The sequence below is a fragment of the Struthio camelus genome, chromosome 3 (assembly GCF_040807025.1).
Source record: "Struthio camelus isolate bStrCam1 chromosome 3, bStrCam1.hap1, whole genome shotgun sequence".
NCBI classification, from domain to species: domain Eukaryota; kingdom Metazoa; phylum Chordata; class Aves; order Struthioniformes; family Struthionidae; genus Struthio; species Struthio camelus.
This window is the reverse complement of record NC_090944.1, coordinates 47615301-47759479: the sequence shown is the minus strand read 5'-3', so window position 1 is coordinate 47759479 and position 144179 is coordinate 47615301. Positions and strand designations below refer to the sequence as shown.

At 40.1% G+C, this 144179-nt stretch overlaps 2 protein-coding genes and 1 long non-coding RNA gene across 26 annotated transcripts in view; 1 reads left to right on the top strand and 2 right to left on the bottom strand.

The window, feature by feature from the left end:
- Nucleotides 1-38862: 38862 nt before the first annotated feature.
- LOC104139905 (uncharacterized) lies at nucleotides 38863-61864 on the bottom strand. The gene is made up of 4 exons (XR_693176.2): nucleotides 61634-61864; nucleotides 49854-50060; nucleotides 47645-47752; nucleotides 38863-40301 (listed from the first exon to the last, which is right to left on the bottom strand). It is a non-coding gene; the product is annotated as an uncharacterized lncRNA (long non-coding RNA).
- Nucleotides 61865-81487: 19623 nt separating this feature from the next.
- CEP162 (centrosomal protein 162) lies at nucleotides 81488-132856 on the top strand. Of its 11 annotated transcripts, XR_011140128.1 has the most exons (30): nucleotides 81534-81663; nucleotides 82649-82728; nucleotides 83533-83636; nucleotides 88813-88951; nucleotides 96964-97116; nucleotides 97380-97566; nucleotides 98497-98549; nucleotides 100731-100798; nucleotides 101403-101430; nucleotides 101812-101934; nucleotides 102635-102826; nucleotides 103340-103421; nucleotides 104341-104608; nucleotides 105801-106065; nucleotides 107636-107778; nucleotides 108647-108874; nucleotides 109685-109822; nucleotides 110818-110930; nucleotides 111767-111872; nucleotides 114525-114651; nucleotides 115557-115720; nucleotides 117281-117385; nucleotides 118737-118961; nucleotides 120164-120834; nucleotides 121619-121760; nucleotides 122220-122318; nucleotides 124912-125046; nucleotides 127023-127247; nucleotides 130219-130519; nucleotides 132616-132856. XR_011140128.1 is itself a non-coding variant. In XM_068937676.1 (29 exons), the coding sequence occupies exons 3-28, from the start codon at nucleotides 83577-83579 to the stop codon at nucleotides 127239-127241; spliced, it is 4218 nt and encodes a 1405-aa protein (XP_068793777.1). In that variant the 5' UTR covers nucleotides 81488-81663; nucleotides 82649-82728; nucleotides 83533-83576; the 3' UTR covers nucleotides 127242-127247; nucleotides 130219-131650. The 11 variants fall into 11 exon arrangements, 10 of the variants coding, with proteins under 10 accessions (XP_068793777.1, XP_068793779.1, XP_068793780.1 ...); XM_068937676.1 differs by lacking the exon at nucleotides 132616-132856 and having other exon boundaries at nucleotides 81488-81663; nucleotides 105816-106065; nucleotides 130219-131650; XM_068937679.1 differs by lacking the exon at nucleotides 132616-132856 and having other exon boundaries at nucleotides 105816-106065; nucleotides 107639-107778; nucleotides 130219-131650.
- A 1407-nt stretch (nucleotides 132857-134263) lies between these two features.
- Nucleotides 134264-144179, bottom strand: part of MRAP2 (melanocortin 2 receptor accessory protein 2) — a 25138-nt gene continuing 15222 nt past the window's right edge. For 13 of the 14 annotated variants that reach the window (XM_068937686.1, XM_068937692.1, XM_068937685.1 and 10 more), the window contains 2 exons: nucleotides 140756-140855; nucleotides 134264-135313 (listed from right to left, as the gene is read on the bottom strand). In XM_068937686.1, coding sequence (XP_068793787.1) covers nucleotides 134920-135313; nucleotides 140756-140855 — 494 coding nt within the window. In that variant the 3' untranslated portion in view covers nucleotides 134264-134919. Of the gene's footprint in view, nucleotides 135314-140755; nucleotides 140856-142412; nucleotides 142486-144179 lie in introns of those variants that run through there. The other variant, XM_068937696.1, reaches the window with a different exon arrangement.

Below are 144179 nucleotides of genomic sequence, written 5' to 3'. Positions count from 1 at the left end.
TCAAAATAATAATCCCTTTGTTGAGGTTTATGAACTTTCAACTCGTATTTTTTCAAACTGATTTGTGGCAAGAACACTTTAAAAAATTCCTCTTGCTTCACAGAACGGTGCCCACGTTATTGCCCACTGCTCACGTGGCAGCTGCCACGGGCACCGGAGCTGCAAGCACAGCTTGAGCCTACGGCTTCAAGAGAGGTTACTGGCTAATGCAGCTGAGGTCCTCCTCTACTCCTCCACATCTTTTAAATACTTTACAATTAATCCTAAATTTGCACATGAGAAAATAAAGCAGCTAATATGTAATCAATACGCCTGCAGCTACCAGCGCACAAGGAAACGTGCAAATATATTTTAAAGGAACCTCTGCTTTTGTGTCGTTCAAGATTGTTCTAATTTGTCATGAAAACATAAATCCAGGAATTTATTTTATATATTAAGAACGCACAAGCAATGTGTAATAATCCATATTTATAAAGCAATATATGTAACATTAATAGAATAAAACAACGTGCAATGTTAACTGAAGTCACTGCACAAAGGGGTTCTGAATGTAAAAATACCATCTTTTTTAAACGCTTTGTAGGTCACTGCTGCTCCAGTCATCGTATCTTTCAAGTTTTTCGTTTTTCTTAGACATTTCATTTTTCTTATATAGCATCTCCCACACCAATAATTACTGAGGGCACTGGCCAGTTTGGGCGGCAACACATGGTATATGAGATGACTTGAAAAAAAATCTGACTACATTTATACAATAAGAGGCACAAAGTATTGGGGAATAGTGAATTTTTAGGAGATACTGCTCACAAAAAAAGCAGAATTTAATAAAACAGAAAGAAGCTGCTAGAAGCATGGTGAAATTGCATACCGCGGAGAGGTTACTAGGCTCTCTTGACATCCTTAACATTTGTTCCCACAAGTGGATGGTACAAATGTTTCCAGAGTCTGACTACTGACCAAGGGCTGCACAGCTGTAATACACAGACATTTTTCCTGAAGGCCTCCTGCCCCTACAGATTCCTTCCCTTCTTTGCTATTTCTTCGCATGCCCTTTCAAATCACCCTCTCCCAGGGAAAGCAGATAGCATTCATGCCAAGTGCAGCAGCACAACTGTGCCTGGCCATTTTCTGCTCAGTTTCCCCTCCCTGCCCCCCCCCCCCCCCCACAGGCTCACCTTATTACTGCCCCCCCCCCCACTCCTGTCCCTTACATATATGCATCAGTCACGTTGTCCCTGGGTGTCTCTGGAGAGCCTTCCTCCCCACACTCACCTGTTTTCCTCTACTGACATCCCTCTCCACCAGGAGCCCAGGTTCACTGAGCATTTCAACCCTTTCGCTGTCTCAGAAATAGCCCGTGTCTTCCCCCAGCTGACCTTAGACCTGACAGAGGCAGGTGAGCTTGTTCTCCTGGTTCTTCAATACAGCCCTATTCATTTTATAATGTGTTTTTTAAACCTTTTGTTTGTTAGAACTCGGGGTGCGTGAGGCCCTAGCCATTTGAACAATAAAATTTGACCTTTACTGCAGAGGTCAAAACCGGCATAGCTAATTACTAAAGGTAATTGCAAGACTTATTGAACAGCTATATTAGTTGGAGAAACCTTAATGATTAATTTAAAGTGTTGTAATTTAGTTGCTGAATGATTCAATTCTGCATTCAATTCCTGTGTGGTCGTCTTCATCTCAGGGAGAGACTATGTCCACCAGCGTTATCACCATCATTTTGCACACGGGGGACCTGAGGCCACAGCATCAGATCCAACAAGTGACAGTAGAGTCCAGCTCTGGGAGAAAATTTCTCAAAGCAAAGACAGAGAGAAGAGCTACATAAATGAGAAGAGCTGGAGACACTCACAGCACACTGTGGGCCGCAAAAGAAACGCTATGTCTGAAATCTTCTCTCTATCCTAGATGAAGATGCTGGAGACTTAAAGTCTGGAGCTGTTGACTGGATTTAAGAAGGTAGGTCCGTCCTGCAGTGATCTTTCAGATTCACCCCTCAAAAAGCACTGACGATGCTTTGCATGACACCTTAGCGGTCAGAGCACCCTCGCAGGAAAGGGAAGACAGGCTCAAGTCCTTCCTCTGCCAGAGAGGGCTCAAACTCAGCTCTCTTGCTTTCCAGGAATTACATAAAAGGTGAGTCACCATGCCTTAAGAGGAGCTCATTAGACCACAGCCCTCAGCACAGGGCTCACTGGTTGGGGCCCTGATAGACCCAAACTCCAAAGTCCTGTGTATTGTATGTTCCTGTCCAGTATATTTTACTGAAGAGGGAGGAGTTTTAGCACTTGTTTAAATGCTCTGCTAGATTGGATTCATAAAGAAAAGAGCCCAAAGGCCGCCTCATGACTCTGTGAGAACCATCATATCTGAGGTGTCAGAACTATGTGACTGTAGAGCCAAAACACATTTTTACTGCAAGGAAAAGGAAGGTCCAAAATAATTATGAAACATAATAAACCCATAATATTTGGATAAGTTCTGTCTAAAATACTGCCCTGTCCTCCCTGTCAGGCTGACCGGAGTCTATGATCCCAGCCCTGAATAAAGGACACATTTCAGCAAACATTTGGCCCAGATCAGAAACCTCCCTGAGAAAAAGGGTACAGGCCAAGAGTCAGGAGGAAGGTGTGGGCTGACTAAAGCCCTATCATACTAGTAATGTAAAGTGTGTTTTTCTTTAGCTTGAGTTTAACTTCAGAGTTACAGCAGTTTACTGTTCTGTGGTACAATATTTTTTCCCTTAGTCTTACAGTCAGATTAATTCCTGAGCTGCAATGCAATGAAACTTTTGATTTAAGAGATTTGCTGAGGAAATCTAGATTGAAACTCAAGGTTTAGCCAGTACATAAATCAAAGGTGGGATCACTTCAAAGATTCCTTCATCCATTTGGCACAGACGTGGTTCATTTAAAACCTCCTTTCTCATAATCGTACCCTTATTAAGATTTGAACATTTATAAAATGAGGAATGAGGTCTTATAGAATATGCTATAATCACTTCTCCTGAAAATAAAACTGTACTGACAAACAGTAAACACAGGAGAGGACAGGTCATCTCCTGGCTATGGATGGCTACTGATTTTATGGGCTCCTGTCTTGGAACTAAGGCTCTGCAGTAAATTTGCTTCCTGGCTCTGCCACAGATTTCCTGTGTAAGACCAATTCAGTTAATCTCTTAGGGCAAAAGTCACCCGATTACACTTTAGGAACTTAGCTGAAGTGCCTAGATTAGAAGTCCACTTACCCTACATTGTCTTTCTCACTTAAGATCTGAATGTGACAAACCCTTTTCTTCCATTGTCTATAGAGGGATCTCTTAGCAGACTAACCTTAAATAATTAGCTTTTATTTTTAAGAGTTATAATTATGGGGTTTAAGTGTTTGCCTTTTCCATTCCAAAAATGGGAATGGTCTTGTTTCTTTCTTCCCACCCTCTGCCTATCTTTTCAATTTAGGCTTTAACCCTTTCAGAAAACCTGTCAGTACTGTATTTCATGAACTATCAGTATCCCCCTCACATCATATCTACCCATATTACATTGCGGGGTCCTTGGAGTAGAACTTTCCAACTGGCAAAATGAAGAGAAATGTAAAAGACGACAAGCAGACATGATAAGTATCTTGTGATCATGCCTGAAGCCTTGCATATACTTAATCAGAGAGACTACAGGGTGTCAATGGCCAAAGACCTTAAACAACATTCATGTGTTTCCTCAGCCCAGCAGGAGCCTTCCACATCCATGTAGGCAGTAGCTAGAGTTTCTGTGGCCAGCAGCAGGGGCTGTGCTGGCGCTCGGCTGCACATGGGTTTGCCAACATGGCTTAGCATCCTCAGCAAGCCCGTCCTGGCAGTTACAGCATCTGGACAAGGGGAAAGAAAGAAGCGAGGACAGAAAACAGTAAAGGAAGGGGCTGAAGAGGGAAGGGGAAAAGGAATGGAAAAAGTAAAACCAGGGAGAAGTCATTATTTGACAATTAACTGAAGTAAATTTTTGCAATGGATTTCACATGAAGATCTAAGCTATGCAATAGTCCTGTGTGAAGCGTTGGAGTTAAAGTTCAGATAGATTGATATAACCTAGGGCACATTTTAAAAGGCTAAACACAATGACACTAACTTACGTTTGCACAAATAACTTCATGTTGTTGGACAGAACTTCACCTTTTGTCACTACTAGTAGAATAGTGTAGGGGCAGCAGCTAGCACCTTGCAGCCAGGAACAGAAACAACCTGGGATTTGCTAACTAGTCCTAGCAAATCTAGGCTGGTCCTAGTTTCAGCAGGCATTCTGCTTGCAGAATCTTGATAATTTCAATTTATTGTTTATTACGACAAATATTTGGCAAACTCATGGGGCATTTAAACAGAACCACAAGAAAACCCTAAAGAATCTTAAGCCTTGCTTCTAAGGATATTTAAAAAAAAAAAAAAGAAAATGATGACATTCCACATGTACACAAAATGATCTTTAAATAAATGGGTTTTAATGAAATTTGATCAAATGAAGGAGCATATAAACTGAGACTAAAATTCTTTGAAATGGAAGAATCATTTTTAGCAAGGATTTGACATATAGAAGCAATACATGCACCACTGATTTTTCATACCTTGCTTTAAAAACAACATACATGCTGCAAATACAGTGAGGTCTACTTAAGACCTTGACTACATACAGTTCTCATGCAGCCCCTCTATTCCTTCTTAGCTAGGTTCAATATTACAGAGCTGTAGCTGCTTCCGTCCTATTATTCCTTGTGAAGTCACTGCCTGAGTGACTGCTGTGATGTGCTATCTCCTAAAGATCTTGTCCTCATCCTCACCAGCTCAGGAGACAGTATCACCCACCAGTTGCAAGCCACCTTCTCATCACAGAGTAGTGGGCAAAGCCTGTAGATCCTGTTACAGACTCCCTAGAGCAGATTCCTATAAACTGGAAGATGAGAACAGTCTTAGCCCCTTCACAGATGACGGGTGCAGATTAGCAGATCTAAACAATTAGTTAGGGTGAGGGAACGAGTCCTTAGACAATTAGAGCAGTTAAGCATCCTGCTGACAGCTGTGGTGACAGCAGACAGTAAAACTGCACTTGATGAAATGAGAAAACTCTCTGCTTTTTTGATTTACAGGCGAGTTTACTTACAGGCTTTAAGGTGTTTAACTCCAGTGATCACAAAACAGGCAGTAATATCCTTCTATCTGCAGTGAACAATGGAGGAACGGCAGACAGAGCTGACATAATTCAGCTCTGGTTTTGTCAACTGCAGTGATTTGAAGGAATGATGCAAACTTGTCGGGCAAAAAGAGGCAAACTGAATTCTTAAGCTGTTACTGGTGCTGGAAAAAGACAGATTTAATGCTGAAAGGTATGTGAGGATCAGAGATGTTTTGTGTTCCCTCCCCCCTCCCATATTTTTGCATTAAAACCTGCCACTTAGAAGCTTTTGTTTCAAATCCCGAAGCAGCTGTTTGATGAATGTGTTTTTTGTATCCCTTAAGAACAAATGATCCCTTGTTTTTAACCCTTTGATTTGGGGAGTTTGTGTATCCAGGTGTGCACTATTCCCTTTCCAGTTCCATTGTGCTACTATTACCCAAGAGGGAGATTTCAAATATTTGTGGCCAGTTGAATAGAATTTGCTTTAAATGTAAACAAAAATTAATTTTTACAAATTCTAGTGGGTTTTGTGTATGAGTTTTGTGTAAAAGTTGTTTTCTGGAGTCAGGGGACGGACAGGATGTTTTAAATGACCATACCAAGCTGAGAGGCAGATGTGAGTTTTCTTTGATCCAGGGGAGGATGCATTGTCAAAAGTTTCAGAGTCTTCAGACAATGCTTGTCCGTGAGATCAAGGAGAAAAATGCACGTTGCTATACACTTTTTCTCACTTAGATGTTAGGATTACCGGATATTAAAAGCTAAGTTTAAAGGTACTGCCTTCTTTCACAGTGCATCTGGAAAAGGAACTATAAAACAAGTAATTACTATCAAGCACTAAGGTGTGATATCAGCTCAAAGCACAAGAATCAACCTGAATGCTTGTGTCAGGTGTGCAGGGAAATGGATGTCATACCTCCTAGTACAATTAAACCCCTAAATATTGTCCTCATGGGTTAGGCATCATTCGTTTCACCAAAGCGACAGACGTCCACAGGTGGATAACCAGCCACAATAGGACTTCTCATTACAGCTATGCAATACTCCCCTGCTTTCATGTTTTATTGTAAACGTGAAACTCAGCTGCTGCTTGAAAAGGTTCACTAAGATGCCCGAAGCCGGGCTCTTTTATGCATGCCAGGCCTGATTGATGGTTTCAAAGTGAAACTTGGTTCAGACTCAAGGTTTTCATTGCATTTCACTTTGGCTTCATTTACTTGTAACACTACAAAAGAAAGTGCAGTGGGTGCAGCTCTGTGCTAGATGCAAAACAGAGCTTCATCTGAATCAGCTCTCACTTCTGCGCAATTTCTGTATCTTGCCTTATCTTTATATGTCTAACGCGTTTCTTGTGCGTGGATGAAAGCCCATTTCCACTAATATCAATAGGAAGCACTAGGAAGTTCTACTGGAGAAGGTCTTGCTCTATTTGATTAATTGTTAGTAAAGCAAAATTTTTGGAAGCTATGATTTCATCAGAACTTTGTCCACCAGCACAGGCAGCAATAACCATCATCAAGTTCAAGTCTGAATTTAAGATTCTTAGCATTCAGTTCAGAAATCTAACCTTAATTCATCTTTTTATTTTTAATGTTTTTGTCTTAGGCAAGCCTCCTTGACAATATATTGATATGTTTACACATGCAAAAGCATGTCTACACAATGCAGGCATGTTTCAGTTGTTGCTTGAAAGACTTAAATAATTTTAGTTACATAGTTCTGTACCAAACAACTGTCGGCATAGGAAAAAATTGTTTTCACTTTTACATGCCTAAGTGAAGTGAGATATAGTCAACAAAGCAATATTGTTGTGAAATGAAGAAGACGACAAGTATTTGGATTACCTATTCCCTCACAAGGTGTTAGTGATACTTTACTAAGGAGCAAAAGCTGAAGCAGCTGAATACGTCTGAATGCATTAGGTCTGAAGATGCTGCAGTTTAAAGTCTCCGATGTGACATACCAACTTTTGAAACGTGTAATCTTGTTCTAGCTAGAATAATGGAGTCCTGAGCTCTTTCTTCCTGCTATCTCAGAGGCTGATGTGTGTAAAGTTAGCACTTTAACGCTTTTTAGTAGCACTTTACAAAGGTCACCTCTTTCTGGTATGTTCTGGTTGACATGTAAGCTCTTCCACTTGATGGGACAGTCTCTCACCATATATATAAAACAGCTACTGCCTATAAGAAATTCCTAAGTATGTAAATCAAGAATTGAGCGAAATCACCTGTTTTGCACAGTCACTAATAGTCATACAGGGAGGGAGCTCACCTCTTTTTTATCTCAAAAGTGAGGATCACTTCCAGATTTGGATTTCAGATGAGGACTTTCATTTAGCCTAGGAAACAAGTGTACAACAGATGTATCCAGGTCAAATTAGTACTCTTACTACAGTATAAAGTGTTAAGTATGTGGACCTAGGTGCATCTCAGTAATAACTATTCATTAATGTTTTTTGTTTGTAGAAGTTCAGAATACTTTACAAAAATATCTTTATTGCAATTTCAGAGGACAGAACAGAGGGGCTTTGACTTCTTCATCACTAGGAAAGATAAGGATAACATTTCTGATCTTAGTCAGGCATGTAACACCCTGTTCTCTACTGCATATGGAAGCTCTGATAGTTTTCGAAGGTGAATAATGATAAATTCTGTCCCAGACAGCAGATTACTACACGCGTGACACATAGGGATTTTAAAATATCCAAGACTTTGCATTTCAAGTGCGAACTCTTCTAATGTACTGGCAATTGGCTGGGCATATCACATACAGAGAAACCAGCTAGTATCATCTCATCTACTTTTCAGTTGTTTTTTTTTTTTAAATGATATGCCCTTGAACTATCGGGTTTCAGGTAGTCCGGTAACCAGGTGTGCCCAAATCTAACAGATGAACAAGGAATTCGTGAGGAACTGGCACGGACCCTCAGGAAAATGTAGATCATGTGGCAATTTGGAGAGCGAGGCAGAAAGCAAATCACTGCAGGACAGTTTGAGTTTGAGCCCACACATTTGTGACATTTTTTTTCCTGTTGTTCACCCTGCCAGGAAAGTCATTTGGTTCAGCATCTTGACGCCAGCTGGCACAAAGGCTTTCATACAGCAAGCGACAGATACGGTGTGAGAAGCTGGGCTCCACCTGAAATACAGTTCCTCAGTAAAGTGCCATGGGCACTTGGGCCAGTAGAAGACGCAATGTTAATGTTCACTGCTAACATTTCTTTTCCTCATGTCTCCTCACAGATGTCTTTTCCCCTGAACATGCCTCTCCTCCTCTCTGAATTCCTCAGCTGACACTGAGTCTTGGTCTCTACTTTGGCTCTAAAGTGCCATCCGTCTCTGTTGAGTCACTGAGGGAGAGAGGATGTCCTTGTTCTGCCAGCCCTGGTTCAGCTCTTCCCCCTTGGAGCCGTTCGTCCTGACCTGCTGGGGGCGAACATGCCCAGGCCCTCTTCCAGAGAGGTGATCCACTGCCTTAAACCAAGCCCAAATTCAATCATTTTCTTGTTTCTTGTATGTCATCGTCATAATTCTGGACTCCGCTGATGTGGAAAGCTCTTCGTTTTATTGTCCTTTATAATTATGAAATCCTTTCCTCAGTAATTCACTGTGACTCGGTAACTGACTCCACATGGCTGCGACGTGACTGTCCTGATTGAATTACTGCAAGTACAGAGCAAGCTGAGCTGCACGCATGCGAGGCAGAGCGGGGCGCAGAGCTCCTTTTGGCTGGGGCGGCTGAGGTGGGACCGCGGCTCCTTGCTCTCCAAGAACCCTCCGGGCTCCCGGAGGAGGTCGTCCCCTGCTTCGGCCACCCAGCAGCACCCCATCTGTGGCCCTTCCTGACACGAAGGCTAATGAACGTACGCCAGTGTGGGTCACATTAGCTGCCCACAACACGAAGGTGCAGGATAACACCAGAAATGCCCACCCTGGAATCAAGGATGGGTTGAAAGTCATGGTATTTCCGCTAAGAAGCCGAGTCCTCCTTTCTGGCTTCAAAGAAAAAAGGGGGTGATGTGCCTAGCAGGGGTTCCCGAGCTGTGGGTGGTTTCCTTTAATTTAGGAAAGCATCTGATACAGTGTGTCACGAAACGTCACGTTTATTTAATTCTTTTTTTGTTTGGATATTATTACTGTCACGTGGAATGGAAACTGACTGATGCACCATAAGCAAAAAATCAGAGGATGGTTTAAATCAGCTTGTACTGAATTAAAGTAGGGAGAAGAAGTGTTCGGCGTAGTCTGAGTAAATTCGGGTTGTTTAACCTTTTCGTTAACGAGTAGAAAGGAGAGGTGAAGTTAAGCAAAGCATTAAGTGATAGTACATTTGTAATGGCAATTGCATTCATTTCTTTCTTTGTCCCCCAACGAACTGATGAGAATTCAAAGAATTACAATAGAGTTTATTAGAAGAATATAGAAATGCAATTCAAAGAATTAAATGTGTGTCTAAATTTGTTAAGAAATGCTTAACATAGGTCCTGACACTAACCTAATGCTAGATGAAGGGAAAATTTACCTCAGAGAAGAACACAATGAGAAGACCAGGACCACTATAGAAAAGCCGCATCCACAGATGGAAGGATGAATGGAGGAGTTAGGTCATGAAGGCTGAAAAATGGAAGAGGGTTAACTGAATATCAGGAGCGAAAGATGCGGGAGTGACACGCACTAAAGCTCTAAAATGAATATACCACGAGTAGATTCTGTTAACAATAGTTACTCTTTCTCTACATGTTTGAGGTCTAAAGCAATATGGTACGCATATTTCTTATGATGTTAAAAAACTAAAGGGAGATTCTCATTTTTGTTTTCGTTAAATCCCATGAAATGTTTTCTTAGGGAATAAAACACTAAAATAAACAGAGCAGTAATAAATTTGTCATAGAGAATGCTTTGCAACAGCACAGGAATAGAACCCAGTGCACAAAACAGGTCCTTTCCATTCGAAAGGCTATGAGCTTGTTTGTCACTTGGGACTGAACTAGAATATTTTGAAAAAAAGAAAAGTATACATGCAAATAGGAAAAGGAAAAAAGGCATCTTGTCGGGGGGAGGAAGACAGGGAACTGCTCATGCAATTTTTACAAAGGTTTCAGTTAACATTCAACCAAACCCCAGCAGAAAATGAAGGCACTATATCAATGATATTTCAAAATGACTAAAGTAGATTCTCTTTGGCTTTTTGACACTGTGAATACGTTGAAATTGCCTCTCAGTTTCTGTCTCACCTTTCTTTAAAGGAGAATTGATTGTCAGCATCTCCGAAGATAAGGCATAGCGCTCATTATTTTTACGACTAAGTTCCTTACTGTCTGCAAAGGGAAAGCACCAGCACAGCGACATTTGGGGAAGCAGGATATTTATTTCTGGCCGCAGTTACAAAGATGAAAATGCCTGGTGAACATATGCCTTAGGCTGCCACCCCATGGTGAGACCGGTGAATGAATGTGAATATTTGGTTTATCTGCAATCTCTCTGGTGTGATCTTCCCGTATAGCTTTCTGAAAGTAACTTCTCTTCAAATCTAGCTTGAGAAGAAAAACATAAGCCGCTGTATTGGTTTTGTTAGCTATAAACTCACCTCTCACAAAACTTCATGTTTTATTTTTGTTTAACTCTTTGCACGGTAAGATTTTGTTATGTCAAGCTAGTGAAAAGAGCCAGGGTAGAAACAACTTTTAATATAACGATTTTACAGATTCATTTGGCTTCCCTACCCCAGTGTTATGATTATCATCTGCAGGTCTAAGTCCCAGCTGGTATTTCTTAGTCTGCCTGACCACACTAGAAAATAAAGAGGAATCTTCAATACTAACATGATTTTTCCTTTGTAAATGTTAATACGGTGCAAACAAAAAGGAGACAGTCTCCAGAAGAACATTTTCAAGATGCTGACATTTCAACCTTTCATGTAGATTTTCTATAGAAATATTTGTATGCTATAAAGGCTATTAGTGCTTCTCTAGAAATGCTATAATGCTAAACCTATTTAGATAAGAAGAATTCTTCCCCTCGGTTGAAAGTGTAGAGATGATAATTTTTAGGGACGTAGGGCAGCTAAATTCCAATCTGTAAACAGTAGCCTAGTGCCCGGACTAAAACATGTGAGACGTTTGAAAAGTTGCATGAATTTCACTGGCCTTTTGGTACTCAGTAACGCTTGGTTCGGAATCAAGAATGAGTTCTACATGTAAGCTTAAAGCAAGTTCGGGCCACAGTTCAGCTTTCCACAGCTCCCTGCATTTCTTAGCGGTGCTCCCTCCTCCCAGCGGCGTCCGTCCCGGCTCTGTGGGGAGAGGTGCAGTAAAATCTCCCTCTGGCTCCAAGGGAGACATGGACCAACCCCAACAGGGGATCGTATTTTTTTGAAATATCATTGCGTGAAGAACTTCGTTTAAGGCTGAACTCTGCTTTTTGCGGCAGTATAAATGCAAGTAACTGCACTAACTGGAAATTAACTCAAATAACTGGAAATCAGTACTTTACTCAAAGTTAAACCTGACCTCTGTTATTCCAAAAAACTGATCCTCAACTCATTTATGCCAGTGTAACTGTAGAGTAAATCCACTTTATGTGCTTTCTATAAAAAAACATATCACATGAGCAAGATGAAAATCATGTCCTACACTCCTTTCTATTTTGTATTTTAAAGACATACAACATCGTACGTTTTTGAGGGGAAGAGAGAAAATGATTCATTATATCCACCATTTAAAGTACTTTACGTTAGACCTAGACTGTTCACTACTGCAACATAATTGTTTAAGAGCAACACTTTTATTGGTAATGCTAGCTTTAGAAACAATAAAATATTTGATAGAAATGTCCTAACTTGAAAGAATATTTCCTTTCCCTTTTGTCCCTTTCTTTTACACAATTGTATTGCAAAATAATGTCAGACATAATGACAGAGATAGGGACTTTTCTAAACCCATGTGCCCATACCTATAAACAGGCATTTAAATAGGTTGCACAACACACATTTTTCCGATATATCATGAAGTCACATTCTGAATTTCAAAGCTTTGTATTATAAATATGTATTTGGGGAGTTTTTAAAAGCTGAGTTCTGACCTGATGCTCAAGGAACTGTTACAACCTGTAAGGCTAGTGAGTACATTGAGACACTTAAATTTCAACGTTTTTCAGCTGTTCCTGAGCACTGAGCTTGTCACATGTGAAAATCCACAGGCAACTCTGATTGAAAAAATCCTGGAAAGCGCATGTTTGACTCAAGGTGTTTCTAAACATTAAAAAGCTGCGATTTTTATTTTATTCTTTTCCCCTAATATGCGCTAGGCACTGATCTGAACTGTTTGCCATTAAGCATCACAGCGTTGCAAAGGAACTAAATGAAAGTTAAAAATAAATAAATAAATAGATAGACAGTAACCCTGCCATGCCTCAGCTTCAATATTATATTTTCAAAGCCAAGCAAAATAACAAACAAGGAAACGAAGGTATAAAATAGGTCTAGGAACCTTTTTGTCTCATTTCAATCCCGAGTAAAATTTTAATAAGGAACTAAAATAACGAAAATCCCAATGGCCCCTTGCCCCCAAATCTCATAGCGTTCAGGTCAAGGTGCAACTCTTTGCCTTATGATTCCACAAAGAAACGGAAAGGAAAAATAAAATGCCTCTTCCTAGATGTAAGTGAAGAGGCATGGCTGCTCAAACGCTTGAACTTGTTTTCCTTCATATAAAAACGTAACATTTCTTTTCATCTTCTCGTTTGTAGAATATTGAGCGAGAGTAGAAGTAACTGGAGCTCTAAGGGTAAAAAGAGCCACATCCACTTCTAACACACAGTGTTTGAGCAGAACATTTGAATGATGTTTTAAATTAAATCCACAGCAGAGAAGCTGTATCATCGTAGCTATACTGTGCTTCCTGTTTCGGAAGTGGGAGAAGTGACAGCTAAGCATATCCATAACACATACCAGGGAGAGATGGTTTTAGGTAACTGCTTCACCCGTCTCCAGCACTGTCTTGAAATACCAGACTCCCCAAAATCTCTGAGCACCAGCCCCAGTACATGGCACAGGAGCACCTACGGCTTAGCTGTGATAAGTGTTTGGCATGCTTTAGGCAGCAGGAAATATGGCTTAACCCCTTCCACATCTGTAATTTCACAGCAACAGCAGGAAAACCTAGTGGCAAAGTAGCCTGTGCTATGGCCAGGCTCTTCAGGGAGGTGGAAGCAGGGGAGGTAGGTGGTCTTGGACGGTCGGACAGTGCCTGAAATGCTGGATGGGGCAGTCCGCTTCCTTCTGCCTTGCGACGCCGGACCCTCTGTGAGCCTGAGGTGGTTTTATGCAAAAAAGATGATCCAGGGTTATTCTAACCAAAACTGAAAGATGATTGGATATCGTCGCAGTTCCTTACCACAGCACAACTATCCCTGCATAAATTCATTATTCTGTTTTCGGTTCTCAAAGCGTAAAAAGTGGAATACCAGAAACTGGAAATAAATGGGTAATATTGACAGGCCACATGATTCAGGCAGGAATTTGTTTCTCCGCTCCTAATTTTTCATCTTGCATATAATTTCTCTCAGAATTGGGAAGCATATCTACTACAATTTACCTTCCGTCTGGGACATGTTATCTCTGCGCAGAGGAGCAGCCTAAGATTTAAGCAATTCTTAAAACTTCCCAAAAAACTGATTAAGAGGGAGTTAAGTAATTTATAGGTCTTGCGGGACCTTGCTACACATGGCTGAATTTTAAGCTCATAGTTGCCTCAAGACAGAAAGCTCAACCCTCTTTTAGATCTTTTAGAATAATTCTGTTCTCCACCGCATCTTTAATAACAAGTCTCGGGATACTGATGTGAAAAAGGCCATTCTGCTCCAGTATTTTTCATACCCTTTTCTGCATAGTGCATGTTACATATCTAGCATTTGGCACAGGAGAGTACTATTTATTTTGCTCTCTCTTTTTTTTTAAGCATTATGTGGTTTTTTAATTGTTTGTCTCACTGGAAAAGAAAGCATACAAGGTTGGTTTGATTAAGCAAAATTACAATTCAAGTCCACGTTCTAGCAGTCCACCATCCTCCTTTCCCTCGCTCCCATATTGTCCCCTTGAGGCTTTCTTTTAAATACGTACTTTGTGAGTATCAGTCTTCTGCAAGTATCCAGGGGGAGAGCTAGTGAAACTGTGTCCAGCTCGTATTGGCAAATCAATGTAAGTTTGACTGGTAATTTGCTTAAGAGTGAAACAGACTTTAGAAGGATTTTTTAAATGTGCTTCAAAAGCTTCAATGTACCTTTTGCCCCATCGGTCACTAGTACATAATATGGCTCTAGCTGCGACATTTTCTGATGGCAGTCAGGCATTGAAATGACAAAAAAAAAGAAATTAATTGAGGAAAGAGCTTTCTGAAAACTGCTGCTAAAATTATATAAAATATCTGAAGTTGGCTGTGCAGTTAAAAAAGAAAGGAGAAAAAATAGAGAAGCTGTTTAAAGTAAATCTGACCTATATTTTCACATAGAAAAATGAAGGCTTAACTAAACAGAACTCTGCTATACCAAAAAAACTCTGAACTCAATTTACGGTTTATGATTGCTTGTTTCCTGTCCAGGGCTTTACAAAACTAGCTCGCGTCGTTGATATGGTAAACAGCATTTGAAAGTAACAAAAGTGAGCTGTAGTTAGTCGCCTTTTTTTTTTTTCCACTTCCATGTGAAGTTGTGTATCTTACACTTTCAGTGCCAGGTTTGATGAAGTGTGAGTTGCAAACTGCTGTGTGAAATAATTTCATGCTTGTTTCTTAGACTCCTTCATGTTCTACCAGTGTTAATTTATGAAACCACATCTCTCACGTGATCGAGCATTAAAAACACTCTGATTTTAATGGGAAAATAAATTTTGTCCTAAAATGACAATTTCTGCCACATGATCTTTGTATAGGATTGGAGCTCAGCTCTTTGTGTTTCTAGCCAGTCTAAAATATCAAAGTTAGCACCATTTGTCCGTAAGGAGCCCTGGCTTCACTGATCTGAAGCCCCCCCACACACTCGCACCGCCGCCACGTCTCTTGAAGACTTGTACAGATGCCTTGAGGCATCTTTCAGCAACAGTATCAGATTTGCTTATAGTGCTGAAGTAAATGTTTTCATGGTCTGTCACCTTGATTTTATTAAAGGTGTTGGGCTAGGCTATTATCCAGCATTGGAAAAGTCCCCTATAGAGGCTTTATATTAGGTTTGGAATTTAGAACGGCCGAGCATTTTCAGCCCATAATAAACTTTCTTTGCATGGTACATGGTGGAGCACTTTTACAATTAGTCTCAAACAGAATGATGCTCTGCAGGTACTTCTGGCTCTAGACTTTTACAGTTTGTGCCTGCGCGACTTAGATTTCATCACCCCTTCTTACAAAGATTTGACTTTGCTTTCCCAGGATTTTTGTTTCTCCTGCTGAAGAAAGCACTCAGAGTTGGAAAATCCTCCTTCCAAATAGCTCTATGGCTGGCTTTAATGCGTGGTATCTTCAAAGCCATATTTCCATAAACAGCCTGATTAATCATTGCTTTAAAGAGAACAACTTAGACTTATTGTATAGCTTCAGTACGAAGTTAGTTTTTGTTTGTGCTTTGTTACAGCCATAGTACTATAAATAAGAGCATCTTGAGATCAAAGATTTCCTTAGCGCTGTAGGAAGTGTAATGTGTGTGCAGGTGCCTTGCTCTGCTCTGGAATTTGGGGACTTTGTTGAAAGAAGGCTGGAGTGGTATTTCGAAAACGGCACAGGACATCTTCACGAGAAACATCGATTTTTACCAGCGTGAGTTCTGAGGTGCTGAGTTAAGCACCACATTTCACTAAAACTGAGAAGTTCTTGTGTACCAACGTGAAGAGTTCAGTTGTGCGCTGTTTATACAGCAAAGGCAAGGCAAGCGTGTGCAACAGGACCCACATGCAAAGCAGAGGAGTTGTGTGTGGTCCGAGTGGACGTTTTTTGTCATCCTGTTTGGGAACCAGTTCAGGATCTGTTTCTGTTGGCAGTTTCCTCCTGTTGTGAATATATTAGTGCATTTCTCAAGGCCTTCGTACAGCTGAAAGGCTAGTAACTTAAGCCTGGAGTATGACAGACAGTCATCTTCCATCAGTTCAGACATGGGTGATGGGATGAAAAAGAAAAGATTACATCTCTGAAAACAAAGGAACTAATGCAGGCCAAGACCAGCCAGTGGGCTGTAATCTCTGTTTTACCATAAATGTACAAAAATGTCTTATCTCTGGTTTTACAAAGTTCTGTGAGAGCAGTCACAGCTCTTGGGTGCACCAGCCAGTTCTAAGTGGTGGTTCAGAAAAATGACAAGATTAAAAGAAGCAGTTTGGAGAATGAAAAAATGCACCTCATAAAATTCTGTATAGGAAAAATAATGGACCATCACTGCCTAACAAGTTATTTTAAAAGTTTCATTTCATATTAAAAAGAGATTTATGCAGCATGTGAGACTTTAAAACACCATGCCAGTAGAAACATGCAGCATCGCATTCGAATACCCTGTTTGACGCCAGTGCCAGTGGATTATGAAAGTTTAAGATTTATGTTAATTCTTCAGTGAGCAAAAGTCAAGTGCCAGTTCCTTAATGCAAACCGCATTGCGATGTAAATGTGCCACAAATCTCTCCCCCAGTTCACATCTGCAAATATTATTTCATACTGAGAGGGGAAGAAAGCAACTCTCATTGAACTTCCACTGATGAGGAGGGTGCTGTATGTGTCTCTCCTATTATCAATTTGTTTAGCATCCCCTGGTTTGCGGAAATCATTTCCTGGCAAACATGGGACCAACGTCTCAGAGGTGCCTCAAGCAACGCCTTCTGTGTCTCTTGGTAGATGTCATCCCTGCACTCCTCCTCCTCCCCAGCTTCTTTTTTTTTTTCTTCTTCTCCAGATTTCCAGATTCAGGACTGAAAATGAAGCGTAAATCTTACTGCCTAATAACCACGGCAGTTACTTCAATAAAACGTTACTTAAAAGTCAATGGACTGCACATGTTAAAGACATTAGAGCTGTTAACAGACCGTTGTAAAGTAAGCAGAATCTTTAATAACCTGCACGTCACGCGCAGCCCTGCAATTTTCAGCGTGGGGCAGACTGCGAGCCCCAGCTCGCTGTGCCCAGGCGAGGGGCTGAAACCAGCCCTGCACTCCTCACCCGAACGGTGGAAGGGGCAGGAGGCAGCGCTCAGCCCGCAGCCCCTTGGCTGTCTCCGAGCGCACCGTTTCCCCGTGCACACGGGGAAGAGCAACAAGGGCCAGCGTGGCGGGGGGCAACGGGGAGCACCTGCACTTGCAAGGTGGTGCGGGCTCCCTGTTCCTTTGTCTTCACACACACCCACACACACACCCGTCAAAGAAAAGGCTGAAGTTGGAAAAGATAGAAACTGACTGTAATTTCAATTTTTTTTTAATTTGCTTAAGTGGAAACATTTGCAAATAAGCCAGAGGAGGACTTAATGCAGCAGTATGCGATGATCTGCATGTGTGAGCATGAGGCATGCAGCCAAATTTACACAAGCCAGAACATCCGCCACCCCCCATCTCCACGCACACACACACGCATGCCCTTACCAGCATAAAATGAATGCACCGGCCTCAAAATTTACTCCAGTGCCTACTCTGGCCCTTTGCAGAGGCACACCAGCATTATCAAAATGTAGGAACTGACTATGCCTAAGCCGTCATCTCCAGTAGCGTTTGAAGAAAGAGACAAATATTTTCCTCTTCCTTTCAAATGAGCAGCCTAATTACCACAGTTGCTGTTCTTAGCAGATGGAAATAAGAGATGCATATAAGAAAGGTCTATTGGGACACTCGACCACTTCCCCAGCAGTACAGAGTGTTTCCAGTAATTTATTTTGCCCCTTGTCCTCTCCAGTTCACGTACTCTCAAGCAGAACTTCCACCATTTTTTTCTCACGCTACTTCATACATTCTTAGACTTCGTAGCTGGGAAATTGCCCCTATTTTCCACCTCAAGTTCTCCCTGTCAAGTTTTGGCGCCTTGTCTTAGCTGCAACCTTGCAGTGTAGCCCTAATTACTTCATGATATTTTTGTGTCTTCCAAATCACCTTGTCTGGTCCCATCGCTCAGGTGCAAATACTGGTGTGTTACTGGCATATCTCTATCTTAGCTCAATCACTTTTATCGCTCTTCTCCGATGTACTGCAACATGCAGTACATTGGTTCAACAAGAGACCTAGAAATGTGCATAACACATCAGGGTGCAACTCTAAGCAGAGTACAAGATCCCTCCATACAGAAAATAAGATGTCAGCTTTCTCATGCGCTGAGTTTGCTGCCTTACTACACTGGAAGTGCTGTTTTGATTAGCTCATTCTCAAGGTTCTTCGGCTGAAGTAGATCTATCGTAGGAGCTAAGGTAAGCTGTAGCCCTCCCCACCTCCTTTTGGGCTTATTCAGCACTCCCTAGCTGGAATGCCATGGGTCTCCGGATCAGCCATGTTCCCATGCAACCCCCTTACCCACATCATGGCCGCGTCCAGCCCTGTGCAGTATTAACACTTTCCAGGTTTCTCCCTCTCCAGATGATGTTGTTTTAAGGCAAAGAACTGTAAATATTTTTGAATTCTTTCATGAATATTTTGAAAGCTGTCTTTCCTATCCCAGGCAATTCTGAACTAATTTTGAAGTAAGGTTTTATAAAACCCTACATCAAATGCTTGAGTATTTATTATTTGTTATTTATTTTTCCAAATGTCTCAAATGCATCTATAGGCGACAGGCCAGTGCTCAGATGTATATGCCAAATACCATAAAGCTGTCTCCATGCAATTTAGGGAACTCTTTGATTACGCACGCATTGGCTATATTTTTTACTAAATAATGATCTGGGTAGTTAAATTGCTCTAAAAGGTTCAGTATTTGTTGGTTTTAAGTACCTCAAGAGTCGATCCGGTGATTTTTCATGCTTACTTTGCCAGACTTTGTGATCTGTAAGTGACGGCTCCTGATTTCTTTCTCTTTCTCCTCTCCCCTGTCTCCCTTAGAGACTCATCTTTGCTGTGATTTTAATTTAAAAAAACTTCTGTAAAGCTCGTCTGAACATGGAATAATTGGGAGCTTCAACCATTTGATCTTCAAGGAAGAACAGACTTTCTGCGTATCGATATTTGCATTTGCACGTATGATGTATGTATTCTCTAGTTCTCACTGAGGCCTCTGGATCTTATCACAAAACCAGTAAAAATAATATTTTATAATAATTCATCAATGATATGCCATGTATACCATCAGTAATTCTGACATATAATGCCCCCACTTCTGTTTCTTCCACATTCTGACTGTCATTTGTTGAACTTTCTGTAGCCTTGTTTGTGAGCTTAGAGCTTATAAGAGAATATGGGAGCAAGTTATTTTGAATTAACTAAAAGTCTAAGCTTCCTGTAGATTAATTAAAGTGCAGTAATCGTTGCATGGAAAACATTTAGAATTAAAATTGCCTTAATTTGTTTAGTTGAATTCGCCTATGATGTGTAAGGACACCTTATTTTCCAAAAAGCTCAAACGTTCCTATCAGCGTAGTATATGCTTTTACATCACAGGAAGGGTAAGCAGCAGCAGGACTGTGTCCACCTCAACAGTATCTTTTCCATCAGCAGCAACAGCAATGGGAGAAAGAGGTCACCACTGACCAGCAGCTTGTGAGCCCCTTGTCTCTTTGTCTCTCTCTGTTCAGCCCAGGGCTGTTTTGGGGCTGATGAAATAAAATTTGAGAGAGGATTACAGTAAAGCAGTCCCGCTGGGAATGCCGGCATGTCACACACACAGTCAGGTTGGGCCAGGTGTAGCATGCAGCCGGTGAATGGTCACTGCAGCAGGAACGCTGGGGCCTGCGGTGGGCAGACACCTGAGACACCCTGCAGAAAACATCTTCTGTCCAGGCAATGTCATTGGCTCAAGCTCAAACTGGCACCACATGGGTATCTCTAAACCAATCCTTCTAGTATTATCTTAGTTTAATGTGCTATGCCAGCTCTCCACCACTCCTGGTAGTGGAGAGTTAACGGAATTGGTTTACATGTGTTGTTGTGCGTAACTTAAACAGAGGTGTTGTTAAAATTGTGGTTGTAATATTTTCTTATCAGCATATGCAATATTCCATGCAAACGTCAAAAATATTACATGCGGATTTCCTGGAATATATTATGAAACTTATCTCACATGTGTAAAGCTTACTGTATCCTGCAAATATTTTTAAGAATTGTATCTGCACTCTCCTGTTCAGATTTTTATGTTGCAGTACTTCTATTTCTCAGATTTTGTTAAACAAATAGTAATCATCTTGCAGCAAAACCAGAATTTCTAGTTAAAAATATATAAATACCTCCCTCCAAAAGCTATTCACTGCACGTAAATGTGAAAAAATACAAATATTTGACCCAATAGCAGTGAATGGTTGGGAGTCTGAAACAAATACTTCAGTAATATCAGCATGTCAGGCAACTTCAAGAGCACGTGTTCTCTCAAAAGTGCAAATACACAAACACTTGCAAGAAGAACAGATAGCTGCAGGCAGTAAAATATCCCTAACTCTGCTACTAATCCACCTGTGTCAGACCCCTGATGAGCCGAGCTTAAGAGGAGGATGGACTGCACAATTTGACTGCTGCTGCTGGAGAGGGGCAGTTCCTCTTGGAAGCTACCACCTCTACTGCCACCCTACTCTCTACTTTCAAGAGAGATGAGTCTTTCCCAGGATCTTCTCTCCCAGTCCCCCTATCCCTAGTTCATTCTTCCATCTTCACTTCTACTCCTACGTCCTGCTGCAAGAGTAGGGGACAAAGCTCCACCAGGCCCATACTGCCTTGCGTTGACTCTGCATACTTGGGCTGGCTTTTTCTAAATGAATGACTGCCCTGTCAGAGTAGATAGTACAATGTGGCAGGTATCCCCCAATGCAGGTCTCAGAGTGAGAAATGGGTCCTTGGACAGCGCTGTGGCTGGGAAGGGTGAGGAAAGACACAACAAGTACATAGGGAATAGATTGCTGTTCCCAGTACGCAGGGCTTTCCCAGCAGCTAGAGGAACTTTCTGTGTTTTAAAGGTGTCCACAGGGCACCGGTGATTTTATCTCGTTCTTCCTTTCAGTAATTTTCTAAGTCAAGGCAGCTCAAGGCCATCTCAGACCAGCTGCAACAGTAATGTTATTTACCACTATTGTTGACCATAAAGGGTCAACATCTGGAAGGGCATAAGCCTCTATTTTGAGGAAAGCCGTAAGTTGCTTCCATCATCATGTTAGAACAGTCATCAAGTATTTTCTGTAACTTGAGATTCGTTTTAACACTCAGGCAGACAGGCATAGCCTGCTGTAAAACAGAGTTTTGCAGCAAGTGTTGTTTCATAAGGTCACAAGCAAAATGTTCTTCTGATTGTTGCTCCACTGGTGCCTTACTTATTGTCTTGATGTACTTTCGTGATTATATAAGCTTTTATGTGAAACTCCCTACAAAAGAGCTTGCTTATTCATAAAGTGTTGTACTAGGTACTAGGTGAGACACTGAATTCTAACTCTTGAAACATTGTCATAGACTAGTACACCACCACATTTCATTTTCTGGCACAGCGCCTGTATGCTGGATGCTGGATAATACACCTGTAGCATATTAGGAAATCCTATAATTTCAGCCAGAGCATTGATCTAGCTATGAGGTAGACACAAGTGGATGGTGCTCACTTTTCCAAACAGTCTATTAAATATACTCCCAAGCTTACTACTAGATTCTACCATGAGGGCAGGTGGTATAAAAAACAGCTACCATTTTGAGTGCACAAAAGGAGAAGAAGGAGAAGGTGGGAAGCAGACATAGGACAGTCAAATAGGAAGAAGTCCTACCTGGAACAAGAGAAAATGGGGAGGGATGAGTTTCAGAACTGGTTTCAGCCGTGCTGAGGTAAGAGTGTCTGTTCATTGTCAGCATAATGTAGAATCTCTCCCAAACCAACAAAGTCTCTCTTTTGAGCTTCTTTCTCCTTAGGAAGCATTCAGAAATAGTGGTAGAGCAGAACTCAGAAAACGTCCTTGTTTACACACTTACAAAATGGCTACAAGCCACAGAACAGACTGAATACCAGCTGCTTCCTTGGGTATTCAACAGTACTTACTAATAAAAGGATTAACTTTAATAGATTACAAGAGGGATAATTACTGACTGAGGGCTTCTCCTAAGAATTGCCGGTTTGGCAGCCTCGTAGGGCGTGCTCCTGCAGTGGGAGTACATCCTGGCTAACAAGAGAGAGCTTTGACATCCGTGTCCACAGTGACTTCCTACAGGACCTATGGCCACGGTTGAGGCCAGCTCGAGACCATTCAGACTACCTCAGCTCTTGTGCTCATTTGGAGTGATATTTGGGCATCCTACTGAGAGTGCTGTGAGGAAGTTGCACCCTCTCCTAAGGCAGCACCATGGCATTTGGATGACACTCCCTCCCCACCTCAGGAGCATGCATCCAGCATTGCCCCGGTATGGCAGCACATATCCCACAGGATGGCACTATCCATCTTGATCCCTGAAACCTTGTTATGCCAGTGCTTGTGTGCCCAGAGCTGCCCCGTCATCTCACCCTGCAGTTTCCTGCGTTGTAACCAAATACCACAGCAGCCTCTCACTGAAGACATAATACATATGCAGCCACAGCCAGGAAACATTTGAATACAAGAATGCTATTATTTGCAAGACATCTTCTGTGTGTCTGATGCCATGTTATTTCATTTAAAATATTCCTTCTTTCTTCTGATGACTTATGTAGGCAAATGAGATTGCTTTTCTTTCCTATATTGCTTTATCTCTCTATTTGCTTATGCCCCATCCCCCTTGTTTCTGAGTCTCCTGCCATTTGCATCCTATGGCTTTCCTGGTGGTTTTGGTGGCCTTTCAAACCCTCCTGCTGTTTCTTCAAAATGGAAAGCAGCTTTCATTTCTTGTGCATACGCAGCCCATGTAAGGTTTTAGGTGGGGGCAGGAGAGTCACACAGGCTTTGTATCACATTGATTTTAGAAGTCTCTTTTAAGTTTAGGATAAGGTCCTCATTGACTGGAACTGTTAGGCCAGGCCACTGTGGACCTTAACAAGATCCAGCCTATCATCTCCAATTCAAATGCTCTTTTTCATATAACTGCTGTTTAGAAACTACCATTAAATCAAGTGGTGAGGTTTATCTCACCTTTAACTGCGAAGAATTTTGGCATCTTCTAGCCTCCTTCTGTAGTCAATGGAAAGAAAGAAGCAGCCCAAAGGCTTCCTACAAGTCCCTAAAATAATTGAGAAGACTCGCCCCCGAGGTATCTGTCACTGATAGAGGAGGAGATTAGGCGGCTAGTTCTAACTAGATACCTCCGTTTTAGGCAAGAATAGGAAAAGCAGCTATTTATCACACAGGGGCTGATGGACACTCAGGGCAGGCTGTCTGTTTCCAGTGGTCAGCTTTCACCTGGGCTCCTTGCTGGAGGATCTCTGGTGACTTTGGCGTGCTCCAGCCTCTCATAAATCAATGTGCCTGGTGTCAGCCATCTGAATAGCTTTCTCCCCACACCTGAGGATCCGATTGTTCCTCCTGGCTGAAATCACCACAGCCCTAACAGATAGGGATGGATGGGAAGAGGATTTCTATAAAGCACTCATTTATGAGCTTATTACTGCCATTCTGAGAAGTCCCATAACTTTCCCAAAATAATCTTTGATTGTCTGAGAACTGACTGATTAGTGCCATGCAATTTCTGCAGCCTGCTGGTTCTCTTGAGTCCTCAAGAGAAATCAGCCTCTGATTTGGTCTATAATTTTTAAATTTCTCTGTTGCATGGAGTAAAGTTAAAAGACTTAATAAATCTTCTGACAGCTCCTAAAAACACCAACTTAGGCTCTGAACATTGAGGTATTTCGTTTACTCATAAGTTTTCTGGCTCCTTTTCCATGTTTTCTTCTACACCCTTGTTAAACTAAGTTCTTTTAAAATGGCTCAGCTAGAGAAATTCTTGCCTCTCCAGGCTCATACACAGTTTCACATTGGTTGGGCTAATTGGCCAGAGTTTTAACACATTCCTTATTTATAAGTGCTAACAGTTTGTTAGGACAAATACCTAAAGCCTTTTTAAAAAACATTGATCTTTTAAATTTTTTTTATAACAACTAACATCCTGTGAACAGGAGAGCATATTTTATGCCTACGAGATGCTGCCCCCCATTATCTTCTCTCAGTGAGTTTTTGCCATGCCTTGGTGTTGTTTCAAAGAGCGATATTTATCACAACCAATGCAGGACATCAAATACATCTGATGATGAGTCCTGCCCATCTCCCTGTTCATCAGTATCCCAGTAACTTTTGAATACTTAGGCCAGTTTACTTTGGCAGTGGGTAAAAGAAAAGACTTGACTGCTCAGCTCCTCTCACAACTTAGTGGCCAGGCAAGAGACATGCTGCCCCATTCCCTAACGCTTGGGAAAGGGCTGGGGGTGACCCAGAGACTTTGTTCTATAGGCACTGGGTCACCAAAAGGAGCTGAGGATGTGCGAGCTGATCAGGGATTGGGGAAGAACAGGAAGCATCACCAGGAGAAGGGACACAGACATACAGGAAAGACTTAACAGTGCAACAGGGGAGGCCTTTAGGTTATGGAGTGGCCACCAGAGAGAGAAAGAGGAACATAAGGGTAGCTGTTCTTACTGCAGAAAGAGCATGCGAGCATGGTAGCCACAAACACACAGAAAACTAGGGTTCGATATTTCTGCTCTTGCCAAACAACTTTTTAATCTAAACCAGAAATGAACAAAATAATGGGATTAGCAAAAGCAAAATCAATAAAAACATGGGTGACTATGCTCTTAGAATTACCAGCTACATCAGAGCATCATGACTTTCTCTAGTTTTTCCTTTTTTTTTAAAGCTTTCCAAATCAAAGTCATGTCTTTTGAAAGTCTAATCAGTTCAATCTTGGAGCTGCCTGGGGGGCAAAGCTCACATCTGAATACAAGGCTCATACTTTTCTCAAATTTGTGAGTATAGCCTGAGATTGAGCTCATCTCTAGGAAATACATCAAACAGCTTGTAGAAAACACAGCTCAAACACCTCATACTTTTAAATACTCTGTCATCTGAGACTATTAGTTTTTTTTCTTATTACACTCTTACACCATATCACTGAGTAGCGCGTGGGCTGAGATTACCCAGCTATTAATGCTAACTAAAGCATGGTCATAGTATTTCAGTTATCTTTCCCATATTTGTGTGAGTTTGAAACTCTTACTTATTTCGATTATGTGGGAACAGGAGGCCATTTAAACTCAGTGGGTGAGAATATTCCTATCTAATATTAAAGAAGAGTAATAATTGATTAATCAAAGACTCCTTCTGTAATCTATTTGGAAGGAAACAGGCATATCTAGGACAAAACAGTCATAGACACTTGAAATGAAACAGGCTTTGGCGCTACCTCTTCTCTCAGTAGACAACAAAGGGAGTCCTAGTGAATACATTAGACCTAAACAAAAGACCTTTAGGCGTCTGAAGTCTGAAAAGATGAAGAACACTTTTTTTTTTTCTAATAAGTTTTTGGAAAATAATGAAAAAGGTTCATAGCTCACAATATAGGAGCAGGTGAAGGAAAAGATCAGGAGAGTTCAAACATATTTTAAATCTAGCACAACAGTTCATGGACCTCTGGATAGTACATGCAGCCATTTTGCAGTCACAGTTATATAAAGAAGCACACCATCTAGATGAGTTGAAAGGCAAATGCAGTAAAGCCATGTGCATTCTCTGGGAATTATTGTTTTTCTCTTTCCCTTTCCTTTTTCCTTTCCTTTCCTTTCCTTTTTCCTTTCCTTTCCTTTCCTTTCCTTTCCTTTCCTTTCCTTTCCTTTCCTTTCCTTTCCTTTCCTTTCCTTTCCTTTCCTTTCCTTTCCTTTCCTTTCCTTTCCTTTCCTTTCCTTTCCTTTCCTTTCCTTTCCTTTTTTCCTTTCCTTTTTTTTTTTTTTCAAACCAGAACTGAAAAGAGCACCAAATGCACATTCCTCTTAGCATTTCAATGAATTTTGTGGGGGATGAATAGCAAGCGTGGACATAACCACACACATATGTATGTATAAATTTACAAGCTACAATATCCAGACATCGTGAAGCTCTGCTAATAATTTTCTCAACCTTGCCCAGACTGTAGCAACATTTATGATCTGGAGATTTATTGATTTTAGTTATTTTATCCTTCCCATAATAGGAAACTACCCTCTGGACCATTGACCTGTTCTTGTTATAAATATACTTTAGTTTGCTCTCATCATAACACTATCCCAGGCATCTAAGGTGTTGTTATGAGGTGGTAGTGTTACAAGGAAGGCAACCAAAACAGAGTTTTAAAGTAAACCATTTAACTCTTCAAAATGATTTTTATTCTGTTCCTATTAGCTGCTGGCACAATTTTTGTTCTGCCAAGTGTATTAGGGCCCTGATCCATCACTACAGCTCCAAAGTGTTGTGGTGGCACAGTAATACATTATAATAAAGGAAGTTGCAATTTATAACAACAACAAAAACAGCACTAGACTGAACTGTGTGCAAATGTGTGGTGCCACTCAGTGGCTCATGTTTGAGGGGCTTTGCTAAGGCTGTGTACCTCGAGGACCTACAGTTTCTCATGACTTCCTTAAACAAGGAATTTGGGGCTCACTCTTCTCCGTGGACAACAAACTCCTGGATCTGAGTCCCCTGGAGGTGGCCAGTGCCCATATTGCTTGTGACTGATAACCGTTTCAAGTCTCCTTTCAGGATATGATAGCCCAGAAGGCACACCCAAGCACGGCTCAAGCCAGCTGAGCAGATATGGTTAATAGTATGCTTAATAGTATAGCCATGGAGGTCGTATATCTGTTCTTTCCATCTCTGAGTGATATTACCAAAAATAATTGTGTTTTTTAGGTACAGATGGCATAATATGACCATAGCTTATTCTGTATCCTGTACATCGCTGAGTCAAATGATGAAGCTTAAATGCTTTCCTGCTCTTGGCCACATTGATGGCAGTGAGGAATATGGTGACTGTAGGTAGTCACATGTGTTGAAAGTCCAGCAGTCATGTAGGCAGCTTCAGCCAAGTCCATGTAAAAAGCTGAAGTTCAGTTTTGCCACATACACCTGAATAATTATATATATCTAGTAATTTTCTGACTAACCTATACAAGGAGTGTTACTTGGGAATTCTCTTATTTGATGCATGGGCTAGTGAGGTGAATGAAGTCCCGTTTGTTTAAAGCAGGAAATTTAACCTTTCAGTCAATTGCATTTTAGTGAAGCTAGAGAATGTGAACAAGAGCATCAGTGTGACCAAGTAAAGGCCAGACATGCTATCTTGGAGTCCAGCGCGGAGCATCTGGTACAGCTGTAGCTACTTGGGTGTCAAGGCTTGTGAGTTACTGGCTACCCAAGACAGAGTACTGAGCTAGGCACTGATATTCTCACTCTATGCTTATGTTACCGTGGTCACTATTTAAGTATTTCCCTCTTCTCATTACTCACATCTCAGTTTTACCCAAGAAGTTCTTAGCAACAGTTTCTCAGCCAGGTTATGATAGCACTCACTCTTGCTACATAACTTAGCTGTGAATATACATTTATTGTGCAAATGTCTTGTTGTTTCATCTTTCTACATCTGTTTTTATTGCCCATCATGTTAGGGTTTTTTCCTGCATTATCTACTTTAAAAAGAATTCCCCCAAAGGCAGAGTGAGGGATCCAGCTTTAATTTGTATTTGTGGTCACATTGTAGCGCAGCTATTTCTTCAGTGCAACAGCGCTGCAGGTCGGAAATGCATTGTGACAATAAACAACTAACCCAACAATTTGTACCAAATAAGAACTTTAATTAAATTAACAAATTTCTTTTCTTGAGTGAATGACAGAGATGTTCCATTTCCCTCCAAAATTGTCTCATCCGAAGATGCCCAGCCCACTGACATAAAGATCTTTGTATTCTTCATTCTTCCTCCCTCCCAGTATTTAGTCTGTGAAAATAGAGATGTGATCAGGCTTGATCAGGTTGCGTCACTGTAATGGATTACCACTTGTTGGCTGTGTCTGAGCAGTAATTTGTCACGCATCACAAATTCATCACGGTCAAGCCTGTGCCCCTGTCTTGTGGGTCTGTGAAGTCAAATCTATCAGTTAAACTTCTATACCTTTAGATTCCAGACTAGCACTGCATCCAGAAGAAAGACAAATTAGCACTGGGAAATGCCAGGTTGGGGCATTCCCAATTTTTCTTCTTTTTTTTTTTCTCCACATTCAGTGAAATAAGAAAGAAGGTGCTCTCATCAGTCACAGTTTGAACTTCTGTCTAGAGATGAGTATAAGGACTAGAAAGAAAATACCTGGATGAGCTGCGATAGTGTTTTAGAATTGCACTAACTCAGACTCCAATCTTGGCTCTGATTGCAAAAGTGCAGGTGAGAGGTGAATTTGATTTCTGCTATCTGTGGCTGCGTGACAGAGTTTGAAAGTATAAAGAATCAAATCCTTTGTATTTTCCTGGATTTCTGCTATCTCTTGGCTCTGTTCAGTGGTATTCATGTATTTTCATAAGTAAATTTAAATCTGCCCTGCGTCATGCTAAACACAAAGCATGAAAACTGCACTCATCCACCACCTACCAGACTCAAGCCCTGCCAAGGCACTGGGCTGCTGCTTCCAAAATGCTTATGAAAAAGCTGTGCAATCGTTTAATTTATTTTAGGAGGTGTTAGAATAGCAAAGGTAAAACAAATATTATCATTGGCAGCTACAGAGAATAGGGCGTTATCATCACCCATGGATGGTAATAGTCTGTATTGACTCAATATATTTGTGGTTTAAAAATCTAATGAACAGGACTAGGTTGAATTACCTAGTGTAACAATATTTTTAGGAACGGAAAAAAAGTTTCGTTTCAACAGAAGTGACCATCAAACAATTCGATGGAACATTAGAGCAGACTCTGTCATACTCTTAAGTGTGAAAAGTCAGAGTATAAATACAATTATGTATATGTGGAACTAGTGACCATGCTTCCTCCTTATGAGGTTAGATATAACAATATTTTGGAATTATTTTAGCCTGAAAATAGGAAGATTTAGTCCAAAATGAGATTTAAGAGAACTAATCACTTCATTAGTTTCTGCCTTAAAAACTTGTCTATACTTGGTGCTATTATTGTTACTTCCAAATTGAGACCTTTGGAATTTCTGTAATGTTATTAGAACATATCTGAATCTTGAAAGACTGACATTTCAGAATTATTTCATCATCCTTTGGGTCTTGTTTGTATTACTTAGGGAAATAACTTTTGATTGAACCAATTACAGTAGGCTGAACGGTTAAATATATTAAGAGCAGTAACTGAAATCCGACATTCCATTGTTTGCAATCTTCCAAAAATACACGAACCCTTTTTACTTGAAAAGTGCAAAGAGGGTTTGAGAACACACTTTAAAGAAATATCATCAGTTTACATTTGGCCTAAAATAAGTTTATACCAAACATTATCTGAAAATAAGTTTTTCTGTAGGGCTTAAAGGGCTTTCCCCCCCCCCCACCTTCTTTCTAAGATGTGTAGGAAAGGGAAAAAAAGTAACTGAAAAGAGTTTAAAATAACACATGGGTCCCTTGAATAACACTTACCACTGAATACATGAAAAAATCTCTGGAATATGTTAAGCAGGAGAGCAAAAGTATCCACTGGTGATTTAAACACTAACAGGAAATGGCTAGTGTCCTCTGATGGGTACACTGAGGGATGAAGATGCTGAGCTGTACCCGTTAAGGCTACATTAAGCGCAATGCAAAAGCAGTTAGAGTGGTGTCCTGGTACACTGGCAACGGGTAGGAGGGAGCAAGTTGTGGGTGGTCTCAGCTGGGGGCTGCGTTGTGCTCCTCTGTGTCACCTGAGCACTGCCCACTCTGCTCCTCTGACTGCACTTCCCCTGCTTGTGCAGGTCCATACTGAACAGAGGAACAGCCTTCCCACCCATTATTTTAACAGTCTCTTGCAAATCCTCTCCTAATTTAATCTTCTGGATGCACCACTGAAGTACTTCACTGCCCTAACAAAGGTAGAGCCAATAGCTACCCATGTTCCTCAAGGTCCTCCTTGACCAAGCAGAAGCATTGGAGAAAAAAATAATACAGCTTTTTTTTCTCTCTCTTATTTACTCTTCCCTCATCAAATATTCTGGACGCAACAGAGTTGTACTTATGGGTACAGAAATGCCAGCATTCACCATGCTGTTGTAAGCCTCCTAGGGGCTTCCTTGGAGCTCTTAAGCATTCAGATCTCAGCTTGCTTTCTAAAAAAGAAAAGCTTAGCTCTTATAGCTGCAGGAAAAACCCTGAAAACAAGAATCCCGCTTTTGGAAGCCTATACAAGAGCTGCATAGTTATTACTCCTTTCCAGTCCCATGATTTTCTTAAGTTAATGATGTAGAGTATTTGATTTGAGGGTTATTTTTAAAAAACAGTAGCGTCAGTAAGATTATTTTATATTTAAGCACATATTTACAGTTTGAGCATAGATGAGACAAAGCATATTGTTCATCCTAGAATCTCCTGGATTTAGCAATTAATTTGGGGTTCAATGCTGAAAGCACTGAAAGATTACGCATTTTCCTCAGAGATGGGAGAGGTACCGAGTTACTGGCTTTTCTTGCAATATTTCTGCCATCCTGGGCCCATCTGATTGCATCTGAAAACAGTTACCATTTAGCTAAAGAGCACCAGGAAAACTAAGGGAAGCTGTACCACTAGGATTCAGTTGGCACACATCTCTGCTATCACAGGGCATCTATTAAAGTCTGACACTCACTGTAGTAATGGACCACAAGTGGCTTTAGATTCATGTTTGAACTATAACTCTAAGATGCATAGCCCCTAAGTTATTTCATGAAAAGCACTGAAAGGTAAAAAACAGAACATAAATCATTAGCATATTTCTACTCCATTTTGTGTGCTTCTCAAGCCACGCTGCTGTTTCCACATGTGCTTTTGTTAAACCAGCAGTTTTCATGCTGTTTTCCCTCCACTGGACCATGTTTTGCCACGGTCCAATGCAGCTGAATCTAAAATAGATGAATAAACAAGTTGTAATTCAAAGCTAGGTCACTAGGTGGTATAAAACTGGAGAGGCAGGAACCTTAAGACAGGCAAATGGCGATTAGTGCAATGCACTAATCTATGCAAGGGCTCCATTTCATTAAAGATGTGTTAGGGAACACATACATAGCCATCTGTTTCCATTTTGCCAGCCCACTTGATTGGACATCACAAACATTCCCATGTGTTCTTAAGCATTGTTGAACAGCACATCTGGCAACAACGAACACCGCTGTTAAAAAAACATGATAACAACAGAGGCATTACAGCAAATATGTGTACAATAATTTCATTGTTGAAACCTCTACCAAGACAGGCAAGTTGCCCAACAAAGTGTGCATTGAGAACGCTCCTTTCCTAAATTTTTGCTTTACTGGGCATGCCAAAACTTTGGTAGGAAGACACTTCAGTGGAATGGCAATTTTTTTTTTTTTTGTCCTGGCTTTTGATATGGTTCAGAAGGCAATCAAAAAAAAAAAAAAAGCATTTACAAGGGAATGAAAAGTATTAAAGCAAGACTGAACTTTTGGCTAATTTTCCTGTATGAAATAAAAAAAAGAACATATTCATGCCATATGTTGTCAGAACACAGAACAACTACAGCCTAGAAATGAAACTGGAAAGTCAAAACATCTGAAGCTTTATCTTGGTAAAATAAAGAATAAGCATTGAAGGAACCTAAATATCTTTTGGAAGCGAGAAATGCTGCTGTCACTGAAAACGGATGGAACTGCTCCAAATTTACACTGATGTAATTCCAAGCAGAATTTGACCAAAGTTTTAGTCAGCAAGTAAATAAGTGAGTCTATTTACAGCTGCTATTTACTATAGACTTAAACTTTCTTGAATAGGCTACCGTTTTTCCCATTTACATTTCTGAGGTTAACTTTTAAAGAGTCATGAGGCACCTCGTGCTGAAAAAAAACACACAGCTTAGAAAAAGCAGTATCTCCTCAGATCTCCTCTCTTTCTTGATTTTGTCCCCTATTTTCTTTTTCTTCACATAGTCTATACTCTACCAGATTTGCCAAGCATCTATAAGAAGACAGGAGACGGACAAGAGATATGTCTGTCCTTAGAAAGTGAACTGCATTTAACATCGTTAAGCAGACACAGCTGACGCTCTCGCAGCTTGTCTGTTTATGCATTTCAGCAGTCAGTGCAGATACCAAGCTAAATGTTGACTGATCTCACTTCCTACATCATAGTGTATAACAAAAAGCTTAAAAGCAAGATATGCATGTGCAGGCCTGATGTCTCCAAGCCGAGGCACAGAAACAAAACATAATGCCAAAAAAGTCCATTTTCCATGAAACTGCCATAGTATCTTTCTAATGATTATTTAGACGTGTAAATCCTGAGGCTGCAGTGGTAAGGAGATCTCTGCCTCTATATGCTGATGAGTGGTAGGAAGTGGGACAGTGCTCAGCTTTATTGCAATATGATAATTTATCTGGAATTCTTCTTACACGGAACTCAAGGAAGGAAGAAAATTTCTGCTTATACACACTGATAAAAAGGAAATACAAGATTTCTGCCCAAATTCCTTCAGTGATTCGCTATAGTGATTAGACAACGTAGACATCACAACTGTATGCCAGCTCAGAATAGGATGCAGAGAAGAGCAGAGTTTCTTTCTTGCACTGCTGATGACTCGCCCAAGGAGCTTTAGACTATTGGCTCCCTTGCAACACAGGCCTTGCATTCCTGGCAGGGCTCTGCAGGGCATGGGGGATGCAATCCTGTCAGAGATCCTTTCTGATGTTGCAGAGGGCAGCGGCAGCCTGACTGTGCTCCATGAAGGCCTTCCCACAAAATACTACTGGGACTGGAAGTAGATTAAAACCTTGGGACTAGGCAGCCCTTTCTGAAGTCCTGGAGATGGGCCTGCCAAGGTGTAGGTCCTGGCCTGGACCAACTGACACGCTCCCAAGAAACTCACAGGCACAGTGCAGAAGTTACTGTTTCCCCGAAACAACAGGCAGTTTGCGTGTGGCCGCTTTCTTCTGGAGACTGCAAGAACAGCAGGAACATGGTCTTCTCTGTGCCAGTTTCTTCAGCACCAGAGAACGGTCCATTTAACTTGTTAATATCAATGTAGTCTGGGGCTACGCTACTTGCTGGTAACCAGCTGTGAGTAGGGCTTAGGGGGCCAAGAAGGGACAAGTACCAAGATGTTTTTGTCTTTTAACTCAGTGCTGCAAGATGGGGAACAAAGTTCGCTCTTGCTCACTGCGGGTGACTGTTACATTAATCATATGCCTACATTGTTGCTGGGTTCTCTCCTTCCCCAGTAAAATCTTTTCATTTCATCCTACAATCAGTGAATATAGAGAAGTAACACTTTGCATGGGTGCCAATGAAAGTCACTCCATGTTCACAGCTATTCTAGTTGACATGGTTGGCTGGTCTTTAGAGGGCACATCAAAACTCTTTTGGGGATCCCTGCCAGATCTGCAGGCAAACTGGCTCACATCCATAGTGCCAGTCCAAAGGGAGAGACCTTGGAACAAACTATCCTCCCCTCTGTATTTTGATTGCTTCTTGGAGGAAATGATTTGGTTTGTCCCAGAATTGAACCCCAGAACAAACTACCAGGTAAGCAGTGGCACTGGAGTTAAAACAGAGTGGGAGTAAAACTGATGTAGCCATCACACCCTCTCTGAACTACCCCAGCAGTATGAACCTGGCCCTTGCTGCTAATTTACAAGCCTGGCAGAAGGATTAGGCAGAGCTGTTTTTACTGGCAAACATGAGATGCGGTTGTAATGGAACGCTACTGACACATAAAGAAGAATAAGGATGGACAGTCACGCTAAAAATACAGTGGTCACAACACAACTGCTAATAACCTCTGTGAACGTGTTCACCTTTCCACCTAGATGCCTGGCCCTGTAACTACAACTGCTTCAGCTGCTCTACCAGCCGCAGCAGCCCGCTCTTGCCCCTGGTGCTAGAGGCACACATCCTTGGGATCAACACCCCTTGTTTGCTGAGAACCATGGTGCACATGTGTGTCCAGCTGATTACAGGTTGGATTCATTGCTTGAGCACTCAGGGGTGCTTTTTTCAAAAACATAAATTTGCTACTGGAATAAATGGTTTGATAGTATATTTATTCCAAGATAAAACTCACATCAGCTTAAAGCATTGGGCTCCTTTGACCCGTGGCTTTGACTATGGTGTCCCTTCAGCTCCTCAGGAAAGGAATAAACAGAGGTACACCCATGCCCTTCTTTTCCACCTTTGGCTTTGCTACGTAGCTGATGTTCCCACATCATTTCTAGCATTGAGTTCCCACATCTTTTTTAGTGCTGAGTTTTGGATCAAGGCCCCTAGTCTCCCTGCAGCTGTAACAACAGCAGCAATTTAGTGGTAAATTCTGTCAGAAGGATTATGAAATTCATTGATAAATGTTCCTGTATAGTGTGTTAGTTTTGAAGCACAACTGAATGGGAAAATAGTCTTATTCCAAAAAGAGTTTAAAGAAAATGTTCAGTATGTGGCAAAACTATTTGCTCTCTTTTGTTGCTCATGGAATCAGCTTCAGTTATATCCATATTTCTTTTGTCACTGGTTTGTTGGACCGGGTTTGGTGATGGCTGATGGATCTATTTTTATGACATTGCCAAGGGAGTCCATAGGTGTGAGGTAGGAGTTCTGGCACTGCGGTCAAATAAAAAGGGAAATAAGTGCATTCAATAACTGAATACAGAAGGCCTAACAAGAGTTAGAGAGATGCAATGGGGGTGCTTTCTTTTTTTCCCCTCCTAAATAACTCTCACTTATCATGGCCGATGAGATGGCAAACAGCCCCGGCCATGTGATTGCATCCTTTCTCCTCCATTTTGTGATTAAGACTGTGGTGTTTTGCTGTATTTGTGGCCAGGGATAGCTTGTTTAAAAGAAAAAAAAAAAAAAGAAAAAAAGTCATTCTTTAATACATGGTATCTATCATTGCTACCCACTAAAGGGGGAAGGAGTACAGAGTACTTCTCTGTACACAGGAAGCACGTTAGTTTTCCCATATGCAACTCTCAGGCTCCATAGCACATTCAAGAAACTATTTTTTTTTTGTCTATCCATTTTTGGGATCAGGACTTTCTGGCTTAACTCTGCTCCTACTGACTTCAAAAAGAACAGAAATAATCCACTGCTGAGTTCTTTTGCAAACCTCCCTCTTAATTTTTATGCAATAAGGAAAAATGCAGCCTAGGAGAGGCAATGGGTCACATACAAAGATATTAACGGAGGAGCTCTAGACTCCTAATTTTTCATTTAGAAATGAGTCAGATGCAACAGTGAGTCAGCGGCATCACAGCACCAAAACCTGGTACTATGTACACATTATAGATGCCAGTTAATTATTTGCCAGGGTAAACTGGGACTAGCAAATACTTATTTAGGAGAGAGGTCAAGGACTCAGGAGCAGGTCATATTTCATGGAATGGAAATATGCACTTCTGGGAGCAGCAGGCTTTGGGATCCTGATTGCTCCCTCAGCCCCAGCATCCTTTGCAGTGGAGTGGTCAGACACCTGAGGAGCTGCTACCATTTTACAGTGTTCTTCCTCATCCCCTTTTTTTTTTTAGGTATGTGGGATGTATGTTGGGCTTTTCAACTAGGTGAAGAGCTTAGTATACTTCGTGTGAGGTCAGGAAAGACTGGTGACTCCTATTTGTTATGAATCTACTTGCGTTTTTGAAGCAGCAAACATGTAACATCCATCTGTTCCCCCATTTGCTATACCATTTGCTATACTGTAGTTCCTGCTCTACTCACTCTACATTGACAGAGATGCCTCCTTGGGAGCAAGGCGTGTGATAATGCAAGATTTTCACGCAAGGAGAGAAGTATTCACAACAGAGTAGTAGACTTTACTCCTGAAGTTCTATATTCTTCAATTTTACAAGAGAGGGCTCCTACAGTAGGATATGCAGGGTTGACAGAGAAACTCGTGGAAGTGCTTGGAAGAAACTAAGGTCCTTCCCTATTCTCTCATATACGTTAGATAATTTGACCATAACCTACTGCCTTCTGTCTCTGATCGCTTACCTCTCAAAGAAGCTTGGTCCAGACACATAAAGACTGGAACAGATATTAGGACCAATAGGGAATGATAGCGTCAAGCATTCTGTCTTAATCCTTGATTTACTGCCATATATTTTGCATCTATAATGATCCAAGCATGCTTTTACGAAAACATGTAATTTCTGTCAGTAAACCCCAAAGTGAGTGACATGATGATTTGAAAAGAAAAGAATCAAATTCTACCTCCTTCAGAAAGGCTTTCTTCTAGCGCTGTGTTAAGAAGTTATCTTGCCTTTGTGAATTGTCACGGAAATCAACGGAGCTTTTGGTGGAACAAATTGTGCAGGCTGATCCAATAAATCAGCACAGAGAACAGAATTTGATCCGGTCCTCCATGTACCCCACTATGCATGGGGGCGTTACTTGCGATGTCCACTAGCTCAGCTGCTGCAAAGTGTCCCCTGCAGGTGTGGGGAGTTTTGCTGTTTACTGGTGTCATTGTTTCCATATAGGAGGTGCACAAGACATGGTCTGACATTTCATTTGTAAGTCACTTACTCATGAGTCCTTTGGACTGAATTCCTATTGCTATATCCTTCCTGCTTCATGTGTGAAGCCCCTGAAAGAGAAATCAGAAGCCCTCTGTCACCACCTCCAGGAGGAATATTTCCAGCCCTTCCCAGGCAGGCATGGAAATGCTGCTGACTCTGGCACCTACCCCCACATACAATGGGTGCTTTTTACGAATGTTGTCCAAGTCGTCTTTTGATAACTACAGCACTGCTTTGCGTACTGTGAATGCTTAAGAAAATATATTAACCTCAGATCTGTAACTTCACAAAGCCTCATTATAGTTTATGCGCTTCACTGAAACCTTACCCTGTACTACTTAACATCTGTGATTCAGGGTGTCAAAGTGTTAATCGGCTGGCATGATCAAGATTAAACAAGTAGATTATTTTGATATTCTTCAGTAACATATTAAAAGTGAAACATGATCTGTTGGCCCTTGAGGTTCCATCTCAGCACATGCAATTATACAAGGAGTTCCCTGTAAAAGTGATCTGGAGAGCTGAAAAAAAGTCAGTTCTTCCCAGATGTGGTCTTAGCAGTGGTCCATAATACATGACATCAATGAGTTAAACTAAGGAAACTAGTAAAGGCCAACATCTCGGTTTTAAGTTTCAGATGAGGTTTTTGCTTATGCCCACCTCAGGAAATGAATATTGCATTCATAAATTGTTTTTCTTATCCAGGAGATGAACCTTAACATTTTCATTCAGCCCCAGAGTATTAGATTTCTTTAACACTTTGCCACATTAGAATATGTTTTCCATCTGAATGTGATGATGCAATATCTGAAGAAAAAGTTGGCTGAGTGGCATTCCATAACAAGCAATAAAAGTTTATGATGCACAGAGTATGATAATTGGCACAATATGAATTGAATACTTCCTTATGGATAATATTTGATAAGATATAGCATGTGTAGCTATCATAACATTTCAATCAACCCACGATTGCTACTTAAAACTGTATTTATTTTATTGTCTCCATAATGGATTTTACAGTGCCAAAAATTGGTCTGACTTCACTAGAAAGATGAAAAATCAGTGTGTTGTTTTCCCTAGTGCATTTATTTCCCACTGAAATCTTTCTCTCTTGTTTTCTTTCTTCTCATTTTTTTCAGTCCACCTTTTTTGCCATGAGCTGTTGACATATGATTTGTTGAAAGTCGAAGCTAGTGGACACCAGTGTTTTATTTTTCCCCCCATCATGGCATTATTTTTGCATCGGGGCTTTTACAAGGTTAATTAAACCATAATGGGAAAATCATTCACGGACAATGTCCTTTCCCAGTTTCCAGATTTTATAAACCTCACACCTGTTTTTCTTAGGTTTTTGTGCTACATCAGCCTATAAATCCTCCTGCATTTCCCAGTATAGTTTCTTACGAAATAAAACTTTTTTCCCTCCATTTGCTCAACTGTTTTCAATACTTGCAGTCAAGCCTGAAGTTGTCAATCAAGGAACAGCTTATCAGTCTGAGCTTTTTCTTTTCAAGCTTGTACTCAGTGACTTTTGAGACCTGTCAACACCCAGTTGATTTTAGCCTTAACAATAAAGTCACACTCTATCTCCCACCTAGTAGCTTTAGATTAAATTCTGATGTCATATACGTCATATTTACATAGTTAAAACTCATAACAAAGCAACCCACAGGCAATAGGATGTAATAACCATGCAACAGAGCCATTTCCTGTCCCCTTTTTTCTCTCACACTATGTTTCGTGTACTTTATTGGATGTGAATGTTTTGAAAATGAAAATCGTCTGGGAGAAAACTGCTAGCCAGGCGTGAGGTTTAGAAGAATTCAACTAAAAGAATATATAGAGTTGTAAATGCTTGGCCACCTCTGGTATTGTAAAATAGAAACTCTTTCAATATTCCTTTCATTTCCACAAGAAGAATAGATGGGAGGCCACAATTATGTGCTCCAACAGTCGATTTTTAATATCTTTAATTCTGCTCATATTAAAGGAAAACAATTAACTTGGAGTCAGAAAGCCTTAAACACCAAAAGTTTTACAGTTTTCATTTTAAAGCACAAAGGACCTACTTCAAATACAATGCAACGGGAACTTTAACCACGGGCTATGTTTAAAAGACAAATCCACCATGGTACTTTAAACAATCAATTAAGGCAAGTTTAACAATTTTTTTTTCAGCCTCACAAAATAGCCCCATTAAAAGTAACAAAATAAAAACCGCTGTGTGCTTCTCTGTCTCCCACACACTCACAGACACACACATACACATGCACAGCACTCTTCAACCATAGTCATATCAAGACATTGTTTTTTCTAGAAGTGGCTGACAGTAACCTTTAACCAATGAACTTTACGTAGAGCAATGCAGTACCTTTTGCGAACTGGTTTTTCAAACTGAGAACAACTGAAATCCTTCCGTTGCCTGGGATATTGCAAAGACTTTGAAAGGTAAAATGTTGCTTCAAATCACTTACTACTTTAAGGGGAATTTTTCACTAGTATTGATTTTCTTTAACTGAACCTAATGCCCAAAGAAGAGAATACAGAGAGTGAGGGGGAAAAGCCTCAGTTTCTGCTGGAAGGCCAAAGAGCAGCCTTCTGGTGAGCAGACCCTGCCACACTTCCCTTCTGCCCTAGCCATGCCCTTCTCCAGGATGTTCCAGCATAGAAATAAATGGTCCTTTAATGCTGAAGGGGGACACTCCAGGGGATCCTCCAGTTGCTTAAAGCTTATGAGGAGGCTGGGCTTAAAGGCACATGTCTGTTCACATTGAGCAGGGCTTGCATCACGGGCTGTGTGCAGTAGGCTAGCCCAGATGTATGGCCAGCGTCCAGTTCCTGCAAATCTCACTGCTTCTGTTTTCCTTACTGCTGCGGCTGTTACTATTATTCCCCCAGCTTTCTTTGCTATGGTGGCCGAAGCAGGGTAGGTTAAATCAAACTGGCCTTGGGGGCACACAGCTCTCTGCGAACTTGGGGGAACAGTTTTATCTGTGCTGACTTCTCCGGTTTTGGTTTGGTAAGGAATGATTCATTTCAAAATGAACCACGTGTCAAAGCACTGGCTTTCTCATTCGTCCTGGTAGTGTTTTATTCCTCGACAATCAGCAGCCTAAATTCCTCAGGAGAAACAGTTCGTTGCACAGCAGTCTCATGGAAAAGGACCTGTGCGTGACTCTGGCTTAGATGTTGCATGTGAACAACCACTGCCATACGGGGAGCTGCAGAGAAGGTGAATGCTGGGGTATATGAACAGGAGTGATGTTCATGAGACATCCTTCGGCTCGCTTGGAAGGCTTCTGCTGAAGTATTGAGTCTGATGTTGGATGCTGAGCTTCAAAAATGATGCGAAGGGAGGGACTCAGACACAGACACTGAGAACAAGCAAAGGCCTAGGAAACAAGAACAGATAAGAAGTTGGATAGTGCTTAGCCTAGAAAAAAATAAAACCAAGATGAAAAATGGTAATAAGCTTTGAATGCCTTGAATGATAGCTGCCAAACAGGAAGGACCTATTCTCCCTCTTCTTATCTCCCTGTAGATGTTAAGCAAGAAAAATGCTTAAATTGGAGCAGAGAAGAATGAAGTTAAACATTAGGGAAGCTCTTTAACGATAAGCATATTTAAGCACTTGTATAATGCTTCTGAGGGAGGTGGTGCAATTTCTAGTACTGGAGGCCTTTTTAAGAAGAAATGCATCTGTCAGATATGGTTCAGGCATAGCTGCTCCTCTCTTGAGGCAAGGGGATGGGTAATGATCTCCCACAGCTCCTCACAGCCCAATTATCTGTGAGACTGTGCTTGGTCTTTGCCTCTCAGAACCACATAGAATCACAGCATCACTGAGGTTGGAAGGAACCTCTGGAGATCGTCCAGTCCAATCCCCTGCTCAAGGCAGGGTCAGCTACAACAGGTTACTCAGGATCATGTCTAGTCAGGTTTTGAATATCTCCATGGATGGAGACTCTACAACCTCTTTGGATGACCCGCTCCAGTGTTCAACCACCCTCACAGTAAAGAGGTGGTTTTCTTACGTGCAGATGAAATTTCCTGTGTTTTAATTTGTGCCCGTTGTTTTTCATCCTATCTCTAGGCAACATGGAGAAGAGTCTGGATCTGTCTTTTTTACTGCCTTCTAGCAGGTAGGTATTTATATATTATGAAGATTCTCCCAGAGTCTTCTCTTCTCCAGGCTAAACAGTCCCAGTTCCTTCAGCCTTCCCTGGTTATGAGAGATGCTCCAGTCTCTTAATCACCTTTGTTGCCCTTTGCTAGACTCACTCCAGCAAGTCCATGTCTCTCTTGTACTGGGGAGCCCAGCACTGGACCCAGCATTCCAGATATGGTCTCATCAGTGCTGAATAAAGGGGAAGGATCACCTCTCTCCACCTGCTGACGACTCTGCCTAATGCAGTCTGGGATGCTACTGGCCTTCTCTGCTGCGACGGTGCATTGCTGGTTCATGTTTAACTTGTTGTCCACCACGACCTCGGGTCCTTTTCTGCCTAGCTGCTCTCTATTTGCCCGGCCCCCAGCCTGTGCCAGTGCCCGGGACAATTTTCCCCCAGGGGCAGGACTTTGCACTTCTCTTTCTTGAGCTTCATGAGACTCCTGTTGGCCCATTTCTCCAGCCTTTTGAGGTTCTTCTGAATGTCAGCACAACCCTCTGGGGTATCAGCCACTCCTCTCGTTTTGTATCATGTGCAACCTTGCTGAGGGTGCACTCCACCCCATCCTCCAGGTCATTAATGAAGAGGTTAAACGGTATTGGATCCAGTGTCTCTTCCTGACTTACTCCATATCGACAGACCTGTCCCTCCTCCTAAGAAATCTCACTCAATCCCACAGCCCCTCTTAAGCCAAAGTTAATTGTCAGCAGGCAATGGCACTCACTGGAAACAGCCACCTATATTCCCCTAACTCCTGTCAGTGCTTCCTAACAGCAGCTTACAACTGCAAGGGAGGCAGAGAACAGATGACCAACTGCAGTAGCAGAGAAACAAAGTCGCTTAAGGCCAACATGCTGGTCAGTAGCTTGGCAGTGATCTCAGGCCTCCTGTGCCCACGGACTCATGAATCCAGTGAACCATGTTATGTTTATCAGTCAGTCAGCCTTTAGCACCAGGGTTTGGCTATCTTTGCAGAAGGAAAAAATATATGGGTATAGTTAACATGTGTAACTCTAATGCATAACACATGTAGCCATGTATGTAGCCAGAAGGTGTTCATTGTTTTTGCAGCAGCGATGATTGCCTCAGCTTGCACCACATTTTTTGTGCCACTGCTGCATTTTCCCCATCAATTGCTTGTTCAGCTATAGACCATGAGTGTTTTTTCCTTCCAGCAGAGTGAAAAAACCTGTCTCATGCCAACATCATACCCACTGTGGAGCTTCCACGTACCGCAGGAGACTTCAGGATGTCATGCAGCCAGTCTGACATTTAGAGCTGCTGAGCTCTTGCTGAGCTCTTGCACCATGCGCTGAAGTCAGCAAGAACAGCAGATGTTCAGCAACTTTGGAAAGCAAGCCAAAAGTCTTTGCTGGGGTTGGTCTGATAGAAAATTATCCTATTCTGAGCTGCAGACTCTCTGCTCCTCAAACGGACATGCCATGTACAGTATGAAATTGCACTGAGATTCCTGCTTCATTTAGTGGCAGGAAGGTTAATATATGTCTGGGAAACTTTCAGAGGACATGCATAACGAAAGACTTGATTGAGTGGACATAGATTGCTTAGGCCAGCAGCACGCAAATTTTTAAGGGAGAGGTGGCAGACTGTTTTTCTTTCCCAACTTAGAGGTTAAGTGTGCTAGTAGAAACATATTAAGATGCTGCCCATCAGAGACGCAAGGTGCTGCTAGCAGTTGCTGAGCAGCATCTGCCTCTGGGCTCCTACTGGGTTCAGGATTAGTGAGGGCAGTAGCTGGGAGCTGGTGTCCCTTATGGATGCCCCTTTTATGATCCTGCGGTTCCTGTGTTCAGGCCTTGCATCAACCCTGCTGCATGGCAGCCATAATGTGATATATGAGAGAAACAGCTGTTGCCTTTCTCATTTTTTGGTCATTGCGTAAGGCGATGGCTGACAAAAGAGCTGAGCAAGAGCCCATGTTAGTGTCTGCATGTTTCGGTGCCACTCGGTCCCTTCTCAGATTTGCACACAGAACGATGCTGGGGGATGAGGTTTCTGCTGCTCTTCCTGCTAACGCTGACCCCGGTCTGCAAGGCCTTGTCTCCAGCAGCTGGGACACTGGCCACTGTCTGCAGCCCTGCCTCTCAGCTCTCCAAGGTATTTCATACACCCTTTTCTACTGAGTAGCAAAACTTAGTCACAACTTCTCAACTAAAGGATATGTTTCTTCTTCACTTTCCTCACCTCTTTGTTTATTTAATCAGGGCACTTCCGCCTCTTATTTACTGAGATTTTAATTTGTGTAGCATAGAGATGCTTTCTTTTGATTCTGACGCTTATCTGTACAGTGGCTGGGACAAGACTGCTCTAAACAACTACTATTCTGTAAATAATAGTAATGGTGACGATAAGAATAACAGGTTCCTAAGGCTTTATACGTCGGAGAAATAACATGAATTGAGAGGCACACACTTGCAATAAATTATGGGAAAAGGAAGCTAGAGGTGACTTGCTTAGTAAATATATCCCCACCCTCTTCAACAAATTAGTGTTGCATGACACATTAGGCTTTCTGATCCTTTTGCGAATGTGTTTAATATGGAAAGAAGGTGTCACACATGAGAGGTTTATGATGATTACAAAGACAGAAGCAAGGGTACAGGGTGAGTATCCTTCAACCAGACGGCCCAGCAAGGAGAAAATACTGGAGCGGTAAAGGGACTAAAAGAGAGGAGTTACTGAATGAGTTGGAGGAACGAAATAGACTGACATTCAGGATAAACACTTTCAGCTTGTCCCACTTGTCACTATTAGATCTGCAAGCGGTAAAATAATCAGACAAACAGAATGGCCTCAGATACTGCAAACTGTTACACAAGTCAACTCTGTGTGTCACATTAATGAATATTTATGAAAATCAATATGAAACAATGGAAAAGTTCCATCATGAAAATATGACCTGCCAACTGCTTCTACCATTGTTTTCACTGCTCTCCGTGAAACAAAGAACATTTGGAGCCCAGGCATCTGCTTCATTTTCAGCTTGTCCCAAGCTTGTTATTTGTTGTTGCAATTTTGTCATGATGCACGAGAACAGCGGCCGAATCTACTGCTAGCATCTTCCAGCAGGAGTTAGCTAAATCGGTGCTGCCATGCTGAAATGAACTGTCTCTTCTCAAACTCCATATTTCATTTTCTTTGTGGAGCTAAGGGCTTTCTTCTGTACTTAGTTACACAGGACAAATGCTGTTTTTCCACTGGGAATTGGGCCCACAGGGCTGGCTGGGGCGGACACCCATGTGACAAAATGGCAGAATAGGTAGTTGCAAGTTATTTCGAAATCACTGTTCAAACTTCACCTCTCTGCTAAAGCAAATCAGATCTAAGGACCTCTCTCAATATCATCGGCATATCATTACAGATCTACAATTAATGCACATGGATATCTGAGCTTAATATGATTTTTCATTACACTTTGGCTAGAAGATATCTGTGGTCACAGTGAGGTAATGACTGGCAAACACAGATTTTCCAGTGACCTGTAAGGATGCTTGCTCTTGATCTCAGTTCAGCACCCCTGCTGGTATGTTTTCTTACCCTTTTTTAACTTAGTCTTGGACTGACTCCCACACATCAAGCCTTAGTTATTCTCCCAACCTACATGTAGCAAATACTGTCCCCTTTCTGCAAGAGCCTGCTTCTAAATTATTTTCTAGTCTTCAACATTTTTTATTTCTTTTCTCACTCACTTCCTTTCCCCTCGCCATGAATTAGCACTCTACCGTGAACTGACAGGTCCTGACTTTTCATTCAACCTTTACTTCCACCTTTTGGCTTTCTGCACTCTCTTTATTCTCTGCTACCCTTTATCTTTGGCTCAGAAGCTCCTCTTGCCTGTGCCCTGACATGCTTCAGCGCTGACACTCTTGAGTGCCATGGGAAGAAATCTCTGGCAGTGCCAATTCCTCCACATCAGCTATTTTGCTGTCACACATCCTCATCGTCCTCCTTTCCAGAGCAAAGGATAGAAAAACAAAGTTAAAAAATCATTTCCTTTCTCTTGATAGGGGTATATGCATTGATCCCTCTTTAGTTCTGGCATTTTGGATACTCCTTTAATCTTACCTATAACTCCTCTTTATGCCATTTCAATAGTAAAATAAAATATGCAACATATAATGCTGCTTTCACCAGCTTCCTTACTCTCAGAATTTGAAGTGACAGTGCTCTCTTTTAAAGTCTGAATCTCATTTTTCTTGATTCTCCTCTTGGCTTCACAATTTTTGACTGTGCTCTCTCATCTTTATCTATATGATGTATTTTATAGACACACCCTTCTGCAGGTAGACTGTTACCCAAGGTACAAATGAGGAACAGACACCTGAAATAAATGAATACCTGAGCAAGAGTGATCAAGTGAGAAAACTGATTATTTGAGAAAAATAATAGTACATCTTTTTAAATAGATTTGGAAGAAATTGCTTTGCTTTTTACACAGCTCTCTCTTCCAAAGACAGCTGCACAAGACAGCTGCAAAGACAGTGGTTTTTTTGTTTCCCTGGCTCAAATTGTAGATTCATGTGGTAACTTTAAAAAGCTCATTTTGGCTTAAGATTCATTCAGTTATCCCCTATTGTTATACACAGAAATAAACTCACAGCAGGAACTCAAGCCCAGCTCCAAATTCAGGTGAAGTTTAATGCAAGTCCGACTTTGTGCCCAGCAGTCGCAGCACCCTCTCGCCCCCATCTCGAGGTGCCTCTGGCATCCCCAACACAGAGGAGGCATGGGCTTTAAACAAAACCAGGAGGACTGGAGCCAGCCCTGGCTATTTGAAGTACCTGCGCATATTGCCTTGTTCAAACTCATTGTCTTTCTTAATTGCCATCATATGTTACTATGTGCAATGTCACTGAAAGATAGCTTTATTTCCATTTCACTGTTTGCTTGTGTTGCATCAGAGTATATAGCGGGAGTTTCTCACAACTGTACAAAAGTCAGGATCAAACTTCCCATAAACAAGCACAATCAGTAGTCTGGACTCATTTTCAATAATAAGAATATTTTAGTTATGTGCTTTGTGATGGAAATTAGCTAAAGTCAGCTCACTGCCTCTGCTAATATTAAATGCAGATTTTTTTTTCCATGCCGTATTTATATCTCTCTCTTTTACAGGACCTTGGTTAAAACGAAAGTAGGCGATATGACACCTTAGAATACCACTTCTTTTTTTTTTCCTCAAAGATAGCAATAATCTTAATTTAATACGGCAGAACAAATGATACACTATGTCATTTTAAATCTGATTAACATAAAATATAATCTACGCACATAATTTGTCTTAGATTGTTCCACACTTTACTGCCGATACCTCTTTGCTATTTTCACACACTTGTTCATTTTGTTTTTAACACTCCTTAATCCCAAAATTGACAGAAGGAAAATTTCACAATTCTATGTACTCAAGAACATTTGACAGTGTTACTTCACACAAGACATTTTTATGTGGAGGCTGAAATGAAGCAATTCTGAAACGCGTGGATGACTGGACTGGGATGCCTGGATGATTCATAACATGAAATATCGTGCTGCAAACTTCACAACACGATTTCCAGTTCATTATAAATCAAGACTTTTCAATTTCTAAGTCAGATGATCATCATGGCTCCTTATTTCCTCTAGTAATTAAGGATATTCATCAAACTACAAATCTTTTCATTGATAAGGAGAATTGTCTCCAGACCAAGTAAATACTTATCCAGTTACAGAAATACCATAATATCAAGAAGATCCTATGTATAAAAAAAGATTAAAAGTGCCCTACACCGTCTCATAATTTTACACAGCACCATCCAGGCAAAAAAAAAAAAAAAAATCCAAAATAAACGGCCTTGACCTTGCCTGGTATATATTAGATTAGAACTGTTCCTTTAGCTGAGTGACTGGGGATGGGGGATTCAATCTAAATTTCATCATGCCTGTGAGCACATGCATTGCTAATCATCACTAGGGCGCTTCCTTACCTAAGGATTCTCACACGATAAACACTTTTGTGTGACTGGATCCAGGGAACCGGACAAATATGTTCATGCAGATCTCCATCTGCTTTGCTTGATCATCACCTTCTAGATTTCAGTAGAACTGTGTTTTCTTTCTGTATCAACCCATCAAAGGAAGCCAAATACATTCAGGGAATCCGTTAGAAACCTCAAACCTTGGTCGAACCTGCTAAATATTTATTGAATTTGGAAAAAATGTGAGACAAATTTAGACTGACCTTGGGCTGATTTATTGTGTTTGGCAAAACGTGGTTATTTCATATGTTTATGACTCTCAAACCAGACAAAACTAAGAAGTGGTTTCATTTGAATGAAACTAGAGCTTAAATCAAAGCTAGAGAGATATTACTGGAACAAAAGTTGTTGGCGTTTTCATCATTTTTTTAAAAGAACAAAAGTTGTTTTGGTTTGATTCTTTTTTCTTCTTGATCCAAACTCCATAAAATATTATATCTGGGCCTGTAGTCTGCCAGCACAGATATGAACAACAAGTCATGCTGATTTTTGGTACAAGCTTTTCTCTGATCTTTATCTACCTATGCTTACCAGAATATAAGAAGTCCTCGTAGTTTTCTCAAGGTGGATTTCTTCACAACAAATAGATTCTTCCAGACCAGGGAACTTTTTTTGCCTAAAAAATACTGAGAATCTCAACTGAAAAGAGAGAGAGGAACTCTCATGGATTTATTGGAGAGGTTAAAGCAAATTACTATTCCAAATGTTAAATTATAGGGCATAGGAAAGTGAAAGCAACAATAAAATCTCAACATAAAAACTGCAGAAAAGAGAGGCTAATTTTGATATTCTGGAATTCCTGTCCAATGCAAAATTTAAGGCACTTCCTTGTATTAGCATAATCATCGTTATGACTTGGAACCCTCGAGTGGAGTGTTTTTTTCCAGCCAGAAGACTTTTGGAGAATGTAAGTTGTAAACAGTTTTTCTCATCGCTTCGTTGATATTTTTATGCCCATTTAATTATTACCTAACAAAATAACTCATTTGAAAATTATATATATTCTTATCCTGAGGCTAATGCAGATACATAGCCAACTCCTCATAAAAATGAATATTAAATACTAAACTGAAAGAACTTGGGCAAGCAATACTGAATTTTTTTGCTCATATGGTTACAAAACATTATTTCCTTACAGGTCTGAACTACAAAATTCACCAAAGCAAGCACACTTTTTCCTTGAATTGCTGATGTTTTTCTTGACAGAAGGGTGCATTTAATTTAACTTGTAACATAGTTGCTAGTGGAGGAAAGATAGCAGCAATTTTACTGTAATTTGTCTTAAAATGGAATTAAAATGTATAAAATATTTTTATCACTGGAGACTAAAGGAGAACATTGTGGTATCCTTGTGGCCATGGAAAGCAGAATATGATGTAGTTATGACTTCAGTTAAACAGATAACCAAGTAACTGAAAGTAGAATTAGGGCCTTTTTTGGTTACTCATTCAAGAAATCCAAAGGAGATGTTCAAACCTCAGCTGAATACAAAAGGATATAATGATTAGGAAAGAGGTGGTAAGAAACTTGCCCCTCAGATTTTAATCCTTGGTTTATTTATTCCTCCCAGTACCCATAACCAGAGTAGCACCATGCGTTCAGGGTGGCTGCGGCAGTTCCTGCGCTTTGCTCCCAGGGGTGTCCAAGGGGAGGCACAGGCGAGGATCACTGGTGGGGTAGGCGGACACCAAGGGTGACTCAGGCGAACAGCTGCTTAGTGCCAATAAATTAAAGACAATAGGACAGTAGCAGGGCCATATGAAGGGCAAAGGAAAGAAAAGTCATATAGCATTTCTAAAAAGCAGATGAAACAACCAAGCACCTGGAGGCCTGTCTTCTGCTCTGCTCTGAGGACTGCTGCCAGCTAACACTGAACCCAGCCAGGCGTCTCCCCCTGGTTTTCACTGGGCCTCAGTGGGCTATCGTGCTATTTAACGCGGGTGGCATTTTGCAGCCTGGCTTTTCAGAGGTTGGCCCCAAATTTAATGTGTACAGAATAACACACTTGGCAACATAAAGCAAGATCACCTTTATACTCTGCCCCAAGCATATCTAATAATAATAATACCCATTTCCTATTCGGAGGGAGAAAAAGGATAGCTTTAATTAAGTTGCTGAAGTATAGCAATTTTATTCACTAAAAACAATTCTTTGATTTAGCACACAACACAAAACACCCACCGACCACAGGAAATCTCTGGGCTAATTCTTCTTGCCCTTTCACCTCTCACACATTCTAGCATTTTGCTCTCTTCCTTCTGTCCATCTGCTTTAATCATTAGCAAAAGCCTTGTGCAAGTAAAGTCAGCTGTCATTAGAGCATATGTAAACTCTGACTGTTAGTTTCCACTAAATCAGCTATATGCCCACAGGCCTCATTAAGCAAAGAGAAGGGCAGTGGTGCAGGTCCCAAAAAGCTCTAGAAGAACCAGCCTTTCCTACATAAAATTGTGGTCCAAATGGTACTCTGACCAGTTTTATCCTTTTCAGAATTTTCAGATAACTTTGACATGGTAACGTGATAGATGCAGAAAACAGCGTGCACTGAAGGTACATCTGAGGATGGAGGCTTTGCATTGCAGGTATTCAAGTGCCAAAATATACTACCATTAGGAGGGAAAAATAAGTGCAGTTCTTGACAGTGGTCTAATACGGTAAGTACAGAGAGCACTGCAGTACAAGACCTGGAGAGGGTTTGATTTTGCTTAGGAAATGAGCTTCCCTTTCATAACATACTCACCTCCCCACAGAGAGCTGGCTGAAAGAAGAGAACGAAGGCAGTGGCCAAGGAAGTTCTTGATGTCAGATCAGGAGAGGCTCACCAGCAAAGAGGTTTGAAAAGTCACAGAGCTTGCCTCTGAAAGTGGCCAGGGTGTTCATAATAAGACAAATAAAGCAAAGATGCGGTCCTGCCTTGTGGCAAAAGGTTTACACACTTGGGCAACCTCTGGAGGAGAAAAATACATGAAATTTAGAAATGCAACTGAAACTACTCAGGCCAAAAAAAAATTCATAGTAGGTAACTAGGCAAGTTGAAGAGAGATGAGGGCACTTGAGATTCTATTGTCTGTGAAGAAGATTTGAGTTTTTGGCTATGCTCCTAAATGTGCTTCATTCTTATTGCCTTCATTGTACACAAACTATCTGCTAGAGTATTAAATCAGTCATTAGGTAGGCCTACAGCCCAATACCTCAGTGGAATAAAGTCAAATAAAATACCGAGGTATTCGTCCTGACATTAATTTTAAATGTACAGTCAAGTACAGGCATTTGGACCAGCCCCTAAGCTGGTGTGAAGTTGCGAACTAGAATTAGAGAAAATACAAAGAGGGGCAAAAGGACAGTCACAAATCACACCTATACAGCACCTTCCATTCAAGAAGACAATAATTAGATCAGGAAATTTCAGTTCAGAAAAGTGGCAACAGAAGAGTGGCATTAGGGAGCATCTACTGTATTGTGAGTGGCATGGAGGAAGTGAGTTCGAAATCACTATTTACTGTTTGGAGGCTAGGGGGAGACCCACTGTCTTTAGACCTACCTTATGCACAGGGGATGCCTTATCTCTGTGTTCCCTATGCAATTTTCAGATGATTAAAATACCTAAAAGGAAGAACTTTTTCACACAGCGTGCAGTTAAGTTCTGGAACTCATCACTAAAAGGATGATGAGGAAGCCAAAAACAATCAGACAGATTTATGGAAGGTAGATTCATCTCAGGATATTAATCACAGTGGATGTCACTGGCGGGCATCACTAAGCCACTGATTTCTGAAGGCTGGGAAGATAAGTCAAGCTATACATGCCTTACTTTAATACTCTGCCACTACCTGCCTGCTACTGACCGGTTTGCAACAAGGTGCTGGGTTTGAATGCTCCTCAAGCAATGACAAGCACATGCTTACATTCTCCAAAGAGCTTAACCTTAATAGGATAACTTGCCAGATAGTCAGTTCAAAGGCAGAAGTTATATACTGAAATACTACAAAAGCAAACAAGTGAACAAGCAATGATAACTCATGCTCCCATTGCAGGATTGCCAAATTATCACCTGGTGTTGTGAATAGTATTTTTAATCTCCTGCATATTTTACTTATTAGCTGGTGGAAGGGTGGCAAGTTTACAGAGGAAATTACCCTGAGCTTCAGAAAATAAGGTATGATCCCCTTAGGGCAGCAACACATTCAGGTTACCTTGACTGCACACTCTATAAACGGGTATATTTAATGAAATAAGTTTGAATGTTTCAACAAAGCTGCATCACTAGCATTAGTATAAGTGTAATTAAAGTTATATCTGCACTTTTGTCTTGAAATTCCATTTAGTGGGTAAGTTTCAAAGTATATTTTGGACATAAATTTCATCAAGTAAAAAAATCTGTGCCTAGGATGGTCTTAGAGAGGCTGTAGAGCACCTGAATTAGAGCTCTGGACTCCTGCTTTCCATCTCTCCCTGGAGGAGCTGGTATCTCTCAGTGGTTAGAGAGCGCGTGAGCACCTAGGACTAGCCTCCAAACTAGCGCACCCTTCCATACGTCTGCTGAAATGAGTCTGGCTGTCTTCCACCTTCTTACACCTCTCTAAACGGACACATTTTAAAATACACATACACACAGCGTACATGAAAATATTTCACATTTGATTTTTGCAGTGTAATGGTTTTGGTTGCTTTGTTATGGTTTCTTACACCAGATGTAGGAATGCTGAGACATACGGAGAAAGAAAATCAGCTACATCAAGAATGAGCTAACAGTCATTGTTGCAGGTTCCTCAAAGATAGGTGAATAATATTAAAGACAATGACAACTGTCAGAGTGATTTAGAGAACAGCTAAGACTTCCACTTTCCCTGTCACCTCCCTCAGCCCAAAACAGTGTAATGCTGGGCCATACTTGCTCATTTCCCAAAAATCCCCATGATAACAATCAATAATTAAAGATCATGTTGCAAGATAGTGGCAATTAAGAAATTCTTAAGCCTCCTTCTTAGTCCGGTTTAGGTCTCTTCCCTGAACAACTAGGGAGATTAAACTGACCTGTCTCTTACAAGGCTTACTCTAGCCTTAGAGATGTTGCACAGCACAAACATCACAGGGCAAAGTTTTAAGATGTTTCCATACTAAGGGAAAACTTGGATGTAGGACAGAAGGATCTGCTTACTCCTGGTTCACAATCTAGCAGTCTCCCACAGTTTACCCCAGCTATGTGCTATTAGCTCCTCATGCTTGTCTTTCTGGGAGCACAGCTGAGACTGAAAGGCAATGTAGACACACTCAAACTAGCTTTAATCTCATCCGCCAGCTGGAGAGAGCTGCGTGGGGTGTGGAAAACATCCATGGCCCTGACATCTGCTCTGCTTGGCAGCTGCTGTCCCCGAGGGAAGGATGTGTGGGGCAGTCCCTGCTGCTGGGGCAACTGGCCCTTCTGCGGAATAGCCCTGGTCCTCCTGCTCCTCTGCCTCCTCGCTGTAGCAGTGGTGAGGGGCAGGGCTGAGCAGCTCAGGGACAGTGCTACGTGCAAAACAGCCATGGCAGCACAGAGCACAAGGCGGCCGACTGCCCGGGTATCTAGCCAGCCTCTCAGCTGGGTTTCACAGCCCGGGCTGCTGGCCTGCTCCCAGTACCTCAGCCACCTTATTTAAAACCAGTCTAAGTGTGTCTGCACCAAGCTGCACTTCCAGCTGCACTCATTGTCCCAACTACACCGTAGGCAATCTTGGCTCTAGAGCTAACCAATTGCGAGCTTCAGAGGTTATGCACAGAAAACTCTAGTTTCCAAAAGGGTTCACTCAACCCTTCAAACAGGCATTACGATCACTTACAGAAGCATACAGCATACTTTGTTTCAGCGCTCAATGGTCTGTTTGTGTGTTTACCAACTGGAGGGGGTTGTAGCATGCAACTTTGCCAAGGCAAAAAGGTGTTCCAAGAAGAGCAGGAGCAGCAGCAGCTGCAAGCAGGCTCTGGGAATTAAATAATGGCATCTTATAAAACTTCACAAATTGAGCCAATAAGTGTGCAATAAGTCAGTTTTGAAATTACTGTCTTATATCAAGTTTCTCTAATAAAAGTCAAATTTGTGCTTAGAAAAGCCTAAAGCCCATATGTAGGAAAACTTTATAACTCTAATGGGAGCCATGATAGAGCAGCATGTTAGTAAATACATGTGTAAGCAGCATAGTACAAAGGGAAAAGTAGCAATATATTAATTTTCTCCCTCCTGTATTTTTTTTGGTTGTCACTGTGGATGCAACTGCAGCAAAACATATGCACGTTCCTGACAGCTGTTCTGTTCCACGAGGAATAAAACGGCAGGAGGACTGGCAATGTGAAAGAGAGAAAACAGAGGCTTTTCATCCATAAAAATTCATTATGTGTCCATCCAAAGATAGAAATAACCTTTTTACGTTTTCGGTGACTGATTCAGAGGCAACATTTTTAAAGGAGATAAATGGACTGGAAAAGAAAGCCATCTGATGCTGAAGAACTAGTCTGTAGGGAAAGGCTCCTTATTAACAGCCATAGATTCTCACTTATCTTGGAAGTGCTGCAAATGATCATGCCAGCAGTGACAGAGAGGTAGTCTCGCACATCCAGAAAGCCTCTGTGGCCTTTGGCAGGCTCATGAAAAGAGTACGGAGCCAGGAGGAATCCTGTTCTCCACCAGACAAAAGGTGAACAAGGCTGCTTTGCAGATGTGAGACTTGGAGACTTCTCTCTGTGCAGAAGATGTATCCCATCGCTCCAGCAGGGGAGCACCGGTGGTGTAGTAGTCCGCCGCACAGAGCACCAGTGGAGTTACGGCACATTAAGCAATGGCTAAATCCTCGATTTATTGCGTATGCCAAACGGGCAAACTTTCCATTGCCCTCCCCCAAAAAGCATACAAATCCTTTTTGCTTGCATTTATTCCTCGCTGCAGTACAAAGCAGCGTCATTATACCCCATCCAAATGAGGTAACCAGTGCTGTATCAGGGTGAGGTGTTAAAGACTCTGCTGTAATGAGCCAGGCACAGCATTCAAATGGACAACACGCAAAAACCTAGGAACCTTCAAAGTGGTGAACTGAATGTGGAATGAAAAACCAAAGGCAGACAAAAAAAAGACTTTCAAGGACATCTATTAGTCATCTCATTTGAGCTTTCAGGGCAAAAAGGCATCTAACAGAGCACCAAGATAAAGGAAGATGTAGGCTTTTTTCCACTGAAAGGAGAAAGGTGGAGAGGCAAAGGACTGAGCAGCTTCAGCAGATGGTTTCACGTGCTGAGTAATGCAGTAAATTATGGAATAAAAAGAACACCTCACACATATAGCCTGTACAGTCGTCCCTGCATCCTCCAAATCTCACCAGTTTACCACATCATCCAGTTGTCTTCCTCACCTAAAAGATGTTAGCCATAACGGGGCAAATAGGAATGTCTTCAAAGTTACAAAAAAGCACTTTAGCAAAGCCAAAAAAGTGTGATTAGGTGTCTTGCCCATTGCTACAAATGTGTTTTCTAACCAGACAATGCAAGAAACACCTAAGGGTTTGAGTCCACATTGGAGGACTGTAAACACGAACTAAACCAGAGATGTTGTTTAAAAAGGGTGAAAGAGTACCTAATTCCTAAAGGAAATTCAAGATTATGAATCTCAATGAGGCCGGGGTTAATAATCTAAAGTCCCAGACTAGGGTAGGTTTTTAAGATGTACCTCTCCACCATTTCTTTCAGCTTCGCTTCTGTGGCTCTAGTTCATCCTACCGGATTTTGTCGTTCCCACTCTTAGGCATTTGATCCATGCTCTGCATAAGCACCAATCTTAATATCTGTATTAGATAATGCCTAAAACGTGGGCATTACAATGACTACTTCTTTTTAAGGAGCTGGGCTTAATGTGGTAAATTAGGTCATCTGTGTTTCAATTTTTTTTATCATTTTGAGTGATTACACTTCAAAGATTTTCCTTTGCCCTTGAGAAGCAAATCTAGCTTCTATAACCTTTCCTTATCACTAGGTCTCCTTGAGACCCACTGTTCCTCAGATTCCTGCATGCTGCACTGTTAGCAGTAGACGAATTATATCCTCTTCCTGTGGTACGGTGACTAAAACTGTATAAACAACTGTTTCAGATAGTGAAATCTAAACAGCAATGAGACAGATCATCCCAGTGCGCAAAGATAACAGGAATACAGAGTTTCCTGGGTCACAGTGAGGGTGTGAGCAAAAGTAGTTCCGCAAAGATGCAGGGTTTCTGGTCTCCCACTGGATTTGGAGGCCAGAGAAATTGTTTTGCCTGTTGTTTTCCATGTAATGTCGATCATCACAAGAGTACCGAAGTCTCTTGCATTAACACGGCATCTGTCATGGCATCTGCTGGTTGCCTTGTGTACGAGGCACGTCATTGCAGTGTTTTGCTTTGTTTGGGCTTTCCTTTTTGTTTGTATTTTGCTTTTTGGGTACCTACAGCTGTGTTAGAGAGGACGGGTCACAGAAGCACACCCGGCACTTGGAGGAGCACATTGGTCAGGTGTGGCTAGCTCCGTTCTCATAACGATTTATTCCTTGGCCATGGGCTGCCCCTGCCTCTGCCAGGGCCTTTAAGGTAAAGCTAGACAGTCCTTCACTGTTTTTCTTTCAAGACCTCTTAGGCCAACCTTTAGATAGTCTGAGCTCAGCTCATGGCATGCTTTGAAAACAAGAACCAAGACCTTGAACTTGATTCATAATTCCATGGAAATCCGATTTTCCTGCACATCCTTAAGATGGAAGAGCTGCCTAAAGCTTCTTGGTTCAGGTTCAGGCAGCCTAATTCCACCTAAATCCCTGTGCTTAGGGTTTCCTGTGACTGACTCTATGCCTTCAGACCTAGGCAACACAAAGCACTAAAAAAGGGTTTTCAAAGGGAAGTAGGGCTGACTGAACCTAGGCCTGTATGTTTTCACTCCTAGAGGTTTTTTGCATGTGTTTTATTCTACAGAAGGGCGAAGACAGGCAGAAAAGCGTCTGCATTGAGGGCCAATTACCTGACAGCCTGCTGCATATAAACTACCCGAGCTAATATGCCCAATTTCTCAATAGGGCTTTTGGCTCTAGCACTCTGGATTCAGCTGTTGGTCATCAATTATGGCTGCAACAAAGGGGCAGAAAGCTGTAGCTTAACTGAGTGCAATGGAACAAGTACCCAGAGATATTTTTGTCATATGTTGTGATAAGGGCTAAGGGTATATAGACAGACTCCTAAAATTCAGTATCTGAAAGAGCAAATCTTACCTGCATCTTCACAGTAGTTTACCTCCTAATCTTGCAGATTTTTCACTTATCCTCTTAATTTTTCTACGTGTGTGTGTGTGCGTGTGTGCGCGTGTGTGTGCGTTTGCGCGCGTGTGTGTGACAAAATGGAACAAAGTTCTGGAGCAAATAGTAAAGTATGGTTTTGTGAATATATATACAATATATATTATATTATATTATATACTCAGACAAATCCATAAAGCTGTAACAGAATTTAAGTTGCATTCTGTTAGCATAGTGAATATAGAGTGTTTTCAAAAATAACTGCATTTTTCCATGAAAATGTTACAGTTTATCTCAAGCTTTTGCAGCTGCTTTGCTTCTGAGGTGGTGCGGTTCCACAAATGCACATCCAAAAGGTTTGGCCATCGTTTTTTCCTAGAATGTCACAACGTGCTCTGTTCTGCTCCTAAATTGGAAAATATCTGCTGTCTCCATATTGCACGATATTCTGGGGAATACAAAGTGAGCTCTTTTATGGAGTAGGACAGAGGGGCATTGGAACAGCAAGTGCAAGGAGTCACAGCGCAACCACTGGGAATGCGGACAGATGCAAAAAACCCTCACATTTCTACTTACAGTCCTATCTGGGAAGCAATTTTCCAATAATATAAGAAGATATATGGATAGTCTGACCTATTTTTTTGTAGAGACTCATTGCAGCTGAGTATTTCCTGTACTGACCTGGATCCAATATCCTAGAACCTAATAAATCAGTTAATATTTCAGTTAACTAAAATATTAAAAGATGCCTTAAAGATTTAAAAATTTTCCACACATCATACTCCAGCTTAAAAAACAAAGGTAATGTGAAACATATAAAAATTCTCCTCCTTTATTAATTTTTCATTCTTTTTTTTTTCCTTGAAAGCTATCCAGCTAAGAGAGGGGAAGCCATGACCTTAAAAAGCACTTTTCTCCTTGCGAGAGTGTTCAGAGACAACGTGTGTGGCACATTTAAGTGATACATAATCCTTAGTTCTTCCCCCCAGTCTCTAAGGAATAAAGACAGAAACTCTTGTTGTGGTAAGAACTATTCCCCAGAATACAGATTCGATCTATTTGGTGCATCTAATGATGTTTAGTTATTCAACAATCTGTTTAGTTCTGATCTGTCCCCAAATATGGGATTTTCTTCTGTGATTTGACACAAGAATCCAAATCTTCATTTGGTTTCTTGGCAGTTGTTCAGTACTTCTCATGTATGGGGATCCTATACAATCGTCCCAGTAATACTTATATTTGGAACAGACCCAAATCCTTTCACTTTGTTGGGCTCTGTTGACCATGATGTAACTTCACAGGCATCAGGTCCTCGCCCAGGAGAATCTTTCCATTGAAAATGCAACAAAATCAAAGCCTTTCTATTGTTTTCCTAAAACAAAAGGATCCCAGTTTCACAAAACCAAAGCTTTTCTATTAATCAGAGAATGTGTTAATCTTCACCAGGCACAACATTTTCTGGAAGTTCAAGGAACTAAAATAGTTAATTCAACAAGCCACCTTAGAAAGAGTCTAGTAGCAGCAAAGGGTTGGCTGAAGGAATTTTCCCGTAGTCAGGGTTTTAGTTAATTTTATACACAACAAATAGGAAGATACATTATTATGGAAAAGGTCATAAATTCATTCCAGTCGAGTTGCAAGCCAGGAATCCTAGGATGTGTATAATTCTTTTGTAAAATGGCCAGTTTCATGTAGAGCATGCAAACACTCAGCATCGCAACTGTCAGGAGGCAAAATTCACTAACAGCTGAATGGAATTAATTTTAAAAACATCTGAGGTACTGTCTGCTATACTAGATAAGCAGTAAACTGAATTTTACAAAAAAAATGGTTGTGACTTCCAGCACCAAAATAATATTTTGCCATCAATCCATAGGTATGAATTTAAAAAAAAAAAAAAAGGCATAAAGTTCAAGGTTTTGCATTTTTCATGAATCTCTGATACAGGCTTCTAGGCTTTTCAAATTATCCTGCCTCTCCTAGCCTTGTAGTTGAATATGCACACTAAGGGTCCTTGAGGTACCCATATCTAATAGCCTAGTTATTCATGTTAGTTATTTTTCTATTTGCAAATCTTTTGTGAACAGCCTGTGATTTGACTGCTTATTTCTTTCATTTAATGTAATTTCATAGCTGGCATAACGTATTTCAGCTTACAGCCTGGTCACACAGTATTCACTGCAAGTATCAAGTCTAAGATGTGAGCTAAGATTTGAGGTCACCACTGATAAAGCAGTACACAAAGACCTAACTTCTGTTTATGTGCTTAAATTTAACTACATAATGTCATCAGGTTTACGCATATGCTTAATGTTGGAAGCTAAGTATGCAGTAAAGTTTGCTGCTGGATCAGGGACTTATCACAGAAAGAATATTAAAACGCTCTTTAGCGTTCTTTTTCACTTTCAAATAAGAGGAGGATTTTCTTTCTTTATTTATTTAGGGTTTTTTGGGGGCATAAATGCAGACCTGACAATGTCAAAGTAGTTTATGAATATATTTTGCTTTTATCAAATTGCTTATGTTAGCAATGTTAGAAATAAACCCTAAATGTTCACATTGACATTTTATAATGAATATTTTGAATTTTCCTAGTTAAAACTTGGGGGGAGGTTTCCTTCAGGAAATGTCCTTCCACTTTGTTTCATTTAAAAAACTGTAAAAACGTGCTCAGACCTGTAAGTGTGATTTATCCCTAATGTTTTAGGATTTTAACTGTGCTACCCACCAAAAATCTCAGAATGTTGTCGTTTTGGGCTAGCTTGATTTTTTTTCTTCCTTTTCCTGAGTTGCAAGCAAATCAGCCATCCCGGAATACCTCAGCAGGAAGACAAAACAGGCAAAAACTCCAGCGCGAGAGGAGTCGCAAGACAAAGCCATTTCATGCATCTGTGACGGAGGTGACTTTTAACCAGCTCCCCTGAGCAAAGCAACACAGAAGTTCACTCCCTTTCATCTCTCTTTACACTGGCCTGGCCCCTACTAAGTCGTAGATTAAAATCAGGCGGCAGAAGCCCACTGCCAGCGAGCCGTCCTGTCGCAGCGTGTCTCCTGCAACCGAGGCCGCCGCGCAGCGGGACGCAGCGAGGCTCAGCCCGAAGGCTCCCCGGGCTGGAATCGCCGCTTCATAGGACCAAACGCCACCAGGTAAGAATGGCCCAGCATCGTTTTGCTAGCATTTTTGACAATGAGATGGTTCTTCCCTAGTCCATTGTCACCAGCCTACAAGGCGTACAGACCTGGGGTATGCCTTAGTTGCTGTGAAAATTCTTTCAGAGCAAACGTATATTTGTTTTAAACTATCCACTACCAAAGCGGCTCACTAGGTAAGAACTGAAAAAATTCAAGTTAAAGGTGTTGCATATTTGCAAAGGCTTAAAATGCTTTTTTCTCTTAGCTCCACACAACACACATCCTCCTACTTAATCCCATGAATCCAGGGAACAAAAAGCCACTTCACACAGTCTGGCTTATTTGGATAATGAAATATCCAGAGGAATTAGGTCTGGGGAAATGCTCTGATTTGCAGTTGTTTGAAAGCCGGACAAGTTAATAGTGTCACTGGTGAAGATAATCAAAGCATTTTCAAAGGTAAACAGAGGCTGAAATGTTCCTAGTTTAATGGATATCTGATGTTACACCTTGTTATTTTTTTTAAAAAGTCTGCACTTATAAAGACTGTCATCAGCAACAGGTATAGTAGACTTGAGACTCCTCACCTCCACCAGGCAATTCTGATTTCTACCAAACTATCATATATTCTTGGATATGCAGGTACTTCTCGATACGTGCCGCTACGCGTCAGTGCTGACCTACACCAGTTTGCGTGCATGCGGCTACTGCTGTTTACAGAGCACTGGTAGCCGGCTGGAGGCTTCACCGTCAAGCAGAGGGAAAGGTCACTGCCGAAATAGCTTTCAAAGGGCTGACCCTGTCTGCAAAGGCAGATGCATGTTCTCACACACACTCTGGCCTCCCCCAAAAGTCAGGGGTCTCCAGGAGGAGGAGACAGATGTACCTGTACGGAGCAGAAAAAGGTGTAGCTAGACCCTCGATAAGAGACACAGGTTGAGAGGAGAGGAAATAGGACTGCACTGGAATGGGCCTTGCTCAGTGCAAGAGTCTGGAAGCCGGTTTGGATATTTTCAGGGTATGTTTTCCTCTGACCTGTAAATGCCTCTTGGAAAAGAAGACGTGTAAACCATTTAGGATAAGCGCATGTTAAGGAAGTGGCTGAAAGGAAAGAATACAAAGACAGAGCAGGCGAGTTACTCTGGACCAAGGAGACCATGTTTATCAAAGCTGTTTTAATAACAGAAAAAAACACCAGCTACATTGGTCAAGTAATTTCTTGCTGCTGAAGATGGTAAAAATATTAATTCAACAACTTACTTGACAAAAAAATCTGACTATTATTTAGTCAGCTGTAGTTACAGCCTAATTTATGTGTGTTCCCCCCCTCATTGTTGTGAGAGTATCCCTCGGGAGCTAACAGTGTGAGATAGCACAAAAATGCTTTTATTTTACTTTATTTTATTGCCTGCCTACACCCAAAAACTTGGTAATTGTGCTAGGTTTTCTCAACATCACTAGCGGAGGACATGCTGAGCGAGAGTTTTAACGGCAGAAATTATTTAAGAAACAAAAATTTTGTTTTCCTCAGCTCCCCATCTCTCGGACACCTGCCAATAATTAAACAGAAAACCTCACCAGAAAGAAGCACTTATGATCCAGGAGGCGCATTAATTTGCTCTAATGAGATGACAAAAGTACCTAGGATGCAGCTTTGTAAACTGAATCTTCCAGGTAGTCAGGGCGGGATTAACTGAAGTAGCCAAGTCAATGCAGCAGGCTCTAGGATCCGCATGGCAAAGTGTCAGTGCCACCTCCTCTTTGCAGGTATACACAAGGTACTTAGCTCAGTTTTTAAAACGCCCAGAAAAATAATCACAGTATGAAGCAAAAAATGCGGCAAAGCCAGCACGGTGTTTGCACATTTCCTCCCGTTTCCTTCCTCTTTTCCCTCCCTCACCTCCCGGCGATGGGCCTTTCCACGCGCGCGTGCAGGGCGACCCTTCGCCCCCTCCGTCCACACGCGCCTCCTTCCCCGTCACGTCCCACAGCCTCTGGCCGGGCCAGCGAACGCGCAGGGGCTTGACTCGGCCTGCCCACCCAAAAGGAGAGAAAGCGATCAAAATATTCCCTCTGGGGGTTTCCCTTAAGCACCAAGATCAGGAAACTCACTGCTCACAAAGGCTTCGCCGGCCCCACGAATCAAACAACGGCGCTCAAAGCAGAGGCTCTGCGCCGTAGCCCAAACACAACTTCTTATAATCCCTCGCTGCCTTCTGCGCTTATATAATACAGGCCTTCTTGAGTTACAAGACACTTTGAAGATCTCGCCTTCTCCCATTACTTGTCTTTTACATAAAATGTCCACAGATGTGAGCCTGCCAGTGCGTCTTTGAGAACTGCGGTTAATAATTTATAAACCAATACTTCCTATTGGGCATATTGCTTAAAATACTTGTGCGTGTGTGCGAGAGGGAGCGGGCTGCCTCGCTGCAGGAGCACCCTCTGCTGACTCCTCCCGAGAGAGCGCACGCCGCTGCCCCGAGCCAGGGTGATGGCCGGCAGGGAGGGGCCTGGCATGGGGATTAGCCCCCAGCTGGGACGCTGTGTCCCAGCTTCTCTGCCCTAGGGCAATACCACAATATTTAAACCACTCGCTCAATGGCGAATAGCTCTATGTCCCCAGCAATGCACAAAGCAAAGGGACTCTGGAGGACGTCACCTAATCCTCAGCACTCCCACGTGCACCACTGGCTTGCAGAGCATCGCTCGAAGCAAGCACAGCTCTTTTTGCGTGCATGTTCCAGCAATCACACTAAAAAGACTCTTTGTGAGCCAAAGCCACGAGGAAATGGTCTAGACAGCTACACCTGAAAATAGGCTATTGTGTGCAGCGGAGTTCTCCCCGTCCTCCCAATTCACCTCAGGGATGAGTGGACCACAGAAGAGGATGTGGGCAGATATATTTGCACTGTTAAAGATAGCTCCCTACATATGGGACTGATGTTACAGACCAGTAGTCACAGGCTGGGAAGGGTCTCGTCTAAGAGGAATATGCACTGGATAGATCTTCTTCAGCTCTCTTCCAGTCTGTGACAGCTCTGGAGTTTGAAATTCTGGACATCACGGTGAAAAGAGTAGTACAGCAACTTCCTGTAGGGATATATTGACTATATCATCATAAAGAAACGATTTGGCATAACTAGCAACGGCTGCTTGATAAAGAACAATTGTGTAGCTCAAAAATACCAATGGCAAGTGCTTGTCCTTCCTACTCTTATCACATCTATTTTTACGAACATTAAATCTATTTAATATTTCTCTATTTTTAAATGTTTTTAAATATTCTGAACATTTGTAAATATTTGCTAATTCATGAGTTAACAGCTCTCCACATAACCAGAGATTCTTGAAAGGTTTAAAAATGGTGATTACTTTGGATTCCAAAAATGCAGTAGATAGTATAAATGCTTCAGAAGAGCTTATCAGGGCACTATGCCAGCTCACCTTGCTTTGAATTTTGTTTGTGCCTCAGGTCATTTTTTTACCGGAAAAGTGATTACAAAAACAAAACTTTCATGGCTCTCTAGGCTTGTTGCCTTTACTGACCTGAGGAAGAGCTTGCGTGCTGAAAGCTTGTCTGCTTTTTCAGACTAGTGTAATAAAAGATATTGCCTCCCCTTACAAACTTTGCCTCACTGACTGATCAAAATGTTGCAAATGTTCTTTCCAGCAGCTCTTTATTATTCAGATTAGAAGGGCAGGTTTCAAAACCTCCTGCAGAGGGATGCCACCATTAGCTGGAAACCAAAGTGACACTCTCCTGCTTGAAACATTTAACTTCTTATCTCCAAACTGTGGTGCGGGGAGCCCAGTTTTGTACCAGCTAGAGATGTGGAAGGCCATTTGAGGCTCTGTGTCCAATCCTTTTTATGGCACGCTGTCATATCTTCTGCCCCAGCCGAGGCTCCCTTTCACCGAGCACGCCGAAAGCGTTAGGTCGCCTATTCTTCTCTTCCTTGCTCTCATCCAGAGAGCACTGATACTTGTAAGCCCCCGACTGCCCTTTCCTGCTTTCCTCATCACTGGGGGGGGTCGCTGGTTAATCAATAACAGAAGGCATTATCGGACGGGCTGGCCGAGAAGCCAGACGCACTGAAGCTGCTTTGTCTCCGGTCACGCAGAGGAGAGGGCCAACACGGACACCTTCACACGCACAGCTCAGGTCCTCACCTGAGCTAATGACCAACTGTCTTCACAGTCTGCTGCAATTCCAGAAATGCCTCTGAGGGCTGCTGTTACCAAGTTTCATCATGTTCTTTTTCAGATTATCATATGACATAGGATTTATGTTGCCGATCGGCTGTTAACAGGTGAGGAGTAAAGGCAGAGATCTGTAATGGGGCATGAACTGAATTATTTTCCAATCGCTCAGAGCTATATTTCAAAGGAGAACCAACACCTTCACAGAACACAAACCTGAACCATTGCAGGGATAGATAATAAACCAAGACCAACAGCTATCAGAAATACCATGCATGATATACGATAGCAGAGAAGAAGTTTATTGGTCCCCATTTCTGTGTATCAAGACATTTCACATCTTTTAAAGGGGGCAAAAAAATACAGACAGCCTCCTTCTGCCAAAATGTACCTGGTAAGAGATCTTGCAATATATTTAATTGGAACACTATTTCGATTCAACAGGCTTTTGCATTTTACTTCAAATTCTTTTAGAGTTAGTCCATGAATAAAACAGGTAACATCTCTCTTCCACGGCTTTGCAAGTGTGTCAGTTTCTTCTCAGTGCCCTCCTTTGGTTTATTTTCCTTTTGATACCTGTATTCTCTCCTCCTTTCAAAAGGGAACAGGAGTTTTCTCCAGGAGGTACAGTCATTCGTGATATGGAGCTGGCTTGGCTTTGCAACGTACCAACCTTAAGCTAGTGGCTATAATGTCACAGGGTGGACCATGTTCCTATGAATCCACTGAGCCATGGGGGCACTAGTCAGATGCCTCACTTCCACCTGCGAAAAACAGAGAAAAAATGCCAGTAGCAACCTCAGGGACCTTGATGGTCCCCCAGTTGCACACGGCTGCACACAGCATCTTCCACCCTTCTCTTTTACTTGGCTGCTTCGACAGAGCCGTGGCCAAGCCTATCCTTAGGGAAAATCAGTGGGAATTTTTTCGCTGGAAACTTTTTTTTCCTGGGAGATGCCAGGTGTTTTCACCTCATACTAGTTTGTTTTGTCTTCTAGGTACCTCCTACCTCAGAGGCTCATACTCCGTATTTACACAAGTTTTGGAATAAGCAACCGTTCCCTGTTACGTGTTTGCTTGAAAATCATCCTCACGGTGGATAACCGGCTATCCGTTATGGATGAAGTGCAGTTGTACACTACAAATTGAATCTCTATTGCTTGCTACAAAGAAGCACCTAACATATTTATGAGCACCTGGCTCATTCAGTTTGACATCCGCAGAAGATAAGGCATATGCTGGAGGATATGGTAAGCCCCTTACCTAGTAATGGCAGCAGAAAAAGGATAGGTTCTCAAGATCTTTTATTTAGGAAGAGGAGTAAAATGTTAAGAAGTGCCAAGATTTTTCTTTTGCTTATAAATCCACTCACTTTTTATTTTGGGGGTCGTGCACGGCTGAGGTATGTGGTAAGGAAATAGCATCTTGAACTTGCCTTATATTGAAAAATGAAACAGATCTTCAATATTCCTTTGAGAAGACGGTGTGCATCATTTCTTGAGAATAAGCCCTTTGTGTCTCTATTATTTTTACAATGAGCTTTAATGACCTGAAAGCATGTGTGTGCCTTCTTAAATCATCATATACAAAAAACTACATTTTGACTGTAAAATATATCAAGAATCTTACAGCGGAAGTTATGCCATGTGTGCTTTTTTTCTGTTTTCAAAGATAGGATGAGTTTTATATGGACATATTAGAAGAACAAGCTCCAAAAGTGAAAGAAAAAAAAAAAAGTGGGAAGGGGAAGGTTTTTTTTTTTTAAAGAATAAATCCTAGCCTTAGACACTAGTGTTAGAAAAGTCACCCTTACCAGATGGCTAATACAGACAAGGGAAAATAGCCAACTTGATTTCAAATGTGAGAGTGATTTTTAAAATGAATGATAGAAACTACTTCAGATTCATTATTTTAAGCAGGGAAACTCATGTGTTTAGCTTATGGGTCTGGTTTGAATAAAAGTTTGTCTTTCTTGAATAGAAATCATATGTGATTCCAGGCAGTGGCCTGGACCATTTGCTAATACTAATTGTTGCTGGTTGAAAGTAGGGTAGAAGATTGTTAAAGTCTTCCCTGGCAGTAACTTGATCTGTGGAAATGTACTTTACAGGAACTGTGATGAGGTTTACAGCTGGCAGAAGCTTGTGATAGTATGGCCACATGACTTTACATCTCCCTTTTAATAAATGGAATAAAAGCTTGCACAACACAATTTCGCTAGTTAAGGGATGGCAGGGATTGTATAAACTGAAACAAGGGTATATACTTTTATAAACATTTAACATTTTGAAAGATACTCAGTGATGTGGCTATTTTGAAATAATATTATCACAATACACTTAAGTAAAGCTGGCAAGTTAGAAAACCGCAAGCTGAGGCCAGATGGGCTGTTGAAGTTCTCGTATGAAGTGAGAAATAAAAAAGTGGTAAATACAAAAGTGTCAGACTGTAATCATACCAGTTTACCCTTGCTCATTCTCAACAGAAACCTGGTCAGTTGGTAAATGCTTCATTTGTTGATAAAAGAGATCTAACCTTAGTTAAATAGGTGAAGTGTGATTATTCTGCATAATATATTATATACAGTAGCACCAGTATCCTGGTAAATTCCAAACTGAAAACCTATCTTCTGTTTCTGAAATGCCCTGGTTACGCTATTTTTTACCTTCTGCTATAAGCCACAGTGCAGTGCTACTATTTGCATTCACATCAGAGCTGGCTGCATTTTACTGGTGTGTGAAACACTTAGGGCATGATTCAGCTGCGTAAAATTAGGTGTTTGTACCCTTCAAAATGGCCCGAGCGCCTGCAACATCCACAAGGCAGGATGTGACACACGTCCTACGGCACCCCACGTCGTCACGTGGCCGGCAACCCGTGCACCTCTGCTGCGACAACCGGCTGCCCGAGGACACCCTACGCATCATGGATGGTCCCAGTCACCAAAGTCTGAACAACTGAATCAAACCCTCTTTGTTTGCTGTATAAACCTGCTAAACCACTTTGGGATCAGGCTCCGTATACATGCATCAGAGAGCTGCGATCGTGGAGCAGCAAAGAGTTGAGGGTTTGATGACATCTTTCTCCCTAGTTCAATGTCATCTCCTCTTCTCCACGTGGGTCATTCCGGAGTTGTAAGGAAAGATCATACTCGGTTAAAAGGATGACTGACATTTGGTTAGTGTTACTACAGATGACATGTTGCTAGCGAGCTATTGCTTATCCAGAATTTCAGCCTACAGCTTCCAGCCAGAGTGTCACACACTTATTCTCATTACATACCCAATCAGTATCAAAGTGTTTTATGAAGATTTGTCATGCTCGGTTAGATGGAAAGTATTCTTTTTGCTAATATTTGCCTTGTTTCACATCCGTTTCGTAATAATTCTCATGCTATTTTCAGTAAAATTGTTCTGCTATTTCTATATATGATGTGCTTGATGGCACATTGTGTATAACGTTTTTCATTGAGAGGTATGCAGTATAAATAACATGTAAACAGCTTTTTGCCAGTCAAAAGGAAGAAAAAGCTGAGACTCTTACGAAAGTAAAACATAGAAAAGAGTAATATTTTTTTTTAAATCCACCACCCATCTTCATCATGACTAATTCATATTTTTTGAAATTACTCTCTTTTTTGAAATACTGTTTTGGAATATTGTGTACTTATTTTACATTCTATTGAAAAGTCCAACAACTTCGTAACAACTGACTTTTTCATTTATGATTTTACTTCTCTACCCATTTGCAGAGTTGCTGCTGGCTGTGAAAATGGTCTGTGTCATGTCCTGTTCTGTGTGGTCCTATAAGACGTTTCCAATGTGTTCTTTTCAGAGGAAAGCTGAGCTCCTCGGTTGAGTGGTGTCTGCAGCGAAGGCTTGCATAAGTCTTTTTACCCTTTCCAGGCTCTTACCTGAGCATCCTCTGACACTTTAAAGTAGCACAAATCCTTCAGACAGAGGCTTCTCCGTCCACACATGTGAATGCCCTCCACAAGGAGGCAAAAGGCAGCATCTCAGCAAGGCACCTGGCACTGACATCACCTCTGCTAGCACTGATTCCTTCGGGTATCCTCACCAGACAAAAAGGACCAACAATTCACAGTTGTTCATCAAAACTGAGGGGCATGGAGGTTAAAATGTGGAAATGTATTAGAAATAACTGACATTCCCACTCCCACTTGGACCCCTTTATGCCAGCAGAAGGAGTCAGAGGAACAGAAAGGGCCTCCAAAAGCTTTTGGTGCACCTAATGAAGAACACTTTCCTTACCCGAATTGTGGGCCATACTCCAAAGGACCCTTAACAAACTCCAAGGAGTGAAGGGGACTTTGCGGGGAGCAAGGCTGCAGCATGCAACTCTGGGCAGGTTCTTAGAAAAGACTGATGAAACTTAACCGTGCCTCCAGAACTGCTAAGATTGTGCAAAAGACCACTAAGACCACCGAAAAAGGAGGAACAGGACAGACTGAAGCCACCTGAGATTCACACTCTCTAAGCTATGTCTCTTAAGAGTTTCAACACGCATCAACTTTCCACAGGTAGTTTGGTGCAAATGCTGATCAAATGTTGGCTTTTGCCAGAAATATGCTTTAGAGACTACATGGACAAAGCTAAGAAAAACTTTCACAAAAAGCACACAGAGCAGGAATTAATGGGGTCTCCTCTCCAGCTGTAATTCCTGTGTGTTTTAAACACTATTAACACAGACAAAAACAAATTCTCAGATAGTTTCTGTAATAGCAAAAGTGGTTGCCAGCTTTATAACAGGTTACGTATGATTCAATGTTTTATTGTCTTTCATGCGTTAAAACTTATGAGCAGCTCTCTTTTAGCTGGCTCTGTCACCGAATTGTGACTCCCTGTTGAAGCCTCAATCTCTGACACTCCTAACTACAGCAACGAGACCAAGTCCTTAAACTTATCCACTAAATGTGTTGGCTTTGAGAGCTTTTTCCAGAATTATGTCAACCCTCCACTTATCACTTATCTTCCTACCCCCTGCAAATGCCCCTATTCACAACACTGTACATGGCCTGGGACTTTCAGAGGCCATCGTGCAACATATTAAAGCCATTCTAATCTGCTGCTTCACACATAACCTCTCAGTCACAGCTCGTACTGATTCCAACCATCAGGCTCATAATCTTTGTAGCACATTACCCAAAAGAAAAAAGAAATCCATTTCCATTCTATCTTATCCATAACATGTGCAAATATTACCTCATCCATCCTTGAGCTGGCTCCAAAGATTAACCCAAACCTGACATGATAGATGTCTAATTTAAAAAATAGTCAGTTTCCTGGCAGTTGATTTTATTGTCAGTTTTGTTTTAAACTTCAACGTGGAGTGTGACGTTGCTACCAGAATTTCACATTTTTAAATATCATTTCACTTTCAAAGGCTGGAGCCAAGGGTGATGTCATTTACTCTAGTAGTTTAGCACGTATCTCAAGTGGGAGCTTGAAGATTAAAAAGAAAGTCTTACTTGCTAAAACAACAGCCCAGGATACATAGGGAAATAGACTTCTGTAGGAAACTAACATGACACTGTATGTAACCTTCTGATTAGGTAAAAAGTATTACGCAAGTCTTTTTAATTGAAGGAATTAAGGAGTTTATTAGGCAGGAAGCGGCTCCTGATGCCTAAAGAAAGCCATCTACATGAGGTTTGAAGCAGTACCCTTTGAAGTGAATGGAAAGAGTTTTACTGAACTCAGCGGAGGGACTCTGCATTAATACTAATGTTAATTCCGAGCACAGTTTGACCCATGGGGATGAAGGGCATTGGCTAAATGAAAAAATAGCATGAATCTTTTGTTTATTTTACAGAAAAACTCATACTGTATGCAATATTACTAAGAAATAAAATATCCTTTGCAGTGAAACAGTTTGTTCTTCCTAATCCAGTATTATTGTTATGCATCTGTTAAATCATAGGATACACATGGTTGTAAAAGCTGATTTATTAACTAACTAAAAATCAGAGGCATCCACCCAAGCGCCACCCAGCATCTGCTGAGACTAACGTCCCTTGAAAACATCCCATATGTCAAAGGAGGGTATAGACTCAGAAAACACTAATCCCAGCTGGTCAAAAGGAGCAAAAGAAAAACAGGTTTTGCTTTATAGACTACAGTATTTTGTTTGTTTTCATTAAACACTCTTACTGATTTTAAACATCTGTATTTGTTAACTTGTTTAGTTCTTTCAAACTTAAGAGCAAAAACAATGCCATATGTGCTCACTGCTGGCATTTCTGTTCCTCATGCTAACATTTGCCTGAAGAGCTGGGCTTATCTTCGACAACTCAGCAAACATGAATTACTGTGAAATTTGAACTACGTAAGGTAGTTTTTTGTCAACAGAACAGAAAAGGTAGAAGGAACATGTGAAAATCTCTCTTAAAGCTTCTGAAATCACATGTAGCAATACCAGTTCAGTTGAAGCAAAGCTGACATAAGGGAGTCCTGCAAGTGGCCAGCTCTACTGTCTCTGATCATCAGCTTTCTCATCCTCGGTATTTGCTGCCCGGAGCGAGAACAAACAGGTAGAAATGTAAACTTCGTTTTCTTGCATATCCTGCTCTTATATTATCATAGATGCTGTTTTAAAATGCTGAACAGAAACGAGTCGTTTTATGAAGCATGTCTACCTGCTTCAAGTCAAAAACTGGTCAAAAAGAAGATTAAGAAGTGATTTGGATTCAGCGCATTAGTACTTTCACAGAGACAGAATAGAGTGCACTCCAGGGCTCCTTAATCTAGCAGAGGAAGGTCTAACTGGTTGAAGGCTCAAGCCAAACACATGTCAGTGATAAACTGGATGTTTTTTAACAAAAGGATTAACCATTATTACTGACTGGAACTAGTGACTAGAGGGAGTGATGTCTTTATGGCTGCATTCCTAGGAGGCAGGACACAGTCAAACAAGTTACCAGTCCCAGTGCCACAACAAGGGATAAAAGTAATGGTTTCTGCCTGACAGCAGATTAGATTACGCAGTCTGTCTTCCTTCACCCTTCATACTCTTGGGAATCCACAGATCTGGAGATAACGCCACTTATGCTCCACAAAAGTGTAGAAAGATGGCGGTTGTGGTTGCTATCCCACTACAGGATGTAAGGAACTCCCACTCCATTCTGTGGGGAGGAAAAGGAGCATCTCCCTGGGCTTTTTAGTTACAGGAGATCACGAAACTCGAGCGTTTCCCCCATGTAAGTGCAGGAGAAGTCTGCAGAATAAAAAACTCTGGAATATATTTGCCAGTTGAGCCATTCTCTACATCCATTAACATCCATTAATCTCAGGTGGATCCTTCTGTCAGAGTGTTTTCACTTCAAGTCTTTTTTCCCCTATGATTTATTTGCTGTGGCTAAATCCGGTTTCTAATATATGCCTCTTTAGTAGCCATGTGGCCTGGAATTATCCAACCTAATGTTTGGCTCCCTGGTTTCCAACAGTTAATATAAATAGGCACCTCTCAAGAAATGATTCTTGGCTTCTTTTTCACAGTCCTCCCTCTTTTTTTTCAGGTAATCTTCCCCTTCACACGAAGAAGGCAGACTTAGGCATAAAGTGTTTGTCTACATTCAGAATTACTGAAACATATACCTTTTTTCTCCCCTTCCCCATGCATTCAAGACCTATATTTCATACCCTCTAAGTTTTTCCGCCCAGCCTACACGCTACAGAGGAACGGCTCCATACTCCCCTCTTTCTACTCACTCCCTGCGATGGGGTGCACCTATACAGCTATGTGCATGCACAGGCACTCACATTCAAATAGAGACAGCAGCTCTCGCAGCCTGCCCACACAACTTCTCTTTGCAACAGATAACACGGAGGATCCTGATACTATATATAAAAGCTGGGGGGCAGAGGCAGGGAGATGGGGTGGTAGATGCCTAGATCTACATTTCTTCGGAGGAGAAAGCGGCATGGTTAGTGCAATATTGCATACATTTAAATGGGGAATTAGGAAGCAGAAGCAAAGGAGTGGCAAGGCTTATTTTTCAAAGGCTGCATTAGGGCACAGGGCACCTATTAACTGAGTCTGTGGATGTTCTCATATAGAAGAAACTGGGACAGCTTCCACTATTCACGCGCAAGCGTGTATGTAGGAGGGAGCGAGGAGGAAACACGCTGGAAACAGAGGAAATCTTCTCCTAGCTTTCTGGTCATATCCTGCATAAGGCTGGCAGCAGCTGGATGAGACAGCCAGCAGAAGACGAGGCCAGGCAAGAGCTATTATATGGGCCTGGCTCATTTAACAGTTCCTTGAGGCTAGCATCCAGTGATGGCAGAAGTGCATTGCAGTCTTTCAGAAGCATAGTAAATAACTCCTCAGAGTCCCTCCTGATTTTGTCTCCACTTTTAGAGACTTTTTGAAGCCTCTCTCAGCAAATTTCCGGTGGTACAGTTCTTCTCGGCGTCTCACTAACAAAATTGTGTGAAATTGTCACTTCTGCCTTTGTCTACTTTCCTACAGGAAGAACCAGCAGAATGAACTGCTCAGGTAACACACAAGTTTCTACATACATAGACTATATCTTTTTTTGTGTGCCTGTTTTCCCTGTGACATCGCTTTCATTCCACTTCATTCTTTAATTTGCATCTTTTTTGGCTTATTAACAATTGACCTCTGAGACGTCAGTAAGGATGTGTATATTAGTCTAATTAGACTCAAAAGATGAAGAAATATCTGAGGGGATGATCAAAAGCTTCTAGGCAGTGAAATATCTTAAGGAATCTGGCTTTACTTTTCTGGGTGTGGACTGTGAGTTGTACACATTTCTGAAATCAAGGGCAGGTGTCCTGCAATGCTACTGCAAAGAAAATACACACGGCAGTCTAATTTGTATCACTTCACATCCCTTTCTGAATTTGCACCTCTTACATGTTCAACCATTGGGTATTTTTTATAGCTTATTACATTTTGAACTCAACACTGCGAAGATCAAATAAGCAGCCAATCATCAATTAACTTCCCAAAGAGAAAACTTCAATATTCACAACCCATATGTGTTGCAGGCATAAGCGTGTGTGTGTGCGTGTGTATGTGTGTGTGCGTGTGTGTTTCTGTGTGTGTATTCGCTGATGTAGAAGGAACCAGAGCAACGAACTGCTCAGTTAACACACAAGTTTCCAAACACATGGCTTATAGACTCTTCTTGTACCCTTTTTTCCCTACATCTCTTTCACTCCATACACACACACACACACACACACACACACACGCACGCACGCACGCACGCATGCAGGCATACCTTAGATATAAAATAGTGCCTGGCTCCTGCTGGGAATGTAATTTTCTCCTGCTCTGTGGCTCTCTTATGCTCTTCTGAAAGTGGGCTGAGGGGGCCACAGGGTAACGAGCATTTTGGCCCACCATGTTTTCAACCTCATCACACATTAGGGCCAGAAGCAGCAATAGCTTCTCATTGTAAATTGTGCCTGTTATTGTAATTTATCAGGATCAAACAGTTGCTGGCAGCCCTTTCCATAAGATCCGGTTGCAGTGTCTATATCAGCATCAAGCAAAATCAAACATGGCTTGCGAACAGAGGTTTAGCAATAAATAAATCACTCAGGGAGCTTTAGAGAAACAAGTCTTCACACACACCAACGTTATGGTACTTGTCTTTATTTCTCTTCCAGCTTTCATTTCTCTCTCTCTTTTTTTTTTTTTTTAATTTGATTCACAGTGCTCTTATGACATGTGTTTTGCCTTATTCCGCCATTTGGAGTACAGGTGCATGACTGTGTTTTTGATGGAGTGTTGCTATTCTGGAGTGCTCCATCCAAAACACAATCCCACACATGTAATCCAAACTGCTGAAGATGAGTCAACCATCTTCCCGGTGCCATGATAATCAGGCAGATTTTCATTGGGAGTTTCATAGTCCTTATTATTAGTTGCAGATGGCACGCTTAAACAATACTGTTGAAACTCAAAAGGCTTTAGCGCCCCGTTATTTTATCCCTCAGCACTGAGGAAATTAACAGAAAGTCCAAGACTATCCAAACCTGAACTAAATTAAATCAAATGTTATTAGACTGCAAGAAAACAGTGGCACCTAAGCACCTTTATGATACATGTAAAAATAGTAGCTTAATATTTCATTAAGTAAATACAGCAGCTCAGCGGCGAAAGTTTGTTGTAATTAAGGGATTCACGAAACAGCAGCTTGCAGTCTTACTAATCCATCCAGGCTACACAGCTAAATTTCTTCTTTCTTTGAAAACATTTCAGTTTCTTATCACATTAAGAAAACGACCACTTTCCGAAAGCCTGAAACAACAAAGAACTTCACTGGGTTTTCAATCCTTAAGCTAGGTATTATTTTCAGGACAAATGCTTGCAAAAGGCACTTTTCACAGGCCTGAATATACACTGTCTGAACCTGGGGGCAGCTAGTGTTTATTTCTCGTACCTTACAAGTTAAGAGGTGATTAGTTGGCTAGATATGGAGAGAAAGAGAAGACGCGGGAAAGCAGGTGTCATAGTCCTCTGAGCCTAAGCTTTAAGGCGTATTTTAGTGCTTCAGCAAGCTGATTTCTTGGTGGCATTTTTGGTACTAGGTGGGTGGGCAGACAGACATCAGATGTTCAGCTGCTGAAAATCTCTAGGCAATGACAGGTCATATCCCTACCTAAAGCACAGTTTTCAGGGGGAAAAAAAAAACCTTTCGCCTGACCACATTTGAGAGTTTCAGAGTACATAGGGTTTTCTTTCAGCGGTATGTCTTTGGCTGGCTTTTGTTTTCTGTACACAGAAAACATACATAGAATTTCAATTCAGATCATTTTTATTTTCAGGTGTGGAAAAAGAAAGAAAAAAAGAGAGACCAAATGTGGCCTCTATTCCCGTGACAGACAGGACAGCTAGTGAGATGGTTACCCTCGTTGGCTAACCCTTTAAACTTGCTTTGCATAGCAAGTAGACTTGTTATAGTCATCATTTCCCGCAACACATATTGATCAACCCATTGTAGGGTTTTTGTCATTACACGCAAACCTCCGTTGTGGGGGTGCACACCTTCACTGGTCTCAGAGAAGGGGTATCCATAGGCACTCATCCACCTTTTCCCATTCACTGGAGGAAAGCGCTTCCTACGCAGTCACACTGGCAGCCCAGCATCAGCTGGTGGAGCAGACCCTGGGCTGGCAACGACTCCTTGCAAAGGTCCAGTTTTGTCCCCTTAGCTTCTGAGATCTGAGTATCAACTGAATCCCCTGTGTGGGAACGCAAGACTGAACCTCAGCATAGTTTAAAAGGAAATAAATATGAGGAGCAGATTAACTTAGGGTGAGATTTGAATGAGAAAAAACGCTTGAGAAAAAAGGTAGCTGGAATCACTTTTATACTTCAGTTCTCCTGTCCAAATGTATGCCTAAAACTACTTTAGCCTGCTGAAAATACCATAGAAATACCACTAACAAGCCATTTGTTTGCAGAGATACTGTTTATAACAGGCACAAAGTCAGGAAAACTGCAGAATACATTATCGGTAAAGAGTTAAATCAAACTCCTGGCAAATAAATTAATGTTCATTCCAAATTTTCTTTCTAAAAACGCAGGCTAACATATGGCAAAGCAAGTGACCCATTAACAAAGTAACGACCTCTCAATCCAGAAGAGAATCTTGTCCAGTAACTCACTGCATATTAATAACTCATTAGAATAATCTCAACAAGCCTTTTGCCACAAATTACACAAGTCCAGCGGACCCATTAGATTCAATGGCAAATGAAACCAAGCTTGAACTCCAGTGCTCAGAGCTCAACTTCTTCCCTACGAGTTGAAAAAGACACACAAGTGTGTGTTGAAAATCCTCAGCCTGGCACAGGGCGCCTGAAAGGCGGCAAGTGCCCTGAGCCCTGAAATTCAGCCCTGCAAATGAGATGTTTTCTTTGAAGCGTTATAAAAGGAATAAAAAGAATTAACATTATTTTGCAGGCAATCCAAAAGCGGCACCTGGCTTTTCAAGACCAGACGTAGACTGGCCGCAGGAGCCCGCGACACTGTCAAGGAAGCTCCGCGCGGGGAGATAGCTCTTTCCCTTGCGGTATATGCACATCCCCAGTCAGGGCAGAGCTACTGGAACAGAGTAAACCGATACCACCATAGCGTTAGTTATTATGCACATCTGCACCTGCCACTGTGCTCCACGTCTGCTCCAGGAAAGAACGGCCTGGAGTCATGGGAGAAATGCCAGAAGCTACAAGTAGGCAGAGAATAGGTCCAAGCGAGAGCTGATAAAACCCTGTATTTTTTGTCTGCTGTCACTGAGGGTGCTAGATACGCTCCGCTCCAGCTTGCAAATGGGAAAAGGTGCCAGCCCCTCGCTGAATCACGTCTCACTATTGTGGATGAACAGTGATTTTGGAAACGTTTGGATTGATTTTACTGAGAAGATGCACCCATCTTTCTAACTGCTCATTTCAGTAGAGCCAGTGACCTAAAATAACCATCCATGTAGAAACTAGGAAAATAAGTTTCTTGGCCAAGTGGGTGTTCCAAGTTCCCACCACTCTAATAACAGATCATTTTTAAATCAAGCCCGAAAAACCTGAAGACCTCCCAGTTGCATTAAACACAGCAGTTTCCTCATTTTTCAGTCAGCAGGATAAAACGTAGTGTTATTAGGAGTTACATTTTGTGGAGAAATCCACTGTGGTAATCCTAAAGCAACCTTATTTTGAAAGGAGAATGTTTAAAATTGCAAATGTTTCACTCAAGATTTTATGCTGTTTCTGTACTGACCAATGTAACTGCACTTGCCATGTTGGGCCTTTTCAGATACTTATCTGCAGAGAAGTGATGTTCCCTAAATAAGCTTTTTAAGATAAACACATATGCATGTGCTGTTTATTGTACTTTAAAAACACGAAAAAAGTTGAGCGCGGAGAAAATTCTTCAAACTGCATTTGGAGACTGACCTAAGATGTGGGAAAGTTGTCTATTGCTTATGTTATTTTTTCACCCACTTTTGAGCGCTTTGAGGCTACATTTCCCCTGAGTTATGACAGATATTGCCACCCACCTTAGTTCTTCCTGCCTCTGCCCTAACAGAACCTCTTTGTTGTTTTATCTAATCAGATTCAGAGGCCCTGCTAGAGTTGGCTCTTTCAGCCTGTTCAAAGCGGTTACATTTCTTTATTTCCCAGGCTTCAGAAGAACTAAAAATAACCAAGTGAAAATCTGAAATGCAAAGCTAATATTCTTGCCAGTGTTAAGATGAGATGTTGAGATGTTGTCAGGATTAACGAGAGATTTTTCAGATCTGAATAATTTGAATAAGTGAGTGCACTTAATTTTTCCTCGCTGAGTTTTCTGAGTTTAATCTTTGCTAAGCCACTAAGAATTTATTATAAAAATATTTACCTTAATTTTTTTCTGAACTAAAGATATGTGGTGTGTCTTCATGCAAAGGGAAGAATTTATTACAACCTTCTGTATACAACGGAGAATATTCATGACAGATGAGGGTTTGCAATTCAAACAGCTTCGGGGGGAAGATAACACAAGTTGTTTCTCTAGTGCCCACGGATAATACGGCTTAGGTGTTCTGCCTGATGCCAAGTACTGAGAACTTTCATTGGCAGAGAAGGAACTGCAGTAGGCATAGAACAGGATTGTTAGTCTAGTTTAAAGGTGGTACAGTTGGTCAAACGAACCCTGTTCTCATCTATCCTTGTGCAATAATTTTCCCAGGATTTGTCGAAAGCGAAGGCCTTCACATAGGAGGCATCTCACTCCGTTGGCTGGATTATCCAGTAGAGCAATGTTTCCCAACGGGCTTACAGAGAATTAGGAAATGGTAGAAAAAGCAGGGTTAGAGTTTGGCAAACGCACTTCTTTTAAGTTGAGACAGGGAGAAGCAGCTATCGTTACTGACTGCAAACGTTTATCCTCCTGAAGGAACTTTTAGCTGCTTATAACTGCTGGCGGTAGCGTTGTTTCCTCCATGATGGGGAAGTATTTATTCCTGCAGCCAGTACTTGCAGCCACTTTGCGCTTCCCCTATTCCAGAGGAACCGCAATGCTGGCAGCACAGTGCATAACATTAGGGCAAATAAGCATTTAGAGAGATAAGCTAAGAAGGCGATTCATTTTCAAAAAGTCTACGAAAGCGTGCAGTACACCATGTCTGCTAACTTACAGAAACCTGCGAACCTGTGAAACAGCCAAATTACAGAAGTCCCTAATAGTCGGCAAGATGACCAACTAGCATCTAAACTTGTAGCTCAGTTCAAGGGGCGTGCGGATGAAGCGGGAATAAGATTGGGTGTCAGTCTAAGCTTCTGGAACAATTTAAAAACACTACATAGAATTTATTTCTTAACTAGTGGAGAAACTGTGTAGCGGGAAAGACCCGCTGGCAGGTGTGATGCTTAGCTGAGTTTAGTCTAGCTGCAATAACGTAGTCTACCATAAATCTGGCCCTTGGGATTTGAGGACGATGGTTAATTAGTGGTGGAGCAAAATAAGATCTGCAGTGAAACAAAAGTGAAAGCATTAAAAAATGATCTTTTAAACTGAAGTTATAGCTAGGTCAACTATTTTACAACTACTCCTAATTTAATAATGCTGGACTTTTTTTCTCTTGCAAAAATAGAGCTCCATGTAATTTTTTTGTTTTCTATGCAACTCTTACTTTTATGGAAGGCTTTCTCTTTTTCTGATCCATATACTGGATAGTATTTTTATTGCATAGTCATGTAAGGAAGCATTATCACAGTAGGCATGAACAGAGAATGCAGTTTAAAGAAACTTCTTAACTCACCATTGTTTGTTTGCTTTTCATTCAGTATGAAACTGTTAACCTTTAAAAAAACACAACCAAGAATATGGCTAAATATTTATTATCATAATCTCATATTTCACATATTTGCAAGTTCAGTACTGAAATACTATCTAATGCAATGCCTCAGCCAAAGTGGATGTGGCAGACGTTTTGTTTCTTTTTTATTTGATGTCTTTTTCCCCATTGACATTTATGGATGATATGAATCTGAAATAAGACATGCAAAAACAAAAGTATGGATATTTTATCCTTTTTCATTTTACCATTAATAGTTTGAAATTATTATACTAATATGTGAAGCCTTCTCTTTTCACTATCCGGAGAAAAAAAAAAGGCTAAGTGTATACATGCCACACATTTAAATAAGAAACCAGCGTCTACAGTGGCAAAATCTAATTTCACAGAAGTCAAGAAAGACTTCCCCTTGATGTCAGTAGGGCCAGAATTTCACCTTGCAATTAAGGGCTCTATTCAAAAGGATCTATTTCAGAATTTGTAATGACGCTTCTGGTTTATTAGCATGCACACACCAACTGCCACGTTCCTGGCTGAACTTCAGGGCTATCCCGGCTTTCAGTTTTTAAACGCCACTCTTAAGAGCTCTTGAGCAAACTGCTACAACTGGTTGGCATTAGAAGGAAATGAAAATCTTTTAAGCGGCTATTGTGCATGTCATCTGTATGCACTGGATGACATTTCAACACTAGGCAATGCCTTCTCCCCACTACAATCATCAAGAGTGGTTTGGGTTTTTTTCCTCCCTCATATGGGCACTGAGGTTTCCAACAGCATTGATCGCTCTGCACATTTTTCTGTATGTTGTACAAACCTGTTTGAACATATTTCCGCAAACAGAAAGGCTTAAATATGCAACAGCGTCTTAGCAGCTTGCAGGACTGAGCCCTTGACGTGATCATCTGATTATTTATGAAGCAACTCTCAGATCAATGAATGATGTCACAGTTATCACTTTGAAGTTAATAGCAAAATTTGCATTGGCTTAAATCTGAACAGGATCAAGGCATGCAGCATCAGACTGACATCTCATAATTAATTTCCATTTTTCTCTTTAAATGCTCATGTCTCACTCTGTGACACTTTTTCCTGAGACAAGAGAAAAGAGTAAACGCTGGTAACTGATGCTTTCACCAGCAGCGGCTGTCATGCTTAACAAATTGTTCTAGTATATTAGTTTATACGGGCATCCTGTCCTTGATCAGCTCCCACATTTCCTATAGACAGCAGCAGGAGCTGCACACAAAGAAAGATGAAATAAATGACCCAAATGGAAATATAATATTCCATTTTGCAAATGGAAATATAATATTCCATGTGCAGACAAAAGGCCTGATTCAAAGGAGTACGGCAGCACCTCTAGCAAAGTAATTCCTATAGACTTCAATGGAAGCTACAGAGAGCCCATATTTCTTTGCTTCTTTTAATTTAAACTGTAATATATTCTGATATAAAATGATCTGGGATATATAAAGGCCATATTGGAAGCACAGTCTCTTATCTCTCAACCTAACAGGAAATGAGAGACAGTAACAGAATTTTAACCAGTTTCTCACTTGCGATGAGTACCCAATACCCAATGAAGAAAACTTCCTTTCAAAATCTTTTCATTCCAAGTCTGCTCAACAGAGAATCGCAACGTCTGTGTGTGAACAATGTTCATTTGTATTCTTAAGTGAGCTTGTTTTATTTTGCCATTTACTAAATGCCGGCGTAGAAATTCCTAAAGCAACGTGACTCTCACAACAAACACAACTGACAGACCCTAGCTGGAGAGCACATGCAAGCACAGACTGCAATTGTTCTGTGGTTATCTGAGAGACAGTGGTCAGGGAAATAGGGGTCATTAATTTCTCTGCATATTTTAAACATTTCCAGAGATGTGCTAAAACGTATTAAAAGCACAGCAGCAGCCGCCATCTAAAGGGGAAACTTTGGAAAAGGGTTAGAAGGGGGTTTCTGTGCGGCGGTGAGAACGGATAGTTCGGTTTTGTCCTCTACGTCGCAGAATTTATATTACACTTCTAACTGTTGCTTTTGCAAAATATTGCCAGAATCATTTCCCCCAAAAATAAAAAAATTCAGCTAACTCAGAAATCCGGCTAACAGCTTTGGGTTGCAGCTGGCAGTCACGGCAGCCCCCAAGGCTGAGGTGACCAGGAGCAAAGACGACCCCCAGTGAGCAGCTGGCACTGCCACCGGAGGGAAAACCAGGCGGTGCGTTTTAGTCCCTCTCCTTTACCCAAAGGCTTCCTAGAGAAAACAAAAAACAAAAAAAAAAACAAAACAAAGAAAATAAAGAAGCAAAAAGCGACCAGTAGAGTTTCTTTACTTAGGAGAACGGCCCGGCGCCTCGAGCCAGCCCAACGGCCGAGCTGCCGAGGCGCCGCCGGGCCCGTCGCTGCGGCGGCAGGCGCACAGGCCCCAACGGCCCGCCCGGGCGGGCGGCACCGCCGCGGTCCCGACAGACGCACCGGGCCGCCCGGCGCCGCCCCCGCCGCCTCGCACCCACACCCCGGCCGCCTCGCTCAGCCCCGGGCAGGCGCCGCCGCCCTATCCTGCCGTGACCTCTCCCGGTGGCGGCGCGCAGCGGCGGCCCCCAGTCGCGCCGCCCTCCCCCCCTGCCCGGCGCCCCCCGGCGGCCGCAGACGGCCGCGCCCTCCCCGCCCCGCCCCGCCCTGCGGCCGCCGCCCAATAGGTGGCGCCGCTGCGCACGCCGCCCCGCCCCCGGCGCCCCTCCTCGGTGGGCGCGCGCCTCGGCCCCACGTGACCACGCGGGGCCTTCCGCCTCCAGCCGCGCACCCAGGCGACTTTTGCCACGGTAGCGATGGCCGCTGGAGAACGTTTCCCCGCTCCCCCCCCCCGCCTTCCCCTCCCGCCAGTCACGTGTCTTCCACGCGCACGGCGGCAGCGGGGGAGGAGAGCAAAGAGCCGGCGAGCTCGGCGGTGTCACGTGACGGCGGCTATCTCTCTCCTCCCTCCGTCCCCCTCCTCCCCCCTCCCTCCGCGGTCACCGCTTGGAGGGCGGTACGGTGGCCGCGCGGGTTTCCTAGGCAACCGCCCGCGGCTGCCGAGTGCGAGCGAGGAGGCGGTTGAGCCAGGCCCGGCTGAGGTACATCCCGGTGCCCCGAGGCCGTAGGAGCGGGGACGTCGCCCCGCGAGCAGCGCACGGGGCTCCTAACCGCTTCCTGCCGCCGCCTCCTCGTGGAGCTCCGTCGGGGGTTGCCTCTTCTCCCAGCGCTCCTTAGCCCGAGGCCCAGGCAGGGGAGAGCGGGCGCCTGGGGAAGGGGAGCGGGCCCCGGCGGCAGGAGCCCGGTGGCGGTAGCCGAGGAGGGCCGGCCCCTCTCGGGCGTCCTGGTGCGAGCCCTGCAGGTGGCTTAGGGGGAGCGGAGGGTCACGGCAGGTCCTAGGGCTGGTACAGGGGCCGCGGATAATTCAGAGCTCACGTGAGAGATGCTAACTTTCCCCCCCCCTGCAGCAAGGTTGTGTAAGTTGTCCTCAGTTCCTGTGGTTTTGCCATACCTTTCCAAAACTCCTCCTTTCTGCACTCTGATAGAGTATGTACCCAGGCAACTGACTTCATTTTATGACTTACAAAGTATTCTGCGAGCTTCCTGTTTTACAGGTGTGACTGTATAGTATATTTATTAAGGATACATTCATATATAGTCTTTTGTTATAGAAATGAGCTGACATGTATTTGTTGCAATTCTGAAGAAAAGAGGCAAAGCTTTATATTATTAATTTTTATAAGACCTGGGATTGTGAGGTGGACATTTAAGTGGGTGTTTAAAAAGAAAATCAGTTTTGTTTTGCTGGCAAGCCTGGAATTAAACATTCCCCGTTTATTTAAGTAGTTGGCATAGCTGGTAAATTGTTGACCTATCGGCGTTTACAGTGTTCTTTGATGTAAAAATATAAAAGGATATTGGATTACGTGTGTCATCGGGGTAATGTTCTTAATCTTCTTACCATGTTTTCAGAGATATTTTCCAAGTACTTACATAAGGATATCTTACTTAATTCAAAGTCTGGGTAGTCTGCTATAAGCTTTTTTTTTTATTTGTTTGTTTTTTGTTGTTTTTGTACTGCCAAAGTGCTGGGTGGTCTATGGATGAGTAAGGAGTGAAAACAGGAAGCAGTTGTCATAACTCGCCTGTCAAAATCAATTTACAAGGTAGGTAACAGTCCTGTGTACTGAGGGGGCTCCATATTGGGAGAAGTTTTATTTAATGATAAAAACATTCTGCAAATGTTTGGCCTTGTTATGTTTACGTAGCACTTCTCAGCCTGGAAGATCCTAGTGCAGTTTAATGCTGCTGTACATATGCATTCTTGAAAGTAGCAATATGTGTTTAGCACTGTGATATGCAAAAGCTATGTAGCATTATGAATAACCAGTACAGATTTTTAGGTATGAGAAGGCGGCAAGGGCCGTTGGTCTTTCTGTGTCAGTGCAGCTGAAACTGAATACAGTTCTATAATCTTAAAGACTTCAATGCATTTTTTTGTTTATTGAGTCCGAAGCATAACAGAATATGAGACAAAACTTCTAGTGCCAGATGTTTACAATTTAGGAGAAGAAACATAGAAAGGAATTAAAAGCCCCTAAAATGGATAGGAAGTATTACTACAGTATTCTCGTTTGGTTATTGACAGAGCTCTTAATTATTGGTAGGTAAAAGAGCTACGTTTTGAAGAAAAATGTCAAAATGGTGAATAGACTTGTATTGTTTTTGCCTCAAAAAGTTTAAATGCTGAAACGGTTGCTTTGGAATTTAGTACTTTGATTTGAAGGAATCTAGACAATTCAGGCATTGACTGTCTCCTTCCCTAAATAATATAGATTTAGGGGAAGGTCAGGGAAGAGGCTGGAATTTGGCATCTTTCATATAGGTTTGTATGTGGAAGCAGGAAATCACTAGGCTGCCTCTAATTTCAGAATGTTTTTAATTAACTTTATTTTTATTTTAAATCTTAGTGTTTAAACCCAGTTGTTCGGAAAGTAAAATCTAGTTGCAGATTATGGCTTATCGACTTTCAAAAGAAGAATTAGATGAGCAATTTGAACAGTTTCTGAAAGAGGTATGTTTCAGAAGAAAGTCACCTTTTCTCCCTTTTCTCCATTAAAATACAGGAAGAAAATTGACTATGGGAGGGTATGAAATAGAAGATACAACTGTGCTTTTAGCATATAATTCACACAGTTGTCTTCTGTGTGGGTCTTAGCAGTTAAGTTACGACCTTGCAAAACTTAAAATTTACTATTTAGCTGTATTGAAATCAAGAGGACAGTTCTGTGATTAAATATGAATTTTCTGTTATTGCGGGGTTATTTCTTCAGAAAGACCACTTCCGTCTTGATTTTGTTTTAATTTAATTCCATGTGTATTTTACTTAGGAATAGTAGCAGAGACTTCAAATTGAGTTAATAAGTGAAAATAGAGGTAATGAGATTAAAACATTTTTCTGTATGTAGCTGCAAGTTACGTTAAGAATTTCCATATTCTGTGAAGTACCCAATTTAATTGAGTCATGTAAAAATTCTTCTTTTAATCCTAACAAAATGAAGTCCGCTGTACTGATTGGAAACATTTAATCTGAATGCTTTTATTGCTGATGGTATGTGATGTTCTTGTGTAAAGGCAAAGTCATGCAAATATGTGGATGATAACTTAAGCTAGCAATTATCAGAAGTGGTCGGAACGCAGTACCTTGATATATATATTTTTTTTCCTTTGTATATAGACCTGTAATTCTGGGACTTGCCCACTGGTCTGTCTGATGCACAGTGTGGTAAGCCAAAGAGATAAATACCATGTATTTAGGACCTTTACTGGATGCTGCTATGGTATATAGGTGTAGCTAAAGATAGCAAAGAGTATAGTTGGGTCTCTGCTATATGAATGCATGCTAAAAGTAGCACAGTCTTCATATCCCAAAACAATTTTATTATTTGTGAAAAATGCAGGTACCAGGCTCCTATAAAAAAAAAACATTACATTTCCTACTGTGTAGTAGAGAACTGTAGTAATCAGAGGCTTCTTTTTCACAGAGTTTTTAGCTTTCCCAGGTAGGTGTGTATCTCTGCCTTGAACATGCACCTAGTGAGATGCACATATGGAATAAGTGTAATTTCACTGAGCAGTACTAAACTGAGAGAGCAGAATAACAATGTTGTCTGAAAGATACACTGATAACTTAAAGGTAGAGTTAGGCCTTAAAGTTGATGACGTACTTGATTATAATGTTCTTGAATTCACTGGAATTATTAATGTAAGTAAACATGGAACACTTGGCTCTGTATTTCTGTCAAAAGCGTCTTATTATTGTTCTGAAGGCAGTTGCTTTGGGGAGGAGAAGAGAGGGGTCTATTGTTCCGATTTATTTATTTTTTGCGTTTGTCAAAACTCTGCATATGATCACTTTTAATGTTTTGTTTTTCATTTGATATACTCTTCTCCCTCCTCAATTATTGTCAAATTGAGAACACTTGAGTTGGAAAAAAAATCAAAATAGCTGTACTGAATTATCCTAACTGACATTTGGCGTATTTTCAGTGAATGTAGCTTTTAATAACTGATGTGTTAATTTTTTTTATCATTTCAAACAAAAACTGTTTGTAAACTGCTTAAGCTTACTTAAATGCATAAGTCCAGTCATTAAACAATTCAAGAAATTGTTTTATGATTTGCTAGTTAGCTACAGACCCAAATAACAATGTTGTTATCTACTCCATATTGCTTTACACACATCGATCTTCCATTATACCCCTCCTTTTGCTTGTTGTTTTTTTTTTTTTTTAACTTATGCAGCCTTTTAACATTAGAAAGATGAGAAGGTGGTGTGCTCTGTTGTTTGAAACGCATAGCTGCGTAAGTTGTGTTTGTGATGAGACTATAATGGGGAGAAGATAGCAAAAAATATTTTTTAATAGCTTGCGGAAGACTTACTATTGTTTAAGTGAATCTCTCGGAGAAGAAAAGGAGCAGGGTGGTTTTCCCTTCTAAATAACTCATTCTTGTGGTTAGTGAAACTGCTGCTGTTCAGGAAGGGTGGTTATATGTTTGAGGTGGAAACATATAAAGTTACATGAAAGACTGTAGATGTCTAGTATGAGGATGAAACAGAAGAAGTCTGAATATGCATTGAACATTAGAAGCTGTCAGTGAAAAGGATTTTCTAGGCTTTTACCGTAACTCATTTGGGTTTCTTTCTGTGTAACAGCACTTACTGCATACAGACTAGGTCTTCTAATGATTCTACCTGATTACACTTATTCCCCAACGCGTGCCAGTACAATCTGTTGTCATCCACAGTTTTCTTCCTGCGCTGTTGTCCGTGTAGCTGTAGTCCTGCTACTCCCCATCTCCTTCCCCAAATCTGTTTACCTTAGTGTACTTCCATTAGTGTTGCCTTAATTTCCCTTAGGTATCGTCTCTGCATATTATATAGCTCATATGAGCATTCTGAGTGCTGGCTGTGAAGTTCCCTGGAGAGATGCTATGTGAGGAGTTCTTTGATGTACAGTGCTCCAGTTGCTTTGCTTGAAGTGCCATAAAAATCAGCGAATAAAGTTTTGAAAAAGCCATTATCTATTTCTAGGCTGCCTGGTTGAATTCTGTTGTTCTACTTGCTGGCTTCTATTCCATGATATGCATGGATAGGTGAGAAGAGAGATTTTCAAAAGGAAAGGCTATACCATCCTAATTAGAAAATCTGTAGAATAATCCTTACATGACATAACCATATTTGAAAAAATATTATCTTTTTTTTTAAGATCAAATATATTAAAGTATTATTTTACACTAAGAAATGTAATTTGGAGTAGAGTTGTTTTCTTGGAAAAGAGTGAATTGTTTCATGTAATAATTTGGTCAACCATTCGTGAAAGTTTTCGTGCTTTAGATCTGCACTTGCTAATCTACTTTCTTAACTGATCTCATATGTATAGGAGGTGGTAGGCTGATTAAGTGTTATGTTGGTGTCCCAGTCCTTAAAAGTGACTCTCTCTGCTTTTGTTTAACTGTAGATTAAACAATTGACACCTTATTTTTTGTCTATTCCTGAAAGGCAAGGCTGACTCTTACCTGGGGGAGAGAAAGGAAGAAGTCAGAGCCACTTACTGCCATTGATGAGCCATTACTGGGCCAAAAAAAAAAGTACATATATATCGTATATAAAAATCTAAGTTTTGCTATTGAGACAATTGACATGTTAGAAAAACATGCTTGTATTTTTGTGTCAGCATTTCTTTTCCCAGCTGCTGCAACTTTACTGTTTGCAGATGACAAGATGGCTGAACATAGAAAGTTTCCAGAACTCAAGAGCAACATTTGGGAGTTTCAGTTTCTTTAGTTATGATACTCTAAGGAGTATGAGCATCATCTAATTTCTGCTTGCTGAGTAGAAGATGCTTTTAGTTGTAAAAGGCACAGCAAGTGATAACAGAACTTGCGTCACGCACCTGCCAGTACTCTTAGCTAGCAAGAGGCAGCATGAGGAAATTGTTATTCATTGGGTGTGTGTTAAAAATGTAAAACTGTTTTGTTGTGTGTTACTGAGCCAACTCAGCAACAAGAAGTTGCAGTACATCCTGTTGTCTAGCAGCTTCATAATTTGCTGAAATTATTTTTTTATTAAATTGAAAGGCTTAGAGCACTTAAATTTTCTTTCCGAGACTGTATGACAGAGAGATTTAGTTTTGTCAGTGTAACTATAAACTATGAAGATGTTATTGGTCAGAGCTATTAGCAAGAATATAATTTTTTAGAATTATTCTTTTCTTAAATGGTAAATTTAGATCATCCATGTTTGACTTATGGGCATTCATGTTAGGCCCGTGTAAACCTATGCTTTAGATAAAAAGCAAAGGTGGACTTTTATGTTAATAATTGTTATGTAACAGCAAACAGGCAGTGGACTACAGCGGACTGTTTTAATAAAGCATCCTTTAGGGTTTTACATAGTAAGTACATGCAGTTCTGTTGCCTCTAAAATTCTGATTGTACTGTTATAATAGCCACAAGTAAGAAAATATAAATTTGAAGTTTATAAAGTTTACTAGTATGATGCATTTCATTTGTAAATGCGTCACAAAGTCTTACACTGCGTGGCTTTTGCTAACGCTAATTACTGTGTTCTTTAAGACACTTTAGGACAATTGATTTCAAAAATTATGGCTAAAAAGCTCATATAAAAACAAAAAATCCCTGCTCCTGTTAACTCAATATTTACTGAGATAAAACATGGGGAGTAAGTAGCGCACAAAACCCACTGCACCAGCTTAGTCAATTCTAATAATGAAACGTGGAGTCTCTTGGATGACGGCAGTGAAGGTAGCAAAAGAATACAGATTTCTGCCAAGGAAGGAAAAGGACAGGAAATGTCAGGCTTCCTGTGTACCTTGACCTTAACATATATTTCCTACATGAATGTATTCCCTTATTCAGTATCTGAACAACTAATTTTTCTCCTACGCCTGCTGTAAGTGACACGGGACTTTTTTGAAGTAGAGGAGTAGAGATTTTTGCGGTTGCTCTTTTTTTTTTTTTTTAATTACTTCAGAACAGCCCTGTTGTCGTATGAAGTGTCTCTGAGTGTTTTCCCTGCTGTTATTCTGCAGTGACTTAAATTGATAGGGTCTTGTAGACCTTTTTTTTTTTTTTTTTTTTTAAACCCCTTCCGTGCTTAATTGTGACTGATGGCTTAAACACAGGTGGCTAACAAGTGCATATGAAAGCATAATAAGCAGAGTCAGGGAGGAATGCCCCTGGCATTTCTATTAATTTCCATAAGCATAAAAAGTACAGAGTGAATTTCTGAATTCTGACTTTCTGGGAGCTGGAATTTTCCTTGAGAAGGTTGACTTTTAGAATATTCATAGTGTTGTCCTTTACAAAGTCAGGCCAAACAAAACGGTTTCTGCTCTACTATATGCTTATAAGGACAGGATTTTATCGAGTTTTTACATGTTGTAACAAATTAGGAGAATAGAGTGCATGTTTGAATGAACGTATACTCTGCTGGGTGGTTAACTTCTAACGCATTCAACTTCAGGTGGCAGAGATGTTGTATGCAGTGTTATATAAATACAGATATTATCTCTAGCACAGTTTTGTTATGAATATACAAAAAGGTCAGACAATGGAAAATAAAGGCAAACGTCTGAACTCAGAAGCCTGGAAGTGAGTAGCTAAAAGACAGTTAAACAATGTGAAAATGTAAAAGCTGTCTTTAATCTTGTACGCAATTTACGCAGTCTCTTTCAGATGATTCACTTGGAAGTTCAAAGAAAAAATCCAGCGTTCTTGAGACACTGGGACAGCCCAGGAAAAAAGAATCAAAGAAAAAAGATTCAGTGCCATGGTGGATATCTGAGGAAGACTCTGATGATGTTGGTAAATACTGTAGTTATGCAACTTTTTGGCCACAGGGTGTCAGACTAGTCCTTGCTTCATATGTGCTTGCTTTTAGGTTAAATCAATACCCTGCAAAGTGCTTTAGCGCATTACAAGTTTGCAAATTACAAAACTGAGATGTGATTGTGCTTTTTGAAAGAGATCAGGCTGTAAGCAAGCTTTCTGCTATTTTTTCTCTGGCCTTCAAGCTATTAAAGTGAATACCTTATAAATAATAAAAAAACTTAGAAAATGTAACTTGTAAACTCTAGTGGAAATATTAGTACAAGTATTTTGTAACCAATCTTTGTTTTATCCATTTTAAAAACTGGAAGGGGAAAAAAAAATCTTAGAGACAGCTTGTATAATCTTATGCTAATCACTATATTTGTAGTAGGTTAGGGAAGCACAGACAAGTTTTCAACAGCATTTGATTCAAAAATATGTCTGTTCTCAAATTTATTTGGTCATGTAGTTGTGGAAGAAAATGTAATATTGTTTGCAAGCTTTCCACCTTGTTTTCCATTTCCTCACTGTTTTCCTATTTGCTAGTAACCTTGTTAGTAGCTCTTTTTTTCACAGGGTGATCACCCCTTGTTCTTGCAATAATTGGTGGCCTCTTATTTTCATGACTTGTATAACTTAAAGTTTGCATTTATGTTCCATAAATGGGCTTTTCATATGATGAAGTTAAAGATACTGCTGGTAGTGTCTGACTTTACGACTAGATCTGTCCTGTCACTGTTGTCATAGTTAGAAGCCAAATCTTAATCAGCAGTTGAGCCGTGTAGGCATATGCTTGATAGGTGTTTCGGTATTGTCTGGACTGCTCATAGTTAAAAGAATAGTTAAAATCCAGGGCTGGCAGGTAGAGGAAAAGCTATTAGAAGTGAAACATGTTTGATCTGCAGTTCATTGACATATAAAATAAAAACAAGTTCCAGTAAACTTCCTAAGGTCTCTCTTTAAACAACCTTCCCCTTTAACTGGAAAATATTTAGGTGAGGCTACCCAGTTTTGCCAATGCAGAATCCATTTACTTGCAAAAGAAGGTAACCTGTTCATATATTTCATTTTTAGAGCTTAGTTGAAAGTAACCTATATGTAAAGCTTTTTGAATCAAAGATCTGGCTTATCTTGCCAGTTTGACAGAATAAAACTGAGGATACACATGACCGTTAGGAATAAGTCAGTAGCAAATATGCTAGAACTGTGCTCTGAAGTTTCCCTGAGCGCTGTTTGGCCAGCCAGATTTAGTTTTATTTCACTTACTCTTCTGTTCATCGCCCATACATGCATAGACTTCTGCACTTGTGTGCCATAAACAGGGAGACATATCCTACCCCGGTGGGATGGCAGAGAGGCCATTAAATTTTCCCAGAGGTCTTTTCAGGCGCTATCTTAGCAGAAGAGCGTGACTCTGTGGTATGAAGCAGAGTTCCTGATTGCACGATCGCATGAGGAAAGGGCTGTAGTTGTCATCCTGGGCACTCAGAAGTGGTAGTAATTACTAGTTCTATCAGCTTGTACAGTGATAGATTAGAAATTAGGTAGCATAGAGGCAACCTGTAGTATGGTGAAGGCCGTTTTACTAACTGTCAGAAAGCACAGCTTTTCTGACAGCGTAGCTGTCAGAAAGTTCACTTAGTCAGCAGAGCCATTTGCAGAAGCCAGCTTGGCCTCTTCAGTATAAACTATTCAGTATAAACTGAATTTCCCTCTGAAGTTATAAAAGTAGATAACTTTTATGTGGTTGTAATTAAGAATGATGAATTCCATACATAAGAGGGGATTTATATGTGTGTTTTCACACTGCAAGCCATGCTATGATTTAAATTCATGTAGATACACCTGCAGCATTTTGAAATGACACCTCAGGTGACTGCAAGTCATTCAGTTTAGCTATGCCTCTGGAACTGTCCTTTTTTCATCTCTGTCTCTGAGTGAGTACTTACTTTGTAAAATTTTTTTACAGTTTTGCTAGGTCTAATATTCTTCAGCAGGTATATGTTACGTAGTATGTTGCTGTGACGTGTTAATAATGGATGAAGGCAGAGCATCATAGCAGCATAAGATGCTGTGAGGGATGAACTGAGGAAAAGGTGATCTAGTTGTATAGCTTTTCGTAAGGTTATTAAACGTGTCCTGCTGAAAAAGAAATAATACTGCTGTGGTGGTAACAAATATGGAAACAAGCTGAATTTAATTTCTAAAGAGTTTTAAATCAGCATTCTTTAAAATTCTGTGGAGATCTGGTATCCACCTAGGCCTGACCCTCCAGGTCGGTTGCAGACAGAATTCTTATTAAAGCCTGCAGAAACTCTCTTTACATCAGATCTGCAACATTAAGCTTCTGCTAGCTGAGAGCTTGAGGTACTAGAATTATTATTTTCAAAGTGCTTTGTCATCATGGATCAAACTCATGTAAATATTTAAGTTTTACTTCTACCTCCAGTGAAGCACTGCATTAAATGCACTTGAGCTAACTCCAGATGAATTGATTTGTTTGGATTGCGCTATACAGAGTACTACTTCGGTCCTTACAGAATTACAGTACAAAGTCTGGCTAATTAGCTTGAGAATGCACTACGCTGGTAAGTTGTTTCCCGTCTGAAGTTCTCGTTTTGACCTACTTCAGTAGGTATCATGCTTTCTTCAATGACATGAGAGATGAGTGGAAGACTAAATATATACTACGCGCTTGTTATCTGATTCTTACTTCCAAAGCATCTCATTGCAGAAGTTGAGATTTATAAATGAAGTCACTTTTCACTTGGTTTTACAGATTGTCGGTAAACAGCGTAGGCCGTTTCCGTTTGTTTGGCTGAGAAGGGTAAAGCACAGTTTAAAATAACTAAACTTGTCATTCTAGGCATGTTTGAGCTCTTGTTTCTTCAGGTTTAAATTAGGTGTGTAAATTACGATTCAAGATAGTGCCTTCCATATTTGATAGGTTAAAGACTGACCTCTAATATCCTTTCTACTTGCTTTTTTCATTTGAATGATCAAAAGAAATTGGATAATAAGAATTCCTGTTCTGTCTTGCTTGCTTATCTACTCTTGCTGTTTGTCTTACTCTTCAAGATTTTCAGACCAGATTTGTTAAACTGGGAAAAAAGAAGAAAATGATGGAAAGCCATGCTGAAACAGTTGGAAATAATGAACAAAAGATTCCCCATTCAGATTTCCAGTCTGGTATTTGATTAAATATGTGTTAGCTCTGTTTCCTTTAGAAAATCCTTTTTACGTAGTCCATTTGACCCTAATGTTCTTATAAAAGCAAGCTGCCAGTTACTTCTTTTGTCATTTCCATTTGCTCTTCCTGAGCAAGTCTTGTAAACTTTTGTTCTGTCGTCGTTGCCTACAGTGATGCAGGAGGATAGACTGTGTTAAGCGTCAGCCGGTAGCGGGGGGGGGGGGGAAATTGTGAAAATCTAAAAGTTCAATATCATTAGTAAAGTAATATACAGAAAATCTCTTAAGTTTTCTGTATTTCCAACGGAAGAAGTATTAGTGTTTTCTGTTCTATGTGTATAAGCGCAACGCCTCCAGTTAGACAAGTGTTCTGTGTATTTGCTGTTGATGCGCTTCTGTTCCCTCTGCTGAGCAGTAGGCTGCTGTGTGCATGCTGCCCCTGGAATGGGAACACTGAGGTAGATGTAATGGTGACAAATTAAGTTGTTTTATCTAATTTGCAGGGTGATTTTTAGTTAATGTATCTTTAGATTCAGCATTGTATATGAAGTCATTTTTAATGCTATCCGAAGAGAATAAGAGTTATAACTTTTGCTCTATGAAATATTTTTTGTGTAAGTGACATCAGTGATTAACGTAGCAGGTACTAGGTTGAATGTGACTTTGGTTTGAAAGTCAAGCAGATCCAATAATATTTTGGAGAACCATGACAAAGAAATATTTGGCACTTGGTCTTTAGAGTAACGTTGATGGCTCCTTAGCCTATAGAACGTTTCCCTTATGTTAGCTTTCTAGAGAGTACGTGCTGTCCTGTTTTCAGAAGCCTCATTCCCATAGAAGAATTGTAAAGCATCTCGGTCTGAGAGCTAGATTCAGTGTTAGTGTTTATTTCTCAAACTAGGCTTAACGTTTGGAATATGAGCAATAGGAAGAATTTGGCAATTACGTTTTAAATTGTCGTTTTTAAATGGTAATCTACTGTTTGCATTATTTTTCATGAAAGGCAAGCTGTCAACCTTTTTAGTTTGCCAGTAAATGTGGCAGAATAAAAAACTGCCACGTGAGCGATACCTCACTGGACTTGGACATTGGTCAAGGGAATAAAGGACACATGCATTCGATCAGGAAGAGTTTCATACCTCTTCTCTTTCTCTCTTTCAGCTCGCATCTAGCTCATCAGCTTCCTCAGTCATCTTGCGTATTTCTGAGCTGTGTTAGCTTCTGGTCACGTCTTCCCATCGTCCTGTTTCTAGGTAGCAGCAGTAGTGGGCTAGATTCCCTGGGCACCCTTTGCTCTCTCCCATGTCAAGGCAGATTCAGAAGGCCTGTAACTAAGACCTTGCTCTGAATTGGCCAATTTGGAGGCCTCCTGCCCTCCCGACTTTGAAGGTTGGACAGTGAAAAGCCTCATGCCGTGCAGCTGGCTAGCGTAACGCAGGTAAAGCGTGTACTGTGAATACCATCTAGGGCCCAGGAGGAAGCAGTTTTCGGCAGAGGTACTATTATCTGGAATTAAATTCCACTAATGTGAATGGAAGGTGTTTGATTTCAGTGGCAATTAAGGAAGCCCTAACAAGAGTTTAAGCAAGTGATATGCAGTTCTTGTAAATGACAGTGATAGAGACGGTAGTAATTCACATTTTATCTACCTAAATTTTTCTGCTTTTATTTGAACCGACCTAGATGCTTTCTTTGAACACTTTTAGTACAGAATTTTTTATTGTTGCAGTAGTTGTATCAGTATTAGTTTTCTTTGTCTTCAGATAATACATTGAACTCCCAGAATAACGTATTTAAACACAAGGTATTTATGGAGTAAGAAGTCATTTATCTTTTTTAAAAAAACTTATCACTTCTGAGAATGACTTTTAAAGTCTTGGATATAGCTACAAAGTTGTAGATAATTCAATTTACAAGAAACTGGATTGTATTGCTTATTCAGAAGTGGTCATCTGAATTCTCACATCTTATTTTTCTCCTTATTCCCTGTCCATTGTATACAAATACTCCTAAATGTTTTGTATACACTTAAAAGTAGTTCCCCCTAAACCTTCTTCCAGTGCGTCTCGCAGCAAGGCTTTGTCCAAATTCAAAATGTTGGAGAAATTTCATATGGACAAGAAAGATGCGTATTTAAACGAAGAAGGAAACCTCACTTCTGACAGTCCAGACAATTCTGAGGGTAACAAACTTACTGTACCTTTTTTAATACGACAAAATTCAAATTGCTAAATTCTGAAAACCCTGGCCAAGTTAAGGGGAAAAAGCTACCTTTTAAACAGGTATTTGTTGTCATAACTGAATGTTTGGGTTCTTTTGTATTCATATTCTTGAACTTTTATCTGCAAACTGTGATGGTTGGAAAGATCTTTCTGAGTGAAACTCAGGCTCTTATTTTAATTGATTTCAAGGAGCAGGACTTTAAGGAAGAATACAATATATGCTGAGCCTTGCAAAATATTACAGTAATTGACAATGTGAAGATATGGGCAGTGAAATCTTTGGAAGCTGCTCCTTCAAGAACTTCTTTTCGTAATAAGTAACAAATATCCCAGTAAAATAAACCACTCTAGCAAGTCCCTCAGAAGTCAGTAGGACAGTTCTAATAGCCAAAAAACACAGTGAAAATATAGATTCTACAGTCCATCCGAGTCGATATTTTTTCCAAGTTAGATGGATTTCTCAGAGTACACATTGAGCAAGGCTGGTTAAAATCGTTCCTGCCTTCATTAGCAACAGTAGTATCCTTTGTAATGTGCGCGTAGAAGAGCGTATATGGGAATTAGGAGTGGCTGGGTTGAGCTGGGTGAAGAACGACTTTTTGTTTTCAGATTGTTGTGGGAGATGCTTTTCTAAAAAGCTCTGGTCTGATCTGAACTGGAAAAAATTACTTAAAAATATTAGATAGCATGTAAATCCCATGGAACCTTCAAAGATCAATGAAATTCAGTGTCAGAAAGCTCACTGAGATGATTTAAATAAAATAACTCACGAAAATGCCCTCCTTCCTTCTCTCTGCTTCCTCCCTCCAAAAAAAAAATTATTCTATCAGAATTTCTAGCTGGCTTTCATACTGTGTTGTATTCCCATCTGCTTTCTTGTAAATCTTATGTAGAAGGGCAGTGCCAGCTAGTCTTAGACTCTGCTAATATATTCCTATTTAAAAATAGGTTCAGTGGGATTCTGGCTGATTGGAAGTTCTAAAATAAACTTTTGATCCAGCTGAGAACAGACTCCTGTTTGCTGTCTTTATAACTTCTGCTGGAAATGAAGAGAAAAGAATTATTTCTGCTTTTTCACTTCTTACAGCACTTTGAGTTTCTGTTTTACACTGAAAACTATAATAGCAAAGTGTTTTTTATTTAGGAATTAGCTTTGTATAGATGCAAAGCTTGAACCTAAGTCTTTGACTTTAACTTTTAACGTAATAGGAGAGTCAGAGCTCTGTACAGGGGGAAAGAAGCTAACGTTGGATACAGCAACGTGCAAGTCACTTACAAGGTGTAAAATGGTATGCACCTAGGCTGCCGATACGATGTGTAAGGGACTTTGGCATTGCAAGGCAAGAAACAAACTATTCTGCTGCTTAGCAAGTAGGCTCTTAAAATCGGAATGCACGTGCTAAGCAGTGGCCGTTAGGGAAAAATGAGGAGAAAATGTGTTGCGACTTTTAACCTTGCCCTCACTTTTTAGTACAGCAAGGAGAGGGCCCTCCGTTATTAAGATAAAGGCAAAAAAAGCATTTGTTTAAAGGAACCGAGTTGGACTTGTACTTAACGATAGAAGAGAAAGTAGTTGTGCTCCATGTATGTAACAGCTTTGAGGTAAAGTGCTTGACCAGCATGTGGAAGACTCGTTTAGTTTCCTTCACGTGAAGGATTCCTGATGTGTGCATCTCCTGCAATCGCTTGCCACCAAGAAATGCGTTTTTGTTAGTATCTGCACCCCTCCTGATACATTTTGCACAAGGACGCAGCTTCGATGTAAACATCGTTTGGCAGAGAGCGAGAGCAAGTCTGAGTGCATTTTACTGACAGGAGATTCATCTTGGAGAAGACAAACATGGTTTCTGCTCCCTCCTGTGAGAACTGTTAAATCATTTTATTAGTCGTTGGATAAAATGCACGAACAGCTTTTCTTCCAGCCATTCTCCTAAGAGCCCCTCTAAAGAATCTAAGCCTAAAAGTGTGTGTTCTAGGGACAAGCAAAAGGGACTTGGTACTGTTTATTTAACTGGTAATTTACTGCAGTACTTAGTTTTTAGTTTTTCCTAAAGGAAGTCTTTAATGCAGTGTTCTGACTGAGAGTAGAATCCTTACACAAAGTTATTTACTAAGGTAATAATAGTCTTGCAACAAGGAAATCATCTTAATAGAAGCAACTGCACGTTGTAATTTGGAAAAGCTGAAGTTACATGTTTGTAATTTTGGTTACGTTTTTTAAATACTTCCTTGAAGTATTTAATTTGCATTCAAACAAGAAATATTGATTTATATACAGGGTTTCTCTGTGTGATTGTCTTCAAGTCAGTTTTCCCAAATGTTATGTTTTCCCCATGCTAAACTTCAGGCTTCTGTGCAAATACGGAGGTTAAAAATAAAACGTATGTAACAGTAATTAAAAAGACTATAATTAAGCAGGGGATACATGTCTCATAGGAGAAACAAAAGTTAGGTGAATGTGATTTGTGAGACTGTCATCTAAAAACTATTTATATGACACTTCAGTCTTTTAGTCATGTTCCAGAACCCCTAGCCTTAATCTCGTTTTGCACCTGCAAAGATGTACAGTCAGCAATATCGCAGCTGTTTTTCTAGGAATGCTTGGAAGCAACGGGAGCTTTGTCAAGCTACAGAAGACTTCACAGCCTGTGGGCGACGTTGATGAGAATACGCACGCAGAAAACGTACCCTTTCAGAAAAGTACTGGGGTTTCTGTCTCCTTAAGTCGAGACAGCCTGGAGACAAACGGTGAGAACGGAGAGCAACCATTTCATGAGGTTAGCTAGACCTAGGCAAGTTATTACAAACCATTTTCATTAACGTGTTGGAAGCCGGGATTCTTCACTTCTATCCGTTGCATCTAGTGAACTGATGGCTCCTGATGCTTCCTGGTGATATTTGATACTCCTAATATTTTATGAGCTGTATCTAGCGGTAGTTAATTATTTTGACTGTTCCCTGTAGATGTACTATACAGTCATGATTAGTTTGTTTTGTGTTTTGAAATCTAGATTCACTTGTAGCTTCTGGGCCTAATCAAAGTATGGTGGGAGCTGGATTGGATACCTTGGAAGAGCAAGAAGAAAAAGAAATATTCTTTGCCAAACTTGAACAAGAAGCATCGTCTACTATTGATTATTCAAGATTAAATAAAGAGCTGGATTCCAATGATTCTGTAATACTAGCACCATTTGTACGGTAATTAGAGTGAAGAAAAGTAACAGGCTCTTATTCATGGGCATGTGTGATTTGGAGATTTGAATGCCATGGTCACTGAGACTTTTATGGGACAAGATCCGGTATGATTGCAGTCGGTAAAGCCACTTTTCCTGTAACACAGGACAGAAGCGAGCTTAATAAATAAGAGACAGGAGTAAGGTGAGAGCACGACTCTTTGAATGAACATGCCTACGTAGCTTTGTGCACAACTCGATAATTTCAAGTTAATGTGACATTTATTCTTAACTCTTTTTAATTACACCTTATAATTATCTACCGGTAATAACTGGGTAGTAGATCAGGAGGAATTCTGTACCCCTGAAGGCATGATGTAACGAAGGAATCTGGAAGAACAATATAAAATAGTCTTCACAGACTAGGGCAATCCATCTGTAATCAGTAAATAAGTTCAGACAAGAATCTGTAAGAATAATGGACAAATGGACGGTTCAGGCTGCCGTCACTAGAAAAGATTAAAAGTGTAAAGGAAAATTCCAACATGAGAGTATTTGGAGGGTCAGAGTTCTGGAGTGTTTTAACTGAGGACGAAAACTTTAGCTTTAGTGGAAAAGGAGAGATAAAGGAGAGATTTTTGGAAACAGAACAACGGGGTCAGAAGTGAACGTGTGATGAAGCTTCCTTTGAGATGTAAGGGAGAACGCAGAGAGGAGAAGGCTTTAGGAGTTGCTTTGACAATTTTAACTATGGATAGTTATAAAAACATCAGTACTTCTTTTAATCACTACTGATGTTATGTGCCTTTTTTTTTTCCTACGTTTTGATATGATGGAAAAACTCAATTTTTTAATTTTATTGCTAATTTTAAAAAAAATCAATGTTTTATGGGCTAAAAAATATTTTTTTGCTGTCTAGGAAGGGACAGTAATATTTTAATTTTATTTCTCTCAGAAATGAAACAACTGAAAAAGGAGAAGAGGAATCCGCACATGAAGAAAAATCTGGTAATGCTATCTTTTTAAATCACACACTTGAAATTTCTTGCATATTTTTACCATGTGTATGCTAAGACTTGGGAGAACTTCATTAAACTGAATAACAAAAATGAAAGCTGAGGCATAGTGCTCCAGTCAAAGTGCAGAGTCTTCAGAAAATTTCATAGCAGGGCAGCAGAGGATACACCATGGTGGGGTGCAATTTAAAGGCCTGGAAAGGGGAAATCACACCGCAATCTCATAGGTTAATCTCTACTCTGTGTTGCCTTTGGAACTAGTCCGGAAACTTTACTCTTCCTAGGTTTCAGATTGACAGAACAGTAGCATATCCTCGCTGAACTTCTGATTTTTCTGAAGTTTTCTATTCCGAGTAATATCTAAACCAGTTGACTTCTGTTTCCATATCACCTTGACCATTGTGGTGACACTGTATCTGAATGCTAATGTAATTTTCACAGTAATGACTTGCATTTGTCTGCAGCTCTTATATATTTTTGTCTGCTTTTGTATTATGACTGTGCAGCTGGTGTGAAGAGAGAGGGTTGTGTTTGGGTGGGTTTGGGTTTTTTTTGTGTGTGGAATATCTTTTTAATCTATTGACTAACGTATGAAAGACAAACAGTAAAAAAAAAAAAAAAAAAAAAGCTGTCCAACAAAAACTGAAGAAAAATTACCATGTTGTTGAAATACCTCTTAATGTTTGGGTTTTTTCCTAGTATTTTAACTCTATCATCTTTCTTATTTTTTTTCCCCCTGTTTTCATGCCTAGGTTTAATTTCTGTATTCTGCAGTATTACTCTACCTGATCTTCTTTTCCCAGTTTTCCTCGTCCTTTTTTTCCTCTGTACTGTTCACATGCTGCACTTATCTCATCGCCCTTCTGTCTTTCATTTGTCCTCTCTCCTTATTCCACTCTTCCCTCTTAATATACGGTAAAGAGTTTATTCTCGTAATTTTAAGAAACAAATTGTCTTTTCAAAATTATAAATTAAGCTGAATTTTTGAGAGATCTTATTGTCAGTCTTGAGTTTCCCAAACATTAAAAGATTATATTTCTAAACTTTAATCGCAGGAAATCTTTTCTCCATGAAATCTGATTACTGTGTAGATGACTAGTGATCCTGATAGTTGCAGCAGAAATACCACAGCAATTTTGTAACTTTCTTCTAAACAAAACAGTTGCAATGAGATTGTTGTAGTCAGTGTTGTGAAACTGACACTTCTGATTTTTAGGAAAACATTTTCATTTCTAGTAAGTACCTGAAATTACTAACTTTGTGTAGTTAGTGGGGTCTGGGTTTTTTTTTGCCTTGCTAAACTGCTATTTCATGAATTATAAGTGAAATTAGTAAAAATACATGCTCAGGAGTGGTATAAGCACCATGGATGTCTAAGTCAGTGCAAGAAAGCTATTTTACATGCTGAGGTTTTTTTTCTTATGTGAACACCCTGATCAAACTTCTCACAGTCCAAAACCTAAGAGAATGCTGAAACAGTGGCTCTTTGTAATATAGCGTTTACACGTGCATTAGAAAGACAATGTGTCAATTGTTTTCCTCCTGTATTTTGACACCAAGGTGCTATAAGCTAGTGTTGGGCAATGCTTCCAGGTTTAAGGGTTACAGACATGGAAGCCAGAGAACATGGGAGCTGAGTGGGGGAGAGGTCAAGGATTTAGGTAACTGTAGGAAAAGCATTTGGCTTATTTGCAACATTCCTTTTCTGGTATGTTTGGGTTTTAAATAATACTAACTCTTGAGAGTGGCTGTTTGGCCACTGAAGCTAGTCAGAGGGAGCAAAGCTGCAGATTCAGAGCCTAAAAACTGCTGGATGGGTCAAGACAGGCATACAGAGTACCCGCATTGGGGGGAAATTGCATCATTTCTCCCCAAAGTGAGAGTGACTGAACAAAATGGGTCAATGCAAGGAGGTCATGAGGGCTTGGAGGTATGATATATCAGACCATAAGACAAATTTTATTTGAATTTGGAGATGGCGTGTGTGACTTTTACTGTGGTTTTCGTACCTCGCACAACCTCAAAACCTTTCTGTTGCCTTTACGAAAGGAGTAGTAGCAGCAGTAGCTGTTTTTAGTGGAGGGACTGGAGAACAAGAGGAAATAGCTTTCCCTTTTATTGCTTTATCATCTTTAAGTATTCACTCTATTTGATGCTTTATTTTACCCTTCAGGCAGCTACAGTGAAGATTTTGAAGAGGAGACAGATGTTAATCCTGCCTTTAAAACTGAAGGAAGTCAGGTAAATCAGAACATGAAATCATAAGTTGATTTAAACTTAATTAGGTATAACTTTCCTGGGACTGTATTGTTCTGTTAAGAGCATATACTTCCCAGTGATCTGATACTGAAAGAATCAAGTTCTTCACAGGGCTGCCAGCTTACTCATCCTTTGCATTAAGAACTGGAGGCAGTATCACAGAAACAAGGAGCTCTGACTGGAGCCTCAGGATGGGAGTGATTAATCTCTTGCTTTGGAGCTAGTGAGGTGGTATCTATACCAGCAAGTGGTACAGCCTAATAGAAGCGGATCTGTAGGGAGAAAGAGTTGGGACAGAGGACCTGATATTTACACTGTGAGAGCTTTGGGGATATTACTACAGACTAGCTTAGTCTGGTCTTTTGCAGTGGATGCCCCTCAGTGACTGGAGACATCGAGAGAGGGATGTCAGAGTACAGGATGTTGAGGACCTGCTGGCATCCCAAGCAGAGTTTTAGAGACATGCGGATTCTTGGAGCGCTAAAAGCTGCATTAGTTCTTAGTTTTTGGACCAACTTTTAAACTTTGTTGAGGAAATATTTTTTTCTGGAAATTCAAAAAGTAATACTACTTTTTTCTTCTTTAGGAACCAAACACTGGCATGCTGGCTAAAGGTAAAATACAAACTTTAATCATTAGGAGAATACTAACTACCTTGTTGAAACTTTTATCTGATTTTATTACTTCGATTATTTTTTTTTTCCCCTTCTAATTTTATTGTGTTCTACTGAAAGTCCGTTGCCTGAAGTGGTTAAAAATAAATCTGCATGTCAGCACTTCGTGGTAATCATCAATGTAGTTTTTTGTTTTATTACATCTAGTCAGTATTCAGATTTGATGCCTGCAGTCAGAGTTCCTGCCATTAATGGCATCAGAATAATCTGTATAACACTCTTCCGGGATTAGAGCATCAAGATGAGCGTTGATATGCTCCTGCTTCCACTGTAGACAAAGTATAAATGAGAGAACTTTAACCTTAATCTTCTTGCTTTTAGTTGTATTACTTGATTCACAAGATTCAACTACAGAAATTCAGAAGGCTACTGAAACATCAGATGTAGCTCTAGGTGAGCGTTACCTGCCTCAAGAAATTACGGGAATTGAAATGAATGAAACAGGTAAGGTTGCTTTTTTAAAAAAAAAAAAAAAAAATACTTTAGCCACAGATGGCTCTGGAGTATTAGCAATGTGAAATAAGGTCATTTATTTTTAGATTGTTAGTAAAAATTAAACACTCTGTGTTCACTGAAAAATCTTGAGGAGGAAATATTTCAGGGAAAATCAGTATTTCTGTAGGCTGCCAGAAAGATACCCTTTCACCCTTAGTTGCCATAAGTGTTTCTTTTGACACTGCAATCTGTACATGACTTGAATGCGGTTTCCCTCTCTTCTTGACCATGGCCAAAACTCTGCTTTGACAGCATTGAACACTATTGTAAAATGAACTAGTGTATTAAGATCAATTTGAGAAGGTACCCCATTTACATCCAGAGTGTGACTCTGATGGCATCTATTAAAATAATGGTCTCATATGCTGTTAGTTTTAGTAATGAGGATGTATTTGTAAACAAATGCGTGCAAGCTGTAGATGAGACAGTCTCAGGTACTGTAGCATGTATGGATTAACAAGACAACTGCCATAATTTATGGTAGAAATTAGATCTTTGTTGTTATTGTTATTTTTTTTCTCAGCATTGAAAATGTTATTCTCACCTGATAATAGACAAAGCTAGTAACTGAAATATGGACTCCAATGAGTTGCTGCTTCCCAAAACAGAAAATTCTATAGTATCTCTTATGAGCCTGCATTTTTTGCAGGCTCTTCCTATGGACAAACTACCAGCGACATTGAAGCACTACACCAGGCATATCATCACATCGATCAGTCTTTGGGAGACACTGATGAGCCAAAAGTGCATGCTTCTGCAACGGCAGTCTCAGAATGTTTAGTGCAAAGTGTTTCACAGAATAATGACATCTATTCAAAAAATATGTCAACTACTGAATCAGGTAAATGTCTTGAAGGAAGACAAAGCTGTGATTTCCCAGCTATTTTCTCATAGTCTTCTATCTAGGTTAAAAAGAGCTCCAGTACTTCTGATTACATTGCTAAGGAACCGCAGAGGAGAAGCAGGAACGTGCTCAGATCTGGCTTTCTCACGTAAAAAATATAGCTTTTACAAACTGGGGGGGGGGGGTGGGGGTGTGATGATGGAATGGGTATCAAACAGAAAATGTTGAAACTAAACCAAGCAAATCATTCATATTCAATACATTGATTCCATTCTCTGTATTAGATGAAAATTGAAAAAATGGTATATATTCTGCAAGCATGTAAAATGAGTGCGTGTTTCAGTAATGACAGTCTCAGAATGGTTAGAAGGAAGATACGTATGGTACAAGGATGTAAAATGAGTGAAGGACTGATATCTTTAATATTCTGTTTATTAAATATCTTTATTAGCCTTTTACAAATGCATTTTATAAGATGTTTAATTTATTCTATTATTTTGCCCTTATTAGATTTACCTACTGTAGAAGAATTCATGAAACCGATTAAAGGAGATTCATGTAATGCCAGAGGTTTTGAAATGGAGCCTGAAAGGTATTTATTTCAGAATATATGTTTTAAGGATTGTAATAACTGAAGTCCATTAACTATTTGTGAACAACAGCTTACTAAATCACTCATCTGTCTTTTTGCCTAATTAAATTCTGAAATTTTGTTATATTTTACACTGACATGTTATGGTGCTTGTGGTGACTTGTAAAATGAATATACAGTATAATTCGTTTAGATCAGACTTTCTCAAACAACTTTGTGATAAGCAGCAACGGTGGCAGCAATGTCCTGTCTGTCAAATCATTTGGAAGAGTGTCCTCTCTACGGTCCTACTGCAGCTAGGATCTCTGCATTCCCAGCCTGCAGCTGATATCAGGGGCTCATGAACAGAATCAGATATTCCCCGTATTGGGAATTCAGGCCACATCCTCGCCTAGCTCTCCAACTCCCACAGTCTGAGAAGTGATCGCTTTCGCTTCCTCTGCTCCCTGTGACTCTCTGCTAACCTGTGCTCCGTACCGCTTTCTGTTGTGCTCCAGCTCTTACGTCTAGAGCGCAGGCCCTGGAACTGTCAGATACAGGTTATGCTTCGCAAATGAGTTTTGGGAGTTTAACATGCAGTTCCACCCAGCAGAAGTTACCATTCATTGTTGTACTAGCATTAGTTGTCTGCTTGCAGGTGTTCACCTTGTAACCCAGTTCAATACCCACAAAAGCAGTCACTGCTGGGAAATGATTCTCATTCCACATTGTGTGAGTGAGTCTTTAGCCTGGTCTTTTTTCCTTTTTAACTGAATTAGACAGAAGATTGTTCTTAAAAATAGCTAGTGCCTCTTTCAAATTCAAACAGTCTTTGAATTACAGATCATACCTAAAGGGAAAATTGCCCTTTTTTCTAGAGCAATAGAAATGCAAAGGGCAGAAGTCTTGTTATGCATGACTTGATTCCTTTCTTTTGTAGTCCTGTAAAACCGACAGGCAGCCCAGCAGGTGAGCTGGTCAACCATTTGCCATTTAGAGGGCGTCAGCAGAACACAATTTGGGAGACAAGCTTGTCTGAAAAATTTAACAGAGAAGAGAGCCTCTATCCTCAGACGGCTGTGAATGAAGATGGCCTTCAGAGGGTGACTGAGAAAGAAGTTGAGACCGATGAAATACAGCCTGGCTCACTGAGAGAAAAGAGAGCACAGGACTCTCTGCTTTCACAACAGGACAACAAAAACAATCAGGTAAATAGCGTCAAACAGATTTTTATTGTATGGAAACATATTTAAAATACGTTTTTCAGAGCACCTATCGTTTGCGGATTACACTCCTAGGCTCAGGAGTTGAGAAACTGTATTTTTCTTAAAAACCCTCAAGTTACCTTTGCTGCTGTTAGAGGTAGCCAAATCCAGTGGAATTTGGGACCAAAGGGATTCATCCTGCCCCAGCCCAGTACAGCCGAGGCTGATGCTGCTCTGTCTCCTCGACTCAGGCTAAGGTAGCAAGGCTGAGTATGTATTCCCATGCGAGGAGGGGAGCTTCTGTGAACACGCACAGGCCCCAAACAGAGTATAGGGGGCTCGTGTGAACATACAGAGGCTCAGAATGGAGAGTACACACCCATAGAGGATAGCTGGCAGTGGAGTTCAGTAGGAATACAGGATAGACTGCAGTGATCAAGGGTAGGCCTCAGCCAGGTAAGCGTACTGACCAGCAGCCTCTTTACATGTGAACAGCTTCTTTTATCCCCTTTTTCCTTTAGTTTCCCCACAGTTGTTTCTCCCTGATCAACCTTTTAGTCCCTCCCTTTCCCTAACTGTCCCATAAGTTTTGCACATTCTCACAGTCCCCTCGAAGCATCCCATAAGCAGGCTTGCACAGTCCCCAAATTCTCTTCCCCCTGAATTTCGTAAGCCCCACGCAGCTTTAGGCGATCACCCCTTCAGTTTGCAAAGCGTTGCAGGGAGAACGCTTATTTGGCTGACTCATCGCAGTGGCTTTGTCACCAGGGACAGCAGGCTAAGCCTTCTCCTTTGATGGTCTTAAGAGCTGTGTGCACTGTTTTCACTGATCCAGGTTAAGAGGTGTCCTCTGCCTCTCACTGTTCCTCTGATCCTTGCTGTGTCTCTGTATTCACTGTGATTAGTCACATAACCTGACAGCTAATGATCCTGTAGTAGATTGCCACTTCCCGGAACGTTTGAACAAGTATTTTGTATTGGTTTGTGTTATGCCTACTCCTGAAGTAGGAAAGGGTAAAAAGTTCTGCAAAATAACTTACTGTTCGTTTGATTAAAAATGAATTTTGTCCTCGTGCTTTTTCTGCTGCTCCGGAGTCTTACTGTTGTGTAATCCTAGTAACTGGTTCTATATTCTGTTTTGTTAGTGAAAGTTACATTCAGACCACACCAAAAACTAAATTTGTTTTTTAAAAAGTATGCTTTGTTGCAGGCACTTCAGTCTCATTCCTTGAAGAATGAAAGACTAGAATCAGTGACAACTAAACAAATGTTGTACAAGAATATCCCAAGTACAGCACCTTTGCATAAAAAGAAATCTTCACATGGTCCTCATGGATTGGTTAGGAGTTCTGGATATGGGAAGTCCAGTTCACTTTCCAAACAGTCTTTTCCAGCTAGTGAAAAGAAAACACTGAGAGAAACTTTCAAAAAGATCGATGTGAAAGCCAAAAGTCCAGCAGGTAAAGCAAGATTTGCAGTCTAGCCACCGCATGAGAGACTTTCCTACCGTTCACCAGTAGGACCGGAACAATAGGAAAAGCTGTTGTTCAGGAATAAGTTTCTACACATTACATTTTTCATGCTAGTAAAAGCAAAGATTGCTAACGCTTCTATATGATGCTGTAATTCCTCTTCTCAGCCTCTTCTTCCTTTTCTGTTTTCCTAGAATATAAAGAAAGCATTAAAAAATGCTTTATGTTCATGTCTGTTGTTGTAACAGTAAGAAAGGAAATTACCAATGTAGCCTTGTGAAAAGTGAATTGCAAGCGAATGACTGAATCTTTTTATTTTTGGTTACTGACCTGTTGCCTTAAGAGTTGTATCTAATAATTCAGTTCCGCATATTCACGAATGGTGTTTACTTAACCCTCTGAGGCTTGGGAAAAATCTCTCTCCGGGTGCCCAGGTTTTAGCACATTTCAATATCATGAAATGCTTTTAAAAGCCTTGTGAGCAGTGTTGAGAAAACCGCTTTAGGATGATATGCCTCTCCAAGGGAGATGCTTCAGAGTGGCAGGTGTCAAACTAGGAGACCTTCGTTCCTTAGCATGTTGTACTGGAGCTGTTTGGAGAAGAGCAGGTTGTATAGGCAGGAGGAAGTGCCGCAGGCAGAAGCGAAGGACAAGCCCTGAGAAAGTGCAGCCAGTAGCCTCACTCGGACTTGTTCATCCCTCTCTAGCTGTAACTATTCTCTCTACTAATTTCAGGGGCCTTCAGAAATTAATCTCCCCAGGATGCATTCTGCAGGGGCACCACTGCTCCTGGAGCTAGCAAGGGAATAGGATTGAAACAAACAACTGATTTCCTAACTGGCAGTATTAAGGGATCACCTTTGTGAGGTGATAGTGTAAGAAATATAAAAAGTATTATTACATTTGGAAAACGGTCATTTGCCTGGTTGGTTTTTGAGTATGGCATTCCTAAGCAGGAACTCTTAGCTCATGTTGTTCCAGGCAGAAGTGAAATGGCAGTTGTAATTGGTATCCGTATTTCAGAAGACTAAGCTATAAATAGTTGCATGTATGTTAGTTGCTCTCTGGGGTGAACTTCCTCAGTTTTTTTTTTATGTGCGTCAAGTAGCAACTTGACTGGAAACAAATAGATGTTCCATCTCCACTGCAAGGTCCATTTCAGAAATTGCTGTGTCTGATCTTCACCATAGGTTGGAATATGTTGTATCTGTGTATGCTTAGATAGTTGGGCATTCTTAGAGCAGACAGCTGACTAATCTTGTTTCATGAAGGATTTATTTTCCGTCTTCTCACTTCAGTTTTGGTTGTATCTTTTTTTTTTTATTTGTTTTTCTTTTATTTTTTAGTAAGTAACTGATGGCTGCTATGTTTTTCATGACATCTCATTGCTCTCAAGTTTCTATACTTAATTCAAAATCCTGGCTGTAGAATATTTTTCAGTTGCACGCTCAAGGGGGGATCATGGGGATGGGTCGTGCAAATATATTTTTACAAGGACGTTATAAAAAGCCATTCTGAATATGATTTTTTTTCTATTTCACTTTGTGCCTAAACGAAGAAGGCTTATGTGCTACTAGGATTATAAAATCTGCAACAAATGAACCGACTCTGAAGGAGGGCATTAACAAAGTTATGTCTGGCGAATCAGTTATTAGTAAACATGCGCAGCAGGTTGTGGACTCTTGCAGGCAGTATCAGCATGTAAGTAGTAATTAGTGTTGTTCCTAGTTATAGTACGTAGAACTTGGTTTACAAACCTGTTTTGTCAAGATCTTTTAATAATGTCTAATTATCGCAAGATTGGCAAATGCTGAAATACTGCGTAAAGACTTTCCTTTAATCAGATACTGATTTTTGTTTTTAAAATGTGCAAGTATAATCATACTGCTTTTTAGCTGCTTGGCCAAGTCAATTACATTGGTTCTGTGCAGTTACAATCGTAATGCTTGTTTAACTTCTTAAAAATTATCATCTTCTTATAGAGATTGGCATACTTTTAAATGAAACTTGTAAGTAAAAGTATTATGTCAAGAATGTTAAATAGTACTTACATTTGTTTATTCTGCTTCTGTTGCATTGAATGGTTAATAATATCTTCTGACTCCTCCAAGAGGACTGAATTTGCAATACTGTGATGGATTTTTCTTCTGCCTTACAAGTTTTAAAAACTTAAGTTTTAAAATTTATTTAATGAATCCCTAGATCACTGCTGCTTTTCAGTAGGCATTATCTTTAGTAGAATAACTCTGGTAGCTGTGTAGTGGCTATCGCCTCCAAGGGGTGTTTATTTCTTGTTATTTGTTTTTGGTTTTTTTCCCCTTTACATATTTAGGAAATGAGAAAGTAGCTCATTACAGGAAAAACCATGCAAGATGTTTTGCTATTAGAATGATGAGGGAGATGTTTTTTGTTTTGGTTTTGGTGTGTCTCTCCCCCCGCCCTCCATGCACGTTATGTAGTTGCCAAGAGTCGGACAAGACAGTTAAATAAAACTGATTGGGAGGAGGGGGAGGAATCCTCAGTAAACATTTGGCTGAGTGTAATGTTTCCCTGAATTTCTCTTTACCAGGACTTACCATTTTCTCCTATCAAAAGTTGTGAGAGAGAACTGTATTTGCTAAGGCGAGCACAAGTTGCAGAGGAAGAGCTGAATACGGCTCATGATTTGATTCAACAGCTAACCAGCACAGTTTCACAAAAGGAGCAAGAAATGGAGACAAAGATAATGGAATTGAAAACACAGCATGAAAAAGAGCGCTGTCAGCTGGGTCAAGAAAATTATGTTCTTCAGAGTAAGGTGCTCTGTCAGAGTAAGGTGCTCTGTCAGAGTAAGGTGCTCTGTCAGAGTAAGGTGCTCTGTCAGAGTAAGGTGCTCTGTTGTCTTGTCTTCTAGTCCTGTTAAACTGGAGAAGCATTGGTCCAGAAAACTCAATTAAGTTGTTTTAAATGAGTCGTTAATGAGAAGAAAATATAAACTAGCAACAGATATGTAAATATATGTGTGTGTACCAACTATTACATTTATTGCCCTTAAGACATGATCTTTTTTCTACAGAGATAACTATATTATCCCAGATTCTCCTGTTTTGCTATTTTGAGGGTTCTGTAGCAGACTTTTTGCAAAGATTTAATGCATTTTTAATGTGAAAAATGAATAGCAGTTTAAGGGATACCACTTGTTAGAGAGAGTAGAGTATCTATATCTATACACAATATATTATATCTATATCTCTACACATTCAGTATAGATCTATATACATATCTCTCTCTATACACTGAGTTTGTTATTTTGATGCATTTTTCTATGTTGTATTTTAACTATATAACATAATTGTATTCCCAGGGTTATTCCAGTATACCTTCCTGTCTAGATACATGAGAATTGGAAAGAAAGTATAATTTTATTGTTAATTTTTCCCAGCCTTACTATACTGTGTTCCTGTTTTGCATGAAAGCAGAACAAAGAGCCAACATTATTATTGGCTCATGCCTTAATGTATATTGGGTTATTTATAACACACTCTGAATTTAAAGTATAATCTTATAGAGAATTCCATATTGGTAATAAAACTTTCTTATTAACTGTGTGTATATTTCTTTCCAAAAGTTAAGAACCCTGGAAGAGCTGACTAAAGGAAAGAGTTGGATCCATGATACAGCAACTGTTCCTATCGGTGAAGAAAAATTGACACAAATAAAAAAAGAAATTGAAGATCAAGAGGTCATTATTCAGGGTTATCAACAGGTGTGCTGTTTTGTGCCATGCTCTAGCCAGTTTCAAAAACAGAATTTATCAATGGTTACTACTTTTCTGCTGAAAGCGGTTACCTTATTTACGGAGTGGAAGAAGTTTAAGTACAAAGGGCACAAATATACTGCACGTTTGAGAAATATTTTAACACTTGCCTTGTTTGGGGTAATTTTTCCTGCAATTACATATAGATGTCCTAAACTGTAAAAATAAGGTGACTTTTCATTTAACAACAGGGAAGATACTTTATGGCAATAAAGAACCAAAACCTTTTTGTCCAAAATGTAGTAGAAAACTGTAGTATTTCTTAGCAATATGATAATTATGGTTCCATTTTTAAGATGTATTTCACGTAGTGTGAGCAGTTGGTTGCAAGGAACCATATCAGTATGCCTAATGCATTACTCATTCAGTTAAATATAGAAATAGACAATGCAAGGTTAAATGACCCTTTTGAATACTTGTGGCCACAAAATAAGATTGGTTAGTTTAACCAGCTTTCCGGGTGGTGCTCAGCAGCCCTCAGTAGTAGAGGCACAATATCTTGCAGTACGGCTGCGCAGCTCCCAAATCAGTGATGCTTTTTGTCCACAGGAGTGGAGCATGGGCAAGCTGAGCTGCAGTCAGTTTGCACCCATTCATGTTCGTGCTTTTAGAATATAGTTAGATAGCTTTGCAGAGGAGCTGGCCTAGAAGAACAACTTCTTCTCGTTACTAAGTCTTAGCACCACAGTGGGCAGACGCTCAGACTAGATTGCAGAGGTCACTATATAATACTTCAGGAAAAAGCCAATGAAAGTAGATGCCCGTTTTAGAAATGTGGTAATAAAACATTTAGTATTTGCTTCCACTGCTGCAGTGTTTCAGAAGGCAAACTGCAGAAATCACAGAGAATGGTGTTTGAATGGGTAAAAGTAGAAATCACAGACAATGCTTTTTGAACAGGTAAAAGGATAATTTATTAACGTTCTTTGCCTGTCTCATCTTAGGAAAATGAGAAGTTATACAAACAAATGAAAGAGCTTCAAATTCAAAACAAGAAACATGAGGAACAAATGTTTAAGGAGAATCAATGTTTAATGTCTGAATTAATAGCCCTAAGGTAGGATTATTTAAACCTCTGACCTAAAGTCTCCATGGTTTTCAGTCATGCTTATTTATTTTTATTTATGAAGAATCACTGCAGTCTGTCAGATACACTGTTGTTCAGTGTTTCTTGGTTTTGTTGTTTTGTTTTTTCTTTGGAGATTTGACTCTGTTGTTTACAGGCACTTAATTCTTGGTCTTCCTGCTGATCTTACAGACCTGTGGGAAGGCTAGGTTCTTCCATGGGGGAATATTCCAGTGCCAAAATATAAATATTCCTATCCTATCAGAATGTATAATACATATATTGCCCTCATTCTGGTATTACAGCTCTGCTCACATGTCAAAAAGTTTTGATACTGTTGTAAGATATGTAGTAGATCAGGGCTCACAAGAGATCCTGGTAGTGGAGGAAGCACTACGTTCACTGCAGTGAAGGATGAGAAGATACTTGAGAGAGTTCTAGGTCCTGAAAGACTTGTGCTCTATGCCACTAATGAGGAAAAAACCCTAGCAATTGTTTATTCCTAACTTACTGATCTCTGCTTCTGAGAAGCCCCAGATGAGTTTCACTGATGCCAAGTGGGTTTTGGTTCCTGCTCTTAAGTAGTCATAACAACAGATGAGTTTGGTAGCTTGTGTAAGGTGAACAGATTTCACCTTACAAATTTTGATCATGCTTTTTTTTGTTTGTCTGTTTGTTTAAAACTGTGAAGTTGCTTCCTACTTTGTTTTGAGCCTGCACGGATTGACTTTATAGTACCAATTTTGGTTTTTGTTTGTTTTTTAATAGGCAACTGTAGTATGCCAAGTTGCCACATTGCATAACTACCTTTGCTGTTCTTTTTTTAGAGAAAAGGTGACTACGACTGATATCCAGTCACAGGTAATGCAGGGTCCTGAACCAGCCAGAAATCAGAGTTTCACAGAACTGATTTCAGAGCTTCGAACAGCACAGGTAGGTATATGTCAAGCCAATCATTCACTTACTCATATAAGCGATGCATAACCATTGATACAGTAGACCAATAATGTAAATAAAAAGTAGTAGTGGAGAATACTGCTGTTTTTACAATACTAATCATTTGCCACACTTAATTATCACAAATATCTTGTCAAATGCACCCTCAGAAGTAGTCCCCTAAGTCACAAATTGAGTGAAAGAAGTGTGCTGTTCCATTGTTCAGTGGCAGTTGTGAAACATCTTTGAGAGCTTGCAGAAGTAGTGATCTGCAGGTATTTATAACTTTCCACCTAATAAGACAGAAATTGAAGAGTGCTTATCACTACTTACTGCCAAATAGGTTCTAGATAAGAGCATGGGAGTGGAAAGAATCTATTGTTACTCACTCATGTCAGTTCTTTTACTGTCTGAAACATGCTTTTGTTTTTGAGGGGAAGTGTTTAGTAAGCTTCATGTTAAAGTTAAGGGTTTAGGGGATTTTTGTTTAGCTTACTGCCAGTGGGGGACTGTTCTGGCACGTGGTTCTCTGATGGTTAGGCCAGAAACTAAGCTGGTTTCTAAATGGTAAGGTGTGTGATAAAGGGAGCCAGATCCGGGGGGCTTCAGGGATCAGGGGAGTTCTCCTGGCCTGACAGAGCTGACTTTACACTCTAAGATCCCAGGGCTCCCCTAGTTCCCCCGGAATATGTGCTGCCGCTGCAATTCCCTGTCTTTAGGTCCAGCCAGTAGTGAGGCTGAGGCATATTCCAAAGATGGAGACATGCACACAGACCACGCTAACGTGGTTGGACGCACAGATAACAGAGCGATGCCTTTGCACATACCCACAGAAGTACAGATAGCCTGATCCTGTTTAGCAATCAGAATGGGAGTTCCCTAGCCATCACATGCAGGCATGCACACATGTGGATCCCTCCATGACCTCCAGCCAGCCCTGTACATGTGGTCTTATCTAGCAGCTGGCCCCCAAATCCCAGTCCCTCCCTAAGGACCAGCAGCCATAGAGCTATGGGCTCCTATGACCCAGCGCCCCCATCTCCAGTGAGCTGCACCCAGACCTCTTGTCCTACTCACCAGCTAGTCTGGCTTGAAGTTTGCTAGTGGTCATACATCTGTGTGCAGAACAGAGAGCATACGCTATTTCTCAACGTTTTTCTGTGCAATAAGAAGAGAAGATAAACTGCAATGATCAGGCACAGGGCTCAGCCAAGTACACTGACCAGCAGTGTACTTGCATTCAGCTAGGCCCCTTTATTGTCCTTTCTCTCCATTTTTCCCATGCTTGTTCTTCCACTGTCACTTTGATCCATCCTTTTCACTGCCCTTGTCTCCTCTCAGATAAACAACACACCCCTAATTACATTTTCCCATTGCTTCCACTTTTGCTATATCTGTACCCAAGTTTGGTATTTTAGATAACGTTACCTAGGTCATCTTGGTCTTGTACACTATCAGTAGCACAGTTACCTAGGTACTACCGGCCTTTCAAGGTTGTACTTCCCAAAAGGTCCCCAAAGATCCCCTCCAATTATCTGTAAGTTTGGTCTTTTCTCACATAGCTCTCCTTAACCACCTGTAAAATATGGCCATTTGTTATGGGGCTATCTGTATTCTTGTCACCTTCTCACTGTTAATTTTATGCGTCTAGTCTGTTCTTTTCTGTTCCATTAGCTAAACCTCAGGCCGAGACCTAGTCATCTGCCGGCACACATTAACATTGTGTCTGTTTTAATCTTGTACAGACGTTATTCACTCCCTTCTTGCACTCTGATTGTGTTCGTAGTTACTCCCTGGTAAACTTATTATAAGGATATTTTTACAAATCAATAGTTGCAATTATTTCTGTAATGTGCGGTGAGAGTGCCGCTCCTGATTGCCTGGTAAAGTTGTGCTCTCTGAAATAAAGGTAGAGGTGAGGAGGTGTCTGTCTTTACACTTTGAAATTGTAGAAGCTAAGTTAGGCTGTCTTTACAGGACTAAGCGGTTAAGAGAACAAAACTGAGTCCTGTGCTCAGAATAAGGCCACGTATTCCTCAAGGCAAAAATTTCTCATTTTGTGAGGAGGATCATTCTTAAAATTGAAGAATAGTGGTTAATGTCAGAGAAGGCAAGCAGGCAAAAATCTTGTAAGACAACGGCTCTTTTGAGACTTGTCTGTTCTCTGTATCTTGGAAAGATGAAGATGTTTGGAAAGTTAAGCTTCGTTTTTAATCTAGTTTGTGGCTTTGTGAAAAGATAGTACTGATACAGTTCATCCCATCTGTCCAAGTTACTGAGTGTTGTCAATAAATGTGGACTGTACATCCGACCACTTAAGCTATAGTCTTTAGTATTAGAAATAAGGAAAACTATTTTCTTTACTGACCTTTTCAAAGGGGAGATCTTGGAAGTGGAGAACATTCCAGAGGTATGTAAGAGATGACCTGTAAGAGATGGCAGGTTTTTCTGTGCCTAACTTGAATTTTCCTCTGCTCTACTTTAGCAAGCACTGAGAATAATACCAAATCTAGAAATCTCATTGCTGCCGTGGTCCAACACAACAGTTGTGATTTAATCTCTTTATGGAGAAAAAACATGTTCATTTTTTTATGAAAATCATGTGTTTAGGTTTTTTTTTTTTGTCTTAAAATTTTACCTAAAATTAAGAAGGAAGAAACTAAATTACATGAAGAAATAAGACGGCTTAAACAAGACAAACAAGCTCTTAAGGTAGACTTGGGACAAGCAAAGAAAGAGAGAGATTTAGCAAAAGTCCAGATTGCCTCCGCATCAGGTAAAGTACCCTTATTTTGCTGAAGAATTGTACCTTATCTGTGTTTCTTTTAATAAATATGTAATTAAAACTTGCTTTTTATTAAAATATGACCCAGGATCAAATACGTCTAGATCACTTCAAATACTGTCTAAACCTCTAAAAAGCATACAGTGAAGGAGGTGCCCCAGTATCTCCTTGGCACTCTGTTAGAAAACATTTTATGCTAGCTAGCCAAACCCTTTGTTGTTGCTTACTGAGTTTGACTTATTGTCCATCTCCCAGTGGGCACAGAAAATAGATCATTCATATGACAATTTGGTTCATCCAAGAAGATTTACTCTGCGTGTTAGCCTCGTTAGATCTACTTATCACAATTTTATCTATTTTTACCTATAACTCATGCCTTGTCACTTTTCTTGATGTTCTTCTCTGAACTCTTTCCAGTTTGACTTTAGCTGTCTTAATGAGAGGGCAGCCAGAAACTGGACTCTTTCAGCTTCCAGGATCAGGCATCACAAGTGCTAAAAGTTGCATTATTTACCTCCTCATCTTGTTTAAAAATGCTTGATCCCAAACTGGGAGGAGTATGGTTAATAATAAGAAGTGTGTATTCAGTCATCCGTGTTGTTAATGAAAATTTGTTTATTAGAACTTGACTGAAGATAAGTTCATCTGGGAGTCTGTTTTAAATATCTTCCATGGCAAACTGTGAGCCACTGAATACTATTACATATGAGAGAAAAAGTTTTTTGAAATACACTTGCGTTTAAAGTGCTCATGTTGCTCTGGTTTTAAAATTTTACTGTAATAGAATTGTCGAAGTCATAAATATATGAAGTGTACCTGAGAAGGATAGTGTTGACTAACTGCTTCTAAAAATTCTTCAGTGAAACAATACTGAGGGTGGTCTTTTATCTTGTTAGGTGAGAAATCATATGAATTTAAAACTATGGAAGAATCTTACAAACAGGAAATTGCTCATTTAAAAAGACGACTTCAGTGGTATGCAGAAAATCAGGATCTTTTGGATAAAGATGCAGCGCGTCTGAAAGATGCGAGAGAAGAAATTGAGAAACTAAAACTAGAGGTGATAAAATCAAGCCGTGTTTGTTTGTTTTTCATTTTTAGAAGTTGGAACTTAAAATTATTTCTGTTCTGTAGATGAGTATAATGTAACTTTGTCCTTCACAATGCTTGCATACTGTTCAAGAATAAGCATGTGAGTTCTTCGTAACCTTTAAATCGAACATGGATAGTTTTATATTCCAAATGGATATTCACTGCATATGCAGTCAGAATTGCAAGTGCATACTGCCTAGAACAGTTTTGCTTGCGTTGGATGTTTGATGATGCTTCTGGAAACAACTGTAATGTGATTCCTTAAGGCTTGCAAATTTGTTGGCCAAGAAAAGCAAGTACATTTTTGCATTAAGAGTTTGGAACATCTCTCTTCTCGTTCCTCTTTCATCCTCTTTACTGATCGTAGCGTAGGCAATATTTCTTCTTCTCCCAGCTATCGGTTCTAAGTTCCTTCTTTTTGCAAACAATCTCTGGTTGAGGGATGGGGAAAAAAAGAAAACGCTCAAAATACAAAGCAAGTGAAACTAGTGCGTTAATCTTTAGTAGTTCTGAGATGTGAATCGCCTGTTAGTAGATATGACTTAGAGTTCACAGGAATAAAGAATCTTACTAATGATAAAATATCACTGATTTTTAGAAGTTTCTTAATGGCATGTTATTAGTGAGATCAGATTAAAGGAGGTGCTTCTGAAGGAGAAGCCAGGGAGAAGAGATCACTTAAAGGCCGCCACATCAGACTTTTATCGACGTATGATTGGTGCACATCAGACTCTTAACAATATAGTACTGATCTGAGAGAAAATGTTGCATTTTTCCTGGGACAGACTGGTGTTTGAAAAAGTGAAGAGCTTTGCTCTCATAGAAACTATCAAAAGAGTCAAAAATTCTATGCCGGCATAAAAGTATTACTCATACCCACATTTGCAATATAGCATTGGTCAGAGAGAAACCAAGACAGGAATACTTGCAATTATACAAGGTGTAATATACCTGTACAGTGAAAGCAGTGGCTGATAAAGGTAGGAAATCCAATTTTAGAGTCAAGCTTCGAGTCTTCATGGCCAAATTTTATGGGAGAGCAGAAGCATCAGCTGTCCAGTTCCTTCCCCTGATCCTGAGAGTCAGCATCTATTTAGGCACAACGTAATGTTGTTTTTGGCTGTTGCTATATCTCCTCACGGACCATAGCCCTGCGAAACAAACTGTTTCCTTAACTGATGCTATAGTCATGCAAGACCAGTGTAGTCCGTTTATATTTTTTCATATTAACTAAACCTGAATACTAGGAGGATGGGAGAAAGAAGCACAAGATGTAATGGTTTTCATACAAGAGTGCCCCGAGTTGAAGTTCTCTTCTGGGTTTCTGTGGCTAGTTTCAGCTTCTTTGATCTTAAGAAGCTGTAATTTAGTTTAAGAACTTGAAGGAAAAAAAGCAATGTAGAAATTACTCTTACCAGTTCTTGACTTATAGAATGCTTCCGTTATACTATGTTTAGTTGAAACTTTTGTACTACAGGAAAATGTCTCTGAATATATATTTCAGTTCATTTTCTCATAAATTGGATAGGTCGAGAAGCTCAGAAGTGAAGCTGGAAATCAGTGTGTGCAACAGAAGAACCGTTTGAGGGACAGAGCAGCAGATGCTAAAAGAATTCAGGATCTTGAACGACAAGTATGCAATAATGTAGCTCTTTATGATTTAACCTTTGTTTCAGATGAGGTCTCTCAACGTGAACTAGATCCTTCGTAAGGCTAAAACATTGAATGAAGCCCCATGATAAGATAACTTTTGAACTACAAATGTTTTTGCCACAGTAAGCTACAATCGTGTGTTTTACGAAGGTCCTCCTCATCCTCCTACTGCGTTCTGATGAGATGTTTACTGATATCCCTTTTAAATTAAATTAAGGTTAAAATATTGTAGAGTAGAGTTCATTGGAAAGGCGTGAGGGAGAAAGCACACAGAAGCTTGCTGTTTATCTTCTGAGTCGCCTTCCCTCTCTGTATGCAGAAACCCTTCAACCTTATGATCAGCTTCAACCAAGTTTGATTCAAGAGCAGGGGTCTATAGTACATTGAATTCCTACAAGATTCTTGAAAGCTGGAAAAGTAGATAGCTTAAAATCCATGTTCCTGCTGAGGAAAAGACAGGAGGAACTGAGCTATCCTGAACTTTCAGGAGAGGGCAGCCAGTTAACGTTTCGGTCCAAATTTTTCATTGTCCATACTGATTTTTGCCTAATGGAGTGGTCGGGAAGTATGAGCAGGGAGCTATGCTGAGAAGGATGTGGGGGTGCAGGAAAATGAGAAAGATCCTCCACGGTATTTTAACCTGAAGAGTATAGAAAGCATCTTATTCGTAGATGAGAGGGGCTTTTATTAATCTTACACTCAGGATGCTTGTTTATTTTAAAGCATTCAGTGAAATAAAAAAGATGTTAATCTGTTATTGGAGGAATGATTTCAAAAATGTTATGAAATCTCTGTAACATAGTTGAAAAGTAGAGTGGAATGCGGAAGTGTTAATGTAAGTCCAGGAAATGGCAAATGTTTTAAGTTGTATTTGGCCCTTAATGTTGATAACGCTAAAAAAGTAAATAAAAGATCCATTTGATATGAGACAGTCTAAAGACCACAGCGATATTTTGTTTAAATCCAAGAAGTTGTAAAAGTCAGTAAGAGATACCGAGTCTTACTTGTCTGTTTTACGTTGGACAATCTGTTTGATCCATCTTACTTTCATAAAACTCTCTATGCACTCTGATTAGTCTTACTACAGTCTTCTGAACTTGTTCATTTACTTTAACTTAAGAAGAGGACTTTAAGATTAACTTTTTACAACATAAATGTAAGCAATGTGAGAAAGCATTATACTGAAAAGTCTTAAAATATGCATCTCTACTTCTCATTCTTCACCCAGCTTTTAAGTGGATTACATTTGTTGACATTCTGTCACTGTATTTCAGTTCACTTTTCATCAGAATTTTCTTTTTTGACTTCTGACTTAATTTTCTTTTTGATAGATCAAAGAAATGGAAGGGATTCTAAAAAGAAGGTATCCAAATTCTTTGCCTGCTTTGATTTATGCTGCTGCTGCTGCTGAGAAAAGTAATGATCTTTCAGCTAAAACAAACACAGTTGATTTTTTGGAGAGAAGAATAAAAAAGTTGGAAACAGAACTTGAGGGTAAAGATGATGAAGCTAAAAAAAGTCTCCGTGCTATGGAACAACAATTTCAGAAAATAAAGGTAAAAAAACTGGGCGCTTGTTGCGTAGCATACTCTACTCCAAAAGTAATGGTAGAAGGATACTGGAGTCTAACACAGAACAGTGGTGAAAATTGAAGGCAAAGACCATATTCAAGGAAAAAAACGCTCAAAAATTTTGACTAGAATATCAATGGCTTGGGCATCTGAAATATAAATAGCACTGAAATTGTTTGTTTAATATCGAAACCGAGAGGACGTGTTCCTGGGGCATTAATCATTCTGTCCTTACAAAGAGCATATGTGGATTTCATGCTGCAGATCAGAGAAGCTGCTTGCTTAATTCCTTGCCGTATGAAAGGCTGTTGTTTGAAAAGTTGTCCAGTTTTACTTTTTCCGGGGAAAGCCGAGGAACACTAATTGTTCTATCCAAAAATTATATGACAGCAAGTTTGAAAATGTGTGTTAGGAAGTGTTGAAATTTGGCATTTTACTTTATGGAAAGGTAAACTGCACAGGTGTTTAACGAACAGGAGAGGAAAGCATTGGTCAGTTGTTCTTCTTTCTTTCCATGTGAATAACTTGCCAGGTTTTCCCCACACGCTAATAAGAGGTAAAATCCTTCTAGATTTCCTCAGCTCTTTAGGGAGAAAGACTCTGTGTCCCTCGGCACTCATACTTTTGTTTCTGGGATGGGGGGGGGGGGGGGGAAGCCCCAACAACAAGCTGTCCTGTTAGAATGTATTGTGATAATTTAAAAAACCAGAGGTATAATTCTGAAGCATGTGACAATAATACTTGCCAGCTGACACATGGCAAATACATAATGGCGGATTTAAACAAAGATAAAGATTTATTTTGTTATTTCTTTTGATATTAAAATGAGATGTTAATTTGCGTGGCCAAGCTGTTAGCGTCTGAAGAGGACAAATTGTATAGAAATGAAATTGAGGGTTTCTTGTTAGTTTAATTTTCATTCCCTTAGCTATTGTATCCATTGTGAGTGGAGGATGAATTTGTAGTAAATGTGTTAAGTGATTCTGTTTTACAACTGACTTTAATGTAACTCATTCACTAAAACTCACCAGTTTCTGAACTGATTGAGTATAGTATTGTTAGCAATACTGATCTGTATCTTGTGTTATGAGACCTTACTTCAGGTGTGCAGTACCTTTTAAAGAATAACAAAAGAGGTAGTAATAAACGTACAGTTGAGGAAAGTGCTTTCTTCTCCATTCTCCCAGGTACAGTATGAACAAAGACTCGTAGAGCTTGAGCAACTACTTGCCTATAAATTGATGAGTGAATCGCCAAAACTGAACAGTGATAAAGCCAGTTTTACAGAACTTGAACAGGAGCTTCAAAATCTAAAGGAGACCCATCAAATCACTGTTAAAAACCTCCAGACAGAAATTGAAAACCTTAAAAGTCAAAATTCACAACTAACACTTGGAAGGAAAAAGGATACTAAAGACTTGCAATCAACAGACTCTCAAGTGAAACAAGCTAACACAAAAGAGAGACTGTTAAAACTAAATCAAGAGCTGGTCACCAAAAATAGGGAAATACAAAACCTGACAAAAACTGTAGAGAAACTTCAAAAAGAAAGGAGAATGATGTTGTCTGATGATAATTTCAGAAATAAAACTGATAATAAGGAAAATTCTACAGAGATCTTGAAAAAGAATACCTTAGCAAGAGATGCAAGGAATGCCAGCAAGAGCGAGCACTTGTCAGGCATTTTCAACGATGATAAAGTATACCAGCCACATACCTTTTCTGATACTAGTATCTCGGAAGTTCTACAAGAAAATAAACAGTTAAAAGATGACCTGGAAAGACTGTCTCTAGAAATGAACCAGCAGAGGGTGAAGTCTCAAGCAACACTGGCTTATTCCGAAAATCATGTAAGAAGGTAAATGTTTGACAGCTGCTTGCAAAAACCTTGTTGAAGTATTGACTAATGCAGGATTGTAATGAGACGTGTTAACCTTCGAGTCATGCGTGAAGCTAGCTTATGTGTGGCCAATGGTCTACATAAACTTCATTTCTACTCTTGTCATTTTTCAGTGCAGTGTACCATCACAATTCTTCCTCCAGGCAGACCTTATATATGAATCCTGTTCATCAGTGCTACAGATTGTCATGGTTTTGAGTAAAAGGATCTAGATGCTTTATGTTCATGTGTTGTATAGATTTAATATTTGGTTATCCATACCTTCTTTCAAACTGGGACATTCTTTCCTGGAATTTACTTGACCAAACGTAGAAACTTGGTTTCACGTAGTCTCTCTCTTGGCTCCCCTTATCCTCAAAGGAGAGGAAATAGACATCTTTAGACTGCAACACACTTTATCCTAAAATAGATAACCTGAAATATGACTGCTGAGTTATGATTTAAAAGCACCTATCTCTGTTGATTATCATAAGGAGACCCTAAAAAGGCGATTGACTCGGTTACCTGTATGCTAGCTGCCTCTAGTTGTATATCCAGCAGTGTGGTCTTCCCACCCCGTTGCCCCTCCAGGGCAGTAAAATTAATGATAGCGTTATCTTGCAGGGCATGGTTATGAAATTTTCAAGATATGCCACCTTTAACGTTTGTGGTATTTTTACGTGTTCAGGTAAGAAATTTCTCTCTGTTTTTGAAGAACTATCTGCCCCTGTTTTACCCTGTGTTGTTTTCTTCTCCTGCCCAGGATGCAGGAAGACACAGCAGAATACATTGCAGCTCTGAAAGCTTCCCATCAGAGGGAAATAGAGAAGATTCTTTGTCAGCATGCGATGGAGCATTCTACTTCTAAAGTAGCTGAGCTACACAGCAGAATCTCAACACAAGAGGTAAAATACGGTAATTGGACTCATTACACACCAGTATCCTTAAAAGTTACCAGATTCTAGATTACGTTATGTCTCTTTGAAGTAGGATGTATTGCTTCAAAAATGGGCTTGTGCCACTGTGTATGTGTGCGTTAAAATTTTAGGAGAGAATGTACACAGTATGAAGGTAGTGACAGCTATCCATTAGAGCTATTGGATTCAGTGTCTTCTTTTTTTTTTTTTTTTTTTAACTGAGGACAGTAAATTGAAGGCTGAGACTTGTCTTCATATATTACACGTGTAAATGCGGGCTGTTTAACAATCCAAGTAACTTTAGAGGTAGCACTGTTAATATTTACATAGCTTATACCTGCAGTCCTACAGCACTGATTAGATTTTTAGTGTATTTTTCCTGAATAGGTTTTCAAATGTTGTCATGGGTATTTATGCTAATGAAGAATATTTTCAACCTTATTGTAGATATTAATAAAACATCTCCAAGAACAAATCAATGAGCAACAGAGACATCAGGAAGCCCTTCTAGTTTCACAAATGCGAGAGGAACTCCTACAAAAAGAGGTATAAAGTTGGGGCTGGGGGTGCCTTATACTGATAGAAATCCTCTTCATTTTTGTCCTTTTAAAGTCTCAATTATACCATAAAACAGGTCTTAAAAACAGTATCTTTGTCGGTTGTTCCTAGGTGAGTTAAATATGAAAATGCAGTATATTTTTCTACTGTGAGCAGGAAAGCAACACAGATCGCAGCCTGTTATACTTAGATCTCCTTTGATTTTCATGAAAGTATCTGACATCTGTGTAAAAATTGACCAGTAGGTTAACTCAAACATTCATAGCCTCTTTAAGACAGTTGTGATGGGTAGGAAACATACTACAGGACTTTCTCTTTATTAAAAGGATATTTTCTTTTATTATTATTTGAACATAAAGACGCAAAACAAAATCTTCCTTTTTTTTTTCATCTTTCGTTGCTACAAAACTGATTTGGGCGAATATGTTCTTGGTTATGTCCTCTGCCTATGAAACTTGGTCTTTTGAGAAGCTTAATTGTCACAGTTCTGAAATTCACTTCTGTTGTTTTCAAAATGGGTATCTATCTTTTTTCTTCTTCCTCTTTTGATAAGTGTATAGTCTAAAAATTACACTTGTTCATGTTCTCATTTGGGGGGTTAATTTTGCTTAAATTTGCTGGGTCTTTAGCTCAAGCTTTTTGACGTATTGGTTATTTGTTTCATTCTTGAGGTGCTGCCAATATGCATTCTGCATATGTTTCGTTTACCATCCCTTTGATGTATGAATATTGTTAACTTAACATCATTTTTATAATAGAGTGGTTAACCTGCAAGTGTTGCTAAAAGGAATTCTTGTTTTCTGTAAGTAATTGAGAAAACTTCAGATGTTTAATCTCATTTAGTGTCCCTCTTAAGAAACGAAAGAAGCATCAGCATGCATTCAGTACATACTTAATACCATTAATCTGAATCTCAGTAAACTCATTCAATATTTTTCTTATCCATGCAAAATTCTAACTCTTGTTTGTGAAAAGTCATCATAGAAGAGTCAGGGTTTGTAGGGAGAGAAGGAAGATCTTTTATTAGATAAGCTCTGTATTTGCAGAGTAAAGACTCATAATATGAATGTAATGATAGATGTTGCTGCCCTTCCATACAAAACTTGTTTCACTACAGTGATCTATGTATGTTTTTATGTATGGGCACTTCCTCCTGGGGTTACAGGGTGAGAGTATGAGACAAATGTTATTCAACAGATCTGTTTCTTCTGTGCCTGTTTGCCTGTAGCATCATTAATAATCTGTAAAGCAAACTTGGTGAGGGGGGGAACGACTCACTGGAGGTCAGTTACTATACTAATCTCAGAACTGCCGCTCATGGATGTGTTTTCACTAACTTTATACTTATATAACACATCTCAGCTTGCATATAGGACAGCTTTGTATTCTGTTGGTAGCAGAATATATGAAGCACACTTTCTCCTGAGGCGTTTTTCCTTCACGTTTTTCCTGCATTTTTCTTGTGTCTAATTGTTATTGAGCTCGTGCAGCAGTCTTCCTTCAGTGGAGCAGCTTAGCAGAGAAGCAGCAGTGAGTTATTTTCACTGAACTTAAAGCATTAAGACTTCTGCTGTTTTGACTATGTGACTACAACTGGTCCACGGGTCCAAAGCTGCTAGAGGCACAAAGAGGCAAAAATGTAATAACATAGGCCTTACTATTTTAGAAAAGCAAGTTTAAAAGGGGAAATAGTAATAAGCCACGTTTGAGTCATTTCTGAGTAGAAGTGAGAGCATCTTATGAACCCTCAATGCTTCCAGCTACTTGAATTCAGCAGCAGAGTGCCAAGGATGGCTAAGCACTTAAAGAGGGTTAACAGTAATCAGATATTGGATTTTGAGAGCCAAGTATTGTCGTAAAGGATCAAAGATTTCAAAGTTTTCATTGTAATTTACTTAAGAATTTGGCCAGAAAGACTTAGGATATTAAATGAAGAAATAACAACAAATTATTTAAAATATGCAAAGAATAAGAATAAACCACTAGAATATTATAAGAATTTCTGGAGGATTATGAAATCAATTATAATTCATTGGTTCAGCTGATTTGACCTGTAAATGATTAGACTGAAGGAATTTGTAATCATGCTTGTTAGCAGTATGCTTTTTCTTAATTTACTCCTTAAAAATGACCTTCTCTGATGCATTTTACATGTGATCTTTATCCAGTGTGTGAAGAGATTGTATAAGAACGCTTTATTATAAATTTTCTCAATGAATCTTGAGTATGTTTAAGAAGTACAAAAATTGTCTATGAATTACCACTTTATAAAAATACACTATGAATAATCACTTCATAATATATTATGGACAGGATTGGATTTAATAAAATGGAGCTAGATCTTTGTATCTTCTTTACCTGGAAAAAATAAGAGTTTAGGCCACTCTTTACAAATGAAAGATTTTAATCTAAATCCATGAGCCCCTGTTTAAGCTTTTAAAAATGAGGTTTCTGTTTTACATCTCTTTCTGTAGCTTCTGAATGGAATGACTGAACAATGCAAATATGCTTTGAAAGGAGTCTGTGTTATACAGTGCTGAACGTAATGATCACTATTTTCATAAATTATCTCAAATTTTAGGTGGCAAAGTTGTTGGAAGAATTGAGAGAGGCTAAGGAGAGCCACAGTCCTGAAATGAAACACTTCTTGTGCCTAGAAAAGAAAATCAGGCGTATAGAGACCAGACATGCAGAAAGAGAACAAGCACTTCAAAAGGTAAACCGGAGCACATCTGCATTTACTTTACAAGTATAATTTATTGGTTAAACTGTAATTTTGCAGTACTTTCACAGATTTATTCAGCCCACACTTGACAGGCCTGAGGTTTTTTTGATAAAGCCACACTTCTGTTTTGGTGCTGACTGATGCAAATCAATGTAGATGCAGTCCTAATCAACAGTTCCCTGCTGTGGCAAATAAGATCACTTGTACACGACTTGCAGATCAGGTGTTTACAGGCTTGTAACTTCCCTCATAAAGCATGGCCTCCTTAGATCAGGTTAAGCAGGGGGTTGGACCAGATGACCTTCAGAAGTCCCTTCCAACCTTATTTTGTTAAGCTATGATATGTTGTAATTTTAATTCCTAGTCCTAGAAACTCCACTCAGGAAAGCTGCATTAAATTTGGACAATCATCTTGCAGCAGTTTGCCACATGCTGTTTTTAACACTCTAAACAACGTAATTGCTTTGTCCTATACAAACTAAAAATGTGGGGATAAGAACATTGTCTAATGGTGGTTGGAGAGCTGGATCTTCTTGATACAGCTTCTTGTATCTAGCAGTCGTATTACTTGAACAGGTAAAACAATTTTGCATTGATTCTTACTTCTTCTGCTGCAGCTTCCATCCTGACTTTCTATCTGGGGAGTTTCTGTTATCTAGAGATCGTTTTGTATTCCATGTAGGTTTTCTCAACACGTTCATCACTTAAGTGTCTTCCATTAGTGTTTTAATTCCTGTTTTATTTAAATAAAATAGATTAAGTCAAAAAAGGGCAGTGGGAGTGGGAGGTGATCGAACCTGCAGCAATTCTTAGTTTGTGGAGCCTGTTCTGCAGTTTTGACCCAGATCTCAAGGAAGTTCAGTTTTCTGCACAGAATTGTTATTGATGGTAGTAGGTTTTATTCTGATACAGAAATAGCTTTTTTACATCAGACATTTAATTTTTTCCTCTAAAGAACTGGGCATAAAACGAGTCTGTGGATTAAGAATGAATCTCTGCTGCCATTGATGATTTCGTTATCTTTGTTAGCTTTCTGTCCTGCTAAAACATCTGTAAAAGTTGCTCTTTTTTTGCTATTAATTTGTATTTGCATAATGAGATGATTTCTTTAACATTTCCATAAAGCGTCTGCTGCTCCCTAGCCTGTAATCCAGCTCCGCTGAGATCCACACCTGACCCGTATTTACTAAGGTGTTTTGTGAAGTATTTAAAAAAAAAAAAAAAAAAAAAGGAATATTCTAAGCAGCAGAACTACTACTAAGTAATTTCACCTTTCTGGTGTTATAGTAGCCTTGTTATGCGTTAAGCTTTGGGTTTTGTTTGTTCTAGTTTTGCACCTTTAATTCCTTGCATTGGGGCACTGAACGCTCCCTAGAATTAATGATAATGAACAGAACAATTTAGAACGAGTAATAGCTCCAGGACTTTTATCACAACAGGGTGTTTTCTGATTGTTCATAGAATTCATGTGGTTTTTAAAAGCAAAGTAATAGCACAGAACGTTTGCACACGAACATATAGTTCAAATTTGGTTTGTTTCTACTGCGGAGTATTCTTTAATTAACGCATTCAAATGCTATTCAGAAGGCTTGTTTTGAATACAGAGGGTTTTATGTTACATGCTCAGCTTTGTCTTACGTATTCAAACTTTTAAGTGCTGCTTTGGAGAGAATAAATAAAAATTGTCCTGAGGCTCCTCAGTCAGTAATGAATTCTACCCTGCTGTCATTACTGCAAATATTTAAAGAGATTTATAGCTACTACCAAAACAACTTTTTTTTTTTAATATTCCGAACAAATTTTTCCTATTGAACGTCAACACTGGGCTTTGAGACTGAGCATTAAATATAATGGTGTGATGTATTTTAGCAAAGGGGCTGCATTGACTAAAGAGTGAATATTTGGCTAGAAAGTTGCATACGGCTTGCTTGTACTTGCTTGTTTACAGACTTGCTTGTAATTTGCAGGCAACACAACTAACACAACATATACCTGATGCAAGGCAAACCCACGAAGTTGAGAAGTGGAGAAGACTTGCACAGCGGAAGAATCAAGAACTGGAGAAATTTCGAGTGGAATTGGATTCAATATTAGATGTTTTACGAGAACTGCAGAGACAAGGGGTTGTTATTCCGGGGCCTAATTCCAGTGGATTCAGCGTGACAGACAGCTGTTGGAAGACATGATTAGATGTGAGTTGATTAGAGTAGCAGAATTTCAATATACAAAGTTATGTATAGAAAATATTATTGAAAGTCATTAATGTAATACTTGTAACTTGAATTACATGCCGATTTCATCTGAAAACTTGTTTGTCCAAAGGTAGAGTTGCACTGAGTAACACCCCACTCATATTGTACATCTTATATTTTGTTAGTAATGGAGTTCTCTGCAAAAATATTTTTGAAATATTAGAACTACTGAAGATATTCCATCAACTCAACTACCATTGAAAAATTCCATTTTATGCTTTCAGTCGCTGTAGAACACGCCTGAATATTTTTAACTCGTCTTTGTAACTTTGTGTTATATTAGTTCCTTTATGAACAATTTAAGTAATGTGAGCTGCTAATATTTTTAATACATAGTGCTATCAGTATTTTTCATTTCATAGGGCATGAAATCCTCTTTCTACCAACATTTTGATTCTCTGCCTCAAACCGCTTCTCTCCCTCTAATTTCCTTCCCTTATCTTAAAAGATCCCCTTCAAGCTTGTAAATGCTTGAAGGGGTTGAGCAGAGCCAGAGCAGGTGTTTTCTGGTGATCAAATCCAAACAATTTTTTGTTTACTCTAGATATTCCCAACTCTGGTAAGAATGATGGCAGAGCAGTCTAGCTGAATTGTTATGGGGGCAGATGCAAAAAAGCTTGTAAAATACAGTTGCAAGAGTAAGTTATCAATACCCTTTTAAACTAGAAGGATGTATTGAGTATGGGGCGGTTGGGTTTTTTTTGTTTGTTCGTTTGTTTGTTTTCTCTGAACTGGCTATTCTGGGTCTGATTGATAAGAGTATTAGTGTCTTCATAAACTATCTAGACAGAATGAAGTGGCCTATCATATGTAAAGACCACGTGGTAAAGCTCAGACTGCAGGGATATATTGGTGGGCAAACTTAAAATTCTGGGCAAATTGAAGAAAAAATAGGCTTCAGGAGGGACAAAGGAAATCACTATACTTACTTAAGAAGGAATAATCCGCTGCACAGATTTGGAACGTGGATACAACTTTCTGATGAGTTGATTAGCATCATAGCAGATAAGCTGAACGTTAGCCAGTTCTTCCCTCCTTTATCCTATTGGCAGGTATACATCTACATATAGCCTGCAAAATACTAAATAGCCTGGAAGGAATTCCTCATAGATCACTAAGGTGCAGCTCTGTGTGTTGAGCTTTTGTTTCCTTGTTTCAAAAGAACATGGACACACGGGGGCTGCCCAGCTCTAGAGAGGAGACTGGGGCAGGAAGATAAAAGATGGCTATTACAGTTTTTCTTATATGAAAAACCTGCTGCTAAGAGGACAGAAAAAAGGACAAGTAGTAAATCAAACTGTAGTAAGGAACATCCATTATAGTTAGTTAGTGGCTGGAAGGACAGGTTTTCTAACAACAAGCTCAGTAAAATACTAGATTGAAGTCTCAGCACCACATGGCCTTAAAAATTACATAGAAAGCTTACATTGAGGTTGTACCACAGTCAGTCAATCAGCTGTACTTACATAAGGCAAAGATTAAAGCATAGATGGACACGAGGACCCCTATTTTTTGTAATTTTGTACAGTTTACCCTATAGTTTGTATCATTTGTTGAACTTGAAGCTAAGATTTAAGTCAGTCAGTCAAAAGTAAACTACAGTTCAGGGCTGTGTGTATGTAGCTATATGCCATGCCTCTCTAGGGAACAACAGTAAAACTAACACATTTTTGGCTTATCTCTCTAAGCATGTGACTGAGCATGCATGCAGAACAAAGTATAGCAAACTATACCATATTGGTACAGACAGTAGCTAACAGTACAAAATTTTTTTTTTGAGAATTAATGATGTGCAAATATGAATAGTGTATATATAGAGATGATAAATTTAGGATTAATATGATAATCATCTTGGTTGTGTCATATTTGGGTATCTTCAATATGCTTAATATGGAAGATTTTGTTCACAAAGAATAAAGTTGTAAGCTGCATTTACACACTTCAGACTATACTTTGTATCAGCTATGACCAAGTAGGCTATATTTTCTTAACGAACAAAAATTCGGGACTGTTTGTTTTGCTAATGAAAAGGTAAAATTCCATAATTTCAACTAATTTATTTCCTGTATTGTTTGTAGTATATGATGTATCACTTACTTACTTTATTAAGTAAGTAAGTAAGTGTGGAAACAAAAGTAGGATTTTTTTTTTTTTTTTTTTGAACCACAGCACCATTGTGTGTCTTTAGGGAGGCCGTGCCCAGCACTGGTGGAAGCATTTCTGGTTGCTGGAAACTCTCATCCTTCCACACTGTCGTTTCTAAAAAGTGCTTGTGTGCTAATCCCTAGGTCAAGAGAGGGCTAGCTTAACGCTTGCGTATTATTTCATTTGTACGCTCTTCAAAAATTCTTGTATTCAGTTCTCAGCAAATGCTGGTACACTTTATGTAGTTTGAATTAGTTCTTTCTCTTTAGGTTTACTTTATGGAGTAGGGATAATGTTGTTTGCCTTTACTGTAAGCATAACAAACATGGTCTCTATAGTTTCTTACACTTTTAGTTGTATGTGTTTGTTTATGGGGTTTTTTTTTGTTTTTTAAAAAGCCATTTGCCATGAAGTAGCCACTCAACACAATGATGGAGTAGTTGTTTGGAACAGCTATAGTAAGAGGCCCCCTCTTTTTACAGAGTACAGTCCTAATTTTACCTTAGCTGCTAAAAGAGGGAATTATTAGTCCTTGACTCTACAGCAATCTTGAAAGTAGAGAAAGGGGAAAATACCCTGGAACAGAATAAAAGCTGACAAAACAGGTCACTAGCTGTTACTCTGTTCCACTGAGGCTTTCAGTGCCGTTCTTCAGACGATCCCTCTTGGAGTTCAGTTGTTGTATTTACAAGCATACATTTTATTATAAATGTATAGATTTTTTTTTCTGTTTGTCACACCATATTATTTCATTATATATTTCCAGAAAGCATTATTGTGAATGGATGCAGAAGAACTTAAAACAACAACAACAGTCCTTTGAATTCTGCTGTGTTTAGCTGGAAGTAATTTGTTTAAACACAGTATTGTAAGCATTAGGGATGTAAGGATTTGATTTGTCATATGTGAATCTCTTAGCAAGTCCAGCAAGCATCTAGTGGGGGTGACTCATTGACCTAGATTACAGAGAACACATTTGCTTCAAAAGAAGAGGAAAATATGGTGCACAGAACAGCATCAGACCTCACCATGGAAGCTGTGGCAGAGAAGTAGAGGCAGTGCACTCGGTAAGGTTTGCTGAAATGCATATCAAAATTATTCAGGTAATAAATAGGTTGTTAACATGATGGAAATCTTTATTTGATAGTATCTATCTGTCTATTACATTTTGCAGCTTGCCATAAATGCTGGATTTAAACTGTCTTTTTAAAGAGAAGAAAACTGCAAATCTGCTGTTGCTCAGGTTTTGCTGGGAAGGGGTATGGGTCAAGTACTGCACTGACTCTTAAACAGATTTCAGAAAGTTCCTCTGATAATGTTGAATTGTAATGTTTAGCCTTTCATACAGACACCTATCAAAAATAAGAAATTCCTGCTCTTGCTGTACTGCATGTGGTGAAAGGCACCAGCTCTCTGCTGTCCTTCCTGCTTGTCAGTAGCAGAGCTACAGAATAAATTCAGTCTGACCACAGTGCCATCAGCTGATTTTTTTTTTTTTTTTTTTTTTTTTTAAGCTTAGTCCTCTTTCCCTGCCAGGGGATAAGGCTGAGTGGAGAAGGAAGAAGACCACATTTTAATTCTTCCTCTGCCACTGTCTTGTGATGAAGATACATGGTTTTTGTGGGGGTTTTAATCACACTGTAGCAAAAAGGTCAGTATTAAAGCACTTCAAGCTCTACAGCTCTGATGCATAAATACTAAAGAGCATCATAAATACCTGTCACTTTCCATTTTAATGTCATTGATCACACATCTGCAGATGATCATTGTTTGTTTAACTTTTTTTTTTTAAGGGTTCACAAGTAAACCTTGTTCACACAAAGTAACATTTGACAAATATATATCTGCAAACTGCAATACATAACCTAACAAGCATTCTTAAGGCATACATGTCCATGGAAACAAACATTTGGGGTATCCTAGATGTAGAATTTAGTAGTTTCCTCTAGCCTGAACTAGGGGAACTCCCCATGAAGTTACATCTGGCATAGGTGTTGTATTTATGCATAAATGTATTAAATCTACCACTAGTGAGATATTTGTAACTAGTGAATTTTGAGAAAAGGCTATGAAGCAGGTAAATAGCCCAAACTGTAAAAAGACTTGTACTAATTCCGTTTTTAAAGGTGAAGATATGTATGTACATCATTAAATTGAGTACTGCTTTTAAAAGATTACCCCAATCAAAAAAGCTTTTGATTACTTTGCCTCTTGTGGGCTTCTTTGGAAAAGATGCTGAAGTTTTTTTAAAACCATCATACAAAACACCAACCTACCCCCTTCTCATAAGACAAAGCACCTTAGCTTTTGTTCTTCACTCAAACTAATAGATAAGTACCGCTTTAACATAACTGTTCTTCAGTATTGCAGAAAGTTTCTGCATTTGCCTTTGACTACTGTTCTCAGGCTGAGGCAGAGCAAAATCTGAATTAGACTGTATTGCTGCTACAGGGCTTTTGAAGTGTTGGGGGAACCTGTGTGGAAGTGTGGGCTGCCAGGTTTGCTCTTTAAAAAACAGCTTGAAGGAATTTGTAAAGACAAAATGGAGAAAAGATGAAAAAGGAAACTAAGGTCCATCAGGGAAGAAGCGAAGCAGGTACTGAACACTTAAGTACCTCTGCAGGATTAGCACATGCACCAGAAGAACACTAAACATACAACATGAATGTGTTGTAAGTTAAGTAAGTTTGTATAATCCCTTGATGATATTAAGTACTTTTCACCTAGGCATTAAGTGCAACCAGCATCCATATACATTATTAATTGCTACTTTTGGGCAGAAAGGAAAAGTATGCATCTAAACAAAAGCTATCAAGCTTTAAGATGTGGGAAACAAAGCTTTTGGTTAGACCACAGGGAAGAATGTTTTAAAAGTGAAAAGCTTGATTCCCTGATATCAAAAGAGACAGATAATGATGTTCTTCTGCAATTCTGGAGCTTTGCTCCAACTTGAGGCAGTGTTTCTGTTTTCAGCTGAGACAAAGGGGAATAAAAATAGATCAAACATCACACACAGCAGCTCGCTTGAACAGAAGCTGGCTGTTAAAGCTGCATTTAGCAGAAATAACACTTTGTTTGTGAGAACAGTATTTATCACACTTGCTCTTCAACTCAGGCAAAAGATTAACCATGAGATAACTAATATTTGTTTGTACTCCCTCAGTAGGAAGCAGTCACCATGTTCAGAAGGCAGTTTTTCTCAGGTTGAACACTTGAGTGAAGATGAATTGCCTGCCAGAGCCACCTAAGATTTTTCAGCAGCAATGAAGACGACTGCCGTAGCAAGATGAGTCGTCATTTCCCCCAGGCACCACATATACAGACTATAACGACAAGTTTTGGTCTGTTCCAAAATTGCATTTTAAAATGTTTGAGATTAAAAGAACTATAATCTGCTGAATATCACAAAAGGGAGGATGAAGATTTTCTGACTTCACTGGAAAACACTTTTATTTAAGGGTAGGTTCATGAGATGGATTTTTGACTGCACAGAGATTATTCCAGTGCTGTGATGCCTTCTGGACTCTCCAGTGAAGTATTAAGGCTCTCAGTACAGTGCCCAAGGCAGCAAGTGTTACAACAGGTTTTTACAAACGCCAAAACACAGAATAAGAAAGTGCTAAGGAAAGGGACAGGGATTAATTTGAGGAGAGAAAAGGGAAGTCTGCAGCTACAGCCTTTCTACTTGTAGTTATTTGCTGTAAAAGACGAACTTTTCTGTACTTTAAGGATACTAGAGCCATGTATTGCAATCTACTAAGCTTCCCTTCAGCGTCCTCTAGGTAACTGTATTTTCAACAGTAATTTGCTCATTTTTAATGGCCCTTCCTTTAACCATAATCCCATTACTTTAAATACAAGGAAATGGTGCAAGAAATCACATTTGAAAACAAAAAATGTAGGTATAAGTGATTAAAGGCACAGGACATTAAACCAAGTGAGGAGTTATTCTTTCTCTCCCCTTCCTTCCTTAAACACACAGCTCATTTGCTATTTCTTCTTTTGGTCAAGTGAAGGAGAAGGAAGAATTGATCATCAAGTGTCTAAAGAGCGTATCGGCAAGCCAGCTCTATCTTTTCTCTCTAACATAAAACATGTTATATACAAAGCAGATTACTTTCAAGAAAATCAGATTAGGCACATTATCTTGAATCCTCTAGTTTGATTTGACTTAGGAACTTCCTGCAGCACACTCCTACTCCAAACCCAGCAAAGGAGTTGAACGTGTTTTTTCTGCATCCCCTGTGCTTGCTCTAAAACCATTTGGGCATTAGCTACGCAGCTCAGCAGAAAGCTGAAAAGTGCTTTTAAGTGCAGCTAAGGTTCAGAACTTTAGTCTTAAAAATACAAAAAAAACCAAAACAAACAAACAAACAAAACAAACACTTACTCATTTCATTAACAACTGTCTCCCTTGGAGAACAGCTGTGGTTGCAATATCATCCCAACTGAGTACAAAAAGATGATGAAACAAGCACAGCTCAACTACATTTTTTGAGAGCAAAACAACTCAAAAGCCTGCTAGTCCTTCACCGGCCCACTTGTCAAAAGCAAGCAGTTTCCAGAGCCAAAAAGCATACAGAGGCCCAGCCTATAAGCAAAATGTAATGCCAGCTTAACACACCACTACTATTTGCATATAGTAATTCTGTTCACAAAGGAAAGAACAGTTTTCATCTGATTTTCCATGACTTCGATACAGAATCCTGCACTTACCAAATCAGACATTCACAAAGGCAATAAAATCAAACTAATGTTTCTGTAGAAAACTAATTCCAGGTCATCACTGTGCAACTGTCAGAACGTAAATGTGAAGTAATGTAACTACAGACACCAATTTGCTTTTTATTCAGCAGCAGATGACGGTAGCATTTTGTAAAACACTAACTGAACAATTTAATATGCCAAGTAGTCTCTTTGGATGCTTTGTAAACTGAGTTTCAGCTGCATCTAAAAACAGTTAGGAATCAGAAGCAGAGATTAGCGCCAAGCAGATACCATTGTGCTGCTCGTGGTTTCAGTCATCCTTTTTGGGGCTATCAAAAGGTGCAGAACGCCCCCAAGGGCTGCTTGTTTATTCCTTGCTTCAGTCTTGATTGAGTTTACACTTTTCTTGGCCAAGGAGAGTTTTCCTACCTCTCCCAAAGCCAGGCTCCAGCTTTCACAGTCACCACAGATCATTATGGTTTTAAGAAAGCGGGATATAAAGCAGTCATTTAAAAACAGAAAGCAGAAAGCAAAAACAATGCTGAGAAAGGGGCTTGGACCACAGAAGACATCAGAATAAAGCATTCAGTATTTTACTTCCGGTCTAAACTGAGTTCTGTCAGCACAGCCAGTATTCACAATAAAAAGCGCAATACGTGGGCATAGGTCTGAAAATAGCTTCCGTCAAAATAGGCAAAGGGCTGAGAAGGGCTTTCAACTGGACGATAATGGGAATTTTTACCTTCAAGTAAAAGACTTTTCAGTCAAGGATCCGATGGGAAGACTGCAAGACCGATTTGCTTTCTAAAATGATAGGTGGCTCTGAGATGAGAAGATCATCCTCACCTAGTGAAGAGTTCTGCTCAGTATTCACAAAGTTAGGAATGTTAAATTTTGTAAGACAATTTAGGTCATCCTCAAATCTTCCACTGCTCCTGGGAACTTCCTGGAAGTGAATACTACTCTCCAGACCCATACCTCTGTGACTTTGTTTTCCTTTGTCCAAGTGTTCTACTTCATTAATGCAGAAATGGAAAAGTGACCGAGATTCTTCAGCTATTTGATGAGAAAAGACCCTCTCTGACTCTAGAGGTCTTCCAAAATCTGCCACAAAGCTATTCATGCGAAATCTTTTCTCAGAAGGTTCTGCGTTGCTAGAGGGGAGGGAAAAAAAAAAAAAAAAAAAAAAAAACAGTGAGCACGAGAGTAGATTATTGGCATTCTTACCAGCAAATGGCGTTTCATCAACCATGATAATCAGGAAGAAAGGAAACCCAACAGTTTATCTATAATAGGATTCAAAAGCCAATACTATTTTAGGTTTGCTGCTGGAACTATTTTAAGTTTGGATTTGTAGTGACAATTTGCCATTGAGAATACGTTACCATTACCAGCACTCTTAAATGGGACTTCTAGTAATCAGTATCCTTAAAATAATAATCAGCTCAGCTCACTGAATGAGCTCAGAAACACTCTTCAACATTTGCTCTTAGGGAGCAGTAAAAAGTTTTTTAAAAAATGGCTTGTAGAATACTTTGAAACAAATCTTTCATAGAATAAAACGTTTAGAGGCATAAGGCAGCACTGCTGTCGCTAAAAGCATAGTTCGAGTGGTTGGTCGTCCAGGCATCAAGCCATCCTTTCCACTGATCTCAATGACATACATTTTTCCAAGTTAGGAGAGCCGGAACAAAGAACTGCTACAAAGACTAGGAGGATTAAAAATTCAGAAACATAGCCGGGGAATGACATCTTGACACATATTTTTGGAGGTTTCTAGAGCTCTTAGCTCAAAAATGCTCCAATCTACCCAGACTTATGCATGAATCGGGAACAGTTAGGGCTGAGACAAGAACCAGCTCAACAAAAGTTTCATGGGTACTAATGCATTCTTTGTCAGGCTGGCTTTATATGCTATCATCATAAAATGCAAGTTATTTGCATCTGAAAGGCAGTAGAGGCATTCCGAGATGAGTACTGAAAAATCTGAGCATACTTTCAGAACATAATAGTTTTGTTAGAGTAACTCATACAATTTAAATGTGAGCATGTAGCAAATGACTCTTGGGCCAGATAGTGGACTCCTAGAGGCACATGCCACACCTACAGAGATTTCAGAGATACATTACAACTTCATTCCCTACTGCCTGCAATAGGAGTTAAGTGCCTACAAGCTTTTGAAAGCCTCAGATGACACCTTCAGAAATCAATCCCTAAAAGCTTCGAGTTCAGAGGATACTTACCATTACAGTCATTCAGTCCATCATTAATCATAACAATCTCTGCTGTTCATATGCTAATTGACTTTCATTACATTATATGAGGATTATATCCTAACAAAATCAGTTACGCTAGTGACATACAGCCTTCAAATCATAAGTCCTCTAGTTCATCAAATGGTAGTACCTGTTACATAGAGTCCTGCAGTAAAAAAAAAGGCGGAATGCAGCCAACGTTCAGCTCGTTCTGCATTTTAAACTGGAGCATGTAGAAGCACATTTAAACTGATGCAAGACAGACCAGTACCTAAGTAATCATCTACTGTATATGCACCAGAAGGCAAACAAAATGGAAGAGTACTGTGGTAGTCGTCAGAACAGGCATGTTTATGTATTTATAACATAACTGAAAGCACCACTCAGTGTAAGTTGCATATATGGTTTCACAAATCTGTCATCAGGACTTTCCACATAGTATTGTGGCACAGACAGTGGCGCTGGAGAACAAGCATTGAAAGAAAAAATAACCATTAAAATTCTAGGAAGAATGACTTAAGAAAAAAAAGTGTAAGATGTATCCCTTAGAGAAATAAAACTAGTTCATGGGTATGGAAAGTGCTTTACAATCCACTATATGCTAACTGGAGCTATGAAGGAGCAAAGGCTTACTGTGCGAGAAATCTTCCAGACTAGCACAGAAGACTGACAATGGCAACCTCATTTAAACGGAAGATGCAAAGAAATTATATGACCACCAGGATTTTGAGGATGTATTATAGAGCATATTCCTATGTTGACACGTATGAAAAACATGCTCTAGCATACAGTCATATTTTCAGATTCTGAAGCTCACAAACACTATCTTTCTGAGTTTTGGGGGAAGCTTTTTTCTTTTTTAAACTAGACTAGAAACTTGCATAGCCTTGCTCATTACAGTATCCAAGTAAACCTCAGTTTACATCTTTTCACAACACCCATAAAACAAGAAAAGCAGCCTCAGAAATCGCAGTTTTTCATTTGGAGAACTGCTGTAGGGAGCACAGCTACCTGGACGATCAAATCTCTTTTGTATTCTAGTATTATTTAGTATTCTAGTATTGTTTACTCTGTATTTAGTATTTGGGCAAACACGACTCTCAGAGTCCTAGAAGCCACCATCAAGAGCAGGGAGCTGAATCCCAAGCTCATAAAGCATCATGCATACTAAAAACTACTCAAAACAAGCAGTTGCCAATGAACTAACCCAAGCTCCCTTTTCCAGTAGTTTTCCAGACTACTGTATTGGGTTCCAGTCTACTGGATTCAGTATTAAGCTCTGGACTCTGCCCACTGTATTCGGATGCATTGTGGGGGTACAGACCATTTTGCCAAGTATATAACAGGGGCATACTGGTTTGGGGCTGACACTTCAGTTTCCCCTAGAGCTTAACACCCCTTCTCTCAGCACTGCCTTGGGCGATCTTGACTGCAGAGGCAAACCATGAAAGGAATAAGACTGTCGTCCCCCCCAAGATCAGCAGATTTTGGCATCCCAAAGGGAACTTAGGGAACTAGACAAATCCCTAATATTAATCAAGAAACTCTACCTTCATCCTGAGAAACCTTCGGGGGTAAGTTTTCACTAAACACAAACATCTTTCTATAATAGAAGATTTGGGGGTTTTTGGTTTTTTTTTTCCTCCAGTGAATCGACATTTTTCTGAGTGGGTTTCATCCTAGAATCTTTAATCAACAACAATTAAAAAAAAGAAGTCATTCCACGTTTACTGTGCCTACTCATTTAACCTGCCTCAACAGCTTCATGACACATTGTAATTACGTCACCCAACGTTTTGTACAGATAGGTGACATGAATAGACTCGTGGGCGGCACATATAGTTTTCTTATGGCCATTTTTAAAGGCACAAACCAATCTAGCATACTGTCTTCTCCTGAGTGAAGGACCAGAATAATTTTCAAGCATAAATATAGAAAAAAGTAAGCAATATTTTTTGATTCATAAGCTAACGTTCTACACACACTAGCATGCAAGCAAACAAAAGAGAAAGCGCAACAGGCATCATTTCCATAACGGACGAAAATTCTGCCTCTCCCCCTCCACAACCTGACTTTTTTCTTCTAGGGCGAGGATGTACTGAGATCTGACCACCTTGTACATTTTAGAAGGAAATGCCATTATACCCCTTTTATATTGAGCAAAGAAGAACATATTAACAGAAAAACCAAAGTATTCTACTTCAGATCCATCCAACTGAACCCAGTTACATTTACCCTCCCGTTAATGGTACCTTGAAGAATAGCCTAATTGGCTCACTGAAGTCAAAAAAGCGTCCATCAGTCGGGCTGGCTGCCTTTGTCCCAAGACTTAGGGGACATTAACATCTATTTCTAAAGAAGAGCTGCAGAAAAAAGAGGCAAACTAAATCCATAGTCTATCTTGTTTTTACAGGCAGGTATTGATCTTCCCCAGTTCCTTAAACATGTATTAAAAATAAGCGGAAATAATGTTATTCACTGCCCTTAGAGAACATCCAGGAATACGCTATTTCCGGTACCGTAAGCAGTGGGTTATCAAACATCAAAAAATAGTGCTCAAATGTGTTAAACACACCAACTCTGCAGACATATCAGGAATTCAAACATGCAGTTCCCAAAGCTGCAAAGGAAGTTGAAAATAAATACAGAAAAAGGAGACGACTGGGGTCTGTTCAGCACCTGAAGAAAAATTGTATTAAGATTTAGGTTGGAAGGGATCTCTGGAGGTCTCTAGTCCAACGCCCTGCTCAAAGCAAGGCCAATTTCAGAGTCAGATGATGTCAGATGAGCCTTGTCTGGTCGACTCGTATGTCCAAAGACGAAGGCGTCACAAACTCTCTAGGCAACCTGTTCCAAAAATATCAATGAAGAACACAGAAACACAGTAGGAGGCATCTGGCCGCCCTCTGGTCCCCAAAAGTACACCTTTATAAGCATACAACCATTCTGACAAATATCCTTATTAAATGCTCATTGTCATATATTTGACTTCATCACCTCTTCCCCTTCTCTTATTATTCACATGGGATACAAACTCACAGATACTCAGATCACGAACGAGATCTCCACACAGAAGAGGCAACACACTGGTATTTACATGGACTGTAAATATATTTGGGAGCAAGGTCTAGCTACTATATGGTAACATACAAGGGACACAAAAATGCAAACCATAAAATGATTCAGCAAGTCGATTCTGGGATGCCAAATTCATTTGCCTCTCTTTCCTTTCCACAGAAGCAAAAATTGAGGGGCAAAGAAGGTGTCCATGACATATGTAGGTCTTGCCTTAATATGGCCCTGCCTCTAGGGATGTGTTATTACATGCAATTTCAGACACAGTTTACACGTGACTAACTAGAAAAGGGCAGGCAGTAGGCAGAGATAGGCAAGCTGCTTTAGGAAGTGATAAGCTCAAAAACTGTCTTTCACAATCAGCTTCTCATCACCGCTGTCTGCCTGCGAGCAATCTCAACCCCCAGAGAGGATCTTTACATTTCTGGTTGGTGAGACATAAGCTTGAAAGGAGAAGTGAGTTCAAACTCTCTTAGAGGAGAGCCCCTGACAGCCTGCATGCTGTGCAAACGCTCCCAGACTTGCAGATAAAAAGGTGAGGCAAGGCATGGCCTGCACATACTTATCGGCCAGACAGAAGCAGAAAAAGGCTGATTTCGTGACTCTCAGGGCACTCTGGTATTAATCAAGTGTGGAGCTGATCTGGACTTCTGCACTGACAGGAACTTCTCAGCAGAAACTGAGACAATCGGGGACTAGGGAAACCGCAGGGTTAAGAGATGACTTTCTAAATGTTATTGATACCTGTATTTTAGACTTGAACACATAAATTCGCAAAAAACTGCCAAACCCCTCAAGACCGCAACTTCCTTATAAATAAAATTCAATGTAGAAATTAACTTTGTCAACATCCACGTTTCTCTCTTCTGTTCCATCAAAAGCTGAGCCCGCAATGACCCATTCATTTGGGAAAACAGCAGTCTAAAGCCACCTGTGTTTGGTGATCTACCTACCAACTTCCTCTAGCATGAAAGCATATACATGCTGGCTAGCCCTTTCTCCTTCTGCAAGCCTGCTGACAATTTGCTGAATGGGGAGCACATTAATATACACTTGACAAAATTGCTCTCCTAGAAATGCTTGGAACAAAGATTATTTGAAATAAAGATACACAGCACCACCCCCACCCTTCACAAGAACAGAGTAGAACAAGGTAGCATTGAGCCGGTGCAGTGTCAGCACTGTCATTGTTTGTTTGGGGACTGCAGAACACCACACACTCCACTTCGCAAGCTGGATTTGCTACGGCATGGTTTTCAGACTCACTCTTGATGTGGTGCTCCTGTCTTTGTCAGCAGGGTCAGGACGAAAAACATGAAGATGACAAAAACTGCAAGACCAACCCAAAATCCAATCACAATGGAATCTGGTGAAAAAGAGGAAACAAGCCAATCAGCATTTCACATGCACCTGCAGGAAGTCTCCTTCCACATGCAGCATGACTACAAATTCCTACTTTGCTTCTTATTCATCGCAAAAATACAGATGGCAAAGAGAAAGGATGATCAGATTTATCCTCATCTGTTTTTAAACAGAAAGCTGCCATTAAAGGAGTTCTTAGTTTGAATCCCAGTCTTACTGATGCATGGACAAACCAGAAACCAGCTGAAGGAGGGAAGGGACTAAATTCTCTTGATCAGTAAAATGAGAGCAGCTCCATTTGTGATGCCTGGCCTATGTCCAAGTATTGCTTTGGAAACAACTGTAGCGGTAGAACTCAGAGAGGGTTATTTGGTTTTAGAGAAAACCTCTGTCTCCATAGAACTGAACTACTATTGTGAATGATTTCTACCTGAGACCATTAGGTTTCTGTTTTTTTGATAGATTGCTTTGACACTGCAGGTTTGGAAATATTTAGCTTGTTTTCAATTTTAAGATAGAGGGTTCTGAAATAAACGGAGCCAGAGGAAAAAAAAAAAACATTTGCTACTTAACAAATATCTACAACCAATATCTGTAAGACGTTTTCGATTCGTTTTTGATTGAGGTTTACACCTTGCATACAGAAAACTGCAACAACTGTATTAAGAGTTAAATGGTTTCCGACCAAAACAAAACACTACACCAGCTTATTAAAACACGCACACACAAGTGCAGTCACATTGCTGTCCTAGAAAGGAAGGCATCTTAGGAAGTCACCTAGTCCATCCTTTTCCGCCACAGAACAGGATAAAATACACTAAGCCATTCTTGAGAGATATATTTAACCTACTCTTAAAAGTCTCCTATCCCTCAATCCACAGTCCCTCAGTCTAACCCAGACACTGGCATTACTGTTCAAAAAGTTTTCCTTACATCAGATGAAATTTCTTCTGCTCTCACGTGAGCCCACTGCTTCTTATCCAATGCACAGGTTGGCTCACTAATTTTTTTTGCAATAGGTACTGCTTGTGCTTCCCAAGAGCATTTTTTGTCCGTATGCATAAAACGCACCTACTGGTCTCATCCATCGCAAACGGGCCTGTATATAATAAATGGCTGGTCCTACTTAAAATATAACAAATCTACATCCACTTAGGACTTCAAAGCTGACCCACAGTTGCTCCAGAACGAAGCTCAAAACTTCCAGGAACTTGCTTAAGAGGCGGTATAATACAAAAGCAGGACATGCAGAACACCACCCCAACACATGGCCTGGTCCAGGACTCAAGAGTTTACAGTTGCTTTTTCACTAGTCCTCTTAGTTAATTGTTTTTTGTTTACACAAATACTCAAAACTTGCACAGGTATCCAATCTACCCTCATGCTCTCAACCTCTTATTAGCCACCCCTGAACTTCAAAGACCCTCACTGCCTTTAAAGCTACTGGATGATCTGTCTGACCCTCTGTGGCAGGCAGAGAGCAGGTCTTTAGCCAGTATGTTAAACAGTCAATTTTGTACAGAACTGAAGACGCCAGAAAACAAGGAATCAACTATCCCACCTGGTACTTGGCGCCAATGGTTAATCACGCTCCCACTGTGAAATATCTTCCACGTTAAAGGCAGATCTGGAAACTGGAAATCAATTCAAACCATTTGCTCTTTCTCTGTGAAGCCAAAGTGCCTGCTGCAACTTGACATTTTCTCCCTGTGAAAGTACTTTATCACAATCAAATCATTCCTTAATCTCCTTTTTCTGGTGAGCTAAGGAGGTTAAGTTTCAGATCTCTCACTGCAGGGTTTTTTCCTCTCTCTCCTCTGCCACATTTCCACCTCTCAACATCAGTTATAGGAAAAAAAAGGGAAGGGGTGTTCAAGTACAGGTCTCCATAATGAGTAGAAGGATGAGAAAAAAAATCACCCGAGACCGACAGTCATTACTCTTGTCTTATGGCCAAAGTTTATAACGCTCCTTCTTGCTGAAAACATAGCGGTAAGAGTATAGTATTATGCCTATAATTCTATGCCTTATGAGCCCTAAGTTCTTTTCAGAATCACTGTCTTCCAAAAACACAATTCTTCATTCTGTAAGCACAGCCTGTATTCAGCACTGAGATGCATCCTGCATTTAGCTTTATTAATAGACAACAGATCATCGTTTTTACCGTACCACCAGATTTTGCATTACCTGCAAATTTTATCTAGAAAGAAATATACTTACTGAACAATTTACCACTTTACCCCTTACAATTACTATTACCTGTCAACTAGCCTGACAGGCTTCAATGATATGCAACTGTGCCAATCAGAACATAAAGTCTGATCGAGTAAAATGTTTAAAAACATAAAATATGCACAGATTATATTGAACAGGTTACATCTTTCAATAAAACCTGTTAATTCGCCAGTTAACAAAAATCAAGATTGTCTGACAAACCACTGCTTCCCATAAAAATCACATCTGCTGGCATTAAATACACTTCCATAATTTATAAACAACAAGTCTGCCTCAGGCTTTGGGGTGTGAGTTTTTTTTCCCCCTTAGCTGAGAACTCTTACGTTCGTTCGCTTGGCCTAAACCTACGTCTTTGCCTATCGGTGGCTGCTGATATGGCAGACAGTTGGAAGCGTATCAATGACATTCTTAGGATTTCTTTAAAATTAAAGCAGCAGGCCAGAGATCTCTTCAGCATCTCATTTAGGACTCATCCATTTAGATGCAAATTATCCAAACCTACCAATTCCTAAATATGCATTCAAAATAAGAGGTATAAAAGACTACATTTATTCAAAATAAACAATACATAAAACATTTACAATACCGCCTCAAGTTACAAATGGACTGGGGAAGTATTTCTTCACCTTCCCAAGCCGCAAGAACATCAGCCTCCCTGTCTTTCCTAAGACAGACCCATAACATCCTGTCAACACTTCCGATTCCTCTGATCATTCCTACCTATTTTACCTTTCTCTAACGTCACCAGGGTTTCTTCTGTTTCTAATCTACAAAAAGTTCATACATCTACCAGTCACAGATATTTCCCAAATGTCTTTGTCTATTTACTTTCTAAAGTTTTAACTTACAAAACAGCTGATATCTGCCTTTCTGATTTCTAGTTCCTGCCATCACTTCTCCTTAGTCAGGATAGGATTTTTTTTTTTTTTTCCCCCGCAGTCATATTGTGGCATGCAAAAATCTTGCCCTCCCTTCAGGTTAGAGATCTTTTGTCCAAACTTGACATCCATAAATCCATGGGCCCCGATGGGATGCACCCACGAGGGCTGAGGGAGCTGGCGGATGTTATCGCTAGGCCACTCTCCATCATCTT

Excerpts from the sequence above, each read along its gene's own strand:
- CEP162 (XM_068937673.1), top strand. The coding sequence starts at position 83,577 with ATGGCTTATCGACTTTCAAAAGAAGAATTAGATGAGCAATTTGAACAG. Across the intron at positions 107,779-108,646 it reads CTTGCAGGCAGTATCAGCAT|GACTTACCATTTTCTCCTAT; the intron begins GTAAGTAGTAAT and ends TCTCTTTACCAG. Across the intron at positions 108,875-109,684 it reads ATTATGTTCTTCAGAGTAAG|TTAAGAACCCTGGAAGAGCT; the intron begins GTGCTCTGTCAG and ends TCTTTCCAAAAG.